At 38.1% G+C, this 144,179-nt stretch overlaps 6 protein-coding genes across 6 annotated transcripts; 4 read left to right on the top strand and 2 right to left on the bottom strand.

Annotated features, from left to right (window-relative positions):
* The first annotated feature begins 14,918 nt into the window (after positions 1-14,918).
* Positions 14,919-17,275, top strand: LOC150088588 (lactosylceramide 4-alpha-galactosyltransferase-like). Its single transcript, XM_090370244.1, has 2 exons — positions 14,919-15,026; positions 16,374-17,275. Exons 1-2 carry the CDS (start codon positions 14,939-14,941, stop codon positions 17,273-17,275), a joined length of 990 nt encoding a protein of 329 aa, XP_090226370.1. The 5' UTR covers positions 14,919-14,938.
* A 5,009-nt stretch (positions 17,276-22,284) lies between these two features.
* Positions 22,285-23,157, bottom strand: LOC150088587 (lactosylceramide 4-alpha-galactosyltransferase-like). Its single transcript, XM_090370243.1, has one exon. The coding sequence runs from the start codon at positions 23,155-23,157 to the stop codon at positions 22,285-22,287; it is 873 nt and encodes a 290-aa protein (XP_090226369.1).
* A 35,406-nt stretch (positions 23,158-58,563) lies between these two features.
* On the top strand, positions 58,564-64,254 carry LOC150088586 (lactosylceramide 4-alpha-galactosyltransferase-like). The gene is made up of 2 exons (XM_090370242.1): positions 58,564-58,620; positions 63,410-64,254. The coding sequence occupies exon 2, from the start codon at positions 63,415-63,417 to the stop codon at positions 64,252-64,254; it is 840 nt and encodes a 279-aa protein (XP_090226368.1). The 5' UTR covers positions 58,564-58,620; positions 63,410-63,414.
* A 12,337-nt stretch (positions 64,255-76,591) lies between these two features.
* LOC150088585 (lactosylceramide 4-alpha-galactosyltransferase-like) lies at positions 76,592-82,441 on the top strand. Its single transcript, XM_090370241.1, has 2 exons — positions 76,592-76,685; positions 81,528-82,441. The coding sequence occupies exons 1-2, from the start codon at positions 76,592-76,594 to the stop codon at positions 82,439-82,441; spliced, it is 1,008 nt and encodes a 335-aa protein (XP_090226367.1).
* A 9,803-nt stretch (positions 82,442-92,244) lies between these two features.
* Positions 92,245-105,588, bottom strand: LOC150088584 (WD repeat-containing protein on Y chromosome-like). The gene is made up of 4 exons (XM_090370240.1): positions 103,170-105,588; positions 102,543-102,982; positions 94,402-94,653; positions 92,245-92,466 (listed from the first exon to the last, which is right to left on the bottom strand). Exons 1-4 carry the CDS (start codon positions 105,586-105,588, stop codon positions 92,245-92,247), a joined length of 3,333 nt encoding a protein of 1,110 aa, XP_090226366.1.
* Positions 105,589-116,267: 10,679 nt separating this feature from the next.
* On the top strand, positions 116,268-135,939 carry LOC150088583 (uncharacterized). The gene is made up of 4 exons (XM_090370239.1): positions 116,268-116,454; positions 125,972-126,062; positions 134,342-134,460; positions 135,812-135,939. Exons 1-4 carry the CDS (start codon positions 116,304-116,306, stop codon positions 135,937-135,939), a joined length of 489 nt encoding a protein of 162 aa, XP_090226365.1. The 5' UTR covers positions 116,268-116,303.
* Positions 135,940-144,179: the final 8,240 nt, after the last annotated feature.

The raw sequence follows: 144,179 nt of genomic DNA, 5'->3' as shown, positions 1-144,179 counted from the left end.
ATCGTTGGCTAATTTGTCCAACACGGGTAAATTTTGTACGGAAAACTTTTGTGACAGCTGCAGGGACAGTGTTTTTTTAACAAAATTTGCCAATCGATTATCATCAAGATGGTCAACAGAGTCTGTAGAATCAGAAGAAAATCTTTAAAGATTGATTTATAAAAGTTTTCCTAAATTACATTTCTTAGGGAAAATTGGATGAAATCATTGGTACGAAATACAGTAATTTTAGAAGAACGTAGGTCAAAAGATGTAAGTCGATGATCGGGAACTGTCTAATCTGTATGTCCAAACAGAAGCATCCGGTAACCATCATAAAATTCCCAAATTGTTTGTCGCAAAGCAAGGTATTGCGTCAGATAACGCTTCCATTGCATCAGACACTAATTGCAAGGTATTGCATCAGCTATTTCTATAAATACGGCGTTGGAAGGGCATACGCGCTCATTAGTATCATGTTTTGCGGAGGTGTAAGCATGGCTCCATATGTTCAGTTGACACCAAGAAAAAAAAGTGTACCTGTTGCTCTGTCCCAGGAAGGACTTTCTATGAGTGCTATCGCTGATGAAATAGGCTGCCACCAATCAACGGTATCCCAAGTGCTGAAATTTAAGAGTGAAACCGGTGAAAGTGTTGTTAGAGTGCATAGTGTCTGGGGATAGGGTGCCACCGGTGGTTTCCCACAACTGCGCCATAAGTACTCTTGTGAAGTATACATTACTCTGTAAAAGCCAGACAAAATTAGTGTGTTGTATATGAGAAGTATTATGGGCGTCTATGAGAGCTTGAGGTGTAGGGTAAACACCTCGAAAAAATTAATATGAGGAGCCCATTAAGCTCTCAGCTGTCCAGCTCAACGACAGAGACCTGTACTTGTTGAGGTCGATGATCGGGAACTGTTGAAAAAAAGCCGTGAATTAGGGTTGAATTAGAAAGTGTGTGCAATTCTGCCCAGACAGGACAGGAGGGAATATTTAATGAGAGCCTTGTCGATCAATTCGGCCCTGGAAAGATTGTGCAAGGCTCAAGGGGTAGAATTTTTTTCAGCCTGGACTGTACTTGTTAACAGGAGAGACTGCTTCTACAGGGATGGGATACACTTAAATAGAAAGGGTGCAAGAATATTTGCTGATGCTATCGAGGCAGTGTTAGGTAGGTCGGAAAACTGCTAGCTTGTGGGGATTCACAGACCAAAAGGTTAACAGTGGCTACAGGCAGAGGCAAAAGTAATTCTTGCACTGCTTATATTAGAATGAGCAGCAGCATGGAAAGCAAGGCAATGGAGATTTCCAGGACTGCTGGGAGCCATAGTGGAACAAATAAATACATGGACTGTGTTAGAGTAACTAAGAGTAGGAACAGGTGCATTGTCTACTTGAATGGACACCAATGCTAGGAGTATATAAATTATATACTCCTAGATAAATAGGAGTTAATAAATTCTATGAGTTTGAAGTGCTAGTCAAGACATCAAAGGCAGATATTGTTGGGATATCAGAAACATGGTGTCACACAGACATAAGCAGTGCAGAATTGGAATTTGGGGAGTACAATGTGTATAGGAAGGACAAACAGGACAGGAAGAGAAGAGGGGTTATGCTATTATTTAAGAATACATAAAATATAAGAAATTACATCCAATTGATGTTAGTGGACAATGTAGGGTTCAGTCTGTTTGGTGTGAAATAAGCACTGGGAAAGGAAAAATGAGAGTAGGAGTGTGCTATAGGCCTAATGACTCTGATGAGTATAATAAGATACTGTACAGGGAACTAGAATGGGGCAGTAAATCAGAGAGTCTTATAATGGGGGATTTTAATTTCCCAGATATTGACTGGAATTTGTGGGTTGGTCATTACACACTAGTCAGACTTTTGTGGATTTATTGGATGATTGTTTTTCTGCAGCAGCATGTTCGAGAGGCAACCAGAGAAAGTAATACTCTTGATCTGGTTATCAGCAGTGATCATTCGTGTATTAAGAATCTGCAGATAAAGAAACCACTGGGTGACAGTGATCACGATGTACTGATGTGGGAATTACTTAAAGATGTAACTACCATCAAGGCTAAATGGAAGGACTTTTGCTTTCGTAAAGGTGACTACAGAGGTCTCAGACAGTTCTTAAATTCTGTACAGTGGGATCAACTGATGATGTTACCAACGTTGTATTCTAAATGTGAAGCCTTCAGGGACTTAATATTTGAGGCCACTAAGCTTTTCATTCCAGCTAAGAAATACTGTTCAAGGTTTAGGCCTTAATAGATGTCAGATGAATTAATGAGGCTCGTGGCAGAGAAGAAGAATGTACGGGATGCCTATAAAGTATCAGGTGACACAGAAGTGTATGGCGGTATAAACTAATCTGTAATCAAGTCACAAAGGAGGTTAGGCAGGCGAAGGCAGGTTGGAAATCTTTGGCAAAGGATGCAAATAAAAACAGCAAAGAGTTCTTTACTTATGCAAACTCTAGAAGGAAAGGAATGAATCAGATTGGACCACTTAACATAGATGGGTTGACTATTGATGATCATGCTCAGGTAGCTGATAAACTGAATGAGTATTTTGCATCTACATTCACACATGAGGAGTCATTCAATGAGGGGAGTGCCAGAAGTTTATCAAACACTAACAGCGTGCTAAGTGATTTCTAATAACTGAGAGAAAAGTGGAGGAGAAATTGTTGAAGTTAAACAGAAGGAAGGCACCTGGGGTGGATGGGATCTATCCAGTTATTTTAAAGGAGGCAGCAGAGGAAGTAAGCAAACCCTTCGCCATAATTATGAGAGCTTCCTTGGACTCATGGGATGTCCCCACGGACTGGAGATGTGCAAATGTATCTCCAATTCACAAAGTGGAATCAAAGGGTGGCACGAGTAATTACAGACCTGTTAGTTTGACTTCTATTCCAGGGAAAATAATGGAATCATTGGTTAAAGAAGCATTGCAGGATCATCTAGACAAGACTGCAGTAATAGTTAAGACACAACATGGGTTTGTTAAAGGGAGGTCTTATCTGACCAATTTGATTGGATACTATGATTTGGTCATAAAGGAACTGAATGCCAAAAATAATTTTGATATCGTATACTTGGATTTCAGGAAAGCTTTTGATATTGTTGCACATGGAAGACTGCTGTACCAATTGGAAAGGTATGGCATTAAGGGTAAGTTTGTACAATGGATAAAGGGATGGTTGAGTGGGATACGACAGAAAGTGGTAATCAATGGACACTGCTATTCGTGGACAAATGTTGTTAATGGAGTTCCCCTGGATTCGGTGTTGGGTCCACTGTTGTTTTGTATATTTATCAATGATACTGATGAAGGTATATCAGGTTTAATGTCCAAGTTTGCAGATGATACAAAGGTTGACAAAGTTGTCAACGATAATAAAGACAGTATGCTACACTAACTGGATCTAGATGAGTTGGAAAAATGGGCTGAGAAGTGGCATCTGAAGTTTAACTTTGACAAATGGAAAGTACTGCATATGGGTAGTGATAAGCGAAAAGAAGGTGTAAGGTTGTCATGCGGCACCAGGGGTTTTCCCCCATCTCCGCGTTGCTTTCTTTGTGGGTATACGAGTTTGCTGGGAATGCCAGAGGTTTAAAAGTGTGTGGGTATTGTAAATGTGTAATGTCGTGTACCGTTGTTCACCTGGTCATTTAGCCGCTGGACCCCTGCTGGAGCCCAGCGTTGCCCCACCTTGGCCCCGTTGAGGCAGACCAGGAACCCAGTAGACTTAAGTTACTCTGGCAGGTCCTGCCGCATAATTTCCTGAGATTTCAACTGCTAGGACCTAAAAAAAAAAAACTTATGTACCCATACACATATAAGAACATACATATACAAATGTATATGCACATATACACAATAGTGACACATAATATATACGCATCCATGCAATCGTAATTACTTTGGATGTTTGCATACAGCACGTGTACATGCATTCATATGGCAGCAGAAGTGCAGTGCGTGGGATAATTAGGATGAGACCGGGCGAATATTATTTTTGGGCCAGATTAAATTTAGTGTGTAGGGCGTTCGCGTCGTGTATGGGTATAGTGGGGGAGGGGAGGCAGAAAGTTGGGGGAAAAAGGCAGAAAGTTGGGGGAAAAAGGCAGAAAGTTGGGAGGCAAAGGCAGAAGTATGGGGGAGACCGAGGATATTCCCCCAGGTGGTCAGTGAGGCATGCCCATGCCTCACCAGAAGGAAGGTGGGGTAGCAGGGGGACGAGGCGACTGGTTGTCTCGTCCCCTTGCCAGGAAGGGGTATTAAAGGAGAGCCAGGCTAGTGCTTGGCTCAGGTCGCCAGAACGGCTGCTATTCGTCCTTCACTCAGATTTTTTTGTCTATCTTCGTGGTTGCTTGGTAGGTCATCTTTGGTGTTATGCATATTTTGGCTTCTAGCCATTATGTGCCTAGTGTGCATTCAGGTCCCGTCTTCTTCCGTACAAGCCTTCAGCGAACTTTGAGAAAGCAATATATTCCTGCCTCCCGTCCAGGAGGTGTTGTTCTCTATCTCTGGGCAAAAAGGTGATTCGGGTGATGAGCTGGCAGCGGAGGTCATCATAAAGCTGGCATTCATGCATGAGGTGGTGCCAGCTCTCCAACTCTCCACAGCAGCAAGTTGGGTCATCTGTAATGCCCAGGGCTGTACACTTAACCTTAAAGGCACCATGTCCTGTTAGCAGGAAGGTCGCGTGGACTCCCGGCGTGAACTATGCTGAAGCCATTGGGTAGAGTTTTCCAACTTTGGGAAAAAAAAGTCACCAAACAATCGTTTGGTGACTTCTCCCTTTGGGGAATTCTCCCATCTGGTTTGCCAAGTCTGCATGAGGTAATTTGTAAGTCTCTTTTTCTGAGTCAAACGGTTTGTGGTGAAATCTGCGTCGAAGCCGGCGAAGGTACAGGCTCTTCTCTTGGAGAGTTCATATAATACTCCACATTTAGCTACTTCGAGGTCTAAAGGTAGGGTTCCTGCCAGCACCTGCAGCGCGTGGACGCTAACTGTGCTGCAAGCCCAGGTTATAGCGAGCAGCATGGCTCTATGGATGGAGTCGAGGATTCTACGATTTACAGCCATGATAACTTTGGGGTACCATGGTCCGGAAGCATAGGTAGATATTGGCAGGAAGGCGGCTTTGTAAAACAGCTTGAGGGTCTTCTTTTTCAATCCCCAGTCCCTTTGTGCGATTCTGGTAACAAGGGCTGTATATCCCCGTATCTCCTTACAGATGTATTTTAAGTGTGCCTGGAAGGACAGAGTGGGATCCAGTATTACTCCCAGGTATCTAAGTTCCCTGGAAAGTCGTAGTGTGATAGCATCGATCTTAATCTGTGGGGGGTCTCCTGTAATCTAGGTCATCCTTGAAGAGACATGTACCAACTCTGTGGTACTACTCTCAGGGAAGTGGAACGTAAAAAAGACCTGGGGGTAATTGTGCAGTCAAATATGAAGTTCGCTGAGCAGTGCAGACGGGCTGCCAGGGCAGGTCATGGAGTCTTGTCAATGATATATACGAATTTTGCTAGCAGGGACAGGGAGGTGATTATCTCGTTATACAAAGCAATGGTCAGGTCACACCTAGAGTACTGTGTACAGATCTGGAGGCCTCATTTTAGGAAAGATGTAGAGTTGCTAGAACAAGTACAAAGAAGGGCAACAAGATTGGTGAGGGGAACAAAGGGGTGCTCCCCTCAAGCAAGGCTTAAGTTCTGCAAATTGCAGCGCCTGGAGAGTGTGCACCTGTGAGATGATCTGATTGTGTATAAGGCCTTTAATGGGTCGATAAAGCTGAATGCTGATGGGATTCTTCCTCTAGCTCAGACTAAGTACCTGAGGGGGCACAGTTTCAAATTGAAGAAAGATAGTTGTTGAATAGATGTGCGAAAATTTGCCTCTAGCCAGCGGGTAGTTGATTGGTGGAATAGGCTTCCATCTTTTGTTGTGGAAGCTAATAGCCTAAATAAATTTAAGGCTGAGCTGGACAGGCATTTGGAACGAATGGAGGGGTGAAATGGGAGAGTTTTTTTTTTTTTTTTTTTGGGTGATGCTGCATAAGTTTGCTTTCTTGCATCGTATGCCTCTACTAATGCTAATGCTAATTATGTAGGGTTCTGTTGTTGTGGTCTGGCTTTTGGCTGCAGGACCCCTAATAGGACCCCACTTTTCCCGTACACAGCGCTATGAGGTTAGCCAGGCTGCTCATTATTTTATGGCAGGTACTGCCACCTAATTGACTCACCATTCAGTGACAGGACCTATAAAAAAATAAAAAAATAAATAAAATCAGATAGAGATTGGGGAATATGAAATCAAGTGGGAGAGAAACAGTAAGAAATATTGAGGTGTAGATGAAGGCGTCCTCAAAATTATTCGGTGGAGTAAACTCCACTAGGCGAGTGGGAGAAGGGAAAGGGACCCAAGATACCAGACAAGAGAGTCGGGTGTTGATCTCCACTTGGTACACAAATCATGTCAAAAGACAAGGTCCTTTTCTGTGGTTTAGTCATGTCCAAATAACTGTCACAATTGAACATGTGCAGATCACAATTGGAAGACGAAGTCTCCTCAGTGGCGGCTTAGTCATGTCTAGGTATTTACATGGTCGAGAGGCAAGGTCCTTTCCTGTGTTTTAGTAACGTTCAAGTAACTGTTTCAATTGAAGATGTGCAGGTCATCGTTGGGAGACCAAGTTTCTGTGGATTAGTCATATCCAGGTATTTGTCATGTTGAGCGGAAAGGTTCTTATTTGTAGTTTAGTCACGTCCGAGTAACTGTTTCAGTTGAAGATGTATTTAAGTTTAACATGTGGAGGTCACAGTTGGGAGACCAAGTCCCATCAAAGGTTTAATCAGCCATGTCCAGGTATTTGTCACACTTGTTGGGACACAAATACTCCTCAGTGGTTTACTCATGTCCAGGTATTTGTCACAATTGGAGATTCTAAGTATGTGCCTCGTTTACGGATTTTAATCACATCAAAGTATTTAAAGTGATCCAGGTGTTTTTCAAAATTGGTAGGTCTCAATAACACCAGTTTGGTGTATATTATTCGCTATTCAGTGATTACTCATCGGCATGTGTGTTCCTAGGATGTTGACAGGATTGTTTCTTTGTCTTGCAAAGAGCTCCTGTGCAAAATTTGCAAATGCAGTTTACTCTTCTATATTATCCAATAGGTGGAATTCCTGATTTCTGGGTAAGTACATGATTTTGGCGATTAATATAGAACGAAGGTCCTCGTACAGAGGATAATCATACATAAGATGGTGCTAGCTTTCCATCCCCCCCGCACAAGAAACCCAGTGAAGTCTGCCCAGGTTATATTCTCCCTTAAATCCATGCCGATAGTACTCAACGTTTCACTCGCAGGGGTACGAATACCAAATGTACCCTCGCACACAGATCTTGGCGTTCTGTTTGACCAAAAGATGTCCTTTGTCAACCAGATCAACAAAATCAGTACCAAATTCTCTCGTTTACGGTGAATCTCAAAGCAGCAGCTGCTACATGTCCGACATCCTGTCACTGTCAAAAGGTTCATCACCTCCACCGTTTACCCCGCCATTCTCTATGGTGCAGAAATATGGGCCTCTGCTGCACCTACAACCCTCAAGCGGGTGTACACCGCTGAATACTGGCTTCTAAAATGGGCCAATAACAAGCTTCGTCTACCTCCCGCTACCACAACCGCCATGATGGCACAAGCACTCGACATCCCGAGGTTGAAGTTCTTGATCGTGGAAAAGAGGCTGGTCTTCACAGCCAAACTCATCTCCAAATATTTGGAACGCTTGCTCTTGGAGGATTCCACAGCCAAGCCTAAGGTCGGCACCAGCACTCGTGGCTCACCACAACAGGCTTGTTCTCACTGACAGATTTCTTCCCAAGCAGATGCTCCCCGTACTCAACCGTGTGGACGCCGACATCGACAGCATAATAAGTAAGAAGAAGGACAGACAGAACTTTATCAAAGCCGTTGAACCCTGATATATGGCCAATTTGTATTTAATTCTGTATTTATGTCTAGCTCTGCGTTTTTATGCTGTATTTGTATTGCTTTTGCATTTGTGATCGGTATTTTGTAGCCTTTTGTATTTGTTCGCTGTATTTTGAATTTGTTCGCTGTATTTTTGTAGCCTTTTGAATTTGTTCGCGGTATTTTGTAGCCTTTTGAATTTGTAAACTGTATTTTGTAGCATTTTGTATTTGTTCGCTGTACTTATCTTTTCTCTAACTGCTATATGTGAACCCCTGGCGCTCGTCGCCGTGATGGGATATTGTGCTGTAACTGTACTTCACAATAAAGATTTATTTATTTATTTATCTTCAATGATGCCCAGTGATGTTAATTTGGCTTTAATGGATCCATGGCCAGTAGGCAGGTAAGTTGTGTACAAACCCGGCGAGAACCATGCGGGAGGTCTGGGGAAGATCATTTTAAAATAAGCAAGAATTTCCGTGTGATTTAACCCTTTGTAGAGTTAGACCACCTACTCAGCCAGATCCTCGGGAGGACAATAACACCCAATAGATATACCACAAACCAAATGTCATGGACGAAGTAAAAATAAAGGAGAGACACAGAAGAGTCAAAGCAAGAGCAAAAGAATAAAATCTCAGCATGAAGAAATAGACACGCCATTTGAAACTCAAGAGACCTGTGCAGGGCTACTCCTCCTGGGAGAGACCAAAGCAGGAATCCTGCGGCCAACCATCTCTGACTTGATATAAACGCGCCACAACGAAGTTCCTGAAAATGATGAAAACTGGAATGACATCAGAACTAAAGTGCCACCTGGCTATAAAATCTCTTTTCTTGAAAACCTCACTAGTGGGTAACCAATGGTTTGTCTTGTGTCTGTTTGCTTTTTTCAGGGTTAAACAGTAGGCTCTAGGGTGGTTGCGGTAGGGTCCTTAGTCTCGTAAACATCTCTTGGGCAAATTGTGAGAGAGCCCGGTAATGGTCACGTAATAATATCATATCCCGGTAATAAAATCATAAGTGTAAGTGTTTTCAGAGTCTAACGGCACCAGAGGTTTCCCCCATCTCCACGTTGCTTTTATTGTGGGTGTACCAGTTCACTGGGAAGGCCAGAGATTTCAAAGTGCATGGATATTGTATACGTATAGTGTTATGTACCGTTGTTCTTCAGGCCATTTAGCCGCTGGACCCCTGCTGAGGCCCAACATTGCACGCACTCACCCCCGTGGAGGCAGGCCAGGTAATTATTCAGTGATCACTCAGTGTTCAGTGATTATTCAGTGGTCATAATTCAGTGATCACTGAATTATGACCACTCCTATGAAAACTGAACGCTACCTGTTGACCACGTGAGGTACGAGAGTGCGGAATTAGTCGACCTACGTAGCACAGATAAGGTGTCAGTGGTTCAGTAGGTAGTAACATTCCGAACGTGATGGGTAAGAGGAAGAAGTTATCGGACTTTGATAAAGGGCAGATTGTGGGTGCTCGACGAGCTGGTGCCTCGATTTCCCAAACGGCTGAACTGGTTGGGTGTTCGAGAGTCGCCGTAGTTAAAGTGTACCAGGACTAGCGTCAAAATGGTCAAACAGCACCCGACGGCAAAACTGCAAAGGTCAGCGAAAGGTTGGTGTTAGAGGTGAGTGTTCGGTCTCCGACGAATCGTACAGGCTAACAGGCGCAGCACTGTTGAAGATGACTGCCCAATACAACATGGGCCAACCCGGAACAATATCTCGCATGACCATGCGTCGCACGCTCTCACGTATGGGCTATACTAGCAGACGACCCCTACGGCATCCTCTCCTAACTAAGATTAATCGGCGTAAAAGACTCGCCTGGTGCAAAGAGCATGCAAGTTGGATGTTAGAAGATTGGAAGAAGATGTGCTGGTCGGATGAGTCGCGTTATTTGCTCCACACCGTGGATGGTCCTGTACGGATTTGGCGTCAACAACATGAGGCTCCCGATCCATCACGCATGGTATGAAAAGTGTAGCCCTGTGGAGGCGGTTGTATGGTGTGGAGCATGTTTCATTGGCAGGAACTTGGATCCCTGGTGCATGTGGAACAACATATCAGTGGTCTCTGCTATCGTCAGCTGTTTGCTGACTGTGTACACCCCGCTATTTTACACTTTTTCCCGAATGGCGATGGTGTCTTTCAACATGACAATGCGACGAGCCATCGGGAACTTGTTGTGCAGGAATGGTTTGAGGAACACAGTTCTGACCTCCAGCATATCGATTAGCTTCTGAACTCCCTCGTATCAATCCCATAGAGCACTTGTGGGACACTATGGAAAGGCATATAAGGCATTTGAATACACCAATCATCTCCATACCTGCATTGCTGACCGCATTACACACAGCTTGGTTGGCCATACCTCCCGAACGCTTCCGACATCTTGTTGAATCAATGCCACGTCGGATAGCTGCTGTACTGAGGGCAAAAGGAGGACCTATGATGTATTAGGTAGGTGGTCATGATTCAGTGATCACTCAGTCTATACTTATCTATACCTAGAATTAAACTCTCTCCAAATAATGGAGAAATCCATCAATCGGCAATATGGATCTCGTGATACCATATTGGATTATGTTACTTATCTTTGGGAAAACGACACGGAAAAGGTCGGTGAAACTGTTGATGTTTCCCTTGACATTTCTAAGGCTTTTAGTGGTGGTTGCCATGAAGGTCTTCGAAATAAGTTCCCATTTTTCGGATTTCCGACTGCTTTATTGCAATTGGGTATCCAGATTGAGAAACTTGCCTGGATAAACAACTTCAACTTCGAATATCCACCACCAGTCCCTTAAATGCTAACCTCCAGGTGATTCTCTAATGGGGCGTAGTGAAGTTCAATCCTTCTATAACTCACTCCTATCCTATTTCGTGCAAAGGTGTCTACTGCTCCTCTGCTTATGGGCAATGACACTTAGATTTCTATACAATATCACTTATCTTTAGTAGGAATTATCCTAACCCTTAATCTTTTTTCATAAGCACGTCGCAAATATTTCTTCCTCTCTATCAAAAACCGCTTTCTCATTTGCTCTCGGCCTTGCATTCTAAACAACTACTCACCCCATACAAATTCTAAATCCATCCTTACCATGGAATATTGTTCCCACATCTGTCTTTTTCATGAAGCCTTGCAGGTTTAAAAAATCATAAAATAATAATTGAAACTTTACACTTCGCACTATTAAAAGTGTTTAAAAAATTTTACAGTTACCATTTTAACAAACTTTACTAACCAGTTTTCAGTAGAGATAACACCAAAAATAAAAGAAGCAAAAATATTCCAAGGAACTGAAGCAGTATTAATTTCTTCACTGACATATTCACTGACATATTGACTACGATTGAGTATTACAGCTCTGATTCATACTAACTAAACCTGAACATAATGGCATCTTCCCAGCTCCGATCCCGAGTTCACCTGTTCGACAGAAGCACGTTCTCGTTTCTTATCATTTAAAGGAAACTTATCACAACAACGGATACAGTTGGTTACTTAATGGGCGATATAGATGCTACGCGACTAAGGCCATGTTGGTTCGTGTATACTGCCTGTTCGTTTCGTGTTGTCTGCGGTCAATTTGCTGTTTACTGGAATACAAAACCATGATACCTTCACCTGAGACCGATTAACTCGGCCACGTTGTGAAAAAGGCCCATAAAAATTCCGATGTCATCGACGAGACTCGGACTGAGGTCTTTTCCACCCGGTTTGGGGAGGACAGATATTCTACCAACTGTGCTACCCACGAGGGAACAAGAAATTTGAGTCCTGTTTTGAAAAAATATATAATAGTGGTAAGGAACTATTTTGGGGTGCGTGTAAACCCATTCTGCTTTCGACCTTTAGTGGGTTATCTGATATGACTTCTAGCCTCTAAAAAGGTTGCATTCTTCTGGTTATTAGTTTATCCGGGTATTGTAAAATGACTATATATGGCGATACCGTGGGCTCTGTGATCAACATTCTTATCAGCTGTGATAAAAGAGACCATCGATATAAAATACCATAAATTGCAGTATTGTTTATAAAGGGTGATGGTGGGGACGTTTTCTATTTCAGCTATATATATATACCTCTGCCATTAAACCGCTTATATTTTAAATCCATTGATAATCGGATTATTTGTCTGTGTTCATATTATTTCAGATCGTTTTAAATTGTTTCCTAAGGACACATCGCATCAAAGGCAGAAAAATATCCCTTGGTGATATGGAAGCTGCAGATTACTGCTGCATTGCAGCTGATGTTGATGGTGTTAGCCAATCTCCAAAAAGGTCAGCAAAGAGTGCTGTCTTTTCTGAATGGGGTAAACAAGGTATGATCCTGAGTGTCTTTATTTTCACAACGTTCGAGAGTGTTTCAAATAACCCTTGAATTCAGGACTGCCCTATTTACTTTAAATCTAGTTGCACTCTACTGTCATCTGGTGGCATTACATTACATTAACTGCAGAGTTACAATGGTAAGATGCGTATATTATACAATGTTCAACAAATCCGTTGCCTAGCAAAGTTTATTTAGAGTTTATAACTTGCATACTTTATTACAAGATGAGCATTATTGTTATAAAATAAATGGTCTAACTAAATTTATTTGTAATCTTTAGTTCAGTCCATTAGTAAAATAGTTTTTTAAATTTTTTTGCATTCAAACGTGATATTGTATTTCAACTGGTTGATTGACCAAGGTCTAGTTTCATAAATTGAAATCAATATCTCCATAGGGACAAATTGTAGTGTGACATCTCGAGCCTTGCAATCTCCTATCTCTCTGCCTGCGATGTTTTTATCCAACTACTGTGAGTGAACGTGCAAAATTATGGTTGCACTACATCTTGGAACCAACACAGGTATCGTTAAAGATCACAAAAAGGTAAGTGGATTACAGTGTTCCAAAGAGTTCATCTGAAATCGTTGTAATGGTTACTTTAGGGAAAATTGGGTACTGCTGGAAACTATTCTGAGGGACTGAATTCTGAGGGACTGAACCAAATACTGCTGATAAAATAAGTAAAATATAAAGTATGTACAAAGTTGCTAATTGAAAAATTATTGATAATTTTAGTTTATTAATTAATAATTAATAAACTATAAATGATCTTTCTCTGGATCCACAAAAACTGTTGCTGCACACCTCCTACAATGATAGTACACATTTATTCAAAAACGGGTGTTTTTATCTTTTTTATTATTATAGATACAATGGAGGTTCAGCTCAACTGTGTGATTTCTAGGTATAATTCATGCATAAATTAAGCCTGCACTTGTATACTTGTCTTTAAGCCCTCGTGGGTAGCAGTCGATAAAATTGCTGTCTTCCCCACACCAGGAGAAAAAGACTTGAATTTGAATCCCCTCGATGACGGGAGGAATTTCTATAGGCATTTTTCACAACGTGGCAGAGTTAATGGGTCTCAGGAGGAGGTAGCATGTTTTTTTCTCCCGGAAACAGGGTTTTATCGTCTAGAAAACAGCAAATCGATCACAGAACACACGCAATTTAATATGTACAGTGCGGTATGGCTAAGTTTCTGATCCCTCTAAATCCTACAAAACCAACAGACAATGACAAATAAAAGTTTTCTATTTTACAATAAATTATGGACTTATTGTAACCAATGGTTGACTGATCTCGAAGCTGAAGGCAACTTTTCACCGCTCCCGTGAGAGTGGCGCTATCGGATTGTTAATAACATACAGCTGGAGAAGAGATAAGAGAATGAAGTTCGTTATGTTTATATCCAGATAGGAGGAAAGTTATCTTTACAGTTAAAAGAACTGTCTATAATGTGGTGCTAGATACATCACAGTTTTAACTCTCACTGAACAATACTGCCATACACCTTACTGAATGACGTCAACATTTTTATTTTACAAGTGAAATAAAGTTCTGTTACACTGATGGTAACCTCTTAAACGGGCGAAGAGCAGCATGGTCTGTGTACAGTGAAAAGAAAATTAGGTTTTCTACAAAGCCTCTCAACATCTCATATTGCGCAACACAGATTTGGACAAAAGATTATTGACGAATCACTGAAGAAACTGTCGTGCTACCCTTCCGAGGTCACGTGGAGTGCGCTTCTGTTAGAAATAGGAGCATAATGGTACGACAGTGGTGGTACCAGTATGCTCCTATTTCCATTTCATCATAACATCATTAAAGAGGAGTTTGGATTGTGTGGGCTGTCGGAAAGTACAGGAATTGACAAGCCAGCAATGTGATATCCGACAATAAACACCCCACGCAAATTCCATCTGCTTGGCTATACCTGTCATGACGAAAACAACTAAATTGCGTGGCTCATGTTCCTTTTTATAAACACGTCTGATTCACTTGTTTATTTTGGAAGGTTTTATCGACTGTGACAATTTAGGTTGTCCGGTCTTTTCCTCCAAGCGTAGAAGGACAGTTATTGTATCTACTATGCTATTCGCGAAGGCAATGTCTTCGGTACTGACTCTGTGGCAGTCATGTAAAACTGCACATGTTGCTTGCCTGCACCTGTTGGCATCCATATTTTTAGAGACAACTACGAAACAGTGCACGTGTGTACGCGTATTATTCCTTGTCTGTTAGGTTGTGTATTTGAACTAATTAGGGCTGTCTGCTCTCTTAATTTACATATAATAAGACAGCAAGCAGTACACGTAAAGTGAAAGACATTCTAAACAAAGTTCTTTTAATACGTTTCGATTTGAATTAAGTAAAAAAAGCAATAATAATCCTTAAATATGTGCAGAATTTTTTCGTATTTACAGTTACGAGGCAGAACACAAACACCACGTACAGGAAAGAAAGATACACATGTTAAATTTCGCGCACTTGAATGACAACTGTCTTCGAGTATCATGTATGGTTGCTACGTATGCACTTGTATTGAACCATTTCATTTCGAAGACAGAGAGAGAAAGAGAGAGAGATGAGAAAACTCCAAATAATATTTTTAGCGTTGGTTGTAAATGTGTTGTGTGCAGTTCTGATCCTAATCATTTTATCCGAGAATAAAAGTAAGTAATTTTTTTTAAAATCATTATTATGCATTCTAATGTTTCATTGTAAAACGGCAAACTGATTACCCAATCTCCAAAATGCCACTGAAGCTACTGACAACGGCTTCCAATTCTAAACTTATTCATGTACCACGATGTCTTCTCCAAATAACACTAAAAGTTAGTCTATCCTAGTTTGTCCTACTTGCTGGGAGTAAGGGGAGGTCCCTTTCTTAGTATTCAAGCCCCTTTTTAATCAGTGGGCCTGGATCAAATGCTAACGTTGCTCTGTTAAAGAATATTCGGATTTCTCATTCCACATTACATTTTGAACTGACCAAATGATATCCTTAAATCAGGCACCATTTACTGTCTGTTCTGTTGAACTCCAAGAGAATTTTAGCAGAGAAAGTACGGTTTTTAGGCATCAGCATACAGTAAAGGGAATATATTCTGGACCAGTTTTGGTCAATTTTCCTATTTTTAAGGATGAAAAACCCGAGTTTCTGGACAAAGAAAAAAATGCTGTCTTGCCCAAGTAACTCAGCAAAAGTGTGTTGAGTTGCCTGGTGTGACAAAAGCAATAAAATACAAAATACTTTGCAACCCAAAAGTTTTTGGAGTTTAATAATAATAATAAAACAGTTCCACTTATCTCATATTTCAAGGCGCTGTCTTCTAAGTAAGCCCATCACAGAAAATACACCTAGTCCAGCCATTTTACCATTTTGCCATAAAATATCGAGACACCAGCCATTATCTGATCATAAATGAATCAGATAATGGCTGGCTGGTCTCGACCTGTCCATAAATGAATCCATAATGACAGAGAGCAATTTTAGGATTTAATAAAACCTTCATTACAAACTAAATAATACCAATAAACAAAATGAATCTCGACCTGTCCATAAATGAATCCATAATGACAGAGAGCAATTTTAGGATTTAATAAAACCTTCATTACAAACTAAATAATACCAATAAACAAAATGAATCTCGACCTGTCCATAAATGAATCCATAATGACAGAGAGCAATTTTAGGATTTAATAAAACCTTCATTACAAACTAAATAATACCAATAAACAAAATGAATTTATCATACTAAAGAACGTAGCAAACCCAAGACAGTTCCTTTCCGAATTTAAAACTAGCGTGTCTTAAAATATCAGTCCCCATTCCTCTTTTCATCCCGAGAACTAAATTAGCATCAGCGTGTAACTTTATTAATTTTTTTATATTTTAATGTAAGAGCGCATTTGGCCTTTGCATATTATAAAATGCTGACATTGCACTTTCTGCACATACTGTACTATTTCTGAACAAAGCAACCAAACTTATTATTATTTCCTTCCATCTTTCATAGGTTACGGTAATGAACAGATTTCCGAGAACTGGCTGAGAGTGGCGAAAGAAAATTTCACTTCCAATAGATCTGTTCAAATATATTTTTTGGAGACTTCTGGAAGACCTTACCTGGATGCTCGTCAAACGTGCGCAGTGGAGTCTGCAGCCAAACACCACCCCGGAATGAAAGTAACAGTGTTCATGACAAGTGCAGACATACAAATGACCTCCCTTATGCTGAATATAATCATGGTTTATCCTAATGTGAGCTTCCAAACAATCGACATGCGAAGATTTTTTAACCACACACCACTGAGCGAATGGTTTATGAAATCCAACTGGAGAAAAAGTCCATTTAAAGATGAACACCTTAGTGACGCACTCAGACTTGCTATTATATGGATGTACGGTGGTATTTATCTCGATTTAGATGTTGTAGTGCTACAACCTTTGAACGGATTAAGGAATGCTCTCTTCAGGGAAGATGGTCATAAAGTGGGAAAAGCAATTTTTACTTTTGATCAACGTCATTCCTTCTTGGACCACTGTCTTCATAAATTTTCCCAGACGTATAAAAGAAGTCTGTGGATATACGACGTGCCGAATCTTCTACTACGGGTTTTAGAGTCCCTCTGTGGAATTCATTTCATCACGGAGGCTAAAGAAAACATCTGTAATATTACAATTTTTAATCCAGAAGCAGCGTTCGCTGTGCCTTCGAGCGAATGGGAGAAATACATGAAGAGGTCAGAAGCAAGTAACGCCATATCAAGGTTTTATGGAAGTTATATCATTCACGTGTGGAATAGATTTACCAGGAATATCCCTGTGCTCATTGGAGAAAACTGTGCTTATGAAATTGCAACCAGAATTAACTGTCCCGTGATGTATGCCGAGGCAAATAAATTGGGTCAATTTTAAATGTTCAATTTATCCTTTACTAACATGTCGTTCCTTATGTAAACAATAAAGTTGTTTAATTTTTATGTATCTGTTATCTGTTTATTAAAATATATATGTATACAATGCAAATAACAGTAAAATCTTTAAAATCCCGCACCATCTAGGATTGACAAGTGCCGGATTTAAAAACAAAAGGTTTTGATTTTCTTCCTTGAACAGCGATGCACTTGCATACACAAATAGTCCAGTTGCATACACAATGCAATGGTCTTAATTCTCACAATAAAACAAACTTGCCTTTGTAACGAGTTGGCCTGGAATTGCACTACTTTAGCTGGCTTCACCAAAAGGTAAATATGTAACAAACGTTTTTGTTTCATTTCAACCAAATAAGGAAATTTATTGTAAATTCAGATGAGGACTTTCCAAAAATAAATGAAAACATTTCTTCTGTGAAATATTAGCATTAGTAGAAGCATATGATCAGGAAAGTAAGCTTATACAGCATCAGCAAAATAAGACAACTCCCATTTCACCCATCCCGTCACTCCAAATGTTTGTCTAGTTCTGCCTCGAACTTATTTAAGTTGTTGACGTCCACTACAACAGATGGAAGTTTGTTCCCAAAATATCAGTCAGTCTTTCGCTTAATTGCAGCTAATAAAATAATTTAATCTAAATATAATGAAACATTAGTCCAAAATGCCGCGAACAGTCAGCCAAACAGTTACTAATTTCACTGGTAACTATTCCAGTGTGAAGTGGTTCTCCACCAAGACAATGCCACCCATACGGCTAATATTTTGCAACCAGTGATCACTGCCGTAGGTGCCGAGGTTCTGCCACGTCCCCCTTATTCACCTTATCCCTTATTATAATTTAGTTATATATAACTCATTCATTTACTGTATATCTGCCAAGCGGTGGGCTCGTCCACTATCGAAAGGGGTGACAGTGTCGCGTTGCGCAGGAACCAGGTATCCCATGAATTCTGCCTTTCAGTGTATGTACAGTGTATGCTAGGATCATTGTAAAAAATCTGATCAATTTCAAGTGCTGGTCAAGTCATAAAATGCAGACATTGTAGAGATGTCAGAGACTTGGTGTCACTCAGGGGGAATGGTGGGGGGGAACATCCCATCAAAGTTGTCGATCATCTCCTAGCCGTAAGGTCAAATACCGGGATGTTGCCTTCCAAATCCTTCCAAATGATTGCTGTGTCCTGCATCACAATTGAACTCTGCATTACCTCACACAAAAATTAAACTATTCACAGGACTTTCCTCACCAGAGTTTTTGCTCTTACACAGAACAGACATGCGGTATTGAGGGAAACCTTAGGGAACAGACCAAAGCTACACAAACGCGCACCACACCTGTGGAAGCTGACCTAAAATCTTTGAGAATTTTCGCCTGGAATGTCTTTGATACAGACTTTACGAAACAGCATCCAAGATGACGCTGATAATTTCTTTTATGAGGTGTAGGTTGAACCTTTTTTATGAGGATGTCCAGTATCAGGCGCTTTGAAACTTGATCACGTAGTGCCAGAATCTATTCCATATTATCATCGATTTAACTGATAATTTTTGATTACCTTTATGAACTCTCAGCCAAGCATTATCTATGTTATGTTTTTATTATGTGTACAGAAAAGAAAGACAGTACAGGAAGGGAGGAGGGGTTATGCTGTTAGTTAAGAAACACATCAAATCTAACAAAGTGCATCCAATTGACATTGGTGGACAATGCAACTTTGAGTCAGTGTTTTGTGACATAAGCACAGGGAAAGGAAAAATGAGAGTAGTAGTGTTTTATGGGCCTAATGAATCTCAGGTTTTTCTTTTTCTTCTTTATTTTGCTATCACGAGATGTGAACACCGACCACCGAAAATCTACTTCCACGTTTACCCTCAAACTCACGACTTTCTCCTCTTTACCACACAGAAGTCAGATACTGAATGGACACTATCTCAAATTACTTCCCCCGAACTTTACTTTTTCCCTCAAGTTTAGAACGCCTCCCCCAAGGACTCCAACCAATCCCCAAACGGCAGTATGACGTTTTCATGTTTCCCGGTCACCTTCAAAACACTCAGTTTCGTGTTCACATTTTCTCTGCTAAATATGGCCAACTTTTCAAAACATCCGCCATCCTGACGCCATTTTCTTTTTATGCGAACAGTGCACATCCACTAATTTCCTGTTTACTTCCTAACAGTGGCTTAGATTAAAAAAGACGCTTCGTAATGCCATTTTACGGTCCTAATGTTCTTACCCTCAGCAACCCTTTCACGCCTATTCTCAAGTGGCACCCTCTACCTAGTTCTGCTGTCCCTGTTAGCTCTCTTACATTATTCGAAATTACTTGTTTACTTTTAGCCGATGTTTTAATTCACACGTCTAAAAGTGTCCATTACTAATTCCAGTGTTCTTCCAACCTTATTTACATTAAAACTAAATATCCAATCTTAATGCTTACTATCTTTAACTTAATACTCGGGCATTAATGCTAATTTTCACTTTCCATCGCCCTTCCTGGATTAATTTTAGCAAAACAAATATTTCTATTTTAATTTGTAAGATCTACATCTTACACAGTTATTAGTCAATTAAAACTTCCTCCGAATCTGCAACTCTTCTGTTTCACGTGACCAATGTTTTAATGGAGAAAACGGCAATAAAAACCTTATTTCAGAAAAATAAAAACTTGATTTGACCGCATTTCCTATTCAAAATTCATCTTTCAACGATGTACTCGAAATTATGCGTTTCACAAATGGATACAACGGGTTGCGCGTATTGCTCCACAGTTCCGGTCTTTTGAATGGTCATAAATTCCACATGTACTCTTCTCTACCAGCGGGCATCTTGCAATGGTGTTATTTCGATTTTTATCACCAAACGCGAATAAATTGTGGATCCTAACTGGTCAGGAATTTATTAGTATTGTTCTTGCCAATATTAAAATGTACAAAGCTTAGAAAACCCAAAATCAGTAGATATAAACATCTGTACTTGAAAGTGTTACTTATGATGCATACGTTACTTCTGCAAGGTATAATTTTAAACATTATAATTAGGGATTTTCTAAAATATTCCTCCAAGTCACGTGTATTCTCCTACGTCACAAGACAACAGGTGGTCTCTTGCCACAATTTCATAAGCGCTATTCTCCAATTCGAACAACAATAATCTAACTCGTTTTGTTATAAAAGTGAATAGAGTAAATCCGATTGTATTTTGCAAGTTTTTCTGCTTTTGAAGGCATAAAAGATTTGTTCCACTGTCCAGGCCACTGTAGACGCTACATTAGGATTATGAACTGATATTTTGCAACTATTACTTTCTGCTTCTATCGCCGATTTCATTTCATCACTCCTGTAAGTTCAGGGCCTTGTGTGTGACAACAGATCACTTTTGTACGGTTTGGCAAATGGTTTGAATCTGCGCCATCAAGGATTAAAACTGTCAAAAATAAGGATTGCATTTATCGTACCGTTTTAAATTTCTTTAAAGAGGAAATGTGTAAATCTAAGGCGGTCCAATTCAAACCGTTCTTTTCTTAAGTTTCTCAGCGGCGTTTCTTTCAGAAACCTGCTTACGTTGAGTGTATAGAAGTTTACATTAGAATACAGTTAGGCTAAATTCTGCATAAGGTGGGTCATTTGTATATCAGCATTTGCCAGGCACGTTGCCACTAACATATTTGGATTATGTTCAGCTGCAGACTCATTTGATGCCAGTTGAGGAAAGATCTTCCAGGTGTCTCTAGGAAGAATATTGGAATAGTACTCTGGGAAAGAAGATGCTCCTTAATCCTCATTACATCTGTAAAATAATTATTGATACATTATTATTTACGCACATAAATTGGTCTCTTTTAAAATGAAACGCTACATTCTTTATATTTTATTTATGCTAAGATTATGAACACCCCTGTCTCTACGAGTGATCACATCCCACAGCACCTAGGAGTGACGTCACCGACAGGAGCAGCACTGCGAGTTGGTTGGTCAATACGAAGCCCGTGCAATGGAGAAAAGGGAGGACCTAATGGAGTTCGAACAGGGAATGATTTGCGGTGCTAGGAAGGCGGGGTCAGCATCTCAGCAATCGCAGGCATTATTTGAGGGCCACCATAGTGAAGTTATGGCGTGAGTAAAAATAAACATGCTACCCTTTCCTGAAACCGACTAACTCAGCCACGTTGTAAACAAAGGCCCTTAAATATTCCTCACGTCATCGATGAGATTCGAACTCAGATCTTTTGCACCCGGTGGAGGGAAGACGGCGATTCTACCAGCTGGGTGCTACACACGAGGACTTTGCTGTCTGAAACCAGTTCTAAAACAGAATGCTTTACGATCAACGTAAAAAACACTTTCTTAAATACAAATATGCGTTTACATATTCTTAAACGCACATTTTACCAAATATATTTTTATATTTTAAGCGTGGAACTCCGCTGGTACGAGGTATAATCACCAGTGGCATCTGCTTCTTACAGGTCATGCATAGTACTATAGTAGGCCTTCTATACTGTGGAGTGTTAGCTGCGTGTCAAGAGCCAAAATACCTAAGATATAAGGCATCATTAGATTGTCTGTAACCTGCGTGTATTCTTCGGTTGATTTAATACCTGCTCAACGAAAATCCAGAAATTTCAGGAGTAAAAATCATGAACCCAACTAACACAACCACGTTGTGCAAAAAGTTCATTAAAATGTCTGATACCATTCACGGAATTCGAAATTAGGCCTCCTTCCACCCGGGGTTGATTATACCCACGTGAGGGCCGATTACCACGTTATTTTTAAAAATCAGTATAATTGTGCATATCCTTAAATTGGCCGAAATATTCTTTGATATAAAAATTTTACTCATAAAATGATTAAAAATAAATATTTATATTTAAATATTACTTAATACATAATTAAAGAACATAATATGTAATTCACGTACATTAGCTATTTATGGAATTCACCGCTCATTGTAACATTAAACATTTGTAATTAAGGGCACTTTTAAAACACTCCAATACTACGGGCAATCTTGTATGTCAAAGGGCAGTTTTCTCTTGCTGCAATTTCGTAGGCAGTGTTTTCCCTAATTCGGACAAGGGTATCCCAGCTCATTTTATTGGAAAAGTGAATAGCGTAACTTTGGTTGTATTCTTCTACAACTTTTGCTGCTTCTGAAGAAATAAAACATTTCTTCCACTCATTCCAGGCCACTGGAAATACAACACCAGGATCGTGAACTGTAATATTACAACTATTACTTTCGGCCTCTTCCACCGATTTCATTCCACATTGTGATTGCATCACCCTCATTACAAGTTGAGGGCCATTGTATGCCCAGGCATTACTTGTGTACGTTTTGGCAAATTCTTTGAGGCAGCTTTCCATGAGAGGATGAAAACGATCAAAAATAAGGATTCCATTCGCGATACTTTCATTACTTTCTTTAAACAGTGAATTTCGAAATTTGTCTAATGACCGCAACACTACGAAATCTAAATCGAGGTAAATTCCACCGTATTTCCACATCATGGTAAATCTTAAAGCATCGCTGAGATGAAAAACTCTGTGAGGACCTTTTTTCCAGTTGGATTTAGAGTGCCAGTCTCTGAGTGGAGTATCTTCCAGAAATGTCTCTACATCCAGTGTCTGGAAGTTCACATTGGAGTAACATTTGTCCATTTCCAACATCAAGGAAGTCGTTTGGATGTCTTCGCTTGTTAAAAACACTCTCACGTGCATATTTGGATTATGTTTCGCCGCAGATTCGACTGCACATGCCTGACGACCATTCAAGAAAAGCCTTCCAGAAGTTTCCAAGAAAATTATATTGAAAGACGCTGTAGGAAGAAAATACTTCTTTATCTTGCTCGTCATATCATCTGAAAGAAAAGTATGGAGGGATTATATCCAGGAACCCTTATGCCTTTCTAATTCAAACATAAAATATGAAATTTCCTGTAAAAATTCTATTTTATAACAATTGCAAATGGAATTGCTTATTTATCAAGGGGACTGCTTGATATTTCGGATGCCTCGTAGTGAGTTACAAACAGGTGTAGTCCAGTGCATTATCTAAACCGGTGCTTGCAGGCAGGCCGCTAGGCAGCTCACCAACCGATCCTACTGATAGCTTTCTAGGAGGAATCTGGGTCACTTAGTTTATAATCTCTCTGCCACTACTCTGCCAGCTGGTGACTAGGAGAGAGTGCGAGGATTGTACATAGGAAGGAGGATTATCGAGACCACTTTGTGCCAATCAGCTGGGTTTAATCTTGCTGGGTGTACGCCATATTTAAAACTTTTTTTCAAAAATTTATCACTGCGCTTCACCCCTTCCACTATTACTTTATCCACAGAATGCGTCTTGAATAGTTAGACTAAACAACAAACTTATCTGCGATAAGATCTAAAACTTTCAAAATTTTCTTTATTCATTTCACAATTAAACGTGATCTCAGTTCCAATCTCAGTGATCTCCATTTCCGCTTACAATCTGCCAAGCGGCACCTCCTTTTTTTTTAATCACAACCCATTCATTCCAGTAATCCCTACATGTCCAAATTTATACAATAACCTCTGATGAAGGACCTATTCAAATACTTTGCAAAAAATCCAAATAAACTACATTACAATTGTTCCCTACATCTAGCTTCATGAGTACTGTGTCAAAATAGCTTACTATTTAAGTAAATATAATTTTTCCTTAACAAAACCATTGTGTGCTATTCCTATTAAGAATGCCATAATCTAATAAGTATCCCTGGATTGCACTCTTAATAGTTGCTTCTAAGATTTTCCCTACCAACGAATTCAGACTAATCGGTCTATAGTTACCAACTTCGCTCTTAGAATCGCCTTTATGTATTGGTGATACGTTGGCATTTCTCCAATCTAAAGGAATCAATCTCTCCCGAGTGCAAAAATACTCTCACGAACTTCAGTGGTTCAATACACTCCCTGGCGGTCTCCTTCAAAATTACTGAGTATATACCATCAACTTCAGGAGCCTTACTTTCCTTTACGCTCGAAATGTTTCTAATAAACAATCTTTGCTTTTATACTGTGGTTGCTCAGCGCTTCTGCGTATGAGGGGGCGCGCTGTGGCATTTCTTTTGCCATCTCATGGTAGGACTGAATTTTTGCCTTGAGTCGCTCATTGTCTACGTGTAAGTCAATGAGAATGCACTTATCATGTGACTTCAGATTTGTATAATGTCGCCTCTCATAGCAGAGGTAATTCGATCACTCGTCTGTGCCATTAAAGTTTCAAAGTTGAGGAAAAGAGCCAAGACTTTGTTAGTTTCCGTTCTTGTTGCTAACAGTAGTCAATGGCTGTCCTGTTAAATGACAAAAAAGTGTATTAATTATAGGTATATAATTTTACGTGCCTTTAACGCTAGGAAATCATTCAGCTGCTTTATAAAAAACATTATTTTAAACGCTCCTTTAGGAACAGCATTATTTGTGCACAGCATGCCACAAAAACAGATGGTTAAGTAAGTAGGGACTCTGTATGTGTCCAATTCAATATGCGAATGGGCAAGAGGAAAGATTTAAATGACTTGGGCTCGCGATCAGTTGCGCAACCGATATTTCTATGGTACCAACTCATTGTATGGAACTGACGATTGTTGGCTTGGGACCATCAGAAGTCCCATCTGATTCTTTTATTTGTAATTCATTAAGGGGTACCTTTTACGATTTATTCTTACTATCAACTTCTTTTGAAGAGATTTTAGTTCTTTTTTTGTCCTGTTCTATTCCATCTATCTATCATCGAGTGCGCATGGTTTTCATATCCTTCTTTTCACTGGTACTGCCATCTATAGTTATGTCACCTGTTCAAATGATTAGTATTTCTTCAGAGGCACGGCTTCCCATCATCTACTGGTGGATAATGCATTTTTAATGTATTTGTGGTCGATCATCTGGGCATCTATTTGTTCTTAGTGGTTTTACAACGCATCTGAAACTTTGGTCATATGCCATCAGTGTATTATGTTTGCACGTAGTCTGGTCTCGATCCGATTTGCACATTTTTCGTAATGAAGAACCCCAGAATAATTCACAGGGGGATCTTATTCCCTTCGTCTGGGATCAGCAGAGTATGGCCCATGATTTTTTAAAATTTTAAATTTATTTTGTTTAAGACTTTAAGAATTCTTCTCATTGAGTCCAGACTTCTCCAAACTAGTGTCAAAATACCTGGCAATTAGATTTATTAACGATAATTTATATTTTTGTTATTTGAAAATATTTTTGAACTTTTTCAAATTTTTTGTTGTGTAATAAAGAAATAAAAAAAACATATTCATTTCATTTTAAGTTTATTTCGTGTTTATAGTAGAACTAAAAGTCTGAGGTGGCAGGAACATTATTTTAACATGAGTATAAACTGTACAAAAAAAATTAATTAGAAATAAATATTTGTATTTAAAAATACTATTTAATAAATGATTATAGAACACAGTTTGTATTATTTGGTACATTATTAAATATTGTTACAATATCAAACATTGCAATTCCAACCTTTCTAAAATACTCCAACGCTAAAAGCAATCTCATAGGTCAAAGGGCAGTTCTCTCGTGCAGCAATTTCGTAAGCGGTGTTTTCCTCAATTCGGACAATGTTTTTCCAGCTCAGTTTATTGGAAAAGTGAATTGCGTAACTTTTATTATATTTTTTTACGACTTTTTCTGCTTCTGAAGGAATAAAACATTTCTTCCACTCGTTCCAGGTCACTGGAAATACTACATCAGGATCGAAAATTGCAATATTGCAACTATTATTTTCTGCCATTGCCACAGATTTCACGCCACATCGCGATTTCAGTACTCTCCCTAAAAGGTCAGGTCCATTAAAGGACCACAACTCACTTCTGTACGTTTTGGCAAATTCTTTTAGGCAAATCTGCATGAAAGGATGAAAACTATCAAAGATAAGAATTCCAGAAGCAATACTCTGTGTAAGTTGCTTGAAGAGTGAATTTCGAAATCTCTGTAATGACCGCAACACTATGAAATCTAAATCGAGGTAAATCCCACCGTATTTCCACATTACGGTAAATCTCAAGGCATCACTGAGATGAGAGACTCTGTAAGAACCATTTTTCCAGTTGGATTTTGAGTGCCAGTCTCTGAGTGGAGTATCTTCCAGAAATGCCTGTACGTCGAGTGTCTGGAAGTTGACATTGGAGTGAAATTTCTCTATTTTCAACATCAGGGAAGTCATTTGGATATCTTTGCTTGTTAAAAACACTCTCACTTGCATATTTGAGTTGTGTTTAGCCGCAGATTCGACTGCACATTCTTGACGACCATTCAAGTAAGGTCTTCCGGAAGTCTCCAAGAAAATTACATTGGAAGGCGTTTTTGGGGTAATATATTTCTTTATATCGCTTGAGATTTGACCTGAAAGAAAATCATGGAAAAATTACTATTCATATTCCCTGCTGTTTCTTCTTATTCAAACATCATCCATGGGATTTTTTATATATCATCCTCTCTCTTAATACACTGCTCGACAAAATTAATAGAACAGGTAGAAAATGTGGTCTTGAGCAGCTTGCGATGGGGAATATTTTGAATTTTCAGCTTCGAAATATTCCTCTGCAACTTGGACTCTAGGTGCAATGGCGTTGTTATGCACTTAAAGAAAATCTGGGCCAACCGCACCCCTTAAAATGCGGACATCGGGTTCGAGAATTTGTTCTCGGTACCTCTACGCACTTAAGTTACCCCTATCAAAAACACGGTGAGGGTTGCGGCCGTTTATCATTGTTTGGCGCCACACGAAAACACGCCTCCACCGTAAGTGACCCTTTCTCTGATGTCGCAGGCGCAGGAATGGCATCGCATTCCTCGTTGTCTCCGGATGAAATAACGTCTGCAATATGTTTGTCGGCTAAAATGGGACTCATCAGAGAACAGAACTGTATCTCATTTGTCAGGGTTCCAGTTCATGGCACCAGTTTCGACCAGCTCTTTGGGGTTTTGGGTTAATGGAGTGTATATGCATATGTATATATGCCTATGGTGGAACCGTAGACATATATACATATACTTACACATACACGTACATACATGTATGTACGTGTAATATATTTAACAACTAAAAAAAAAAAAAAAAAAAAAGTAGCATCAGGTAGCCCAGAGATGGTCACAAGTTACCAGGCACCAGCTGGGTGTCCGCAGCTGGCGCCCATCCCTAGGCACATGGAGCCAACCCTGGGTCTGCTGTACGGGGCCTGGGTCTACAGCCTGAGTTAATGGGATGCGAACCACTGACTTCTTTTGCGTAGAATTTGAATTGAGGCTTCTTAACACAGTTCGGTTGGAAATGTTTTCATCTGTGGCCGCAGCAACCTCAAAAGACAGTCGATGACAAGATATCGTAGGGTTCCGTCTTGCTGTTAGAGCCAGTTAGCATTCTGTTGTGAATGACATAGCCCTCAGGAGACTTTGGCCAGCTCTTCTTATGATGGTTCCTATCTCTTGAAACTTCTTTAATAGCGCTGAGAGGACATTGCGTGCCACCTTTACCTGCGATTATCCTGCTTCAAGTCGTCCAACTGCCTGTCATCTCAAAGAATTATCTAAATGAGGATGACTTGCAATCCTCAGTAATGGAGATGTGGCAAGCAAAAACGGGAATGGTGTGATGTGATCACAACCCGTGTTTTTATAGGCATGAATAATTTGCATCATGTGCGGCTCTGTAAGGTAGTAGACGAGATTTTTATTGGATACTTGGAATTTGGATACCTGTAGGCCTATGATATCAAATATTCGCCTTCAGCGACGCTGTCCACAATAAAATAATCATGAAAAACATTTTGTTCTGCTAATTTTGTCGAGAAGTATATTTGATTGGAGCTGCGTGTTTGAAGTAATTGGCATTGATTCTGTGGTATTATACTCTTACATTGTAATTTCTGACTAATAAAAGTTCAGTTATTTGTGTAAATTAAAATCTACACTTTTAGTACACACACTTTGATGAATATTAAAACAAAATGTTAATACGATATTAAGGGCTAAAGTCCTCCTCGTGTCCTGGCAGTTTCTGTTACTGTAGTAGGGTTTTAGAAGCATCAGCAACAAAGGATATATTGCTCCGTGTAAGTTGCTGTGTTCTGAGATCGATTTTCTGTTTGCTGGACGTTTGCTGTTTGTGCTACCCACGAGGTCTTCACGGTGGCAGAGTGGTTAAAATCACCGTTATTTGATCCCTTGCCTTTTTTGCCACTTTTGGTGGAAAAGGCAAGAGATGGAATCTTGTCAATTTCGTGAGGAATTTGTATGGATTATTTTGCTCTGCTTGACTCTGTTAGCTGGTCTCAAGAGAGGAAAGCAAGGTTTTATCTCCTGTAACTCATGTTTTTCGTCCAGAAAAGCAGGAAAACCAAACAGAGAACACATACAATTCATGGACATAATACACAATGGCTGGACGAAACTGTTAACGGTTAACCCTAATATGACAATGTTTTTTTGTTGTTGTTGTTTTTTTTTTTTTTTTTAAGTTTTCATGGTTAATGAAAAACTAAAAATAATTCAAGAAGCAGAAATCGTAAATCGGGCAGCTTGGCAGAAAATAAACACAGTTTGTTTTTCTTTTTTAAGTTTAGAAAATGGGTCGCTGGGTATTTTAGAAAATAACGGTAATAACATACAAATAATATCTTGATTGGTCATTTTATTGGGTGCACCTACCTAAGAGCGAATAGATCCTCCTTTAGCGATCAGAACAACTTGGAATCGTTGTAGCAGAGACTTGTGGGGGGGGGTATTTATGATAATGTTATTTTATATATTATTCTTATTTCCCCTTTTAACAACTCCCCTTTATAATAACTCCCCACTTGCGCAATCTGACTATTTTACTTCACAGAAAATTTCCAAGTTCTAGGGGAAAATCTCCTTGATGAGTTTAATTCCCTTTGGATAGGCTTTTTCTCAGAATAACAAGGAGACACACAAATGTTGTATAATAAAAATACAGTTTATTGGACACTTTTACATAGATACATCAAACAAAAGAAATTTATTAAACTCATGACCAAATAGATTTAATTTCATCTTCTTATAACAGAATGTAAATGAGCAAAGTAATTTGCCTATTGAGCAAACTCAAGGAGGGCTATTTCCTTTACATAAATCATAAACAACTATCTCCTCTTTTAAACTAACAAAATGTTTCTACTTCCTTACTCCTGAGTTCAATTAACTTTCAAAAGAATCTATTAACATTCTTCTTTCATTACAAAACAATTCCTACTCCAAATTGATAAAGCTCCGATACTCTTAATTTCAGTATAAATCATTACTCTGGTTTCTAACAGATTATAGCCTACAACCTTCTCTAATCTAGGTAATCAATACTATCAAATTTCTACAATTAACTACTTGCACATTCGGGGGTTACTGACATCCGTCTATCCCCTTTCAAAATTCATACTTAGTCATTCACTTATTTAACCAAATATTAACAAGTATCAATCACTTCAAAAATTTTATATCTATTCCCTTCCAAAATTTATTTATATATATTGACTTGCCCTGGGTAATGTCCTTCAGTCCATAACATTCACTAACTTATTCATTACAATAAAGTACTACTTATACATATGTGTTCAATCAAAAGTTCTGATAAATTGGTTATCGAGTGCCTATAGTCGGTGTGATGTTGAGAGTACTTAAGCAAACTAATCACTTACTTACATAACTTGGCAGACTTCACGGTACATCCTTCTCTAAGCGAGTAGGGGATCCTTTCTATCTGGGTCACATCTCACAATCACTGGGGGCGTTCGATATAAGATACTGGATTCCTTCCTGGGTACCTTTTTATTTCTTTATGGACGCATTAATTTCATGTGATCAGAATGGCTGTACTCTTTTTGTCCGGCTTCGGATTTCATCAGCTCCAGCGTACTTGCTCTCAGAATATCAGGCAATCTCGTTCCTTCATAATGGAGTTGACTCCTTCTCATCTACTTTAAGGATCTTGAAAATTTTTCCCTCTTTTCTATGGCACGTGTTCATCTCTCACTTCAAAACTCAGTCTACTTTTGACTGACTGTCTGACCGACTTCTGCACCTCAACTTCATCTTCCACTTACTCGACTGCTTCTCTCACTACTTATTAGATCACTGACTTAACTGTTCACTTAAAGCTTATCTACCCCTCATACTGACTACACATTAAACTTAGCCACTTTTCTCCACCGGCTACTCTATCTAAAAAAAACTCATTCCTTTCTTTTCTTCTCCAACTCTCATCTTACTGCCCCACTCACTGACACTGAACCCCTCTCATCTTACTGCCCAACTCACTGACACTGACCCACTCTCCTCTTACTGTCCAACTCACTGACACTCACCCACTCTCATCTTGCTGCCCAACTCACTGACACTGACCCACTCTCTTCTTCCTGCCCTCCGCACTTCTTCTCCCACTCACCCGACCAAAAACAATCTCTTACTCCTGAATTTTCCACGCCTCCCCACAGTGGGTTTCTTCCAATCACCTCTTTCCTATATTCATTTTTATCCTTTCATTTGTTGGCAGGTCAGCCAGCCTAGTGGCACGTGATTCACAATACCCCTCTCCTTTTTTTATTTCCTACCTGTTAACATCCGTTGAGCTCTTTCATGTAGGCCGAATGCATCAAAACACCTCCTCCTGTGTCATCACAGCTTGTCTCTATAGCACTTCAGAAAAACCACAAATTGTGACACTAGCTACTATAGCATCTATTTTTAGAAACTAGTGTGCGTTTTGCCGTATGCGTTTCCGGTGCGTGACCCCTCATAAAACTTAAGTTGTTTTTGCAGCGCCGGACCCCCTGCTGGGTTTGTCATAGTATTCTCCGTCAGTTTTCTGTTTTGACGGATGCAAAGCTAATTTTCCTGTTTTTCGTTCTTCCTACCTTTTAAGTTTTACAATCCTTACTGGATAATTCTTGTTTATTGAAACTGACGCTATTAACATTTCTCCCAACGGCAAGAATCCAAAAAGGAAAACTAACTTCAGAAGTCAAAAAAAATATTTTATTTTTGTAAGATTTTCAGATCTTACAATTGCCGCTCCTCCCCCAAAAAAAATTATACCTGTGTAGAATTTTTTTTTCTCATTTTTTTTTTTTTTTTTCTATACTCCTTCACCTTCCCTGGAATTTAACCGCCTACATCTATTTACATCTCTCTAATATACAACCACTTATTTTACACTACCTTCTGATGCCAAATTCACCTTTGTGAAGTCTCCTATAATCCGTCTTTGGGGTTTTCCGTAAACGGTACTCTGCCTTACTGGTTTGCCTGAGGCGCGTCTGCCCTTTCCCTCGTTCATTGTCAGTCCCTCTCACCTGTGCCTGCATATTTCGCTTTCCCTTTCTTTCAACGCCATAATCGTTTAACACAGGCATCCTTTGAAAATAGTATCTTTTTAGCCTATCCTCATGTTCTATCCGCTCCTCACGTGGGTTGCTTATCTGTCTCAATTTGTAGGTTACAGGGGAAAGTTTTGCTATTACTCTAAACGGCCCCTTAGCTTGTTTAAGCCATTTTCCTTTCTTCTGTCCCTCATTCTTAATTAGCACCCAGTCGCCTTCCCTAATCTGCTTATGGGCTCGACCCTTATTAACTTCATCCCTTCTCTTAGCACTACTTCGTAGGCTGGCTTCCTTGGCGATTCCCCTAGCGGTCTCGAACCGATCAATCAACTCTCTCTTGAATTCTTGTATATCGTTATATTTCGGCCTAAGGCTGTCATCAGATAGATCCCATGGGAACTTGGGATCGAATCCCAGTAGCAGGAAGGTCGGCCTTTCCATGATACTACGGTGGACAGCTGTCCTAACAGCAAATAAGGCATAGGGAATCTGTTCATCCCAGTTGTCTCCCACTCTGTTGCTAAAATGAGATAGAGCCTTTTTCAGAGTTCTGTTCAGTCTCTCGCACATTCCGTTGCACTGGGCCCTATATGGAGCTGTGAATACACGCTTTATCTTCAGCAGTTCGCACACTTGCAACATTAACTCTGACTGGAAGTTCTGTCCGCGGTCCGTCAGAATTGTGTCGCTGCACCCGTACCGACATACCACATTTTCAAGGTATGCTCTAGCAATGGTTGTAGCTGCCTGGTCTCTTAAAGGGATCGCTTCGGGATATCTGGTGAGCATGTCAATCACCGTGAGAATATATCTGTTCCCATTCTTAGTGACGGGTAGGGGACCCACAATATCCATGGAAATTGTCTCAAAGGCCTGATTAGGGCTCAGGTGTGCTTGAAGAGGGGCTCGCCCTGAGAAAGTGTTCCGTACCTGGCACTCATGGCAACCCCGACAGAACTCCCTTACATCTCTATCCAATCCCTTCCAAAAGTACCTAATTGCAATTCTTTGCTTTGTTTTACGGTATCCCATATGCCCAGCCAGGGGATGGGAATGATACCGTCCCAGTATCCACCCTATCATCTTCTTTGGGGCTACTATCCTGCCACACCTTCCCTGCGCTCCTGATCCAGTCATCCCATATCGGAGTATGCCTTCACTATCCAACTTCCAGTGGCCACCTCCTCCTTCTCTCCCCTTTCTGCTCTCCAGTTCCAGGTTCCGTATGATTATTTTTAGTTCGGGGTCCTCCCTTTGCGAGCTGTGTACCTGATCCCTTTCCCAATCCTCTTCAGAGGTTTTGCAGCCTCCCTTGTGATTTATTCCTAACACGTGGGTTTTGGTGGGTACCCCTTGTCTTCCCGCCTGATGGTCGTATTCGGCTCTACTTAAAAAATCTGCCACCACATTCTGTGATCCGGGTATATACCGCACCTCTATGTCATATTCTTGTAGAGCTATACTCCACCTGACCAGCCGGTCATTTTTGTCTTTTATGTCCCGCAGAATTCTCAAAGGTTGGTGATCGGACAGAATTATCACCTTACGCCCGTACAGAAGAAATCTGAATTTCTTCACCGCAAATGTGATGGCCAGGGCTTCCTTTTCGCAGGTGGCATAGTTTCTCTCGTGTTTATTCAAGGGCCTACTACAATAGCCTATCGGCTGTCTGTCCCCATCGCCCCCCTGCTCTAACACCCCCGCTATAGTCTCCTTAGACGCATCACAGACCAAGAAAAATGGTTCTGAGGGGTTGGGGTGTGCAAGCAGCGGTCGCTGTGTCAGTGCCTTTTTAAGAGCCTCAAAGGCCTGAGCTGCCTGTTCATTCCATACAAATTTCTGTCCCTTTTTTGTTAAAGTGGTTAGAGGCCTCATTACCTCTGCTCCGTTTTTTATATACCGCCTGTAGTAATTTACCATTCCGAGCACTCTCCTCACTTCTTTCACAGTGCGAGGGGGTTTCAAAGTTTGGATGGCCTCTACATTCTTCTGGTTTGGTTTTATCCCTTCAGCAGAGATGGTGTGCCCTAGATATTCGATCTCCGGGATCAAAAACTGGCACTTAGATCTTTTTAGAGACAAGTTCGCGTCAGTTAGCCTTTGAAAGACATCCTCTAACAGCACTTTGTGCTCCTCCAACGTGGAGGAATAGACCAGCACATCATCTATGAAACACATTACCCCTCTGTCAAGTAGGTCCGCAAAAATGGTACTCATTACGCACTGAAAGGAGGCAGCGGAGTTTCGGGCCCCCTGGGGCATTCGGGCCATTTGATACTTACCAAATGGTGTCTGGAAGGCGAAGTATTTCTTGTGCTCGGGGTGGAGAGGTATTTGATAATAGCCCGAGTTTAGATCTAGTTTAGAGAAATACACTGCCCCCTTTAAACTGCTTAAAATTTCTGACACATTAGGCATGGGAAAATCAATTGGCTTTGTGACACGGTTAACCTTTCTAAGGTCTAACACCAACCTAATTCCTCCTTCGGACTTTTTTACGATTAGTAGTGGACTGTTCCACTTAGACTGTGATCTCTCTATGATCCCTGCTCTTTCCATCAAGGAGATCTCCTCCCTTAATCTCGGAATCTGGGCTTGAGGGATTCGGTACTGAGGGGTGAATATGGGGTTCTCCTGGGTCATATGAACTTCATGCTCTGCCAAATTTGTAGAGCCCAGCTCTGATACCCTTTCCGTGAATAAGTGCTCATACTCGCTTATCAAACTCCTTAACTCCACAGGCCAGTTGCCATTACCCTTCACCCGGTCTACGATTCTACTTTCCTGAGCTGTGCATGTCTCTACCTCCCTAGTGGCCTTAGTGATACCCCGGGCCGGCGAGCTGACCCTATTGTCAAACAACAACCTGTTATTTTTCAAGTCAATAACGCAACCGATCTCCCTTAATAAATCGATCCCCACTATCACGTCGTATCCAGTGCTTTTTATTCCAGGTGCGACTAGAAACTTGTACCTGACCACTTTGCCTCCCCTGCCTAGCGCTGCCTCTTCAGTTACTAGGTATTTAGTCGGCCAGTCGCCCAAGCCTATACCCTTCAAGGTATATTCTTCGCAGGGCCGTACGCTGGCTTCACCTTTAACCTCCTTATACCTTAGGTAGAAATTCCAGGTCATGAGTGACCTGGTGGCGCCGCTGTCAATGAGCATACGGCTATCTACTCCCCCGATGCTGCCGTCTATGCAAAAAAGGTTATCATAGCCTGCATCACTCTTCACCGACTCTATGTGGATGCCCTCTTTGGGATAATGGTTTCCCCTGCGCCTGTTTGGTCCCCCACCTCGGGCCTTCGTGACGGACCTTCTTAGTTTAAAGCTGGCTTATCCCTACCATATTCCTGCCAATGGCTCCCCTTTCTATAATTAGTGCGCGCTTCCTCCCTTACCTGTTCTGAGTTTTTTTGCCTACTCGATCGATAGTCTCTATTTCGATCCCAGTAATCTCCCCAGTTATTTTTAGAACCCCGTTTTTCTCTCCTCCCCTCGAATCCTTCTGCTAGTTCGCCTCCCTTGCAGTCACGGGTCCAGTGATCTGTCTTTTGGCATCTATAGCACCACCTACGAATTCTACCCTTGCCACCCTCTCCAGTTTTCCATCCTTCTCTTCCATCTCCGTTTTCCTCTAAGTAATTGTGCCTTCCCCAGGTCCTCGTATTCTCGCCTAACTGTTCCTTGTTCCCTTCCTTTATTTGTTTCTTGGTATTAAATTCTTCTAATAACTTGTTTAATTTGGCTTCCACCCCTGCGATCTGTTTCTCTAAACCATCTAATTTCTTATCCCTACTGTTTTCGGGTTTTGTTTCCCCTTCGGATACTAATATGTTAACATCCTTTCTAGTGTTCCCCCTACCGTGAAAATCTAGTTTCTCCTCTTCGACGGCTAGTTCTGCCGCTTCTGCTAAGGATTTTGGCTTTCTCCTTAGTATCTCTCGCCTATATCTTTCTCTAATTCCCGATAAAAACTGGTCCATTAGAATTTTATCGAAGGCTCCATTTTCATTTTCGGAAACTTCGGTGTTTAGTTTAATTGTTCTAAACTTCTTATAGTATTCTTCCACGGTTTCGCGACTGGTTTGTGTTATGTTGCTTAGCCTATTGATTCCTTCCAGGAAGGTAATTTTCTCAGAGAATAGCTTTCTTAATATTTTCTCGAATTGTTCGAGAGTTTCAACTTCTGTGGACTGCGTAGTTTCTAAATATTTTCTCTGTGCTGCGCCTTCTAATTTAAACTCGGCCATAGTGACTACCTCTAATTCTGTTAGCCCTTCCTTTTCTTTTATCATTATCAGTTTACGCAGGAAATAGTCTACACTTTCCGATGGTTCGCCCCTAAAAACTTTTAAGAACTTACTTAATCTAAGGGATCCATTATTGTTACTCACTATGCTAGAACTTGTTTCCACTGATTCTTCCCTTCCATTATTTTCTGTTCTTTCCCTGTCCCTACTGCTATGTGCCCTTCTTGTAGCCATCTTTAATTTAATTGACAAATTAATTAACAGTAATATAATTGCCCTTTTTAAGTTTAATCTGTCCTAAATGCTTATCTCTTAGCCTAATAATGAATTCCTATACACTTAATTACTCCTAATGCTTCAATATTCCTTTCTTTATATTCACCTTTATCTACTCAATCCAAGTTCAATCTGTGATCAATTCACTAATACATAATTAAACGTGTTTCAAAGTTTAACACTTTAAATCTATAAATTTCTTATCTTAGCAAATTTATCTGATGATCAATCCAATAATACATAAATAATCAAACTCAATACTTAACTTTTTATCTCCACCATTATTTACCTTAATATTTTTCAACCAATAATCAATTTTATATTAAACAATAATTCTAAATCGATATGATATGTATTCTGGCTCGCCAGCTGAATTTTTTTTCTCAGTTTCAGCAACTGGGCTTAACTTATTTCCTTGCTATTCTGGTACACTGCCTTCCGTTTGGGAATTATATCCTGGCTGGCTCGCCAATTGTGGGGGGGGGGTATTTATGATAATGTTATTTTATATATTATTCTTATTTCCCCTTTTAACAACTCCCCTTTATAATAACTCCCCACTTGCGCAATCTGACTATTTTACTTCACAGAAAATTTCCAAGTTCTAGGGGAAAATCTCCTTGATGAGTTTAATTCCCTTTGGATAGGCTTTTTCTCAGAATAACAAGGAGACACACAAATGTTGTATAATAAAAATACAGTTTATTGGACACTTTTACATAGATACATCAAACAAAAGAAATTTATTAAACTCATGACCAAATAGATTTAATTTCATCTTCTTATAACAGAATGTAAATGAGCAAAGTAATTTGCCTATTGAGCAAACTCAAGGAGGGCTATTTCCTTTACATAAATCATAAACAACTATCTCCTCTTTTAAACTAACAAAATGTTTCTACTTCCTTACTCCTGAGTTCAATTAACTTTCAAAAGAATCTATTAACATTCTTCTTTCATTACAAAACAATTCCTACTCCAAATTGATAAAGCTCCGATACTCTTAATTTCAGTATAAATCATTACTCTGGTTTCTAACAGATTATAGCCTACAACCTTCTCTAATCTAGGTAATCAATACTATCAAATTTCTACAATTAACTACTTGCACATTCGGGGGTTACTGACATCCGTCTATCCCCTTTCAAAATTCATACTTAGTCATTCACTTATTTAACCAAATATTAACAAGTATCAATCACTTCAAAAATTTTATATCTATTCCCTTCCAAAATTTATTTATATATATTGACTTGCCCTGGGTAATGTCCTTCAGTCCATAACATTCACTAACTTATTCATTACAATAAAGTACTACTTATACATATGTGTTCAATCAAAAGTTCTGATAAATTGGTTATCGAGTGCCTATAGTCGGTGTGATGTTGAGAGTACTTAAGCAAACTAATCACTTACTTACATAACTTGGCAGACTTCACGGTACATCCTTCTCTAAGCGAGTAGGGGATCCTTTCTATCTGGGTCACATCTCACAATCACTGGGGGCGTTCGATATAAGATACTGGATTCCTTCCTGGGTACCTTTTTATTTCTTTATGGACGCATTAATTTCATGTGATCAGAATGGCTGTACTCTTTTTGTCCGGCTTCGGATTTCATCAGCTCCAGCGTACTTGCTCTCAGAATATCAGGCAATCTCGTTCCTTCATAATGGAGTTGACTCCTTCTCATCTACTTTAAGGATCTTGAAAATTTTTCCCTCTTTTCTATGGCACGTGTTCATCTCTCACTTCAAAACTCAGTCTACTTTTGACTGACTGTCTGACCGACTTCTGCACCTCAACTTCATCTTCCACTTACTCGACTGCTTCTCTCACTACTTATTAGATCACTGACTTAACTGTTCACTTAAAGCTTATCTACCCCTCATACTGACTACACATTAAACTTAGCCACTTTTCTCCACCGGCTACTCTATCTAAAAAAAACTCATTCCTTTCTTTTCTTCTCCAACTCTCATCTTACTGCCCCACTCACTGACACTGAACCCCTCTCATCTTACTGCCCAACTCACTGACACTGACCCACTCTCCTCTTACTGTCCAACTCACTGACACTCACCCACTCTCATCTTGCTGCCCAACTCACTGACACTGACCCACTCTCTTCTTCCTGCCCTCCGCACTTCTTCTCCCACTCACCCGACCAAAAACAATCTCTTACTCCTGAATTTTCCACGCCTCCCCACAGTGGGTTTCTTCCAATCACCTCTTTCCTATATTCATTTTTATCCTTTCATTTGTTGGCAGGTCAGCCAGCCTAGTGGCACGTGATTCACAATACCCCTCTCCTTTTTTTATTTCCTACCTGTTAACATCCGTTGAGCTCTTTCATGTAGGCCGAATGCATCAAAACACCTCCTCCTGTGTCATCACAGCTTGTCTCTATAGCACTTCAGAAAAACCACAAATTGTGACACTAGCTACTATAGCATCTATTTTTAGAAACTAGTGTGCGTTTTGCCGTATGCGTTTCCGGTGCGTGACCCCTCATAAAACTTAAGTTGTTTTTGCAGCGCCGGACCCCCTGCTGGGTTTGTCATAGTATTCTCCGTCAGTTTTCTGTTTTGACGGATGCAAAGCTAATTTTCCTGTTTTTCGTTCTTCCTACCTTTTAAGTTTTACAATCCTTACTGGATAATTCTTGTTTATTGAAACTGACGCTATTAACATTTCTCCCAACGGCAAGAATCCAAAAAGGAAAACTAACTTCAGAAGTCAAAAAAAATATTTTATTTTTGTAAGATTTTCAGATCTTACAGACTCAACCAGTTATTCAATACATGCCACAGAGATTCTAGTTCACGTTGACTCAACTACTTCCCTTAATATTTTTGCAAATTGGTCACAGATCTTTACTATAGACAGTACATGCCACATCATCCTACGGGAATTTAATCGTATGAGATCTGATGACTGGGGACGCTACTACAGTATAAGGGTTCACTCTCTTGTTCCAAAATAATTATGGCCTTGTGACACGGCGCATTATCCTGTTTGAAGAACCCAATTCCCAGTTGGATACATCGCAGTCATGAAAAGATACCTGGTGATCAGCAATTTTCAGATAATCTGTGGCATCGAAATCTTGGTCCACAGTTATCAAGGGGGAAAACCAAGGGTTTTTATAGTGTATACTACAAAAACAATTTCCACACTATTACACTGCCACCACCATCTACATTGTTGATGCTTGGCAGGATGGGTCCATGGACGCATGCACTTTTCGTCATATTTTATCTCTTCCTCAGAGTGGAACAAGAATTCGTCAGACCGAGCAACGTTTTTCTAATCCTCCACTCTTCTGGTTTCGGACAATCTTCTCAGAAGAAACCAAGATATTGCTTTTTTTTCTTTTTTTTTTTCATAGGCTTGGATTCAGCGACTGCAATACCCAATTCCTGACTAAACAGGCGAGTTGTGCATTTTGAATGTCTCTTTAAGTACCACCGTTATACCGGGTTGCTATTTGATTGACTGTAGCTGTTCTTTTACCCTTCGAGAGTCTTATCAGTCTCCATTCGCCTATGGCATCAACGAACTACTTCCCACCACAGAATTGCCGATGCCTGGATATTATTTGGTTACTGAACTACTATCGATGGATCTGAAACACAGTCCTATGTGAAAATCTCATCCGCTGCAGTTTCCAGAATGATAATACCGACTACTGTTCTACGCCGTCCGACTACTGTAGAACAGTAGTCGGACGGCGCCGACTACTGTTCTACGTTCAAAGTCACTTAAATCTTTCGTCTTGCCAATTCCCGTACTATATTCAACACTTACACCACCCCTACGTATCTGTCTGTAACCTATATAGCTTGACTATATATCTACTTGTCATCCCTAACTGGTTTATGTCTCAAGGAACAAATAAGTGATATTGTTATCGAGGGACTCCATTTCATGAAAGTGTAGTTTTACTTAATAAAGTGGTCACTCGGTGTATACTAAAAATGCACATATTTAACAAATACACAAACAAATGGATGCCGGAAATATTTTATGCGGATAACATCCCAACAGATAAATCATTCAGATAATATCCCAACATGTAAATAGAAACACGAACAATAAATATATACACTACTTTCCAATAAGTATTCGACACACTTGTTTCGCAGCTGGCTGGTGTGTTGGCACTCCTTTGGCCACTATCACACACATTCAACCCTACTCGGTAGGCATTCTAAACCGCCTGCAGAACAGCGATCATATGAGATACTGATGTGGGAGGTGTTGATCTAGTCCTCGCTTTCCATTGGATTACAGTTGGGGCGAAAGCTTCTTGGCGGGCCATTCCAGTTCCTTTTACAACAATGTCCGTGATCCATTCTAGAAGAGAATGGATCATTATTCTGTTGAAACAAACGTGGGTCTGTACAAAAGAAATGCCATATCGTAGGGAGATATACTTTTCTAAAATGTTAAAGTAGGTACAGTTCTTGTTTCCCCTTGCAACCACCAAAGTCCTAGGACAAAGCTAACAGGAGGGACGAACAATGAGCACAACATACTACATAACCTTTTAAATCCCTGACTTGTCCGATACATAGAACATACACGAGATGGCAGAAATCCCAGGAGCCGTCAGACCTTCAACATACCTAACACCTACTAGGTAAGTACCTAATACCTAATAAGACGGATACTTCCCCCTCGCCGCCTGGAGGGAGGCAACACTTCGACTAATACTCAAAATCCCAACCAAGCCACAGAATCTCCCGGGGTTCTATCGACCCATAGCACTCTTAACGGTGCTCAGCAAGCTTCTAGAACATCTCCTGAAAAACAGAATCGAGCAACGCTACGCAAACTCAGGATTACAATCTCCAAACCATTTCGGCTTCTGCAAGGGAACTCAACGACGGATGCCCTAGAAAACATCATCAGAACTGCTACAACAACGAACAGGAAATATTTCCTCGTCATCACAGTCGATTTTGCAGGGGCGTTTGACACCTTATGGTGGCCAAGCGTCCTCGGCAGACTCCGGGAGGCTAACCTGCTAACCAACCTCTATAAGTGTATCAGCACCTACCTCACAAATAGAAAAGTCAGAGTAGAAACCCCGTACAGCTCTTTATCCAGACCAGTCCACCGAGGATGCCCACAAGGCTCTGTCCTCGGCCCGCTCCTATGGAATGTGGTCTTGGATGAAGACCATGACCACATTCCATAGAAGACCTTGAGAACGTAAGTCCCAAGCGTATGCCGATGACCTTATTCTGATGCTCGCTGAAGACAACAGGGCCCAGCTAGAAACAACTGCAAACCCGGCGCTCGCCAACATGCAAGAATGGGCAAATCAAAATCACTTAACAATATCCCCAAACCAAAACAAACTCAATATTACTTCGAGGGACCCTGGATATCAGGAGACACCCCCCCGACAAATAAAAGTTCAGAGCACCAGGATCAAGCTAAAAACCGAGCTGAAACACCTTGGTATCATCTTAGACACGCACTTATCCTTCACTCCCCATATCAACTATATACGCAACAAATTCAGGAAGTACTCGTCTCTATTCGCAAGAGTCGCCCATAAAGAATGGGGCTTAAGAAAGAAAACCCTTGCCGTCTACGACAAAGCCGTCTTTCTACCAATTGTCTTATACGCAGCTGGAGTGTGGTACCACAAAGCAACTACAGCAACAAACAGACGAAGGCTTGAAACAACAAAGCTCCACATCCTGCTTATTATCTCCACAACTTTTAACACGGTAAGCACCCAAGCACTCCAAGTACTCATGGGTGCCTTTCCCTTGGACCTGTAAATAGTCCGCTGCGGTCTCCTCAGCTACTTCTCCAAGGGCAAAACCGTCACCTGCCAAGATTTTACAATAAACCTGCAAACGAAATCCAAACAGAGAAAAAGAAGCTAACCACACACCTACAGCAAATCTGGCAAACAAAAGTGGGAGAACTCACCAAAGGGCCAATAACCCAGAAATTCATACCACAGGTTCAGGTCATCTACCCAAAATACCCACACTGGCTATCACCAGGATTACTACTCGCCTATCTGCTCACTGGCCACGACGCCATCCGCCAAAAATTGACTTACTTCAACCTCAGTAACACCCGTCTCTCCCGCTGTGGACAGTCAGAAACATGGGAGCATCTGATGCATCACTGCGAATTATATGAGGATCTACGCTGCCGCTTGATCACAGAAATACAATATGTGCCACTCAACGAGTAGCACCACTTACTAGAGGAGAAACGCGGCTACAAGGCGCTGTCCAAGTTCTTCTTCTGCAGAAGAAGAACCTTCCCAGAGCTCCAACCGTAAACAGTGAAAAAATCAGGCCAAACACCCTCCTGCCTGCGAGATTGCCCGGTGGACGATAGCAAACTAGCCTAAAGGAAACACCTCATTTCCGCGAACACAGAGGGAAAAACCGTACACCGCCCCACACGTCAAAATTTAACCCAAAACCAAAATTTCCGTCAACTATTCGGCTTCTTTTGCCTAGCGCTCTCCCCCCCAAAGTCGAAGGTAAATCATGCGCGTATAACAACTCTTTTTTTTTTCTTTTTTTTAGGTCCTAGCCTCTGAAATCGCAGAAAATTAGGTGGCAGGACCTGCCAGAGTGAACTTAGACTACTGAGTATCTTGTCTGGCTCCACGAGGCGAAAGTTGGACAACGTCGAGTCTCAGCAGAGGTCTGGCGGTTGAATAGCCAGAGGAACAACGGTGCAAAACACCACACTTAAACACTGACCACACAGTGGTCAGTGTTTAAGTGTGGTGTTTTGCATCTCTGGCCTTTACAGCGTACTGTATCACCTGACAATGTAAACTTCGGGGAAATGGGGGAACCCCTGGAGACGTTTGACCCTAAACACACTTTACCATCTCCGTGATAGAATAACCCATGTGTCGGGCACCCAGTATCATCACTCTTTCAAAGTCGGTTAACTCACGACATTTATCCATACTTGCATCGAATTACCGCCTACGTGCATGCAGTGTACCTATATACCTGCCACGCGGTGGATTCGTCCACTATCGAGAGGTGTGACAGCGTCGTGTTGCCCAGGAACCATGTGTTCCATGAATTCTGCCTCTCAGTGTACGTAGACCAAAGCTAGGAGCATTTTAGCAAAATTTATCAATTTGAAGTGCTGGGCAAGTCATCAAATGCAGACATTTTAGCGATATCAGAAACTTGCTGTCAGTCAGGAGGAATGTTGGGGAAAAACGTCCCATCAAAGTAGTTAACCGTCTCCTAGCCGTAAGGGCAGATACCGGGAAGTTGCTTTCCAAATGATAATTAAACTCTGCATTACCTCACACAAAATTTACACCATTCAGAGGACTTTCCTCAGCAGAGTTTTTGCTCTTAACTATTTAACTGATAAATTTTGATTGCCTTTATGAACTCTCAGCCCAGCATTATCTACCTTATGTTTTTATTACAGGACAGGAAGTAGGAGGCTACCGTTAAGAAACTGAAACTTTGAAGACCTTCCTCGGCAGAAGCTCATATGACCCGAAGGTCTCAACTTCTCACATTTTAGGCTAATCTCTTAATATCACCTTAAGGCAAGTTAACAAATTTACTAAATTCATATAAATAGAACAAACTCAATTTACAATAGAGCGCTGGATTGCTGTTGCAGTTATTCATCAATTAAAACTTGCTCAAAATCAGCAACTCTTCTGCTTCACACGACCAACGTTTTTAATGGAGAAAACTGCAATGAAACCTTATTTCCGAAAAAAAAAACTTGATCTAACCTTCGCATTTCCTATTCAAAATAATGAATTTAGTCTAGCGTTAAACAATTGGTAAGAAAGAACATTAAAGCTACATTAAATCTTATACATTAAAGTTGGTTTCAGTTATCTCAAACTATTACTCACTTTTCAGATTAGGGAATGGTAATAGTAACAGAATCCACAGCGTAATTCCAACTAATGCAAGCAATAATATCTTTCGACCTCTCATCATTCAATGAGGTACTCGAAATGATGCGTTTCACAAATGGATACAACGGGTTGTGCGTATTGCTCCACAGTTCCGGTCTTTTGAATATTCATAAATTGCACATGTACTCTTCTCTACCAGCGGGCATCTTGCAATGGTGTTATTTCGATTTTTATCACCAAACGCGAATAAATTGTGGATCCAAACTGGTCAGGAATTCATTAGTATTGTTCTTGCCAATATTAAAATGTACAAAGCTTAGAAAAACCAAAATTAAGCGGACAAAAATACCTGAACTTAAAAGTAACATTTTTAAGTACAGGTGTTTATGTTTGCCTATAATTTTGAACATTGGATATAACTTAAACATTGTAATTAGGGAGTTACTAAAACATTCCAAGTCACGTGCGTTCTCCTACGTCACAGGACAGGCGGTCTCTTGCTGCAATTCCATAAGCCCTCTATTCTCCAATTCGAACAACAATATTCCAACTCATTTCATTATAAAAGTGAATAGCTGAAATCTGATTGTAGTTGGAAAGTTTTTCTGCTTTTGAAGGAATAAAAGATTTGTTCCACTGTCCAGGCCACTGAGGACCGTACATCACGATTATGAACTGAAATTTTGCAACTATTACTTTCTGCTTCTATTACCGATTTCATTTCATCACTCCTTCTATAAGGGCCGTTACGTGACCGCAGATCACTTCTGTACGGTTTGAGCCTGCACCATCAAGGATTAAAACCGTCAAAAATAAGGATTAAATTCAAGATACCGTTTTCAACTTCTTTAAAGAGGGAATTTCTAAATCTGTGGAATGATTGCAGCACAATGAAATCTAAATCGAGGTATATCCCACGGTAAATATAGACAATAGCAAGCAACTCTGAGTTCATCAATGAGTTGAGCAACTTTGTTTACACTGTTTCTACATTTGGATTCATCCTATTTACGATATTGTTATTGACGCTATTCAACTGATTGATATTTCTTTCATTATAGATTTTAATCCTATTCAACCACCGAGCATCCAGTATTCCAGGCTGAGAAACTTCCTAATATAGGTATTTGGGACAGAGGACCAAATAATTGAGTTATAGAGGGAAACAGGAACAATACATCTTTGGTTATATTGGGTCACTAGTTGGTGATTCGGAATCAAAGTTATCTCCTGTCTTACAGCCCAAGTGGCAACGAGAATTTTTGTTCTGGTGTTCTAAAAGTGCCTTTTAAAGGTAAGGCCCTCATCCTACATCATTCCAAGGTTAGTGTAGGTACTGACTTTCTTAATCTGTGCTCCATTTATAAATAACTCAATTCTATTCTTTATATTCTTATTAGTTATTGTCAGTTGTGCTCACTTGTCAGAGTTTAGCCATAAATCTACTTTACCTAAGTATAAATGCAGTTCATGAAGCTGAGCGTTGGCGTGGGAATTGTCGTCAGACACAAGGGCTAGTTCGCCAGAGACAACAAAATATTAATATCATCGGAGAATTAAATAAAACTATGATTCTGGGATAGAAAAGGTTCCAGGGCCGCCGCGAAAAGCAAAACTGATAAAACTCCTCCCTGAGGGACGCCCTAAGTGAGGGTGTATTCTTCACGAAATTCTTGACGTTGTACGATTAGGTGCCTTGGCTTCAAAATGGTCTTGATAATCTGTAATAGTTTGCCTTCAATGCGGAAGTAAACTGACAAAGTATTTTCAAGGGCAGATAAGGAAACATTATCAAAAGCTGCCTTAATGTCAAGGAATATGATTTCAATTTGGGCCTTTTCATTTAAAGCTTGTTGTACTTTGAAGATAGTCTCCAACAAATTAGTAATAGTGGATCTCCTTTGTACTACGGTATGGAGGTGGGGGGTGGCCTGTGCGCTAAACACTGTTGGGTTGAAGCAGGGATGATGTATTTTTCAAAGAGTTTTAATAGCGAACGACTGATCGATATGGACCGAAAGAAGCCTGAAGGGTCTTTAGGATTCTTCTTTTTTGCCACCGGTCTCACATAGTAGTGATTCCATCTCCGTGGGGGGAGTACTCCATCTTTCAGGATGTTTTGGAATATGTGCAACAATACATTAACAATATAGGGGCTACATATTTTTAAAATAAAAATTGGAACCTCTCAGGGTCGATTGCAGATTTGTTAGGCAAGGCATTGATAGCATTAATGAGAGATTCTCTAAAAATGGCCCACGAATCCAGGGCCTGGATTCGTGGGCCAATAATAGACCTGATCTTTTAGGGAGAGTACTGAAATCGCGATGTGGCGTTAAATCTGTGGCAATGGCAGAAAATAATAGTTGCAATATTGCAATTTTCGATCCTGATGTAGTATTTCCAGTGGCCTGGAACGAGTGGAAGAAATGTTTTTTTCCTTCAGAAGCAGAAAAATTCGTAAAAAAATACAATAAAAGTTACGCAATTCAGTTTTCCAATAAACTCACGAGAGAACTTCCAATTGCTGCACGAGAGCACTACCTTTTGACCTATGAGATTGCTTGTAGCGTTGGAGTATTTTAGAAAGGTTGGAATTGCAATGTTTGATATTGTAACAATATTTAATAATGTACCAAATAATACAAACTGTGTTTTATAATCATTTATTAAATAGTATTTTTAAATACAAATATTTATTTCTAATTAATTTTTTTTTGTACAGTTTATACTCATGTTAAAATAATGTTCCTGCCATTTAAGTCTTTTAGTGCTACTATAAACACGAAATAAACTTAAAATGAAATGAATATGCAATATGTTTTTTTTATTTCTTTATTACACAACAAAAAATTTGAAAAAGTTCAAAAATATTTTCAAATAACAAAAATATAAATTGTTGTTAATAAATCTAATTGCTAGGTATAGTTATTTTGACACTAGTTTGGAGAAGTCTGGACTCAATGAGAAGAATTCTTAAAGTCTTAAACAAAATAAATTTAAATTTTTAAAAATCGTGGGCCGTAGTTAGCTGATCCCAGAAGAAGATAATAGGATTCTCCAGTGAATTATTCTCTAGTTGTTTAGCATGAAATATGTGCAAATGGGCCCAAAAACAAACAATGTAAAACATAATACACTGATGGCATATGGCCAAAGTTTCAGATGCGTTGTAAAAACCGCTAAGAACAAATAGATGCCCAGATGACCACAAATACATTCAAAATGCATTATACACCAGTACATAATGGGAAGCAGCGCCACGGAAGAACTACTGATCACTTGAATAGTGATCAGTAGTTCTTCCATGACGATAGACGATAGATGGCATTACCACTTAAACGAAGGATATGAAAACCACGCACTCAATGACAGATATACGGAATAGAACAGGACAAAAAAAAGAACTTAAATCTCTTCACAAGAAGTCGATAATAAGAATAAATCGTAAAGGTACCTCTTAATGAATTGACTGGAATTACAATTAAAAGAATCAGAAGGGACTTCTCATGGTCCCAAACCAACAATCATCAGTTCCATAGAATGAGTTTTCTCATTCTATGGAACTGATGTTGCGCAACTGATCGTGAGTCCACTCAATTAAATTTTTCGTCTTGTCCATTGCCATACTGAGTTGGACACATGCAGCGTCCCTACGTACTTACCCATCTGTTTTTGTGGCATAGCATGCACACGTGATGCTATCCCTGAAGGCGCTCTTATTTTCTCGAAAAGGGTATGTGTAGCTAATGAAGTGGCCACTCCGTGTTCAGCTTTAAAATAATATTTTTACAAAGCAGTTAATTAATTTCCTATCGTTAAAGACAGGTAAAATTATATATCTATAATTAATACACTTTTTTTTCACTTACCAGGACAGTCATTGACCACTGTTAGCTGCAGGATCAGAAAATGGCTTTTCTTGGTCTTCTCTTCTCTTCGAATTTGAACCTTAATGGCACAGACGAGTAATAGAATTACCTCGGCTATGAGAGGCGACATTATACAAATGTGATGTTGCATGATGAGCACATGCTCATCGACTTACATGTCGATAATGACCGACTCAGGGCAAAAATTGAGTCCTACCATGATGAGAGGGCAAAAGAAATGCTACAGCGCGCCCCCTCATACGCAGAAACGCTGAGCAACCCCAGTATACAAGCTAATGAACCAACGACATCGCAAAAGAAAAGAACCTTAATTAAGGAGCCTCATCTAGTACTAATTAAACCGACCGGAGTGAATCAATTAACACCGCAGTAGTGCAGCAATCATCTTGAAAAACACAAGAATTAAATCATTACGCAAAACGAGGAACGTGGGAGTAATCATTGAAACTTCCAGTAGACGGAAGGTGCAGACCATTCTCAACAGCCTTACCTTCGAGTAGGCTCACTGCTGAGACCCCCCAAAAAGAAAAGCCCCGCTATACTTATATACAACTTTGATAGCGACTTAACACCCGACAGGTCATAGATGAAACAATCATTAGAGACTTATATGGACAAGACGAATTCTTCGATGTCAAGACCTCTAGAGCATGTTTAGAAGCACCTAAACCAAAATATCACATAAAATCAAGATCACCCCAATTGGTAAACTAGGTTATAGAATTCACACCCCAAGCCTGGCAAACACTCACAAACAGTAGGAAATAATATTTATAAGGTGGAGCTTCAACCGTTTCAAGGAAAAAATCTCCGTATCAAAACGCTTCCGCTGTCGCTGTTTTAGCCACATGATACATACCCATACTCAATGGTACTCAATCAGATCCCACGAGTGGCCTTTGTGCTCAGAGGGAGGACGAATCTTCAGTGGTTGCCCCAATAAAGCTTCTAACCGTTCCTGTGCCAACTGCAAGTCTGGAAAATTAAACCACAACAATTCAATCAGGAACATTCATTCAAGATACCGTTGCCTTACACCACTATCTAAACCGTAGTCTGTATTTAGTCTTTATTCCATGCCGTGTATAAAACTAGCTTCAAATTTAAATATAACAAACAAACAAAATGTTAACTGCAACTGAAAAGGACGAACACCACCACTTATCCCTGTCCCTGAGGAATAGAGCTCTAGTCAGTACATGGCAACTTCTTGCTTGTCCTAATGGATCAAGTTACCGCCTCTGCCAGTGGGAGGCGGGTTCAACTTTCAAGCATGAGTCGTGTCCTCCTATTAAACACTTTAAACACAAAATTGTTAAAGTAAGTGAACAGAACTTTGTCTGTGAACATGATCCACCGAATAATTTGCTCCAGTAGTCCAATAGACCTCTCCAATTTCATTCGCAAATCTACATAATTCACACAGTGCAACATGATATGTTCTACTGTTTCTTCATACGCACATGCACAAAGTTCGTTTCAACTAGTCCTCTTTGATAGTCTTTTGGCTAGACCATGACCAGTAATAAGGAAAGCAACTTTAATGCCAAACTGTTACCGAAGTTTAGCTTTTACATCCTATATACATTTGGCAGGAACAAAAAGGTTGCATGACTTTTCTCTGAGGTAATCCCTCTCTCTTGGCATATATCTGTCAGTTCCTTCCATATTCTCTTCTTTCCCTTTTGATCTGCTTTTGTATACTCTTTATTCAGATCAGGACATTTAGAACTCTTGTCCTAATGTTCTTTTTTGTTCAGAACATCATGGCCTGCAATATGGTCAAAAGATCAGCTGTATGTCAGCCTGCTATAACTTGTAAGGCTTCAGCTGAAACCGTTTGACAGGCCCTGGTGGTGCACAGGAGAGCAAACCTTTGTGCTTGCAAGATATACTTTCTCACAACAGACTTTGTTACTCTACGCAGCCATGCCATAGAAGCATAGGTGACAATGGGGATAAAAAGACAGTCATAGAACATATTTAGTGATCTTCTTTTAATACTCCAGTCAACTATAACAACTCTTTAAGCTTGGAATATCCGGTTCGGATCTTATTTCTAAAATATCTTGCATGTTCAGTGTAAATCATCCACTCCTCTGTACAAACCCCCAGGTATCTGAAGACGTTTTCATATCTTAAAGATATGTCCTGTTCATGGACCAACGGACGCCTATTCAGGCTCATACGACCCTTTAACAGCATTTCCACTGTCTTAGTACTAAAAAATCCTCAATTTATATAGATTTGCCCATTCTATTAAATCACTTAAACCTTCCGCTGCTCTTTCTTCTAATTGTGATCTAACATTCACAAAAACTAGAAAGAGCAGATCACCTGCATACGCTATCATGTTTATTCCTGGATAATGCCGATATAAAAATTCATCCAAAAATATGGTCCAAGCATAAGGACCGATTACCGACCCCTGAGGACATATTTCTGTGTTACTATTTCTCACTAAAACCTATGCACACTATGTTGAACGACAGTCATCGAAAATTCTGCCTGCAGTGAGCACGGGAGCACTGTTCTTGGACATTGGATGACTGAAAAAGAGTTGACTAGTCTTGTACCATCCTCATCATGCCAATAGACGGTTGCAAATCCAACGACGAGAATGTGAAAAATTGAACCAGATTACTGGGCTGTTGGACAAAAATAGGCAGCGGCATTGGTAATATGATTTGTAGGATGATTTCATGGATATTACGGTCCCCTCATCCCACGGAACCCACCCTCCCCGCCAGATCCTACCTCGGCACTGTTTAGGGCCAATTTTGCCTTACATGGTGACTCTGTATCCAGATGCCTGGACTCTTTCAACAAGATAATGTCTCGTATCCCAAGGCCCGCATTGTGCAGGAATGGTTCGGAGACCGTGTCCAAGAATCTCGTATGCTCTCCTGGCCACCAAAGTCCCCTGGAATCAGGTCGTCCTGATCTGTTTTTCCTTTAAACTGCCAATCTTCTTGAATCGTTGAATGGTAGTTTGTACTCCTTTAAAAAACACCTAATTTTTTGCCAATACTTCTCATGGAATAACTTTCTTTATAAAGAGTTATAATAGCACTTCTTTTTTCAACACTCAATTTCATATTTCTTGTCATGTTTATCACGAAACACTCTTTCTAAATTATGGATGTTCAATTTCATAGGTTACAACTCTCACTCCTCAATTTATATTATTGAAAAACACTCTAGAATCGTCTACAATCTTCAGTAATATTGAAACAATACTCCCACTTTCTAGAATATTCTCGAATCATCGACAACGTTCAGGAATCTTCAACAACGTTTACCATATTCAGGAGTCTTCTGCACCTTTCGAGAATATTTTCAAGTATTATAGAAATTTCTTAACCATTTCTTAAATAATATTATTTATGTTTTATTTTTATTTTTATAAATACAATAATAAAAAATATTTTAATAAAAATTAGTAAACAAGTCTATTTAAATAAAAACTTTAAAAATTAAGAAAATCGAAACGTGATTCCAAACTTTTAGGTGGGAGTGTATATTTATCCCTTCCATACAACCACGTTCACGAATCTTAATATTTTAAAAAGCCGAAATATAACATTTCATGAAACAGGGAGTCAAATTGACACCTGCTGATGCAAGTGCATGATGAAGAGAATAGGTGTTCATGCATAAACATATAGTGTGTGAACGGATTTAATATCGACAGAGATGCACAGGTAAAAGGAAGCGTATGTGTACATTCATCTGTTGTTGAAATGGTGTGGAGCAAGACACACACCAGTTGCATGCATATTTGTGTTAAATAATTTGGAGTACACCAGAGAGAGATGAGAGGTCTCAAAGCATTATTAGTTGTGTTATTTGAAATTGTTCTGTGTTCACTTCTATTTCTAGTGCTATTCCGTGAAATGAAAAGTAAGTAATAGTTCGAGATATTTAAAAGTTTTAATGACATAGTTTAAAACATTAATATAACTTTATTACAAATAGTTTAACATTCTAATTCTTTCTGTGTTGTTAAGTTACGAAAAGAAAAAAAGAGGTTAATGTTAGTTCTACGTGTAGCGTGTACAATTCATTTATTAGTAAATGCATTATTAGCTCTGGTTTTGTTTTTCTTTCTGAAATAAGTTATACTGCCACGTTTGTTTTTTAATGTAGCTTCTTATTTCTATAATAATCAAGAAGCAATCACCAGAAACTTTGGCAGATTGTAAAGTTCTAACATTACCAGCATCTTCAACAGCAGGTATAAACACCTTAAGGGTTCAATTAAAGTGTAATGTAACCAATAAAATACGTTTACAGATAAACCAAATATAAGTTTTTGATAATAGATCTCACAGTCTCTGTCGTGCCAAGAAATATTGCTGGAAATGTTTATTTTCTTTATTGAGAAGATGACATTGGTTATTGACGTTGCCAATATGATTCTGGAAGGTTTAACAATTGGTGTATGTGTAAAACAAACCACCAGGAAGTGACGTTTTTAACCTGTTTTAATTCTCACAGAAAATTCCAAGCTAATTCCGACGCTCTATAATTTCTACTGCCTTTTTTTATGTACTATTTTATTTATGCAGAACTGAGATGTTCCTAAATGAGAACTTCATGACCAATTTTCCTCATTCAGATTTGTTTCGCTCTCGTGGGTTTTGTAGAATAGCCGTTTTCCCCACAGCTGGTGGAAAAGACCTGAGTTCGAATCCCATCAATGACGTCAGGTGTTTTTATGGGTCTTTTTCACAGCTTGGCCGAGTTAGATGGTCTTAAGCGAAGGTAGTGTGGTTTTTTCTCCCGGAAACTCCTTTTCGTCCAGCAAACAGCAACTCGACCACAGAACGCTCGCAATTTACAGAAATATTGCACCTTAGTGAAATAAGGCCTAAGTTGCTAATGCGTCTGCAACCAACAGAATGGTTTCATAAGCAATATCTAAAGAAGTGGAATCATTCAAAAGAAAAAATCAAATGGAAAATCATTAAGGCATTTTTATTATTGGATAAATGCACTTCCTTCAGATAACATCTTCAGGTAACATCAAGTTTTATTTCTTACCTTCCATTATCACAGCCTATGGATTGATTCATACTCAGCTGTAAACATTTTTAGTGAAGGAAATTGTTTCGTTTTTGGCGATTCTAACACTGAGGGCATTCGACAGAGTCCAATATCAAAAATTGCTGTTTACAACTGCAATGCAAGTTGGAATGAAGTAGAACAGAGCCTAATAGTAAGTGTGTGGGAAAAGTTATTAAACGATGATTATGCTGTTATTGATTTTGATCAGCGTTTCCAAACCTTTTTGAGAATGTGACCCATTTTAACAATTCGGCAAGACTTCGCGACCCAATTTCATTTAAAACCGGGAAAGGGGTCATCCACCGGGAATTTTCTTTAAATTATGATGTCATTTTGCTCCAAATAAATGTCATTTAATTTTAATCGAGAATGAGTTTCTAGAATTTGATAAAGTGATAGAACAAGTATATAAATTCTTCTGGTGATTATGTTGAAAAAAAAAAGGATATTACGTTGCGGTCAGTTTCCTGCTTATTTTCATTTTTCCTTATTTTGTGACTAATTAACTCTCCGTCGTGCTTTCACCACTCTTTGGATATCAAGATTAATAGCTTACCTACTCAATTCCTCTCACCACGAAATCATTTAATTTCGAAGTCCTGCAGAAACAACTCAGCTGTTATATCGAAGACAAGTGCATCTAAAAGCCCAATAGAGAGCGCACTCAATTAATTTTATTACCTCAGATAATATTATTTGATCCTAGCTCTTTTAATTGTTCATCCGTCAACCAAAAATCTGAGGATGAAAGACAACATCAAAATCAGAGATATTAATACAGTTAGCCACTAATGAGCGTATCCACGGAAAGCTAAACATCACAGAAAGAGAGAAAGAACCAATCCAAGGTTTTCCCCCAACCTGGGGTTTTTCATCCAGCAAAACAGACAAATGGACCAGAGAACACACACAATCTTAAGTCCACTGCCTTTCCCATCTGAAGAGCAAGAGTAACACTGATTAACGGAGCTCAGTATCAGGTGTTTTTATACTGTGTCTCGACTCGCGCACGTGCCGTAGTTCACCTACAGTTGCTTTGATTTGCACAATGACTCGTTGGTCATAATTGGCTCATCAGTGTATATTCCATCTAACAAAATTATGATATTAGGGTCCCCCGTAAATGATTACATCTACCCATATTTATTTTGTCTGTAAATTGTGAGTGTTCTCTGGTCGATTTGCCCGTTTGCTGGACGAAAAAACCCCAGTTTCTTCTGGGAAAAAAACCTTGCTATCTACGCCTGAGACCGACTAACTCAGCCACGGAGATATCCCATCTAAAAAATGCATTTCGAATATTTCCGCAATGCAGCTCAAAACACATTATTTGCAAAATTCACAAGTGATGCAGTTTTAAACTAGATCATCCTTCAGTATGTACTAGTAAACCTCAGTCCAGTAAACTAATTGGTCAATTCAAGAGGTTACATGACCAGCAGATGAAAGAACTAGTTAAACGTAAGATGTCAAACCATGCACACTCAATGACAGGTAGATGGAGCAGAATGAATCCATAAAAGAGGTTAGTTGTCTCAAATGGTGCGATGGTAGATTTTCACCTTTCAGGTATGACATAAGATCCTTGCGGATAGCACACTGGATAAAAACAACGCAATTTCCACACCGGGTGGAAAAGGCTTCAGTTCGAATCGCATCAATGACGGGAGGAGCTTTATTGGCTTTTTTTTACAGGTAGTTGAGTTAGTCCGTCTCAGATTGTGATGTGGAATGATGAATCACACTTCAGATGGATACATCTTGGATTCTCATATGCTGAAAGAATAGTTTCACCTAGATCGTATTGCACGAGCCATGAAGTTCACTCCTAGTAGTATGGGGCCCCTTTAAGAAGTTTGAACTCGATGCATTGAGTTACTACCAATGAAACGATCGATGCGCCAGGCATTTTTGAGATTCTGACAATTTCTTCTCTACCTACACTCTGTAAATTTCAGAGAGGTCGTATTTATATCAACTCGGTGTCAAGAAACAGTCAGTGGACAATGGTTCGCGATGAATGAAATGAGAAATCTGATATTTTCAAGTCATAGCCGAGATCTGAATCCGGTCGAACACCTTTGGGATTTTTCGAACAACCGCTGTGAGTGCCAGGAAAAAATATCTTAATTTAAGCAGAGAACTAGCTAGATACCAGTCCCAACATGCTTATTGATCTCATTAAAATCTATGGGATCATATTCGATATCAAAATTTAATTATTTTCTAACCAGTTTTTTTTTTTTTTTTCATATAGTATCCCCATACGTGCTGAGAGATGATGTCATAATTTTATATACATAAAGATGTTATATATGAAATGGTAAATTCATATATAAATCATTAACCATACATATATAATTTGTTGTGTTCAAACGTAAGAGCAAATGTACAGCTTTAAAATAGCTTAGTTTTTTTATAAAGTAGTTAAAACTATGTACTAATATTTTTTTCTAATCCTTGAATGTCTGGTACGCGTGCGCCATCTTCTACGGCAAGATCTAAATTTTAATCCTGTATTTAAAACAAGAACGATCATCATTTTTTATGGTTTCATAATTCCAGCTTTGAATTGAAAGTATGGTGCTGTACAATAATTAGAGTTTTTAAGGTGTTCTCTTATCTTCTCTAAACAAATGATAAAAGATAAAATGTCTATCCTGTTTGATAGGAAAAATACCTTATCAGCTACCGTGTCTTAAAAACAGAACTTACGTTTATAATATTAATATTTACAAGAATTCTGGAGTGTTCTTAACGCCTAGCAACGTAGGCGATAAAAGCAGTTCAATAGGCATTGAAGATCTCAAAACACGGAGTAGAGATGACTGAGGAAAGACCATTATTGCCATTGCTTGGACTGGTTTTGTTTCTTTTTATTCTGACCTATTCGATTTTGGAAACAGGTCGGTATATTTATATTTATTTTTAAAGGTTTCTTTTAAAAATAACATTATCATAATGTTAATTAAAAATATTTACTTTGAAATCTGACAGATCTCACTTAAATTTGAGAACGATATTTTTAAACTTAAAAATGTTGCACACTCCTAGAATTTGGGGAAATGAATCATGCTTACCATCCATGTGTCAGGAATACGCACAAACTGCATTCTTACGAGAAGTAATCAGCTCAACGAAATACAGCAGATTGGTCGAGACATTGAGTCTAACAGTTTCCAAAGGGGGTGTTCATCATAGGATGCCATGTTAACAATAAATCTGTTCTTGCCATTTCAGCAGAATTGTAACAGTCCAGATTAATGGTAGCTGAATTAATTGCCAAATTAAAAGGTCATGATGCTGCTACAGCTGAGAAACTTTCGGGTAGACTGGAAGAATCTTTGAAGAGTGGTATGTAGATTTCGTCAGTCTGTCTTCATTGAATACTGTCAACCACAAATTCAGGGAGGCCACAGAAATAGAGCTGTGTTACACAAACCAAACATCACAGCACGCAATGCAGAGACTCTACTTTTTGGTGAACAACCCATTTCAGATGGTCCTTGAAACTGTGTCAATCCATGACGGACTTTCAAGGATTTTCAGACCTTATTCCCATTTGAAGGTCGTCTTTTCGCCTGGCAATGCAGTAGAATGTTATTTATCGAGTGTGCCGTCCCAGCTCTGAAGTTTCTGGTTCAGGTGGAGTTACTGCCTGGAACTTTTTCTAGTGGTTGGGTTTTTCTAGTGCTGGGGTTATCCATTCATCGTTCCTGGAACAATGAACGCCATGCAGTTTTCGGTTTCAGCATACCTGTCAGAATGCACGTTCCGGAGTGACTTGTTTGGAAGCCTGGAAATGTGCTATCCTGGCCAGGTCACGGTATTAGTGCAAGGGCAATGCAGTCCCACAATCAGTAGCCGAATTAACCTCCGTGTTGACAAAGTTGGGATGACACTTTATCGAATATTGTACCAACAAAAGGCTCTATGAAACACGCAGGTGTGACCGCCTTCTTTTGATATAAGTACAAAAAATATCTATCATATTACAACCACCCGAGAACCAACTGATCTGCCCATGTGTGATATGTCCATAAGTTGCGTGCGTTCGCTGGTCAATTTACCTGCTTTGCTGGACGAAAAACCCCAAGTTTCCAGGAAGGGGGTGACCTTGCTATCAACACCCGAGAACGACTAACTCAGCCACGAAGTGAAAAAAGAAACCATCAAAGTTCCTCGCATCATTGATGGGATTCGACCCCTGTCTTTTCTACCCGGTGTGGAGAGGGCTGTGGTTATAACTACTACGCTACCCGTGCGGTCCCCTAGTCCACTACTATTGCAGTTGATATTGGTGGCCAAAGGTTGCGCAGAAGTATTACTTTCTATAAATGCTCAAAATTTCAGATGAGGTTTTAACAGACATTGGCGGTTCGTTTGTTACTATAAAAACCACAAAATTCTTGACCTTGAACTTGATATCCGCTTGTAGATCTTTGAGAACATCAGAAATGCTAGGAATATTGGAACAACAATGATGTAAAATTCTCCAGGCACTGCTCCTGTTTGATGTTGTATAAAGGCAACTAAGGCCATTAGAAGTCGGTATAATGTGTTAACGCATTGTGTGCATTCTATGGTCATTTTTGGCCATATTCTCCGAGAGGAAAAACCAGCTAACCCTCGCTCGATACAGACATCATGATGAATAAAAGATCACTAAGTCCATCCTGTTTAGAGGAGAATCGCATCCTCATCATAGTGCCAATAACTTTCCGTATCCTATGGTCTGGATTCAAGTCACTGATACCTCACAGCCTTAGTTGCTTTGGCAAAAGCAAGCAACGCACTGACATTACGATAACACGAACTACAGAATGTTTCTTATTTTGTTCCACGGGCTACGATTCTTTTGATTGCAATAAGTTGGCTTATTTTTTGTGTGAGTTGAAGCAGCAACAAAACACAGTACATTTTCCTAACATCCGTGAAATGATTCATTATTTATTGCCAACTATGCTGTAGGTGTATCGAAATACAATATGTATTTATGTCATTACAAAATCGAGAAAAGAAAAAGTGTACACGTGTAATTCGGAGCCCTTTAGCGACATCTGTATATTCTAAAACAGCTGTTTTCATACCCATTCGTTTTAAAATTATGTCATTTCGAGAACAGAACAGAATAGCAGAGAAATATGAAACAACAGAAAATAATATTAGGACTCAGTGGACTTTTTCTGTACATAATTATACATCTCGTCCGTTTCCCTAAGGAGAAAAGTAAGTCGCATTTTCAGAACCCATTAGTAGAAAATGTTTTACATGTGCATCACTTTTGTTTTGCTTCATTACTTCTTGGGTACGCATAAAGAAAGAGCGAGATGAATGTACGCGTTTGGTGTACAATTTCTGGCATAGCCCTCATTTTAAGAGTAAAATATTACCGATGATAGTATTCTGTGATATTTAATAATAGCATGTCGCTGTTTGGTGTTTTACAAGTAAAGTTTAAATAATTTATTTATTTTTTTTTACGAACAGATATTCATCTTACGCTGTCCATACTATCAAGAGATAACATAGAAGAACTGGGTAAGAAACTCTTCTTTTTATGTCTCCATTTCAATACAAATGTTTCGTGCATAAATCCAAACATATCACTTTGATTCACCAGGACGTAAAGTTCCTAATGAATCGAAAAAATTTAAAATAGCAGTTCTAAATATACACTTATGGAGAAAAGATGATAAATACATAATATTGAGCAAAATAATTGACACAAATCAATAAATTTAGTATGAAAGTACATGTTATGATGTTGTTGTTGTAGTAAGGTTTTTAGGAGCATCAGAACTTAGGCCATATTGCTTGCTGTTCATTGTCTGTATCCTGAGCGTTTTTTGTGGTCGATTTGCTGTTTGCTGGCTGAAAAACCTAAATTTCCGGACAAAAAGACATTCTATCCTCGCTTCACACCGACTAACTCACACACGTTTGAAAAAGACCCAAAGAAATTCCTCACCTCAATCGACGAGACTCGAACTGGTCTTTTCCTACCAGTATTTGCAGGACAGCGATTGTACTAACTGAGCTACCCACGATGTCATTTTATGATGCTACTATATCATATACAGACTTATTGATAAAGCATGACATTTCTTAAACATGCAAGAAATAATAAAGGTTTATTTTTAAACATTTAAGAAATATTTCTTATCAAATGATTCCCTTGATTGTGTAGATTAATCCTGTATTAAATAGTAACACTAAAGTTAGTTTGTACCGAGTACTCTTCGTCAGCAACTTGTCCAAATATAAAAATTAGCAATCGCGAATAAATAGAATTCAAAAGTACTTTTATTAAAGCTCTCGTTGGTAAAATTGCCGTTCTCCCCACATCGGGTGGAAAAGAACTAAGTTCGAGTTGCGTCGATGACGTGAGAAATTTTTGAGACTTTTTCACAACGTGGCCGAGTTAGTCGGTCTCGAGTGAGGTAGCATGGTTTTTCACTCAGAGATTCGACTTTTTCAACTAGCAAACAGAAAATTCACTAAAGAACACTCTTTAGTGAATTTTGCACAATTTAATCTTAATTGTGCAAAAGAACAAGCATGAAAAATTATCTTACAAAATCCTCTGAAACATTATGGATTTTTCTTCACTTTTCATCGCCATAAGGCAGCTCATCGTAAAACGAACGATAGTCAAGGGGAATTACTCTTTTCGGGTCTTGGAGACCTTAAAATTTTCTCTGGTGATTTTGAGCCTTTACTTATACAAACCTGCAGAATTTTCAGCGTGTATTGACCCACAACATTTAGGTAATAACTTCCAGTTGTCTGTAAGGAAAAATTTGTAACTAATGGTTCCATCTGGGCTGCACTTTAATGCCCTTATGTCAGTTACAACGGGGTCTTCAGCTTCCATTCCAGGACGAATTTAAAAATAAGTTTTTTAAGCTGGAGTAATTTTTTAAAATAGTCTGATCCAAATAATACACTTCGTAGGCTTGTGGAACTTTCGTGGCTTCTTCATAACAGTCACGTAATCAATAGAGATATTTATGATCTTATTATTCAATTTTCGTTCTATGACACTCTGAACTGAGTCCCAGATCACCTGGGTATGTTCTTTTACTAAGTATTTCTGAAATATTGTAATTTTTTATTCAAGGCAATTTGAATAAGTGCGTTGCTAAATGTTACATTCCCTTTTTTGATGGGTGTACCCATCACTCCATAATATCACTTGATCTACTTCGTCAAGACTCTCAACATTCTTTAATGTGCATGAAATGAATTCGTTGGCTCTAACTGCCCCTCTGCTTCATGCCAAAGAAAGCAGTCCATACGCTTAATAACATTATTGTAAATTGTAAAGGTATGAACAATTAGCTTTGATTTGTATTAGTGGGCAGATGCTTGTAGATAGGGATCACTAACACCCCTGACAAGTCCATTGTGGCTACAATGATACCTGAATTTTTTTAGACCAATCAGTATCTTCAAGTATGGCCTGCCTAGTCATTTCCATTCTTTCTTGCTAAGAATTCAATCCTTCTCTGGTATATTGCCTGCTGTGTTCATTACACAAACATTACGCTGATTCTTACTGGACTGGAATAGTCCAATATTTATACTTTTTAATACCATCTTGAAGTTTGTCAAAGAGAGTGGTTTGCTCTCTGCACTTTTTTCTTTGCAGTATAAATTGCACACATCTGCTTTGCTAGAAAATACGAACCCCGGATAAGCTTTCCACTATGATATCTACAATAGTGCGAAGGCGTTTTTGGTAGTTTTTCAAGAAATGTGAACTATCCTTTTCGTAAAAGCTTAGAAACTATTTTATTTTCCTTAGATGTATGCGTGCCAACGTCGGCAGTTTTAGACCAATATATAGCAGTCCACTCGCCAATACTCAAAGTATTTAAGACCATTAACTTACAATCTTATTAAGGGACCTGCCACGTCCCTTAACAAGACTGTATCTTAAAGTGGAACCTCTCCTGGAATCCTGGTCAGGTGTGTTATTCCGCCTCTTGATAACTGGAACTACTTCAGTCAGAGAGGACACATAAATTTTCTTTTGACCCCCAATCCATGTCTGAAATATGTTGACCCTCTAGTTGTTGTGTAAATTCATGGCACTTATTGACTTTAGTCTTCGTGGCTTCAGACACAACATCGACTTGAAAATCAGAACTTTGATTGTTTTCCAAGTTCAACGTATCACACATTTCACGGGACAAGTTTTCATGGACATGCTCCGCAACCTCAGCGTTGTTTTCAGCCATTGTATCTGTTAATGGGAAAAAAAGAAAGAAAAATTAAAATCCTCCAAACAACAGTGATGGTTAGTTTAAAGGAAGAAGAAATTTCTATACAAAGCATTAACTTTAAGAGAATCACTGGAAAAGTAAAGGAGTAAAAGTTACTTCATTTCTAAGCAACGCTTCATCTGTTCTCTCACTCAAATTATCGATTTCAATAAAAATGACCACGGTCAATTTATCAATGGACATCCTGCTTATTTTTGTTACTTAAAGCTTCAAAAATTTTTATTTGGGGCCTAATCATAATTTATGTGATTGGCGCTGCGTTCTTGCCTACTTTGTGAAGTTCATGACTTGTAAATGACTGTCCAAAGAAATTATGGATTCAATACTCGTTATGCTGTCACTTATTCAGCATTTCAACCACCTTTTTACCCTGAGATGCCATTATTGTCACACTTAAATGAAACTTTTATTTGAAACTGAACTAGTGGTGAGCAATTTACGAGGCTGGGACAAAGAAACCTTGTGTAACTTTACTTTTAGCAAAGAGTCAAACCTCGTATCAGCAGTTGTGCATACTTACGAGATTTGGTCATTCCGTTTCGTGGCAAGAAAAACGTACGAGGTTCGGTTTAGTTGAAGTTACAACAAAATGACAAAAGATAAGCATACAAGGTTTGGTCCTTGGATGGGGAAACATACGAGCTATGGAAAAGTCGAAAGTCAGTAATTTGAAAAAAAAAAAAAAAAAGTGAGGGAACAAGGTTTGGAAGTGTCATCAATGATTAAGCAATCCTTACTTCTGAAAAATGCCAAAAATCCAAACAATAAATTGAATTTCACGATTCACCTTTTCGGTGAGATGAACCTTATAACCGATTAAACGACCCAGTAGGTATTTTCGCAATTTATGGATACCATACATTGAAACCTCGTGGCTTCAGTGACCCTGGTAAAAATCTTAATTATTTAACGCTTGCGCCTTTCACTGATCCTCTGAGACATTTCGATTGCACAGACTTTGCCATTCATTTTAGAGAGAAAGCCCTTTAATTTTCAGTGTGTCTAAAAAGTTACAGGTATGGCCACTCATGAGACAAAACGTTATGGCCACCTACCTAATAGCGTTTTGGGCGCGTTTCGCAATGATAGTCCCTTGCACCCGCCGTGGCATCTCCATGAGACCCGCGGAAAGTGTCCTCAGGTATCCTGGAATAGGAGAGCAGAGGAATGTCCCAGAATTCGGCAACGTAGCCAGGCAAGCACTGGCGCGGACGGGCGAATTCTGAAATACACTGCGGTCCACAAATGTTCGATGGGATTGATGTCGGGGAAATTTGGCGGCCAGAGGAGCACACGAAATACTTGGTGCATGAACCATTCCTGTTACACGGGACGTTGTGTTGTTGAAAGTGAGTGCCACTGGATATACGACCACCAGGTAGGACACAACTGGGTTCAAAATTATGCTGAGATAGGATCTGGCGATGAGGATGTGTTCATTGGGGATGGGGGGACTCAGTGATGTCCATGAAAAAATCCTAGAAACCATAATACCACCGCCGCCGGCCTGTTTTCATCCACCTGTGCAGTCTGGTTATAGTCGTTTACCTTCGCTTTTAAATTCGCACACGTCCATCGACATGATGGAGGTGGAACCTTGATTCATCAGACGAGGCGAATCTTTTCCAGTCGTCCAATATCCAGGAAGTGCTCCCGTTTCCACTTTAGGAAGAAGTGGCCTGCTCTGTAGGCCTATTCGCAGGGGCGGACGCTGGATGTCTTCCGTTAATTGAGGAATCGTGAACCGTCTGTTCCCTGAACAGCATGTGCTAATCAGGACCGTTTCGCCATACCTTCACTATGGTGGCCCTCAAATAATGCTTGTGGTTAGGCCTTCCCATTTCTCCATTGCACGGGCTTCGTACTGACCAACTAACTGTCATTGACATCACTCATAGGTGCCGTGGGATGCGATCACTCGTGGAGACAGGGGTGGTCATAATTTTAGCATAAATAAAATTTAAAGAATGTAGTGTTTCATTTTAAAAGACGACCAATTTTTATGAGTAAATAATAATGTATCAATAATTATTTTACAGATGTAATGAGGATAAAGGAGCATCTTCCTTCCCAGAGTACTGTTCCAATATTTTTCCTGGAGACATCTGGAAGACCTTTCCTCAACAGCCGCCAGATGTGTGCGGTTGAGTCTGCAGCTAAACATAATCCAAATATGTTAGTGGCAACGTGCCTGGAAAATGCTGATATACAAATGACTGCCCTTATGCAGAAGGTAGCCAAAGTGTATTCTAATGTGAACTTCTATACACTCAACATACATAGGTTTCTGGAAGAAACGCCGCTGAGAAACTTAAGAAAAGAACTGTTTGAGGTGGACCGCCTCAGTGATGCTCTGAGATTTGCTGTAGTTTGGAAATACGGTGGGATTTACCTTGACCTAGACGTTGTTGTGTTACGGTCTTTAAATGAATTTAAAAATGCTCTCTTCAAAGAAGACGAGGTTATGATAGGAAGAGAATTTCTTGCCTTCAATGAACACCATCCTTTTTTAGAGATCTACCTTCATGAACTTGCCAGGACGCATAGAAATAATTTATGGGACCATAACGGATCAGATCTTCTAGTTCACGTTTTGCGATCACGCTGTGAAATGGCGACGATTACGGATACTATGGACAATACCTGCGGTGTGACGATTTTTAACCAAGGAGCAACGTTTCAACTTTACTGGAGAGAAGGACGGAAATACACGAATACACAAGAAGCAGTAAATGTTCTATCAAAGCTCAATCGGAGTTATGTTTGGAGTAAAATTATTGAGAATTCTCCGGTGCAAATCACAAAAGATGACATTTTTGAAATTGTATCCAGAGATAACTGCCCTGTTGCACACGAAGATTTAAATAAAGCTGGATTATTTTAAATTTTAAATTTAATCTTTTGCCGCAACAGTAGATTCCCATTAGGGACGTAAAATTCTGTGATATCCATGCTGATAACGATGATCTCCAGCTCTATGAAACCACCTCTTCTATCTCTCTAATTTTCAATTTCTTTTTCTAATTTATGTCCCATAGGTCTTCTTCTCTATACAGGGTCATCGAAAAAGGCGTCAAAACGACGTACTTACAGACAAGGTGCGCCCACATACAAGACTATAACACGTCGGTTTAATCAGTTTCAGGAAACTGACAGTGGCCATCTTACTGACACTGACTAAGTCGGTGCGCGTACCAGTCATTCTGCGCACACTCACGGCGCAGCCAAGGTCATTGTTGAGGTGTCAAATATAACTTGAGTTACCACACTGTTTGCTGCCAAGATCACAGCAATCTATCAAATATTTCCGAAGATAATTAAAAGGAAATCACGGACACCTTTTCCGAGGACCCTGTATTTACTATCGGGACTTCGTCTACAAGTGACAGCAATAATGCTGATATTAGAATTACAACTCTAATAAAGGATTTTTTTTTTGTTTTTTGTTTTTTTTTTTGTTTTGTTTTTTCTGGCTTGCTCAGCGGAACAGACACATCTCCAGAACTCAACTCAGGAGGGCAAATCATCGTCATTTAGATGATTCTTTGAGATGGCGGGCCGCTGCACCACTTGAAGCCGGGAAGTTGCAGGCAAGGTGGCAATTTGCTTAAATGTGTCGTGCAGTGTCGTCTCGGCACTATGGAAGCAGTTTCAGGAGACAGGAACCATTACAAGAAGAGCTGGCCAAATTCGACCGAGGACTACGTCAACCAGAGCAGACCACTCTCTGGCTCTAATAGCGAGACGAAACCCTATGATGTTCTATCATCAACTATCTCTTGAGGTTGCTGCGACCCGAAGTAGTGGCCCTCGTTGTCAAGAAGGGCCAGTTTAAGTGGACACCACACAGTGAAGCCGGTGGTTTGTGTAGTATTAACCCCAAACCACCACACTTCGAGCCGATGTGACTTCGAGCCGTGACAAATGGGGTACAGTTCTGTTCCTTGACGAGACCCATGTTAGCATACGAAGAGATTCTAGACATTATTTCATCGGGAGACAACGAGGAATGCGATATCATTCCTCCAACATCAGAGAAAGGAACACTTACTGTGGAGGCCGTGTTCCCGTATGGAGCGGAATAATGATCAACGGCCGCATAGCAGTACCATAACTGCGCAGAGGTAGAGTGTGCGTTTAATGACCATAACTGCGCAGAGGCACTGAGAACAGATCCTAGATTCCTATGTGTAACTCTTTAGGGGTACGGTTTGCCCAGATTTTCTTTTCATTCACGACAACGCACTGCCCATGCAATTCAAGTGGTGGAGGAACATTTTGAAACTGAAGATATCAAACGACTTGTGTAGCTAGCACGATCACATACTTAAATCCGGTCGAACATTGTGAGACACCCTTGGGCGTCACATTGAGGGCCGACAGCCAACTCTTCGGTCAATTGGTGCGTTGAGGTTTCAGTAGCTTTTCTCTTACATCGTTTAAAATATTAGCATTACCATTAGCAGAGGCACATAATGCAAGAAAGTAAACATATACAGCATCAGCAAAAAAAAAAAAAAAAAACCTTCCCATTTCACTGATTTATTTATTCCAAATGTTTGTCTAGTACTGCATTGACTTATTTATTTATTTAAGCTATCAACTTCCATAACAACAGATGGAAGTTTGTTCCAGCAATCAATTACCCGCTGGCTAAAGCTAAACTCCCGCACATCTATTCTACAACTGTCTTTCCTCATACACCTCCATCAGATCGCCTCGCAGGTGCCTAGTCTCCAGAAGCTGCAATTTGCGGAAAATTAAGCCTTTCTTCACAAGCCACTCCTTTGTTCCCCTCACCAGCCTTGTTGCCCTTCTCTGTACTCGTTCTTAGTAACTCTATATCCTTCGTAAAATGAGGCTTTCAGACCTGTACACAGTACTCAAGGTGCGGCCTGACCATTGCCTTATACAAGGGGATAATCACCTCCTTATCCCTACTCGCAAAATTCCTGTATATCGTTGACAAGCCCTATGACCTACTGTGGCAGCTTGTCTGCGCTCCTCAGAAAACTTCATATCTGACTACCCAATCACCCCAAGGTCTTTTTCATTCTTCACTACCCTGAGTGTAACACCACATAGTTGGTACATTTCTCTGGGGTTACTGCTACCCATATGCAGTACGTTGCATTTATCAATGCAAAAACTTCAGTTGCTACTTCTCAGCCCATCTACCCAACTTTTCCAGATCCTGTTGCAGCAGCATATTGTCATTACTGTTATTAACAACACAGTCAACCTTCGTATCATCTGCAAACTTTGACATTGAGTTTGATATACCTTCATCAATATCATTGATAAATATTCAAAACAACAATGGGCCCAACACCGACCTCGGGAGACACAACTATTAATATTAGTCCACGTACAGCAGTACCCATTGACCACCACTCTCTGTCTACTCCCACTCAACCATCCTTTTATCCATTGTAGCAACTTAGCCTTAATGCCATACCTCTCCAATATGAACAGCAGTCTGCCATGTGCAATAGTATCAAAAGCTTTCCCGAAATCCAAGTATATGATATCAAAATTATTTTTTGCATCCAATTCCTTTGTGACCACATCATAGTATCCAATCAAATTGTTCAAACAAGACGTTCCCTTAACAAACCCATGCTGTGTCTGAATTATTGCTACAGTCTTGTCTAAATGATCCTGCAATGCTTCTTTAGCCAGTGACTCCATTATTTTCCCTGGAATAGAAGTCAAACTAATGGGTCTGTAATTACTCGTGCCACCCTTTGAACTCACTTTGTGAATTGGAGATACATTTGCATATCCTCATTCCGTGGAGACTTCCCCCCAGTCCAAGGATGCGCTCATAATTATGACTAAGGGTTTGCTTACTTCCTTTGCTGTCTCCTTTAATCTAACTTCATAGATCCCATCCATTCCAAGTGCCTTTCTTCTGTTTAACTTCAATTTCTCCTCCACTTTTCTCTCAGTTATTACAAAATCATTTAACTCCTTGTTAGAGTTTGATAAACATCTGACACTCTCTCCCTTTGAATAACTGCTCATGTGTGAATTTAGATGCAAAATACTCATTTGGTAGCTATCGAAGAATGATCATCTACAGTCAAATCATTGATATAAAGGGGACCAATCTGATTCATCTCCTTCCTTTTAGTGTTTATATAATTAAGGAAGTCTTTGCTGTTTTTCTTTGCATCCTTTTCCAAAGATTTTTCATAATCTGCCTTCGCTTGCCTAACCGCCTTTGTGACTTGATTACGACTTACTTGTATCTACCATAGGCTTCTGTGTATCATGACAATTTATGTGCATCCCATGCATTTTTCTTCTCTGCCATGAGTCTCATTAGCTCATCTGACATCCATTTGGGCCTGAACCTAGAAGAGTATTTCTTATTTGGAAAAAAAGCCCAGTAGTTTCCAAGATTACTTTCTTGAATGCTTCCCATTTAGAATTTGCTTTTGGTAACACCATAAGTTGATCCCATTGTATAGAACCTAAAAAATCTCTGAGACTACTGTAGTCGCCTTTACGAAATCAAAAACCCTTCCCTTTACCCCTGATGGTAGTTACATCTTTAAGTAAATCCCACATCGGTACACCGTGATCACTCCCACCAAGTGGTTCATTTATCTGTAGATTAATGCATGAATAATCACTGCTGATAATCAGATCAAGAGTATTTCTCCCTCGAGTTGCTCCCGAACATGCTGATGTATTAAACAATCATCCAATAAATCCACAAAAGCCTTGCAAGTGTGCGAGTGAGCACCCCCACAAGTTCCAATCTATAAAAACGGTGAAGTTAAAATCCCCCATTATAAGACATTCTGGTTTACTGGCCCATTCGATTTCTATGTATAATTGTTCATTGTACTCATCAGAGTCATTAGGCCTATAACAAACCCCTACCCCCATTTTTGCTTTCCTTATGTCGCACCAAACTGACTCAACATTGAACAGTCCATCTAAGTCAACTGGATGCACGTCCTTAGATTTTATGTGTTTCTTAAGTAATAGCATAAGCCCTCCTCCCTTCCTGTCCTGTCTATCTTTTCTGTACACATTGTACTCCCCAAATTCCAATTCTGCATCCCTTATATCTGAGTGACATCACGTCTCTGATATCCCAACAATATCGGCCTTGGATGTCTTAACCAGCACTTCAAATTCATCAAATTTATTTACCAAACTCCTAGAATTGGTGTACATGCTCCTGTTCTTACCCTTAGTTACTCGAACACAGCCCATGTATTTACTTGGTTCATAAACCCAGCAGTTCCTGAAGCCCCCAGCAACTGGCTTTCTGTGTTGCTGCTCATTCCAATAGAAGTAGTGCAAGAATCATTTCCACCTCAGCCCTCGGCTATTGTTAATCTTTTAATCTGTGTATTCCCCCAAACTAGCAGTTTTCCGATCCACCTAACATTTTCTCAATAGCATCAGCAAATATTCTTGCACCCCTTCTATTTAAGTGTACCCCTTCCCTGGAGAAGCAATCTGTCCTTTGAACAAGCACAGACCACGCTGAGAAAAATTCTACCCCTTGAGTCCTGCACAATATGAAGCTTTTTAATGTAGAAATATAAAACAGGATTATAAACACTAATCACACGTCTCCGTTGGTAGAAAAATGGGATTCGTTTTCACAGAATCTTATAGACATCCTTATATCGAACATGATTCACCGCTGGTAGTCCTGTTTTTGTGCTGGAGGGATCATACGCCATATTGATGTCATGTGACCATATTTTCGAGCATCTTGCATCAACTTCTGTAATGTGACCTTTTTGGTTATTCTTATACAATCCCTATAAAGGTTTCTTATACCTGTCCGGAGTTTCTTGCTGTCTCCTCATTACATGGTTATTCTATGGTACACCACCATACCAATTTTTTTTTTCTGCTTCATCTGAAGATGCACGTGTTACACCACGTGTGCTGATCTATTTGAAGTACAATTCTATATTTCATCTGTTTCGCTAAAGAGAAAAGTAAGTAGAATTTTCAGAACCTATTATTTGAAAATATTTAACATCTCCACGTTCCCATTAATTTTTCGGTAGATGGATATCAAACGTTAGGCAGATGACATGGGATTGAAAACAAAGATTTTTAGTTATTTCTTTAAAGATGACAACCTTATTTATCTATGCACGATGGCAAATAGAAAACCAAATTAAGATATTGTAAAACGAAAATTCAGACGAGGGCAACATGGTTTCTTCTCCTGGTAATTCGGGGTTTTCGTCTAGCAAAACATAAAATCAGCCTCAGAACCCACGCAATTTACAGACAATATACTCGGAGCAACATGATCTTAGGCGCCGATGCTCCTAAAACCCCCTAACAACAACAATATGTCATAAGAAAATATGTCATAAAGAATACATAATGTGAGATTTTTTTAGGTAATGGCTGTAGGATTTTAGGCTTATCAGCAAATTTGGCCAAATTGTGATGTACATCAACAGTGTGTTCTATGGCCGATTTGCTGTGTGCTGGACGAAACACCCGAGTTTCCGGGAGAAAAAACCATCCTACGCTCAACTGAGGCTGAATAATTCAGCCAATGTCTAACACTGGTCCATAATTATTCTTAGCGTCATTGATGAGATTCGAACTCAGTCTTTTCCACCCTGGGCTCACGCATTTCAGAATTCATCTCTTAAGGTTTCCTCTTTCTGTAGAATGCAACGTAGACATTTCAAAGCCATCCAGAGGATGCAATCGCTTTCCTTCTCCCACACCGTGTAAACAAGGACTCCATTCGAGACTCGTCCAGATGGCAAGATTATTTTATGACCTTTTTACTACCATGACTGAATTAATAGGTCTCCGACGACGGTCGAATGGTTTAAACTTACCGAAACTTAGCTTTTTAATCCAGGTTTAAGTTTAATTTTTAAGTTGGACATTTTTAAAATTAACTCATCAGTGCTCTGAATTTTTATTAAAAGGTAAATATAATTTAACTACAAAAGGCAATTATAACATGACGCAGGATGGTATGATTGATAGAATCGTCACTGAAATTCACCTGTCAGTTAAGGCCTTTTCTTATACTAGCTGTTGCAGGTATCAAGAGTGTTCCTAGCTGATGGATTTTACTTCTGTGTGCGAAATTTTACATTGAGTATGATGAACTGAAATTAAATCTAGGTGTGCTATTCGTCGAGATCGAATGAAAAAATGAGCTGAGGCCCCAGAGCAAAATCAAATTCGGAACTTAACAGGCCCTCACTGGTAGTACAATTTTTTTTGTTGTTGGTGCATCGGCTTCTGTGGCCAAAATGCACCTCCCAAAGTTTTTGCACGACTCTGATTCAAGCCCGAGGCGGGATTCGAACCCGCGACCTTTGGGTTGCCATACAGGCACTATACCCACCCGGCTAGCTCCGTCGGCCTGGTAACGCATATAAACATCCTTTCCACACTAGATGGAAAATGCAAGAAAATTTTATCAGCTTTTTTCTACGTAACGGAGCTGAGTTTAGTCGGTCTCAGACGAGGGAAGCATGCTTTTTTCTCCTGGAAACGCGGGTTTTTCATCCAGCAAACAAACGAATTGACTACAGAACACACGCAATTTATAGATTTTTATATACTGCGCAATATAGCCTAAGTTGCTGATGCACCTAAAACCCTACAACACAACTAGACCAAAATTTAAGTGTCTGGCACTAACCCTACAGACGCCCTCCTGAGATTTGCCCCAGGACAGAGTTTGCCAATGCAGAATGCTCTGGATCCACAGGTAGCCTTAAAAGGGATTCAATCTCGGCTTTGATTAACTTTTCAAGGTTCAGACGTGTGGCTGTTATAATCAGTGGCATATTGCTGAGATAGAATTCGACAATCAAGACTCTTTCAATTCCAAGCATCTGACAACAATTTATTCTGCTTTTGTTGTACTTCGCTTACATTTCTTTCACACTGTTCACTACACTGGAAAAAAGTGTCTGAATAGTTTTGGTAGGTTAGTGTATTTGGTTTACGAGTCGCCTGAATAAAGCGCCCTTCTACACGACTTCTTGATCATGTAAAGAAATCTGATGGAGCCTTTAGGCAATCAAGTAATGAATGATTTGCGAATAAACATAGGCAGATAAATGGAACCACTTGACCAGTTGTTTCTGAAACCAAGGACAAAATGTTACGCGTTTTCTGAACTTAGACAGTCTTATTTCGTGGACGACACTTACATGGCTTTAATTCGAGTTAGTGAATTTTTTCTTTGGCAACACTTTCTGATTTACATCGAATCGTTTCTTCTTGATATAATACACATTTTGTTACATTTTTCATCATTCACGGCTGTCTTGTGATAATTCACTTTAATCAGGATAATCAATCGTGCGGTGCGACATTTTAAACATTACTTTGAACTCAAGACTAGCTTGGGACACCTCTCAAGAAAAACTGTCCATCAAAACCAACGTGTCTGAAACTGAGTAACTCGGCCACGTTGTGAAAAACCCATGAAAATTCTTCACGTCAATAATGGAATTCGGACCCTTGTCTTTTCCACCGGGTGTGGGGAGAACGGTGATTATCTCAACTGTGCTACTCGTGAGGGAATATGCGCCACTACACTCAAAAGTACTGCGGAAACGGGTCCAGTCAGTATCAGCACGAAAGCTGTCCATGTCATTCAATCAAGGTCATACAGGATTGATTTGTGAACACGGACGTCCGAAAATAGGCGGCTAGCTGAGAGTCAGGACCTCGATCCGAATGACATATTTTTGAGCTAATTGAAAAGCCGGGTTGGCTCCCAGAGAAATGGCCTTCTTCCAAGGTTTTCTGGGATATAAAGGCGAAATTCAGCGGACACTTAGGAAGTTGTAGAAAGTATACTCAGGAGGATTGAGGCTGATCGTGAAGGCCAAAGGTAGCCTAACTAAGTATTCGGTTTTTGAATTAAAAGCCCTTTTGGTCATTTAACGTATGCCCGTTTTAATCTAAATATATTACATATGCAGTCTCCTAGTTGTCTTTTACAGGTGTTATACGGTCGCGTAAGGCGACTGATCAGTCCACTGGCCTTCAACGAACACGATATTAGGAAAGAAGAAGAAGCTGTTTTAAACTGTTTCTATAAAAGATATACAGCTATCGAAAATGCTGCGAATCGGATCAGAATGATACGCAGGCAGACAGAGTATATCTGTGGATCGCTCGACAAAGAAATCATCAGAATGTCAGAATGGAAGTTCAGATTACTAAAGTTCTTGCCATGAAACCATAGTGCTTTCATTTATTAAAAGATTAAGCGATTCAGACATGGAGTGATGATGCGATATCTGTGAATCTCTTGAAGTTTTCTCCACAATTCTTGAAAGGTAAAATTATGTCTCCGATTAAGGTGCAATTTATCATCGGACAGAAATGAGAAAAGGTGATTACTGAAACAGAGAGAGAGAGAGAGAGAGAGAGAGAGAGGCCACATGTGACAGAAATGTTTTGTGCCTCAGGTGAAAAATTTAGGTCTATTTGGTCAAGTGTGATTTAAAGTGAATTGGCAGTGGCTCAAAAATTTTGCCTACCCCATTTCGGTGGCTTCCCGAAACCCATATTTGCCATGTGAGAATACATCTGACAATAACCCATGGCCTGCACTGGCGGCCTGCTGCACTGCTCAGAAAACATCATATCTGACTGCACAATTACTACCAGGTCTTTTTTCACTTTCCACTTCCCTGAGTGTCGTACCACACAGTTGGTACGTTTATCTTCGGTTATTGCTACCCATATGGAGTACTTTGCATTTGTCAATGTTAACCTTCAGTTGTCAATGTTAACCTTCAGTTGCCACTTCTCAACCCATCTGCCCAACTTTTCTAGATCCTGTTGCAGTAACACACTATCATTACTGTCATTAACAACCCTGCCAACCTTTGTATTATCTGAAAACTTGGACATTAAGCCTGATATAAATTCAGCAATATTATTGATAAATATACAAAACAACAGCAGGTCCAACATCGAACCCTGGGGGACCCCATTAATAATATTTGTCCACGAAGAGCAGTATCCATTGATTACCATTCTCTGTCTTCTCCCACTCACCCACACTTTTTTCCATTGTAACTATTTCTCCTTAATACCATACTTCTACAACAGTGCCAAAAGCTTTCTTTAAATCCAAGTACATGATATCAAAATTGTTTTTTGCATCCAGTTCCTTTGTAACCACATCATAATATCCTATCAAATTTGTCAGACAAGACTTTCCCTTAACAAACCCATGCTGTGTCTGAATTATTGCTGCAGTCTTGTCTAGATGATCCTGCAATGCATCTTTAACCAGTGACTCCATTATTTTACCCGGAACAGAAGTTAAACTAACTGGTCTGTAATTACTCGTGTCACCCTTCGATCCTCCTTTGTGAACTGGGGATACATTTGCACATCTCCAGATCGTCGGAACCTCCCCTGGAGATGTGCAAATCTCCAGATCGTCGGAACCTCCCCTGAGTCCAAGGATGCTCTCATAATTATGGCTAAGGGTTTGCTTAGTTGCTTTGCCGCCTCCTTTAATATAAGTGGATAGAGCCCATTCACCCCAGGTGCCGTTCTTATGTTTAACTTCAACAATTTCTCCTCCACTTTGTTCTCAGTGATTACAAAATCATTAAGTATCCTGTTACAATTTGATAACCTTCTGCCATTTTCAAACCTTAATAATTCCTCATGTGTGAATGTAGATGCAAAATACTCATCCAGTTTGTTTGCTATCTGAGCAGGATCATCAACAGTCGAACCATCGATATCAAGTGAACCAATCAGATTCATCCCCTTCCTTTTACAGTTTATATAAGTAAAGAAATTCTTGCTGTTTTTCTCAGCATTTCTTGCCAAAGATTTCTGCCTAGTCACTCTGTGAAACCAGGCCCCGGCAGCGTAAGTTACAATTGGCAAGAATACAGAATTATAGTATAAGAGGAGTGTCCTGCGAGACAGTCCCCAGAGTCTCCTAAGGAAATCAGATCACCAGAGTGAGTCAAATATCCCAGCAAAATTTATAGAAATCGCCAACGTATACTTTTCCTCTGTGTTTTTAACTATCTGCGAGGTAGCACTGTGGTACCGTCACCATCCTCACCGCACCGGGTGGAAAAGGCCCGGGTTCGAATCCCGTCGATGACGCGAGAAACTTTAATGGGATTTTTTTCACTCCTTGGCTGACTTAATCAGTCTCACGCGTAGATAACAAGTTTTTTCCGTCTAGCAAAACAGGCAAATCGAGCAGAGAAGACACGCAATTTACAGACATAATATCTATATAAACGGGCATATGTAAAAACTTACGGGTGGCCCTAATATAATAATTTGTGTTTTAACTGTTGTCAGTAGGTGGTGCATGGCATCCTCCGTGGAGTTGTCCTTATTAAAACCATACTGGTTGTTAGAATGTAATCTTGATTCTGTGTAGTATTGAGATAATCTGCTATATATTAATCTTTCATGTATTTTCCCTAGTACAGGGAGTAGGGCTATTGGTCTATATGATTTAGGATCAATAGGGGGTTTCTCAGGGTTTTTAAGAATTAATCTTAAAACAGTTTTTTTTTTTTTTTTTTCATATTTTTGGGAATATTCCCTCTGTCATACAATTGTGTAAGTCTATTACAATAATTTGTTAGGTGCTACTTCTGCTAGTTTTTGAATATTTCAACCGATAATAGGTCACAACCTGGGCATTTATTATTCTTGGTTTTAGATAGTGCTATTTATAATTCTTCCATAGTAAAGATAGGTTCTATATTAGCATTGTCATAATCCGTATTTTCTTTCATGATGTCAATCAGGGCAGGGGAACAGTCCCCAGCCTTAGTCTGGATACTGTCTAAGATGTTATTCACGGATTCTGCCCAACACAAGTTTGGGTTCCATCTGGTATGATATTTGTTTCTATAATATCTCCTCTTGGTAGCTTGTTGGTCACTATCTGTAGAAAACTCCAAAAGGGTCATTTTTTCCAGAATTTCCCACAAAGTGCCTCCAGGATTATTTTTTTCTTATCTTTAATGAGGGCTGTATACTGATTCCTGAGAGTTCTATATGAATTTCTCAGTGTATCCACCTCATTTTGTGGACAAGATGTTCTAGCTCTTTGAAAGTGTCTCCTCGGCTGGTGTCCCCTTCTCCTGAGTATAGTCAATTCAGGGCACCACCAGAGGACTACCTGCTTCCTCGGGTTTTTTCCGTTGGATGGCCAGGTTTGCTGTTTTTACTAAAATGTCTATCATGATCATTGTTTGCTCGTCCGGGCTACATTTGTTGTTCAATCTAGACTACTCATTTTCCTGTTTTTGCAGCTCAGCTGCTGTAAGTTCTGTGAAGATCTGCCAGTTTGCGTTTTATATATCAAACCTTTTAATATCTAATAGAGACTGTTGGGCTGTTTGCAATTGCCTGTGATAGGTGATAGCTCTATGATCTGATGTGGTCCAGGCTGGCTGGACACTTGAGACTGTAATTTTATAGGCTATTGAAGTGGTGGAAAAGGTGACATCAATGTCACTCTCCCACATGGTACTGCTGAAAGTTGGTAGATTATTCGGTTGGTTTAGCACTTGAAAAGGAGAGGTTGCTATATAATCTGTTAATATCTGGCCATTGGGTGTGCCTGCTCTGTCTTCTGCACGTCTAACATAAGACTGACCGGCAGTTGACATCACTATGATATTTGCAGTAGGTAGCAAGTCTGTGACTCCTTGTAGATATTCTATGGTAGAATTTATCTCTTCATCAGGTCTAGAATAAAGTGAGATAAAATAGAACTGCCCTACAGCACATGCTGCCACTGAGAAGCAGAGGTGACCCACCTTTGTGACTGTAAGGTCAGTATTTACAAATAATTAAATTAAATGATAGAAAGAATTAAATTAACTTTCATATAACGATAAAGGAATTTTTCATAGGCTGGCAGTTTTTTTCATTAATATTCAAAGTTTCAAAATTAAAAAAAAAAAGAATATTAAAAATATTCATTAATTTCATTTAAATTCAAAGTGCTCACGTGTACTATACGTACAAGAGTGTAAAAGCAGCCCATGCGCTATTGCTGAAGTATGTACACACACGTGCAGGCCGAGAGCTGAAAATGATCAAGGATATTACAAAACATATGCATTGCAAGTCAGCATGCGCATGCGTTGAGACTCTAGTAGCACAGTTGTAAATTGTTATATAGTGAATTTTAAGAGAGATATTTTACTACAAACAGCAAAATGCGAACAGTACGTTTCATGTCTCCAGCAGCGCTTAGGGGAATTTTGTTGTGTGTTCTTTTAATTCTAGGGTATATTGTTCTTCTACATTTAGGTCAGTATCTATTGATATCAATAAAACTCAATATTATTTGTATTAATACTTCATACCTGATCGCACGTCTAACATCTACATTTATGTGTACGTTGATAAACGATGCGAGCTTCTTCTTTTAAATTTGTATACTTTTGATATGTTTTTAGTTTTCTTTGTTCTTAATTTTGAACTAATTTCCATTGAATAAATCTCCAGAAACAGAATTTAACCTCGAATAAGAACTTCGTCATTTCTTTCACGTTTATGTATTAGCACTAAGCGAATTGTGGAGCTGTTTAAAAACTTCTGCCAGCAAATACTTCAATGACAAAAGCTTGCATCCATATTTAATTGATACCCAAATAAGAAACCGAAGTTTATTTAAAAGGAAAAAAATATTTAATGGCAATTGAGTTATGTCTAACTGAAAAAATAATCTCTGGCAAACTGATGTAATATTTGAAAATAGAATATTAGATCCTGTCTCCAAAATTATTTTTAGAAGAGTTTATTTTTTATTTTTATTTATTTATTTTTGGAACAATAGCGACTAAGGCCATATTGCTTTGTATATACTGTCTATAAATTGTGTGTTTTGTGGTCGATTTTCTGTTTGCGGGACAATAAACCCCTTCCCCCGAGTTTCCGTGAGAAAAAACCATGCTATTCTCGCTTGAGACTTACTAACTCAGCCACGTTGTGAAAAAGGCCATAAAATTTTTTCACGTCATTGACTGGACGCGGACCCAGCGCTTTTCCACCCGGTGTGGGGAGGATGCAATTTTACCGACTGTGCTACCCACGAGGGCACTAAGACAGCAAAATGGCTTCTCTCAGTAATCTAATATATAGGATCTTTTCTAGTAAGACAAAAACAATTCTTCCATGCTATAAAGCAATGGTTATGCCATATCTCGAATATTGCATGCATACTTGGATACTCCGAAGATGTTGTTGGTTGGGTTTTAAGAGCATCGACAACTAAGGCCATGTTGCTCTGTGTATATAGTCTGTAAATTGCGTGTGTTCTGAGGTCAATTTTCTGTTTACTGGACAAAAAACTCGAGTTTTCAGAAGGAAAACCATGCTATCCTCGCCTGAGACTTTTGTACTATCAGGCTGGTAGAGGTCTTATAATGAGATCATTTTCCAGTATCTGTTGAACGCATCCATTACTTGATCAAGAGAATGGGAATTCTCTTACATGTGGCTTTGGGGACATATTTTTCGAAGTCCATTTAACATGGTTAGGCTTTCAGAGAAGAAATTATCCCTGATATCAATTTGGGTAATGGTCAGCCTCTTCATGTGTATTGTGGTGGATAATTGTGAAACATTTAATTTTGTAGTCATATGTTTTCGATATTTGGGAGAGAAGCCGATGCTTATGGATCTCCCACTTAAGCAACCAATTCTCAGTTGTTTTTTCATCATTTGGGGGTGGCTGACGTGCATGTTTCTTCTACATACAGTCTGGGTGAGAAAATTAAAGTTTTGATATATTTTCTCGTTGAGTAGGTTACGAATGGCAGTCCAACCTGAAATCATATCTACGTGACAACTTAAATAAACTCTATCACAAACCTGGATTCACTGTATCTTTGGACATCCTGACCTTAGGAGTGACTCTATCACGTATTTGGACCATAATTTCACTACTCATTTTCTATTTGCATCTTCTGACTGAAAACTGTCATTCTCTGTTGACTTCTAACTTTGCTAATACCTGCCGAAATATCTCCTTTCTCTCATTTCCCCTTCTACTCTTTTAGTCTGCTATTTTCCCTCCCATTTTCACATTCTTTGTTGACTTCTGAATATCTGAATATTTTCCTTTTGATCCTTCCTCTCTTCTTTATTCTTCTCCTCTTCTAGCCTTTTTCTAGACTTTTGTTTTTTTTTATCTCCTTTGCATTTTGTCTCTCCTTTTCCTGCTCTTGTGAAATAGAGAGGCCGTGAACCTGTGTTACATATCGACGAAGGCCCGCGTTCTCCTGCCATGAACAGACCAGGCCGAACCTTTCTTTGTGCCTTGTGTGCTCCTCCCTGGTAGCAAAGTGGCCAGTCTAAGAACACAGCAACACTATATAAAACCGCCATTACACATACTGTATGACTGGCTTAGCAGTATTCTTGCTTCATCTCAGAGTAAACAGGCGTATAAGAAGGAGACTTCTGTTACCGCCAGGACGCAAGACACAATATATTCCCAAGGCCCGGGTTCGCATCCCGTCAATGGAGCAAGGAATAATTATGTTTTGTTTTGTTTTTTCACTCCTTACTTGAGTTAGTCGGTCTCAGGTGTGGACAGAAAGATCCCCTGCCAAATCAACCAGACAACGCATACAGTTTATTACAGACATATTACAAATGGACAGATGAGTTAGTTCTCCGGTGGCCCTAATATAAGAGCCCATCTAACTAAAAAGTGCTTTAATGTGTTAATTGAACCTCTAATTGGTATCGAAAATACAGCAAATCGTTTTCACTCTTGACCGCGGGAATTGATTCTTCTGATAGGACGGTTACCAATTTATATTCTTATCAAGAGAAACTTCAGCTCTGTAATATACAGTTTTTGAAAACTTGGCATCTGTGTGGGCCGATCGGAGTGGGCTGATCGAAGTTTTTAAGGATTTAAAAAAGAGTGGGCAAACTGAATTCTGAAAGCATTTAAACTTAATCACGTTAAATACATAAAGTGGCATAAATTTTTATTGGGCTGGAATGTCCGAAAATTTTCCTTTAAGAAAGGATTAGCTGTTGGAATAAACTCCCACCTTATATATATTTTTGTGCAGGTGTCGAAATTTTATCTAAAATTAAACAAATAAATGAGTGAAAGAAGGTGGCACTTGTTATACTCATTTTTTCCTTCGTTTTGTCTGAAATTATAAGTCGACTTGTAAATGAGTCAATTCTTTTTTGTAAAAGACACACGACTCTGATGATTCACCGTACTCAATTGATTCGTTCTTAACGTCATAAGCAAAACCCTAGTAACGGCTGATGTAACTCTTGATCGGAATTTGATTCCCTTTATACACTGGTGTGCAAAACGTAAGGACCAACACTATTTCTAAAGGTTACAACCACATACTCTTTACTTAAGGTATTCTACTGATGAGAGTAGATTCAGTCTCAACAGCGATTCTGGACGTCAGCTAATCTGGCGAGAGGTTGGCACAGGGTATCACCCCGCAAACATCACTGAAAGGGATCGATATGGCGGTCGAGGGGTTCTCGTCTGGGGAGGCGTTATCTTGGATGTACATACACAACTCCAGGTTGTGTATGTAACCGGTGCACGCTACTGTACTGAGGTAATCCTTCCCCATGTGCGTCTGTTCCGAGGTGCCATCGACCCCGAGTTTGTGTTTATGAATGATAGCGCCACACCCCATCGCATTGCAGCTGTTGATATGCTTTTAGAAAGTGAAGACATTGTTCGTATAGATTGGCCTGCCCGTTCCACCGATCTAAATTCCATCGAACACATAAGGGACGCTCTGAGAAGACGCCTAGCAGCACGTCCACACCCACCAGAAAATGTTCATCAGCTGTAGATGGCGCTGACAGAGGAATGGACGATGTTACCACAAGAACTTATCAACAACATTGTTCTAAGTATGGACAGGCGGTGCAAAACCTGCATCGACATTAGGGGTGGCTATATCTCCTACTGAGGACCACCTCTTCCCTTTGTTCCATCTTTGACAGTGATGAATCTGTCTCATAACAGCCATTGCTATGTTGCCATCTTTGAATAAAGTCCCTCTGTACCGTTTTGTTTCCGTTGTTGTGTCGGTGTTGGTTCCTTCATAATTTATGTACACGAGGTTCCTTTGGTATGTTTTTCCCATATCCAGGCCACTCCTATGAGAAACTACAGGTGAAAACCTGACTGGTCCTTACATTTTGCACACCAGTGTAATTATTACAAATTAGTTTGCTAATGGCTACGTGTATAGTGCGTTACCAAACTCATGTATAATGGCAAAACGGAATGCCTGGTGGAAGGCAACTGAAAACAAAATAAACAGCAGGGAGAAAAATATCTAGCAATAATTTTGATGCCGCATTAAGTGCATGTACAAGAGAGAAAGAGGGAAAAGGGACCGTGAACTTGTCGTAGAGTACTGATTATTATTCTAAGCTTTAATGAACTGAATTCTACGTTGAATAATCTGATCATTAGTTTATTCAATGTTGTCTCCAATCCACGTCGCACACAGCAACCATAATACTGGATACTATGTACCATTACAGACATAATATAATGACCATTTGAATTCCAGCACCAACACTTGTTGCATCAGCGCGTACTGTGAACTAACATGCACGGATCATAAGCACGTTTTACACTAGAAGTACGATTGCTTCTCTAAACAATTTTCGAACAGACAATGGACTGTTAACATTACAAGTTTGCTTATTTCTGTTGATTCCTACGAAATGGATCATCGCGAAGATATTTTCATAGAGCTTTTTACCAGGGTTAGGTTCTCTTCCTATGATTTTATTATTATTTTATCCCTTGTTTATGGTTCTTTTCCTTCTGGTACGCATACATAGTAATGCAGAATGTAATCTCGAGAATATTATCCGTCATTTTAAGCTAAAATCCATTCTAATATAGCAGTGTTGTTAATATTCTCGAGTAGTTTTCACTAAGCGTGGTTCCATGCCATGATTCTGTCGAAATTTCCTAAGTAGGTGTATAAAGGAGGCTTAAGTACTTATTTTTCAGTTATACACGATATCATTAGTATAAATAGTAATGATGATAATGCTTAATGATTTTATTTACATTAATTTCCATATTCAATTCAAAATTGAATTTGTTTTTCTTCTATTTAGGTATTAGAATATTGCCTTATGGTTTTCATTCAGAAAGCATTTCAGACGCGAAGAACGAAGAATTCACGCAAGGTAGGCAACAAATATTTTTCCTTGAAACATCTGGAAGATCATCTTTGACTGGACGTCAAGTGTGTGCTGTTGAGTCTGCAGCTAAACACAACCCTAATATGATGGTGACAATATTCATGCTGAATCCTGACATCAGAATGACATCTCTCATGTATAATGTTAGTCGAGTATACCCAAATCTGAACTTCCAGACGCTGGACGTATATAAAACCGTTGAAGCCACTCCCGTGGGACATTGGCTTCTTACAGCAGACTGGAAAAACGGTCCACACGAAGTTCTTCATCTGAGTGATGCACTGAGGTTTGTTATTGTTTGGAAATATGGCGGCATTTACCTTGATTTAGATGTTGTGGTGTTGCAATCATTGGGAGACTTACGAAACGTGCTGATCAAAGAACTTCCTCAAGTTGTGGGCAGCGCAGTTCTGATATTCGACAAATTTCATTCTTTTATAACAAACTGCATCTATGAATTTTTTAAAACTTATAAGAAACTAGAGCTGGATTATAATGGTCCTCTGCTCATAGGAAGGGTATTGAGGGCCTACTGTGGAATAAAGTCGATCGCCGAAGCTGATAAAAATAAATGCGCTATTACAGTTTTAAATGAAGAAGCAGCATTTCCAGTAAGCATACAGCAATGCCAGGATTATTATAATCCTTCAAAAGCAACAAATGTTGTAAAAAAATATAATAAAAGTTATCTCATACATGTTCACAATTATGCGTGCGGAATTCACAACAGATCTGTCATAATTGGAGAAAACGCTGCTTATGAAATTGCAGCCAGAGAAAACTGTCCTATGACATACGATTTTGCTTGCAACATTGGATTATTTTAAAGGAAACATATCCTGAGTATGTTTAGAGGAAACATGTACAAGTTTTTTTCTTTCGAGGGACAGCACTATCAAGTTTTCTTTTATTGATTTGATTAATGAAATTATAATACATAAGTTAAGAAAGAATTAATTTATATATATATATATATATATACTTTTGATTATTGATTTACTATTTCATGTGTACTTTTTTAAGAGAAATGGTATTCTGGTATTTTAAAGACCCAATTGCTGCTACCAATTTGGCGTTAATTAACTAAATAAAATTAATTAAATCTGCCATTTTCTGTAGTTTAGAATACGGTCCTTTGTAGTATGTCCATTAAAGCACCACAAATCCCACCCCACTCGCCTCTAAATTTGAACTTTATTTCAACACTATTATTAAAGTCGATGATTATGATTTAAATTTAAAAGCCTGTTCTTTCATGAAAGAATTCAAGAGGGTTAGAACACGTTACGAACTTTTCTAATCCTCTTGAATTCTTTATATATTCAAGAAATTTCATAAGGAACAAATTCATTCATTATAAGATTCGGTTAAACAAAAAATTTAAGCATTTTTCTCCTTTTAGGTATTAGGATGTTGTCCGGTTATCATTTAGAAAGCAGTCCAGAAAAGACAAACTAATTTTATACGCTCATTAAGCCTTAAATATATTTTATTGAAACTTCTGAAAGGTCATTCTTGACTGGACACCAAGTGTGCTGCTGAATCTGTCGCTAAACACCATCCTAATATGATGGTGACAGTGTTCACGATGCACCCTCGCATAAGAATGACATCCCTCATGCACATTAGTCGCGTATATCCGAATGTGAACTTCAAAACACTCGACGTTATTAAATCCTTGTAGGGCACTCCTATAGAAGATTGGTTCATTAAAGCAGACTGGAAAAACAGTCCACACAAAGTTCTTCACCTAAGTGATGGATTGAGGCTTGGTATTCTCTGGAAATATGGTGGTATTTATCTTGATTTAGATTTTGTGGCCTTGAAGTCATGGGACACTTAAGAAATGCAGTAATTAAAGAACTTCCTCTGGTTGTGGCTAATGGAGTTTTGATCTTCAACAAGTTTCATCCTTTTCTGACAAACTGTGTCTATGAATTTTTTAAAACTTATCAGAAACAAGATATAAATTATAATGGTCATGCACTGATGGTAAGGGTATTAAAATCCTACTGTGGAATAAAGTCAATAAAGCTGGAAACAATAAATGCAATATTACAGTTTTAAACGAAGAAGCAGCATTTCCAGTAAGCATATGGAACTATTTATATTATATAAATGTCAATATTATTATAATCCTTCACATGCAACAAATGTAAAAAGAGTTATCTTATACGTGTCCATAATCACGCGTGCAAATTTAATAATAGATCTGTGGTAATTGGAGAAAACGCTGCTTACGAAATTGCCGCTAGAGGAAACTGTCCTGTGACATATAATTTCACGTGCTACATTGAACTGGTTTAGAAAAGAGATGCACAACGTTTCTTTTCAGAGAACGAATGATCAATTGATACTGATTGATTAATTTTATTTTGTAATTGTTCACGCGGAGTCAATCATTAATAGTTAAAACTTTTTAATTCGCACAAAGCGATGCCTATGTTTAAGGATTTATAAAAGTTCTGCTAATCCAACCACATTCTTATATTTTAATTTTATTTCTTTGTTGTTGTAAAGGACGAGTTGAACTTGAATTAGCGCCTTCATATGAGACTTAAAAAGGGATTCGCGAACTCCCAACTCGTTCTTCAAATTATTTTCGTAAATATTTCATGCTGCTAGACGTTTTCCAAGACTGTCCCTCTTCTAGCACTGAAATATGCATCGTGGTGAAATAATTGTGGATGAAATAACGATATTCAGAAAGTTGCCTGGTTACTTTCGATTTAAGAATTGATCTGGCTTTTCTTGCACCCTTAAACTTAGTTTATTTAAATGAGTAGAAATGTATATAAAATATTTTATTCCATTCCTACTTTTAAATGTAAATGATTCTTTTGATTAAGACGTCTAATTCTTCAAATAGAGATATGAAACATTACCAATATACTTCAGAGTAATAGACAGACGAATACTAAAGAATACTACAATAGCGATCAAGATTTCTGGGTCTTCTCAGCTGGAAAGTAAAGTATGAAGAGCAGTCCTCTCCTTAAAAGCCCCGTTAAAAGAAAGAAATTTGTAATTCATTTAAGATTCGAAGATGTCAATAACATTCTAAGTAGAAAGCATTCAAGGAATTAATAGTGGAAGCTACTAAACGTTTCATACCTATTAAGAAATATTGTTCAAGATTATATTCAATATTGTTAGGCCTAAATGGTTGTCAAATGAACTAATGAGACTCGTTGCAGAGAAGAAAAATGCATGGGATGCATATAAATTATCAGGCGACACAGAAGCCTATGATATATATAAGCTAGTCTGTAATCAAGTCACAAAGGAGGTTAGGCAGGCGAAGGCAGATTACGAGAAATCTTTGGCAAAGGATACTAAGAAAAACAGTAAGCATTTTTTTACTTATATAAACTCTAAAAGGAAGGGGATGAATCTGATTGGTCCACTTGACATCGATGGTTCGACTGTTGATGATCCTGCTCAGATAGCAAACAAACTGAATGAGTATTTTGCATCTACATTCAACACGTGAGGAATTATTACAGTTTGAAAATGCCAGAAGGTTATCAAATTGTAGCAGGGTGCTTAATGATTTTGTAATAACTGAGAGCAAAGTGGAGGAGAAATTGTTGAAATTAAACATAAGAAAGGCACCTGGGGTGGATGGGATCTATCCAGTTATTTTAAAGGAGGCGGCAAAGCAACTAAGCAAACCCTTAGCCATAATTATGAGAGCATCCTTGGACTCAGGGGAGGTTCCCACGGACTGGAGATGTGCAAATGTATCCCCAATTCACAAAGGTGGATCGAAGGGTGACACGAGTAATTACAGACCAGTTAGTTTAACTTCTGTTCCGGGTAAAATAATGGAGTCACTGGTTAAAGAAGCATTGCAGGATCATCTAGACAAGACTGCGGCCATAATTCAGACACAGCATGGGTTTGTTAAGGGAAAGTCTTGTCTGACAAATTTGATTGCTTATTATGATGTGGTTACAATGGAACTGGATGCAAAAAATAATTTTGATATTATATACTTGGATTTCAGGAAAGCTTTTGACACTGTTGCGCATGGAAGACTATTGTACAAATTGGAGCAGAATGGTATTAAGGGTAAGTTGCTACAATGGATAAAAGGATGGTTAAGTGCTAGAAGACAGAGGGTGGTAATCAATGGGTGCTGCTCTTCGTGGACTAATGTTATTAGTGGAGTCCCACAGGGTTCTGTGTTGGGTCCTCTGTTGTTTTGTATATTTATCAATGATATTGATGAAGGTATATCAGACTTAGTGTCGAAGTTTGGAGATGATACAAAGGTTGGCAGGGTATGTACTACTGCAACAGGATCTAGAAAATTTGGGAAGATGAGCTGAGAAGTGGCAACTAAAGTTTAACATTGACAAATCCAAAGTAATGCATATGGGTAGAAGTAACCCCACAGGAATGTACGAACTGTGTGGTACTACACTTAAGGTGGTAGAAAATGAAAAAGGCCTAGGAGTAATTGCGCAATCAGATATGAAGTTTTCTGAGCAATGCAGACAGGCTGTAAGATGTAAAATCTTACAAGTATAATATTTTATACAAAAGTGAGATTAATTTAAAGTAAAACTTATAATATAGCAATAAGGGGGAGCGAAACCTTACAAGTCACGAATATTATTTAAATAGTGGGTCACTCGCTAGGAATTAAATTAGACAACGTTTATAGAAGGGGAGCGGTAAGCTGAAAGGCTATTAGCAATCTGGGTACACTTCGACTCCCAGGACACAGAAACAAACCAAAACAATGGAAACGAGTAGCAACTGCTGTTGGCAATAGGTGTTAACTCTGGAAAACAATGGTGCGGTGGACCATGGTACTGTTGGGACATTTCTTTGATCGGTGACATCTGGAGAAGAGACAGGAAGAAAATACGGGACAAATGCTGGAATTAGAGTTAAGACTGGCGTCTGGCTGTCGGTGATGGCAAGTTTTGTAGATCTTGTGAAATAAGTCTGCTAAAGTATAACTATAAGCGGCTGACTTCAAAGCAACGGACTGCCTGGGAAAATTTACAAATTTCTTAAAATGAGGAGTTGGATAGAGCACTAAAGAGACAGCTTGAGAAAGCTTAAAATGGACGAATAGGACAGAGTGAAAGTTTGATAAAATGATAAAGATTGGTTAAGACTGAGAACTAGGACGACCCTGACATATGGAGGCGGTACAGAAATTAAGATGAACAAAAAGAGAGAACCGGAGTGAAAAAAAAAAAAAAAGTCTGTGAGGTTTCTTTTTTGAGAAGGTGTTTTTAAAAAGGTGGAAAGACAAAAAATAAGGGAGAAAGTAAAAGAATGGAGTGATAGAAATCAGCGAAGGCGTAAGTGCTTAGGAAAGGAGGAAGTCCCTTTCGATGAAGGCATCGAGTTCTGATGTCCCAGACAGTAGGAAGCAGACCCTGTATCGAAACTAACAGGTGGTGAGGGCAAAGTGCTAGCCCGATTAGACGGAGCGAAGCCGAAAAATTAGTAGCTCGATGAGAAGGAAGGAAGCAGCGAATGGAAGGTAGCTCGAATAAGGTGGAGAAAGGACGCCAGACCCATGCAGCCAAGAGTTCCTGAAAATTATCTGAAGCAGATTCAGGAGAAAGCAGATGAAGGAGCTCCTCAGAAGGTAGCCTGAGAGCCTAAAATGGAAGCTTGAAACCTCCCCGGAAAGGAAAGAAAAAAGATAGAAGTAGGTGAGATATATATATTAAGTACTGTAAGTTAACAAGAAGGACTGTTAGTGAAACAGTATAGTAATTAATAAAAAAAGGGGTAGTACTAGAAAGTAAAATGACAGATAAATTATCGCTGAAATAAATTATATATATACTAACAGAGTTTATTATGTTAAAAAAGGTTATTGTAAAATGCAAGGGAAACGAAGGATGAGTAATGGATTAAATTGTTGTTCAAATAATTATAATGTGTTAGAAAGGTAGTAAGGTTTATATGAGAAATTTTGAATATGTTTTAAGGATAGATAATTGAGTTATGCAAGCGACTTTGAATATGTTTTAAGGATAGATAATTGAATTATATGAGCAACTCTGAATATGTTTTAATGATAGATAATTGAGTTATGAGAGCAACTCTGAATATAGTGTTTGTATTGATGAAGAATTGTTGGTTTATCTGAAAGATTAATAACAAATAGAGACTTTAGGAAAGTTAAGATTGGTCTTCAGTATATTGTAACAGAATGGTGAGAACGCAGAGTATAATGAACAAAGTAGCATACTGATTGTTAATATATGAAACAGAATTGTATCCAGGAGTAAGTGAAATAGGTATAGTGAATGTGTATAAGTGTTAGGAGTTAGTTAGGGCAAGAAGAACGAATCAAGTGTTTTCATATAATGGTCAACTCAGATTAGCTAGTGAAGGGAAACAGGAATAAGAATAATATATACAAGGCATCTTTGATTTAACTTTGTATGTCATGTTACATGTTTTTTAATTCAATTGTATATGCAAATAAACTTTGTTGTTTATTAATTTGTGAGTTTGTTATTCCTGAACACTCAGCCTTTCCGAAGGGAATTATACATAATTGAGAAGTTCCCTTGAATCTGGAATTCTCCTGTGAAGCAAAGTCAGATGTGTAAGTGGGGGTATAAGGAAAAGAGGTCTATATAGTTATAAGGGAACAGAACAAATAAGAAATATTTAATAAAGCATTATTATTATTAATATTCAAAATAAAATTAAAGAAGAGTAAAAAGACTATATATAAAGGACCACCTTATTTCCCCCCCCCCACAATGCTGCCAGGGCATGTCATGGGGTGTTACACAGGAATTTTGCTAGCAGGGAAAAGGAGGTGATTGTGCCTCTGTATAAGGCAATGGTCAGGCCACGCCTTGAGTACTGCGTACAGGTCTGGAGGCCTCATTGTAGGGAGGATGTCGTTTTACTTGAGCGTGTACAGAGAAGGGCAACAAGATTGGTGAGGGGAATGAAGGGATCCTCTTACCAAGAAAGGCTTAAGTTCTGTAAATTGCAGCAGTTGGAGACTAGGCACCAGCGAGGTGATCTGATTGCGGTGTATAAGGCCTTGAATAGGTTGAGCACGCTGAATTCTGATGGGATCCTTCCACTTGTTCAGATTACGAACCTAAGGGGGCATAAATTCAAATTAAGAAAGGACAGATGTAGAATAGATGTGCGGAAATTTGCCTTTAGGCAGCTGGTGGTTAATTGCTGGAACAAACTTCCATCTGTCGTTGTGGAAGTTGAAGGTTAAATAAATTTAAGGAGGAACTGGGCAAACATTTAGAGGGGATTGTTTTGTAATTTTTTTTTTTTTTTTTTTTGGCTGATGCTGCATAAGCTCATACATTTGCTTTCTTGCATCACATGCCACTACTTCTACTACATCTCAAAATTGGTTGTCTTGTAATGCTGAATAGGATTCAGGTCTAGAGATCTTGGGGACTATTCCGTTCCGGGAACATCCCCATTCTAAAAACACTTCTCCCTTAGTCATTCATGATTGAAAGCAATATCATGAATCAGAAGAGAAGGCGTACTGCTCCTTGCTAAAATTTGATACGAGTCAAGATTTCGCGTGTATGCCCAGAGCATACAAGCGAAATTCTTGTATAAACCCGAAACCATTAAAAAAAAGGGACGGCTAAAGAGAGGAGGAGGTATGATGGTCATAATATTCTTTGAATATACGGAGCTGCCGGAGAAGGAAAAAGAGAGGAAGACCAAGAAAGACGTGGATAGAGGGTTTGAGAGCAGTATGAATAGAAGAGGACTGGTAGATGGAGATTGGGAAGATAGAAGAAAATGGAAAAAAAGAATAAAGGAGTGACTTTTCGATGTTAGGTTGAGAACCGTTTATGGGGGTTTTGTTTTTCCTTCCCTTTTTCTTAGACCTCCACCCTACTGAAGTCTGTAACCCATCCCCACCAACGCAAATCTGACTACAATTCACAGAAAATTCTGGATTCTAGGGTGTATACAGCGAGTGTTAGCAAAACCTTAAAGACACACATTTATTTACAAAAAATTTACAAACCTTTAATGAACAGTATATACAGCATTTACATAAAAGATAGAAATAATTACATATAAGCGTACCGATTTCCATATATTTGAACCGTACTACAGTACACTTCACTAACTCTCTCTCTCATCAACTATTCTCAATTTACAAATTATTAACATCAGTTTGTATCAATTGTATCTTACTTAATATGAATCATCAATGATTACTCAATCATTCTCTTCCATTACCAATTTTCATCAATTACATCAGTAAACTCATTTCAGCTCTTATTACTCTTTTTGTATATTTGTTTCTAGCCTTTAACACATAAAGTGTATTACAAATGGTATCCTCTTACCTCAATAATGTTCACTATAAATCATTCATTCTACCTTAGTTACTCTCTAGTTACCACCTTAGTCATCTTTGTTTACTCATGAAGTTTCTCTATTAATAAAATTACTTTCTCTTTACACCTCAGCTGTTATGTTATCTTGTGTTGGAACCTGGCCTAACTTAATTTTTTTTTATGATGTGAGCAATACACGAAGGATCCAGTTTTTTCCTGTTTCCTTCGTGTATCGCGGCCTTGAGGTCCAACCGGACTGTGCGACACCATCGTAAAATGAAAACCGGGGCGGGATTCGAACCCGAGACCTTTGGGTTGCCAGGCAGGCACTTTACCCATCCGGCTAGCCCGGTCGGCCCTTACTTAATGATATAGGTCAACATATCCTTACAGTACTACTCCTATAAATATAATTTCTTTACTAATTCCTTTATACTATTACTTTCTTTTTATTTCTCCTGTACAACCCTAACATTATTTCATAATCATTAACATTCATAACAAATTATCTCAACCTTAGTAACTAACTTGCCTAATACAACAGGAATGCTCCTTTTTTTAAAAGGTCTATCACTCAATTCCTTACAGAGCTGGGTTATGAGTCCTTGAGTTCAGGATTCAAGAAAAAAAAACAGGAACAGACTTACGTTCCGGAATAGCCACTACTTCCAACTTCTTGCGTTCAGGCTTCCTTCATGGCAGACAGACTTTCTTACATTTCTTGGGCACACTGCCTTCAGACTTTCTCTCTTCTTGGCTCACTTATCTGCACAATTGGCCATTATCACTGCCTTCCGATGTCGGACCAGGCTGTCTTTCTCTTCTTGGCTTACTTATCTGCACAACTTTCAACGGACATGTTTCCCACTCTTTCATACCTCCAAAAAGCATCATCACTTTCAGTTCGCAGTTACTCTCGTCCCCTACGCCTCACTACCCATTTCTCTCACCCTCCCCATTTTTTTCTTTTTCTTTTTCTTCTTCATCTTGCTACCACGAGATGTGAACTACGACTACCAAAAAATCTACTTCTACTTCAACCCACAACTCACGACTTTCTCCCCTTCACCACAGAGATCACTTTCCATTGCCCTACTTCGATTTATTTTAGCAAAACCAATATTTCTATTTTAATTTGTAAGATCTACATCTTACACGTTGTAATAACGGAATAAATCCTAATAATAATAATAATAATAATAATAATAATAATAATAATATACAGAGCTGCACATATTAGAAAAAGGACTGTGACTGCTTTTGGATATAAGGATAAAAACCTTGAACACTACACTAGAGTTTTAGGGGTAAAGTAACCTTTCCCAGCTTCCTTCTAGTGGAAAATAATGCTCTCACCCATAAATAAATAAAGCCGATTGGGGAATATTTTCTTTAGAGAGAGGATATTTCCTGAATACATAGTACTCTGTATGCAGAGCTCAGTCGTATTGAGAATGCGTGAGATGTTTTATGAAAACAAACTTCGAGTCATTACCCACCTCCGGGAATTTTACTTGAGTTGTGAACTGCTGTCCCTGGAGAACGCGCTTCAACACAAGACTATTGAACACTCTTCAATAGCATGAGCTCGGAAATATCGTGCAATGGCATAACGTAGACTTATTTTCAAAATTAATTATTTTGTAATATAATGTAATACGTAGTAATTGCGCTTGAAATATCCACAGGTGTACTAAATTATTAAATAAAACATTTGTTTTGTTTGTTTGTTGTAGGGTTTTAGGCGCATTTGTGACTTTGGTTTTATTGAGTTGCGTATAATTGTTTGTTCTGTGGTCGATTTGCTGTTTGATGGACGAAAATTCCGAGTTTCCTGAGAAAAAGGCCATGCTGCCCTCTTCTGAGGCCGACTAACTTACCACGTTGTGAAAAGGGCCCATAAAAATTCCACACATCATCGACGAGATTTGAACTCAGGTCTTTTGTGCTAAGCGAGAGGACGTAAATAAAAGCTATCGATGATTAAAAATTGAATAGATCTATTTAACAATGGTTATATTAGAAATATATATTTTATTTTACTTTTTTTATCAAAATTTTACATATATTTATCTATCACAACAGATATTTGCTTTTTTTTCGTATACATCACATATTTTCTTTAATGCGCCCTATCTGGAACTTTTGAAATATATTGTCTAAACTGGCAGTAAAATATTATTTGACTTCACTACAAACTTAAGAAATTTTGAAAGGTCTGTATCTTGTGCAATATATTTAAATTTCAATAGATAATCTATTTATACCTAATATCGCTTAGTTTTAAAACAATGTTAATTTTGATTGCTTGATTTATTGTCGTTTTGCGGCTGTGGACTTTGTCCTCTGTTTCGACTTGATGTGGGCTTTCCAAATGTAACACTCTTTCGTCTCTTTCTTTTCTCTTTGGCTCCAACCATAAAATGTTTTTGAAGAGCCCTGCGAACTTCGGGAGAAAGAACTGGATCACGAAGCGGCTCCAAACGAGGAGGACTCATGTGCTGATATACATTCACCTGCGTGTAAGAAAGGAATATTTCAAGCAAAAAAAAATGACAAGCACCAATAGAGTTATTAAATTAACCCGATGCATTTATAACTTAAAGAGGAAGGAAGTGATGATATGTGTATATGAATTAATCACAAAATAACCTTGTTCAGGAAAGGGCACTTTGCCCTTGCTCCCGATTATAACATCACATGTAGGACACACATATCCTGATTTATCATTAAGATTTCTATTGTATTTGTATTACATACATATTCGATAAATGTGTCAATCGTCAGTACTTAGCCTTCCCCACCTGCATAAAATAGGACAACTTTATTACTCCATTCACGTCAAAAAGTAGTGGGAAGGGCAATTACATGTATAATGTTCTAGATATTTCCATTGATCTAAACTCAAATCTAACATGTCTAAAACTATGAATATACAAATCAGTAAGATCGTGATAATTAAACAGAGTTCAATAGATTAACTTTTAATTATAAAATCAATTATCAGACTCTCGATTATCCAAGAACGAATTAGCTGGAGTCTGTACAGACCACGGAAGTCTAAGTCGAATAATAAAAAAGAAACACTTAAAATTTGTTACAGGTGTTTTTTGTTTATATTTTTAATGTTTCTGTAGACAAGAATTCAAGAGCCTCGAATTCTCACAAATAGCATCTCTGCTTTTGCTTTACCGGTATGATAAAAATTTATACAGCTCATTAAAATTTGTTTTTCCATAGGGCTTGGCCGTGGAGAGCTGCTGAAGATAGTGAACAGTTGCTGTGATATTGACTGGGAACATTGGGTCATGCATCCGATGGCTTTATGTTTGGATTGGAGCTGTTGGTTGTGTTTCGTAGATAAAGCATTCAGGTCGTCGTAAGGGCCGGGAATCAGGAACCAGAGGTTGGATGCGTCTAGAGGGAGATGAGTTTGACCAGAATTTGTACACTATTGCAAGTGATGATAAACTTCATGGAAAGTGATGTGAAGAGAGGCCTTGAGATGGTAAAAGGCCGCTTGTTCAGCCACCTCAGGATCCAGTACTCTGTGCCAAGCAGATGCCTCTATCACATCGCTCTCTTCACCTCTGCTGTCTGATCTGTAAATCCGTTGCAAGAAATAATTATATTAGGCTCTGCAATTCCTGTAAGCATCTGTTTGATGATCCTATCTGGATCATCAAACCAAAGTTTCTCAAAACTTTGGCATTGAGAGGTCTTTTGGATGGTTTTGCCTTGAATGTAAATTATGATATGTTATTCAGAATACGTTCCTTGGTGAACGATATTTGAGCTGATTTAATGTGAATAATCAGAACCTAACTATTCGAAATAAATTTCAAGATTTACAAAAATTTTGGAGGCTTCCAAATTAGCCTTTTCTTCCATATGTTGTAGTATTTCAGAAGATAAAAAGGTTCAGATAGTCGGCATACGAAGTCATGTTGCCATAGGCATTGAAAAAGGATTCGGAGCTGCAGAAAACAGCATTCGTGAGAGGACTACACCTTGCGATAGTCTACAAGATTATAAATTTAAAGTTGGACCTGATTGTGGTTGATAACAATTCTGTGTGCCTACATTGTAGAAATTTTTATGGAAACGTCCCGTACACCTTTCATCTGAACGTTTACATCTGAACGTTGCCCTGGCCAGCAAGCACATCATCGACCCCAACCTAAGTGACCATCTTTAGTATGAACTGGAATGCAGAATTTGGGCAAGGACAAGGCGAAATGGTTTTATTCATTAGTGGTGCTCACGAATATTTGATATGAGCTGTTCTCAAGCACAGATGTATTGGTAGAGAGGAATTTTTTCATTCCACAAGCACATTACCCTTCCTCAAAATAACATATATATTTTGCAAATATAATACACTATTGACCAGAGTGGTCTGGACAATATCATAAACAAATACCTCAACTATATGAGATGCGATAACATACCTTTTTGCCGATTTCATAAAATGGAGCAATTGGAGGAAGCGGATGATGGTGCCGTCTGGTGACATGAAATTTCCCTAGTATATCCGTCAATCTTTTCTTCTTTTTTTCTTCTTTCGCTCCGGCTTCTTCCACACTCGGTTCAGCTTTCTTTAATTTTTTCATCCAAGGAAAATTTACTCTTCCAGTTTTTATGCAGTGAACAAGGAGTTTTAATGATTTGTTCCAACGTGGACAAGAACCTCTGTTGATCACCTGCAAAAGAAACGATACTCGCTCTTAAAAGCCAAGCCAGAAAGAGAGAACACAAAATAATTCATTATAATTTAGATTTCCGCCTTTGGATATTTCTAATTAATGCTAGATATTTTAAATCCCTATCTTGAGACAGTTTAATATTATTTCAATGCTGTTTAGAGATCTTCAAAAAGCATTCTGACTGTTACAGAATCTGCTTTCTATTTAATAATTTTTTTTTTCTTTTCTTTTTTTTGTAACGTTGTTATAAGTTGTTTAATGGAAGCCTTTTTTTTTAACTCTATAAAAGAAATGACGCGCTTCTTCAGAATTGAGGGTCATATTATAGAATCATATGCAGTAAAACGATAAGGAAGGATTTCTTTACAGATAAAATATTATGCCTTGTTCTATAGTATTTCCTATGCCTTGTGGCCTAAGTTGCCCTGACGCTTCGATTAAATAATTGAAGATGAAAGTTCAATAATCCCTTAAACTGGATCCTTCTACAAATAAAGACACAGAGTGAGTCCTGGTTCCTTAAAAAATATACCAGGATGTTACCATAGTCGGTCCAGAATAGTACTATTCTAGTACAAAAAAATAATAATAATAAATAAATAAATAAAATAAAAGTTTGTTTATTTGATGGCTCTAATGATTGGCACTCATTCTTCCCGGTTCGCATCCTGCCAATAGCAAAATGAAAACCTTATTTCTGTAGCAAAATGAAAACCTTAGTTAAAACATTTAACTTATTCAAAAATAAACATTAATAGTAGACTATAAGCACAACTGGGGTCTAAAATGGGCAATAAAATGTATGGAATCATGAACTAAAAAAAAAGTTGCGCACGCACACGTTTCTAAAATAATCGAGGACTGGCTATCGCATTGGGTGGCACGCTGCCAACTTGCTACATATTTTATGCACTACTAAGAAACAGGGTAGAATCGAGTGAACACGTGATCACCGATAAGAACGATTGGCTAACTGCTTTCTACTGCATCAGGAAACTTTCTGAAACGCCAAATGAACGAAGTAGGGAAGGCAGTATTGAGAACGAATCAGCGTCTAGTAAACGACAGCAGAGAATAAAATTAGAAAGAAGGCTCTCTTCGCTCTATCTGAGGATATTTTTTGTGAAAGAAGTCAGATTAGGCCGAGGTAACGAGGAGATGGAGAGATAAATGTGTCGATGTAACTAACGCAATTTGGTACTGTATGCTGTCGCCCTTATTGCTTGAAGTCTGATTTGCAGTTCCAGATCACCCAGTAGAGACGTGCCTATTGTTTCTATAGGATAAGTCGGCGGTAACTTTAGGTAATCTACTGGTAATCCTTTGGGTAATACTGTTTTTCTTATTCTAAGTATTCATATGAGAGAAATAATAAAATAATCTTATACAGAGATTGTTAATACAATAACTCCCGCATGTAATTCTCAATAAATCTCAATGTCTGATCCAACTGATCCGGTTCATTTGGAACATTCATTATTCGTCTGTTTCCTGTCTGGTTTCCACTTCTGGAATCCATGCTGCTAATGCCTGTGGGAAGTATGTAATGTTCTATTTAAACTCTAACGACTGTCTAGATCAGAGGAGCTCAAAAGTGATCATTTTTACCAAAGATGCGATGATTAACCTTAATTAGCAATCGCATGAGCTGGAACCACGGTCTATGTCACGAGGCTACGCCGCCCGGTTGGGCGATGTGGCTACAAGCAAAGTTACCCCTAACTGTTAGTGCCTATCAGCCCCGAGAAGGCCTTACTCCAACAGTTGCTAATTCACGCGTCATAGACCAGAGGAATTCGATATGCAATTTTTTTCTCCATAACTGACAGCTGTAGTTAGCAGTGTTTGGGTGAAGGGAGAGGACGGAGAGGAAAACTGGTGGACTACATCCTATGCTTCAATGAAGCTAAACTGAAAATATTGAAATACAGGGTGGTCACGAAGTCCTGCACTGGTTTTAAATTTTAATAACTAAAGTTATACATCCAAATGACAGAACCATTCAATAAAAAATATATGAAAGTTCAAGTCTTAAAGTTCTTTATATATTATCATCCATGTAAATCTGATTTTTCTTTTGTTATATTTATATTTAATATTTTATCAATTTCTTTTATTTTCAGATTGTGGGGGGAAATGTTATTTGTGTTTATTATATTTATATATATTTTATATTTTTTTTATATATCTGTTCTTTATCTATCCCTTTTCATCAACAATTTTATTTTTTTATCTTGCAACTTCCAACTCCCTTATTCTATAAGTCTTTTTTTTATTTAATTTATTTTTATATATTATATATAACCTTTATTTATTTAATTTGTTCCTCAATGCTATAAGACTTATTTAATTATTCCCTGTACTCTACTATGCCCCCGTTTTGTCCCCTCCCACTTTACACCTGACTTGTAATCTCCCAGAAGATTCTAGACTCTAGGGGGTCTCAATAATTTAGGTATTCCTCCTCTGGACTGGCTGAAGTTCAAAATGACTGACAGACACATAAGTACCAAAACATAATAATATTTATTGACATTATATACATTTCAATCAATAGCTACAATTAACTGTTAACTTTATTATGTGTGGCTTTGTTAGACTGCTAGGCCTTATCTGTGTAAATATCCTTGTAATTCAAACTACAAAAGTTTATACATATATATATATATATCATTATGTTCTTCGTGTGCCTCATCCTAGGGTTCTAACAGATCTAGGAGTTCATTACATCTCATAATCCTTACATCAGCTTTCCTACTAATCAACTGTCCTAGTAAGTCTACAGGTAGCTTTCAGTATGAGAATAAACAATTACAAGTAGCTATATACAAATTTGTATATATATATATATATATATATATATATATCTCAGTTAGAAAATCCTTTCCTCAACCACAATCTGTTCATCATTCATAATCAACCAATATAATTAACAATCTTCCCGTATATCTAATCCAATAATTCTTTAATTAGCTAGACACTCAATCAGTATTTTATCCGTTTAAACAATTACTATCACGCTAAGTTATACTCTTAATAAATCCAAATTCACTATAATTTAACATTCAACTACAATCCATTGTTACCTAATTAGTCATTCCCCCAAAATTAACTATTATATCAAGGTATCCTTTCTACCCACTAATTAACTTTTACCATAAGGTCCTACACATTAATTTCTCTACAACTCTGTGTACATGGGTGCAATTACGTTTAGTTTTCACCCATAGATTAAGTATTTCCTTTAGAGTCCTTCCTTCACTAACTTGAGATTTTTCCGTACTTAACTATCACTTACTCAGTTTTCCGAGTGTTCTCTCTATTCTGGGCTACCATAGCCATCTACATAACGGCGTAGACTAGAAGGTGGGCGGTTGTTCATCCTTGGAATATATCAATCTATCTGAGGTTCGCTCTCTCGTAGGCACTGCTCTGCTGAGTTGAATAAGGATCCTTTCTTACGTCATCGGTCAGCGCTGCATCCGTATCTGGCACTGCGAAAATTTTAGGGTCGGCCTGTCGCTCATCACTGCTCAGTTGAGTATCCTGCCTCTAGAATTCTCCTTGGGCGTTCTTCTCCTTCCTTCTCTATGAATTGCATCAGCTTCTCTCACTGTGCTGTATTCATTGGCTACTGCTGTATCTTCATTCTTCTACGTGGACACATTCTTTCTCCAACTTTAGACTTACATAAATTACTCACAAGAAATATTTCCTTCCCATTCCTCCGACCGCCTCTCCAAAACCTTTCACCGCCACCCAAAACTCAACAACGACTCTGCCACACGACTGTCTTCCTACACATACTCCACAAGACTCCTCAGAAAAACTCTTTCTTTCTTTACTCTGAATTTCAAAATTTCCTACGCTTTTCTCTCTGACCAATCGCTGGCCTGTACATCCCTTTCCCTTTAATTCCCATTCGTCTCCTTTACTCTTCCGTGGGCGTGTCTTCCATCCTTTTTAGAGGGAGCTTCCGGTTTCCAGCAATTTCTGGAACTTTCTAGAAAGGTGACCAGAAGTTCCGGAAGTTTCTCGATCTTCTTTGTGTTTGCCCATCTACGCCGTGTATTTGTCTTGCTACACCTGTCGTTAATTGCCCCCCATGAAATTTTTAAAATGTGCACTCAATTTCTTGAGTACCTCAATTACTGAGCTCCATCTCTATCTTAATTGTGTTTTTGTTTCGGCTCATTGTTCTTTAGGGACGAAATGTTGACTCTGATCTGTGCTCATTAACTACGGACTGCTCCATCGGTGTTTCTAATTGTATCGCGTGTTCGAAACGCTTTCCCCCCGTTGCTACGTTAATCTTCCTCTTGCTTAAAATAATGGGCGAAACGAGCACAATTAAACCTGGGACCTTTCTGAATTATCCTATTCGAATTCTGTTATATAGTTTTGACCTGATATATTTATAATGGTTGTCTGTATTAAATTAATTAGTATTCACTAATAATTTTCCAACATCAATGACACCCATTATTAATAACAGTTGTAAGGACGGGTCCTTACAAGATATTGAATGGCTCCAAATGGCGACAATTGAAGAAAAGTTAACTGTGTGCTTTGGCTTGCAGAGTTTAATTCAATAACAACTGTGAGAAGAAAGTTCACTACGCATTATAAAAACGATGCACCCCATAAAAAGTCAATAAGTAGTTGGATGAAAAAGGGATCAGTTAATGACAAACCACGATCTGGGACACCCCGAATCAATCAACAATGATGACAGCCTTCGAAGTGTGATAATTAAAAACTGCATTAAGAATAAAACTTTAATACTTGAACTTTCATATAATTTTTACTAAATAGTTCCTTTATTTGTATATCTTTAGTTATTAAAATTTAAAACCGGTGCAAGACTTTATGATCACCCTGTACAATAAACGTCTTTTCTAATATTATGGAGGATTTTTGTTTCAAATTTAGCTTCGAGTATTCCTGACTTCCAATCCACCATTTTGCTGTTGAATTCCGATGAATTCGCTGAGGAAATTTTTTGTCTCAGAATTTTTAATGGTAGCACGGAGAGGAAACTATAAATCCTGGTCCCCTCCTCTGCCAAGTTGGGGAACGGTCCCCACGTGATCGCCATATCAATGTAAAAAACACGAATCAAGTAAAATTCTTATTAATACTAGTGTGTGAATATTAAGCTCCTAAGCAACTAAGACTATGGAGCGTCAGTATATATTGTGTCTCTAAATTGCATTTGTTCTGTGGTTGGCTTGATGTTTGCTGGACAAAACACGCGGACTTCAGGAAGATAAGACCATGCAACCATTGCCTAAGACCGAATAACACAGCCACCTTGTGAAAAAAAAACAAACTGATAAACATTCCTCGCGTTATTGACAGAATTCAAACTCACATCTTTTTCATCCGGTGGGGAGGAGGATTCCCGTCATCGTCCTCCCCACAAAAAATCTAGATATGAAAAATAACGCTTGACGGAATCTAATTTCTATTTTGCATCTTGCCAATGTTGAGCTTATATGCCCATGAATTTGGGAATGCGGACTTTCCGAACATCATCACCAAGTGACCACCATGTCGCGTCAAATTTAAATATCCTGGAAATGATAAGTTCATTTTATCAGTAATTTTTTCTTTTCTTTCTTTAGACAACATAGGATGCTTGTTGACGTTGAACCGGAATATCTGTCGGCTGTTGTTTTCAGGAAAACGTAAGAAGAAGAGTTGTTCTGAAATTCAAAAATAGAAAGGATAAATGAGGAAGTGGAAAAGTTAGTTCAACGAGTCTGAAATTAAACTCTGAGTGGATTTTGACTAGAAGAAGGAGGCAGAATTGCAGATGCTAATTCAGGAGAATAGTTCCCGTGTAGATATCTATAGAAAAGATATGAAGTAGAAATTGAAAATCTGGTTGATAGGGAGTGGAATGAGAAATAATTGATTAACCTGATTTGCTCTGTTTTACGGGTTTTTTTTTTTTTTTTTTTGAGACACTAGTATATTCTGTCTATAAATTGCATGTATCCATGGTCAGTTTGCCTGTTTGTTGGATAAAAATCTGAATTTCGGGGTAACAATGTGCAACTCTCATCTAAGATTCTCTAACTTTGCGAAGTTTTATAAAAATATGTATATAAATATTTTTTGTACGATTTTACAAAAGGGGCAAGAAGGCATATTAAATTTTGGTTTAAACTGGAAAATCTGCAACATAAATGTATGAAACGTTAAAAGCTTCTTTCTGATGATGAAATGTTGTCGTACCAGTGTGTTTGAATGGTTTAAGCGGGTCAAAGATGGGCATCAGGATGTTTCAAATGACTCAAGATATGGGCTTCAGTCAACATATCGAAATGAGGATAGAGTTGCAAGAGTTCGGAAAATTGTGGCAAGGAATCGTCGTTTGACCCTCAAAATGATGACTGATGAGTTGAATATGCCACAAGGAGACGATTCGTCAAATTCTGCATGAATATTTAGGTAAAAATAAGTGTGTGCAAAATTTATGCCGCATGTCCTTACAGACAAGCAAAAGCAACGATGAGTGTCATCATACGAAGACTTGTCAAGGTAATCCTAATTTCCTCTACTGTCTTTTCATTAGAGATGCGTGGTGGTTGTTTCAATACGACCCGGAGACGAAGCATCAGAGCATTCAATGGACTTCAAAATCATCACCAAGACTCAAAAAGTTTCATTTACAGAAGTCCTTGATCAGGATGACGATAATGTTTTTCGACAAACAGGGTGTTCACGGGGAATTAACACCTGAAGGGGAGAAGTCAATCCTGCTTTCTACGTACAGCTTCAAGGACTATTGAAGCGAATTTCCTAGATGAAGCGGTAATTTCGAGAGAAAGGCAGCTGGTTCATGTTGCATGAAAATGCCCGCCCATTCCGCACTAGTTGTAAAGATATTTCTGACAAAACATGGCATTGTACAGATCAAACATCTCCTACTCTCCGATGTAGAATCAGCGGACTTCTTCCTCTTTCCGAAAGTGAAAATTACCCTTAAAAGAAAAAATTTCAGGATGTTGAAGACATAAAGAAAAATGTAACCACCGAACTGAACATCATCTCTCTGAACGCCTTTGCTGACCCTTTTCAGAAACTTTTAGAACAGTGTAATGAGGGCATTCAATCAGTCGGAGATTACTTTGAATAAAACTACTTTTGAACTCCTTCAATTTGTGTTCTTCTTTTTATTTTAACAGTCAGGGAATTTTAATTGCCACACCTCGTATATAAATTCCTACCGGATTGGTAATACTTGAAAGAACGCCTTTTCCACTTGGTGTGGAAGGATAAATATAATAATCGATATGCTACCAGGTAGGATACTAATTGAATAAGAGGATGTAAAAGGCGGCAAAACAACAAGGATCAACTCTGAAACATAGGTTTCAATTCAAGAGGGAAAGTGCCACCAGGTGTCTTTTTTTTCAAAAAAAAAAAAACTCTATATTTTTGAAAACTTGAAAAACAGTTTCATCCTTTAAAACTAAGTGAAACATTAAGGGGAATGTATTGGGTAATACCAGTGTATCAAAATATAAACGAGCTAGAAACGAACAACAAATTAATGGGCAAACAGCCATATATGTCCATGTCTTCTAAACTGTGTGTGTGTGTGAGAGAGAGAGAGAGAGAATTTAACGAAATCATTCTGTTTTAAACAGAATCAAAATCAATGATATTGAGCAAGGTCACTCCAGAAACAGAAAGAACAGTAGTCACAGTAGGAAAAAATTTAGAATTAATATAGAATTATTTGGTAATTCTCTGGATCAAAGTAAGACCGAGAACTAAAGAGTAAAACTCAGTTTGGAAATGCTCAAAATATGTACACATGATATCATTAAGTGCTAATGCCATGAAGGCAATAATCTTAAGAATTTTCTTGCCTTGAATGTGGTGGGAGAACCCATTCTTCTAATATCTTTAGGGATTGGGCAAATTTCATCATCTGGGTACACTATAGGACTTTCAAGATTCCACTTCTTTTCCTGCCCAAAAGTTCCAATGTAACCACCGTCCAAAGTCCACAGACGAGCTGTACAATCTCTGCTGCTGGAGACCAACATTTCCCATTGGTCCACGAACTCTACATGTATAATGGCCTGCATATGAGCGCGAAAACAGTTCAACAGTGGAGGACGTGGAGGATTTTCATCATCTTCTGATACGTAAACAGTTTCTGAGAATCCAATATAACGAAGTTTTCTTTTCTCGAGACGGAGGTACTGAAATTTCTGCAGATAACGGCTTGGATTGTACTCGATAATATCATCACCGCAGCAGTAATTTTGCAGACACCAAACCCTGATATATCCTGAGGTGTCACCTGTAAGACACGTAAAACACGAGTTCAGTTACGAGTTAAAAGCATTCCAATCAAAAATATAATTAATTAATTAATTCACTAAGTGTTTGTCTAATGTGTATGTGTATCTGATAAAAATAGAGAGAAAAAATACGAGTATGTTTCCTTTATATTCTTCAATTATAAGTATTAGTAACTTGTGACATACCTGTAACCAAAAATTCATTATTCTTGTCGGTTGCCATGGTAACTACTCCATCGATGCGACGCTTTGGGGCGTGAAACCTCCCAAGTAATCCACTTCCAGGACTAACTGACCATGCTCTTACAAATCCATCTTTTCCGCTGGTAAGCACTGTTGCAGTGTCCCAACGAACACGACGATTCTGAAGGACAAGCAATTGATTGATAGTTGGAACGGAAATCAAACCAAATTCTTTTGAAAGGTCAAACTCCGGATCAAGATAAGCCGTCGATGCCATAGTTTCAACGAACACCGAGCTTTCTTCGAATTCCTCCTCTTCATTTTTCTCTTCGGGAGAACTAGTCCCTCGGTCACTTTGTACAGTCACTCTGCTGATGTCTTTGGTCTCGTCTTGACTCTCTTCTTCTTCCGTTTTCTCCTCCTGTTCAGGTGTAAGTTTTCGCGTTCCATAGAGTTTCCCTTCATCCCTCATACGGAACTTAACACTACCTGTCTCACGGATCCAAACAATGATTTCTCCATCGTAAGAAGCTGTTGTTACGATTTTATTCTGATAGCATCCAATTGCCTCGATGTCATCAGAGTGTTTTGCATCCCAAACTTTAACAAATGTGTCGATTCCGTTGTCATATAAATGGGTCACGCGGCGATTCCAACCGGCTACAAAGATATGATTACGAGCACATGCGATCGAAGTAATCTCACGATTATTCTTTGTTTTCCATTCCCTCACGCACAGGCCACTATTGAAGTTCCAAGTTTTTAAGATACCGTCCTGACCACCAGTAAGGAGTCGCCTTTGAGTCGAATCTAATGTCATCGATGTTATTTTTACCGGATATTCCACATTTTCGCGAATTACGGTATGAACTTTATTGAATTCAAATATTTTGTTTCCAGTGATTAAACTCCATACTGCAACTTCTGAGCTGTACGAACCTGTGATAACAAATTCGAACAGACTGTTGTACAAACTTGCACACACTGGTCCGCTATGTGTATTCCATTTTACCTTTTCGTCCTGCTCTTGAACTTCAAACACTCCCATCTGGTAGGTTCCAACTAGGAAGCACCTATCTTTGGGATGAAAACATGCAGCAGTGATGTCTCGTGTGCCTAGAGACGTATTATTGCAATTGATAGTTTGCACACAAAGTTGGCGAAATACGTTCCATATCATTACATACTTATCTCTGCTAATACTAATGACAAACTGGTTAACGTTATCAGCCATCACATACATTACAGGTGTCATGTGACCTGAAAGGACGCAGTTAGGTCGCTGGCAAACAAATGGGTTCCAAAGCTTAACCGAATAGTCCATTCCTCCAGTGATTATAAAATTTTCAGACTCCAGATAGTCGAAACAAACAATTCCCAGTCGGCTTGAGAATCTGAAAGAGTGACGCTTGTTAATATCATAAAGAAACATGGACACCTTCGATGTTTTTGCACAGGAAATGAACACTTCAATAGCTTTCAAGAACTTCACTCGTTGTACCCACTCATCATGAACTTTTGGAAAGCTCAAAATAGCCAGTCCTTCAATCTGTTTCTTTACGATCTTTGCAAATGGAACTCGAGCCATATTTTCCTTCATTATGAGAGATCGTCTCAGATCACAGAAAAATTGCAGACTCAGAGTTATAACATTCACATTTCCACCAGTGTCACCTTCAATCAACTGGACTGCCTTCTTCTGTTTGTATTTTGCAGATGGATTATAGTCCAGACACATGACACAGCTGGGACATTCCACAATCGAAAAATGTTTTTCGAACTCAGCAGGACTACTATCGTAGAAACGGATATCCCACACAGTGGTAGAAACAGCAATCATTCGAACGTGGGGCATACACACCATGGCTGTTACTTCCACTGTCTGCTTCACTTCACCTTGTTGAATATGAAGGGATTCCAGAAGGTTGAAATCACGGGTAAAATACGCTAGCATTCCAGTTCTACTTATAACAACGTAGTTTCCTGCACTGTCGTCCCTGATGCCAGCAATAGTTGGGTAAACAGTGATTTGTTTAACGGAATGAGAATGACTAAAGCAATCAACTGGCTTCATCCTTGACTTGTAAGGTAGAACATCCAATCGAGAATCGAGTAGATCTCGCTTGTTGTAAATCTGAAGGATATGGTACATGACCTGTAGCCATGACACCTTCCCTATGCATTGTGCATCGATCTTTAGAAAGAAATCTGTTAGTTCTTCCTCTGTAGCACCCTCTTCCAAAACTGCCTGCATACCTAGAGAAAACTGATGGACTCCAATTACTCCTAATCCTTCCTCATCCATATCACTAAGTACCTTTCCAAGCATCATTAGGTGTCTCATAGTTAATCGATCTAGTATTCCAGCTGGAAGATCCAATTCTTCAAGTTCGGTACATTTGACAACTTCGTTGTTAGTCATTGTGATTCTATTTCCCGATAAAGGTCGACTACCTCGTTACTCTTGTTGGAGCGCTAAAGAAAATATATCTGCCATAAGCATATTTAAAATTAGTGTTTGGACAATTAGCTATATGTAACTCTCAATTGAATCAGCTATCTATTGTTATGATGTTTTAAAGAAATGATTCTAACAATCGTCAAACAATGAGAAGAACAGGCAATGTTTTGAATGGATATTCAAAAAAGAAAATAAGCCGTTTTTTGGTTTTTATCCAGCAACCATTACAGTTAAGTAAAAAATTTTATTTACAAAAATGAGTATGGAAATTTCCACAAAAATGCTTTTCAACTCTTTCTTTGCACAAGAGTACCGAGAAAATTTTAAATTTCATCTCAGAATGCACCACCATCTATTACCCTGATTTCAGCCCTTCGTATCTACCTTACTCTTAGGTTATTGCTCCTCTTATCTCTCTCTCTGAACATTCAATATATTGATGAAAGGCAACAGAGAAAGTATCATTTTTAGGACCATGCCATTTTGGGTTGTGGTCAAAAGCTAAAGGAGGAAAGGAGTTAAAAACAATACAGGAATTTGTTTGTTATTAGTCTGTTGTGCATATTAAAGAATACCCGTAATGTTCTGTATATGATATATGGAACCTTCGCAAACAGGAGAAAGGATATCATTGTCTCTGTATAAAGCGATAGTGAGAGAGCATTGGAAATACAGTATTGTGTTCAGATCATCCTACACAAGATGCACGAAAGAGAGCTTCTTGAGAGAATTCAGAGGAGATAAACTAGGGTCATGAGGTGTGCAAACCGATGTCCACGTGAAGAACGGGTCAAAAGGTATATCCCTAAGGTGTTCAGTAACTAAGGCCCCTGCAAGACTTGGAAACTGGACACCTTTGGGAGATTTGATTGCAGTATAAACTCTTGAGTAGGATCACTAAAATAAACAAGGGAAGTATATTTTCACTGGGAGAAACAAAAACTAGGACTCACAATATAAAATCTTAGGAAATAACAGTAGTCTGGATTTCCTGAAGTTGATTTCGGACGGTGTCTTTTAAATGATTGGAATAAACTACCTTTTAAGTGGTCGAGGCGGAGGGTTTGGTAAAGTTCAGAGCAGAATGCATGGTCACTTTTTAGGAATGGGGAAAGCATGAATGATTGGAAAATTTGTAAAATTGTGTGAATCGAGAAAGGGGGAGAACGATACGTGGTTAGCCAATAACTATGAATCAAAGGAAATAAAAACAGTGCTGTTCCAGTCTAGAAATCTAGTTAAAATTCTCTCTCTCTCTCTCTCTCTCTCTCTCTCTCTCTCTCTTTCTCTCCCTTCAGAATTAAAGCATGATGATGAGGTTCCCAAAATATTAAGTGTAAATTGAATATGTAATTCACTTCAATAAGAATTTCGACCTTTTTTTGTTTCGTTTTGCAGGTTCAGAAAAAGATGAGTGATATTGTATCATCATTCTGTAATTTTACAGTGGTATTGCATAATCTTGTTTATAAAAGCAGCCACCCGTTGCCATTTGTCATCACTTCCTATTCAGCAGTAGTATGGCATACCTTCAATTAACTCTAAGGAGTCCTTGTGTGTGGCACAGTTGGTAGAATCGCCGTCCTTCCCATAGAGGATAGAAGAGACCTGACTTCAAGTCCCATCGATGACGTGAAGAATTTTTATGGGCCGTTTTCAGAACGTGGCTGAGTTAGTCGGTTTCAGGTGAGGGTAGCATGATTTTTCTCCCGTACTCAAGGTTTTTCGGCCAGCAAACACAAAATCGACCTCAGAACACACGCAATTTACAGATAATTAATATGTAGCAATATGGCCTTAATCGCCGATGCTCCCAAAACCCTACAATAACAACAACTCCAAGGAGGAAAAGCGTAATTATTGTTTCTGGTAGGGAGGCATTTTATGGACATATTGCTGAAAAAGTGAGTTTTAACCATTCTGCTATGCTCAAGTTACTGAAAAAGAAATGCAAGACAGGAGATGTCAAAAGAAAATCTGAAACCTGACCGAAAATGAAAAATACTGCAGCACAGTATAAAATTTTGAAGCATCTATAAATAAATAAATTTTCTATTTATACTCCGGGACAGCCACACGGTCAGAGGAGTTCACAAGATAGAGAGAATATAAGAAACAGCACCAAATTCAGCAGTCACGGACTTGAACAGCGGTCACTCCAGGAACGTGTACTTATGCACCTTCGCGCTGACCACCCGGCTACAGCTTCTTTCTTGCCCTCGTCATCGTCGTGTAAGTTCCACAGACTTAAAAATCCATGGGAAAGGAATATACTGCAATAAATTCAAGTGATAGAACTGTCCGACAAGGACTTTTGATGAGCGGACTGAAAGCAAATCGACCTCGTAAGAAACTGTTGTTGACAAAATCTATAAGGAAAAAACGACTAACCTGGGCTTAAGAGCATGCTAATTGGACAAGTAAACAATGAGGATCTGTCATATTTTCTGATGAAACTAAACTTGACCTCTACACATCGGATGGTAAATGTTGCGTTCAGCGTACGTCTGACGAATTTGTCACCCCTACTATATTCGATCAACAGTAAGATTCCAATGGCCAAGATGGTTGCGGATTGTTTGAGGATACCATGGAGAGAAACAATAAGTTGCTGGATTCAAATTCATTATGGGAACTCTTCAAAGGATTTATTCCGGGAGCTACGAATACATTTATTCAGTGAAAAAGTTTCACAAGAGAAAGATGCTAAGTGGATGACCAAATAGGTTAAGAGTTTAATTAACCTAAAGAAAAAAGCATGGGGCACTTACAGGCTATCGCGAGATACTAATATATATGAGTTTATAAGTGCACAGGCGAAAGCTCAATACGAGAATGCCTAGCAGATAGAGATAAAAATGGGGACAAAAAACTCTTTTCGTACATGAAGACAAAAAAGGAAGAGAGTGAATCAGATAGGATCCTTATTTGATCAAACTAGAAAGGATATAGAAAGCCCCGCTGAAGTGACAGACGAGTTGAACAAGTATTTTGCAACGATCTTTACAATTGAAATACCAATCGAACTACGAGGGATCATTGAAAAGGAGGTAGACAACTGTAAATTAAGTGATGAATCCATCTCGGAAAAGAACATCGTACACCTCTCGTACATCTTGTTATACTAAAAAAAGCCACATGTGAGTGGCGATCCCCTTGAAAATGTCAATGGGAACATCATTAGACTCCGCAGAGATCTCCTGGGACTGGAGAAGTGCTAACGACTCCCTAGTCTACAAAGGAGGTGCGAAAGACGTGATAGGCAACTATATAAACCAGTGAGTTTGAATTCAGTGGTGGGTAAGATCAAATCAAATCTCTGATTCAGTAGGATCCAGTACAGAATCATCTCAACAGGAATGGTATTCTTAAACGATCACACATTCGTGAAGAGTAAGTCTTGCCTGACCAATCTGGTTAATTATTTTGAAGAAGTCATAAAATAGTTGAATGCAAGAAATAACTTTGACACTATTTACCTTGACTTCAGTAAAGCTTTTGACACAGTTCCCCGTGAAAGATTGTTATATTAACTAGAACAAATTGGGATTAATGGCAAAGTGATCCGTTGGATCAATACTGTTAATCTATTCGTCTTTGTATCCCCCCAAGCTATCAGTTTTCCGACCCACCTAACACTGCCTCGACACCATCAGCAAACATTATTGCACCCTTTCTATTTAAGTGTATCCCATCTCCGTAGAAGCAGTCTCTCCTGTTAACAAGTACAGTCCTGGCTGAAAAAATTCTACTCCTTGAGCCTTGCACAATCTTTCCAGGGCCGAATTGATCGACAAGGCTCTCATAATATACTGCCTCCTATCGTGTCTGGGCAGAATTGCAGACACTTTCAAATTCAACCCTAATTCACGGCTTTTTTTCAATAGTGACCTGTACTTGTTAAGTAATTCTGCCGGTCTCCTACTCTTGATGTCATTAGTGCCAACGTGTACAACTATATCACCTTTTGTGCCCTTAATTGATACCATATTCTTTGGTACCATACCGGTGGTTGACACGAGGATTGGAATGTTTGATACTTCTTGAATATGCTACATCTCCTTGATCTGATGTCTCAGGTTCGTGTACTTCCTAATTTTTTCCTCGTGGGTTTTCTGGACATTGCTAGTGTTCGGCACCGCTATGTCCATCAGGTAGCATTTTCCATCTTGTCCACAAGGGTTATGTCCGGTCTGTTGTGCGGGATGGTCTTATCCGTTATTATGGCACGGTCCCAGTGCAGCTTGTGCGTTCGGGTCTCTATTACTGCCTGGGGTTTGTACTTGTAGTATGGTACACTTTCTTTGGTCAACTGGTATTTCCACGCTAGCTTCTGAAGTATTATCCTGGCTATCTGGTCTTGTCTATGAGTTGTTATTGTTGTTGTTATCGAGTTTTTTAGGAGCCTTAGCAACTAAGGCCATATTGCTCCGGGGATATGCTGTGATCATTTCCTGACCTTTCCGCATCCTCCATATTTGGTGGCTCACGGTCTCGAACCCGGTCTAATCAAGAAGCATGTGCTACACACTGCTGCTCCTGCTCACCTGGCTACGGAGGCGCTTATCTATGAGTGTACTCAGTATGGGTGATCATTTTACACTCCGTGGTAATGTTTTGGATCGTTTCTGAGGCCAGCTGGCATCGTCGACATGAGTCATCTGACATTCCGGGCTCCTTTGCAACGTATTTTCTGTAGTTTCTGGTGTTGATTACCTGGTCTTGGATGGCTAGCATGAATCCTTCAGTCTCGTGGAAAGAGCGTCCCATTTATGAGCCATGCATTGGAAGCAGTGTTATCGATGTGATCTTGATGGAGGTCATTGTGGTATCTGCCATGGAGTGTCTTCTTTGCCCATCTTTCTATCTTCGTTTCTTGTATCGTTTGGGCGGGAGGGGTTTCCTCGCTTAGGTTGAGTGGCGTATACCACTTATCTACCTTTCTTGTGGCCTGTGGAGTGGTGCTGTGTTGTTCTCGAAAAAATCCTTCAGGTTAACTATCGCTGTTTTCTGTTGTTCTGTCAGGTCTATCTGGCCCCTTCCTCCCTCTTTCCGAGGTATTGTTATTCTCTCCACTGCTCACTTCGGGTGGTGTTGGCAACTCTTGATCATCATTGTCATTGTCTTTTGCATGATATCTTCTAGCTCGGTGTTAGTCCAATCTATGACCCCGAATATGTATGTTATTACTGGAGGTGCATAGGTGTTTATAGCTTTAACTGTGTTCGCTCCGTTCAATTTTGCTTTCAGCAGGCTTCTGAGTCTCTGATGATATTTTTTGGTCAGGCACTTCTTCATTTCCTTGTTTTCCAACTGCTCAGCCTGCATCATTTCTAGGTATTTGTAGGTCTCTCCTTCTGTCGTAGCTTCGATCTCTTTACCAGTCAGCAGCTGGTAGTTTCGGCCAACTAATTTTCACTGGGGCAGTGTGTGGGTCTTGCATTTTTCTAGACCAAATTCCATCCTGATGTCCTTGTTGAATTCTTCAGTGATCCGGAGAAGTTGCTAGAGTTGCTTCTCGGTTCCCGCGTAGAGCTAAATATCATCCATGTACATCAGGTGGGTGAGGGTCTACAGGTTCTTTCTTCCTTCTTTGAGGTTATATCCATACTTGCTGCCGTTGAGCATGGTGGACAGCGGGTTGAGTGCTAAACAGAACCACAGTGGGCTCAGAGCAGCTCCCTGAAAGATTCCTCTTCTAATGGGGATTGGCCTGCTTGTGATGTCTCGATCTTAATGGTGGTACTCCCTTTGGCCATTGTTGCTCCTAGGAAGTTTGTCACTATCTGATTGACCTTGTAGATCTTCAGGGTCTCTATTAGCCAGCTATGAGGTACTGAGTCGAAGGCAGTGCGGTAATCTATGTAGGCCGTATATAGTAGTAGTAGTAGTAGTAGTAGTAGTAGTAGTGGCATGTGATGCAAGAAAGCAAATGTATGAGTTTATGCAGCATCAGCCAAAAAAAAAAAAAATCACACCAGTCCCTCCAAATGCCTGTCCAGTTCCTCCTTAAATTTATTCAAGCTATGAACTTCCACAACGACAGATGGAAGTTCCAGCAATTAACCACCCGCTGGCTAAAGGCAAATTTCCGCACATCTATTCTACATCTGTCTTTTCTTAATTTGAATTTATGCCCCCTTAGGTTCGTAATCTGAACAAGTGGAAGGATCCCATCAGAATTCAGCGTGCTCAATCCATTCAAGGCCTTATATACCTCAATCAGATCACCGCGCAGGTGCCTAGTCTCCAGCCACTGCAATTTGCAGAACTTAAGCCTCTCTTGGTAAGAGGATCCCTTCATTCCCCTCACCAATCTTGTTGCCCTTCTCTGTACCCGCTCAAGTAAATCTACATCCTTCCTAAAATGAGGTCTCCAGACCTGTACGCAGTACTCAAGGCGTGGCCTGACCATTGCCTTATACAGAGGGACAATCACCTCCTTTTCCCTGCTAGCAAAATTCCTATATATCATTGACAAAACCCCATGACCTGCCCTGGCAGCCTGTCTGCATTGCTCAGAGAACTTCATATCTGACTGCACAATTGCTCCCAGGTCTTTTTCATTTTCTACCACCTTAAGTGTAGTACCACACAGTTGGTACGTTTCTCTGGGGTTATTTCTACCCATATGCAGTACTTTACATTTGCCAAGGTTAAACTTCAGTTGCCACTTCTTAGCCCATCTGCCCAAATTACCTAGATCCTGTTGCAGTAGCAGACTGCCATTACTGTCATTAACAACCCTGCCAACCTTTGTATCATCTGCAAACTTCGACATTAAGCCTGATATACCTTCATCAATATCATTGATAAATATACAAAACAACAGTGGACCTAACACCGAACCCTGTGGGACTCCACTAATAACATTAGTCCAAGAAGAGCAGCACCCATTGATTACCACCCTCTGTCTTCTCGCACTTAACCATCTTTTATCCATTGTAGCAACTTACCCTTAATACCATTCTGCTCCAATTTGTACAATAGTCGTCCATGCGCAACAGTGTCAAAAGCTTTCCTGAAATCCAAATATATGATATCAAAATTGTTTTTTGCATCCAGTTCCTTTATAACCACATCATAATATCCTATCAAATTTGTCAGACAAGACTTTCCCTTAACAAACCCATGCTGTGTCTGAATTATTGCTGCAGTCTTGTCTAGATGATCCTGCAATGCATCATTAACCAGCGACTCCATTATTTTACCCGGAACAGAAGTTAAACTAACTGGTCTGTAATTACTCGTGTAATCCTTCGATCCCCCTTTGTGAATTGGGGATAAATTTGCACATCTCCAGTCCGTGGGAACCTCCCCTGAGTCCAAGGATGCTCTCATAATTATGGCTAAGGGTTTGCTTAATTGCCTTGCCGCCTCCTTTAATATAACTGGATAGATCCCATCCACCCCAGGTGCTTTTCTTACGTTTAACTTCAACAATTTCTCTTCCACTTTGCTCTCAGTTATTACAAGATCATTAAGCACCCTGCTACAATTTGATAACCTTCTGCCATTTTCAAACCTTAATAATTCCTCACGTGTGAATGTAGATGCAAAATTGCATCTACGAAATTGCATTTCGAAAAGTTGAAGACAGTCTCCTGAACGATGTTAGGTTGCGGTGCTTCTTGAAGGCTTGCTCCATAATTGCGGCATCTATGGTTAATTGCTCCTTGCATCCTTTGCTCCTCTTCTTGCATCCTTTCTGCTGTTCGACCATTATGTTCTGACTCTCTAAGTGGTCTGATATCTTCTTAGTTATGCAGCTGGTCAGGACCTTGTATATCGTTGGGAGGCATGTGATTGGCTAGTATTTCGCCGGGTTTCTTGTATCTTCATCTTTAGACTTCAGATATGTGACTCCTTCAGTGAGAAACTTCGGGACTGTCTCCAGGTGCCTTATCATTCGAGTGAACGGCTTTGCTAGGTGCTTGTGTGTGCAAGTGAGCTTCTTGTACCAGTAGTTGTGGATGTTATCAATGCCCGAGGTTCTACAGTTGTGGGTGTTTCTGATCGACTGTTTTACTTCTTCTCGAATCTCCCACTCTCTCATCTCTTGTATGTCCTTCGTTTTCTTCCGTTCTTCTTCTATTCAGGTACTTTGCTGTTATGTCTTACTTTACTGCTCCAGATATTTCCTCAGAACTCTTCGATCGTCTTCTTCTCTGGTGGTCTGTTTCCTGCTTTCTCATTTTCACCCAGTTTCCTGTAGAAGGCTCTTTGATCCTCATCAAAAATTCGGTTGTTTATTTTCCTCTGGACGCTCTCTTTGTATCGGTGTAGTCACTTGCTGAGTACGCGGAGGTTCTGCTTCAGTGTGTCTAAGTATTCTTCTATTCTCTGATTTCTGGTCTCATGTTTGCTGTGGGCGCTGTATCTCTTGAGGATGCTCTTCACCTTTCCAATCAATTTCTTACTTCTATTACCCTGTTGTTACTGGGTCAACTAACCTATCTTGATTCTTAATTCTTCTATCTTTTGCTGAAGTCTTCTTTATCAAGCTGGCGATTCCTTCTGTTTTCGGTTTTTATGCTGCTGGTCTCCCTTTTCTTTTCCATTAATCCTAGTGGCTGTTATGGCAACACAGTATACGGATGTATGAATAGCCTCCAGCGTTGCACCATTGTTGTCAAGGTAATGTGGCATTATTTGCCGATTGAAGTGGTCTGTTCCTCTCCACAGGATTTTATTTGGACTCTGCTTAGGTATCACGTGGATTCTTGTGGGGTCCATTCTTTCGAATTCTGTTATGGCCTTCTTCCACTCGTCTTCTATTCTGGATAGCATGACTTCGTCTCTTTCCACTTCAGCTACTCTGGGTTGTATTTCTTCTTGCTGTTCCTCCTCCGGTTCCATGGTTTGCTGTTTCTCCTCTGGTTTCATATTGAACTATTCTTTGCGCTTTGTAGCAGATCGCTGATGTCGTGCTTGATTTTTTCTAAGATGGCAGGAGTTATTAGGTTCTTCGTGACGATGGTCTTTCTCTGGTCTGCTAATCGCTGTTCGGTGACCTGAATATCCGGGTATTATTCTATCCACTTGGTATGTAGTTGCGTTCTGTACATTGTCATATCGATCTGTAGCCTGGTTATTTCACAGTATGCTTGCATGACGTGTGTATTGATTTCAATGCTCCACTTCATGCGTTGGCGTTTTCTTCCTTCCTGGGTGGTCACTAGCGCAGTTTCACAGGAAACACTTCCAGTTAGCGACGCTGGATGGTTAGTCTTACCTTTCTCTTGTGGTAGCCTTACGGGGGACAGCGCCACTTGCTTCACTGTCTTGCTCAGGAGACTGTCTTCAACTTTTCGAACCGAACCCCTCTGCCTAAGGCATGAACACGAATGACTTTATCCTGCCCCACACTCGATGCAGTATGAATAATATTTATCGGCGACATCATCCATCTATGGAGATGGATTTGTTTAGCTTCGGCTTATGTCCAGTGGTTTATTTATTTAGTTAGTTAATTCTCGCGAGTGATACCAGATAGTGCCACTATCTGCCACTATTGGGGAGGGTAAGTCCAATGGGGTAACTTTCGAGATATTTTTTTTTTTATGATTTAATATTATTATATCAGTCTCCCAGCGTAATAGAGCCGCGCTCGCTCCCACCAATGCGGGATTCGAACCCGGTGCATCAGGCTGGTAGGCCAGTGTCTTAACCACTAGGCCATTGTGCTATTTTTATTATTATTGTTGTTGTATTGTTATGATTATTATTATTAGCCATAAGGTGCCAAGAAGTCTGAGGCTTATGCTGCGCCAGCCAAAAAAAAAAAAAAAAAAAAAAAAATGCCGTGTTACCCTGAGAGAGAGTCAGAAGTAGAAGGGAATCACCAAGAAAGAAGAATGATGATATCCAGCTCAGGACCCTGGGTTTGCCAAGCCCATACTCACCAGATGTGAGGGATCATAAATTCAAACTCAGAAAGGATGGTTGCATGACAGATGTGCGAAAATTTGCCTTCAGCTAGCATGTAATTGATTGTTGCAATAAACTTCTATCTGGCGTTATAGAGGCGGAGAGTTTGAATAAATTCAAGGAAGAACTAGACAAATGTTAGAAGGATATGGGAAGTGGTGGCTTTTTTTTTTTTATTTTGCTGATGTGTCACAGACTGATACGAATAGTCAACTACCATAGACACCGTGTTAGCATCGTTTCACACAGTATATTATAATGAATATACTTCTCTTTTTTCCCCTGGTTCCATAAAACTTCCAGCTGGCGCCACCCAGAATTTGTACTTTTGCCTCCGGGAAAAGGACTCGTAAACATGCAAATACGGATAGCTCTGTTCTTGAATACTTCCTAACGGGATGAAGTTGTCAAATTCTCCGATTAAAAGAATCAAACTCAAGCGTTTTAATGTTGTGCTGCCATAACGATGATGTAAATGATAAATCCTAATTGATACACCAAATATGTATTTTGTTTTAATGCAAACCAGGGACACTTCTTAATTTAGTGATTATGGCAAGCGATTTTAAATCATTTTGCTCCGTTCGTCATTTGCCCATATTATTTATTTATTTATTTTTTTTTTTTTTTTGTTATTTTTTTAATGAATCGTCACTTTTGGACACCAGATAGCGCCTTATTCAAGAAACGCTTATCATTTGTTTGGGGTTTGTTATTTTGATTAAAATTTTCATGCTTTGCTTGTTATGGCTCATTGGCTTGTTTACACGTTACGAGGTTGGATAGCGTTTTTAGCCTTTATGAATATAGGGACTGCTGCAAGATGCTTTATCGAGGAGAATTTCCTTCATTCGAAATTTTTCGGAGTGGGTGCTCACTCAGGCGCATTGCGACAAGGTAAGCGTTCCGCAGTTTTGGAGTAGTGTTCTCATAGGATGTCTATAAGACATCTAATATGAACGTGTTATAGGATATGCACTGTATATATCCTTTGTAACACGTGTAAGATACTACTTTTTTTTTTTTTTCCTGAGAATGCTAGAACCACAGCCAAAACGTCTTGGCTGTGTTTCTAGCAAAGACGGTTTTTTTTTATTTTTTTATTATTATTATAAAACATGTCACACTGAGTCAATCCATAACTTTCCATAGCCCTTTTTCCAGCAGAGATTTGCTGCTTTAACTGATAGCTGTGAACGGACTGGAGATGTGCAAATGTATCCTCAATTCACAAAGGGGGATCGAAGGGTGACCCGAGTAATTACAGACCAATTGGTTTAACTTCTGTTCCGGGTAAAATAATGAAGTCACTGGTTAAAGATGCATTGCAGGATCATCTAGACAAGACTGCAGCAATAATTCAGACACAGCATGGGTTTGTTAAGGGAAAGTCTTGTCTGACAAATTTGGTAGGGTATTATGATGTGGTTACAAAGGAACTGTATGCAAAAAATAATTTTGATATCATATATTTGGATTTCAGGAAAGCTTTTGACACTGTTGCGCATGGAAAACTATTGTACAAATTGGAGCAGAATGGTATTAAGGGTAAGTTGCTACAATGGATAAAAGGATGGTTAAGTGGGAGAAGACAGAGGGTGGTAATCAATAGGTGTTGCTCTTCGTGGACAATGTTATTAGTGGAGTCCCACAGGGTTCGGTGTTGGATCCACTGTTGTTTTGTATATTTATCAGTGATATTGATGAAGGTATACCAGGCTTAATGTCGAAGTTTGCAGATGATACAAAGGTTGGCAGGGTTGTTAATGACAGTAATGGCAGTGTGCTACTGCAACAGGATCTAGATAATTTGGGCAGATGGGCTAAGAAGTGGCAACTGAAGTTTAATCTTGACAAATGCAAAGTACTGCATATGGGTAGAAGTAACCCCAGAGAAATGTACCAACTGTGTGGTACTACACTTAAGGTGGTAGAAAATGAAAAAGACCTGGGAGTAATTGTGCAGTCAGATATGAAGTTTTCGGAGCAATGCAGACAGGCTGCCAGGGCAGGTCATGGGGTTTTGTCAATGATATATAGGAATTTTGCTAGCAGGGAAAAGGTGATTGTCCCTTTGTATAAGGCAATGGTCAGGCCATGCCTTGAACACTGCGTACAGATCTGGAGGCCTCATTTTAGGAAGGATGTAGATTTGCTTGAGCATGTACAGAGAAGGGCAACAAGATTGGTGAGGGGAATGAAGGGATCGGATCCTCTTACCAAGAGAGGCTTAAGTTCTGCAAATTGCAGTGGCTGGAGACTAGGCACCTGTGCAGTGATCTGATTGAGGTGTAAATGGCCTTGAATGGGTTGAGCACGCTGAATTTTGATGGGATCCTTTCACTTGTTCAGATTACGAACATAAGGGGGCATAAATTCAAATTAAGAAAAGACAGGTGTAGAATAGATGTGCGGAAATTTGCCTTTAGCCAGCGGGTGGTTAATTGCTGGACCAAACTTCCATCTGTCGTTGTGGAAGTTGATAGGTTGAATAAATTTAAGGAAGAACTGGACAGGCATTTGGAGGGAATGGTGTGTTTTTTTTTTTTTTTTTTTTGGCTGATGCTGCATAAGCTCATACACTTGCTTTTTTGCATCACATGCTACTACTACTACTTAAAGAAAAACAGGTATACAGACTGGACCATAGGTGAACTTTCATTAACAGATATCATCACTTTATTAAGATAATATTTGATATATAAGAGGGAAGGAATTAAAAGTTTTCTGACTTCTGAGATGTTTGCTCCTATTTGCTTTCACTGTTTTATTAGCCATACCTAAACCAGTAGGCTTTGACTGCTGTGTAATTTTAATAAGTTTTAATTTTTTTTTTCCTTTTGTTATTTATTTTATTTGATCTATTAATTAATTTATTTATTTAAAATTTGCTTTGTCGAAATATTAGAAACTGTCACCTAATTAACCTGACAGCAGCACTTTACCATTGTGGAAAGTTGCTGCAAGACAGATATCATAACTTAGCAGTTAAGACATAATTATCATACCCCAGTGGCTTAAGTCTGGTGAGTATGGGGGCATTGGCACACCCAGGGTCCTGAGCTGGATATCATCATTCTTCTCTTTCTTAGTGATTCCCTTCTCTCTCTCTCTCTCTCTCTCTCTCTCAGGGTAATTCAGAATTTTTTTTTTTTGGCTGGTGCAGCATAAGCCTCAGGCTTCCTTGCACCATATGGCTAATAATAATAATAATAGCTGTTAATTATCAAGGATAAGGGAAAGACTTGTTTTTGTAAGGCTGACTACATTGGTCTCAGATAGTTTTTAAATTCAATGCAGTGGGACCGACTGATGTTACAAACAGCAAATTCTAAATGGGAAGCATTCACGGTAGTAATCATAGAAGCTACTAGACGTTGCATACCAACGAAGAAATACTGTTCAACCATTAAACCTAAATGAATGTCAGATGAGCAGTTGAGACAAGTGGTGGAGAAGAAAATGCATGGGATGCATATAAATTATCAGGTGATTCAGAAGCCTACGGTAGATATAAATTTGTCTGTAATAAAGTCACAAAGGAGGTTAAGCAAGCTGAGCCAGATTATGAGAATTCTCTGGCAAAGAATGCAAAGAAAAGCAACAAAGGCTTCAATGCTTATTATGAAAAGCAACAAAGGCTTCAATGCTTCTATTAACAGTAGAAGGAAGGGATTCAACCATATTGTGCCACTTGATGTCAATGGGTTAACTGTTGTGGACAAATAGAATAGGTATTTTACATCTACACATGAGGAATTCTTTAGGAGAGGATGCCAGAAGTTTATCAAACTATAATGGGAGCTAAATGACTTTGTGATAATTAAAAGGAAAGTGGCAGAGGAATTGTTGAAGTTGAACATAAAAAAGCACCTTGGGTGGATGGGATCTATCCAATCATGTGAATATAGGCAGCAAAGGAGTAAGCAATCCTTTAGCCATAATTATGAGAGAATCCTTGGATTTAGGGGAGATCCTGATGGACTGGAGATGTGTGAATGTATTCACAATTCATAAAGGGGAATCAAAAGGTGATGCTAGTAATTTCAAACCGGTTAGGTTAACATCTGTTCCAGGGAAAATAATAGTCATTGGTTAAAGAAATAATGCAGGACCATATGAACAGGAATGCAATTATACTGCAGTCATAGTTTGCATTTGTTAAAGAGGCAGCCTTGTCTAACCAATCTGATAGGTTACTATGATGCAGTGACCAGAGAACTAGTTGCCAAAAATAATTTTTATATCATATATTTGTATTTCAGGAAGGCATTTAATATTCATTTAAGTTATTTTTCTTTGTTTCCCTTTAAGTTATTTAGGCTTGTTCCCTAAACTGGAACAATGGGGCATTATGTGAAAGTTACTGCTGTGGATAAATAGATGGTTAAGTGGAAGAAGACAGAGTGGTTATCAATGGGCATCTGCAAGGTGATCTAATTGAGGTGTTTAAGGCTTTAAATGGATTGAGTAAACTTAATGCTGATGGGGTTCTTCCTCTAGCTCAGGTGACATACGAGAGGGCACAAATTCAAATTGAGTAAGGATGATTGTAGAATAAATGTGCAGAAGTTCGCCTTTAGCCAACAGGTTTGGTTAATTGTTGAACGAACTACAGAAACTCCCTGACTTAAGTAATACTCGACTTACACGTAATTCGACTTTGTGTAAGTTTTTGCCGGCCGGTGCAAACTGAAAAAAAATATTGGAACATATTTTGCATCTGTAAGGATAGATGGAGGTATTATGAAAATATCGTAATGTGAACCCAATAACATTTTTTTTTTTGTAATTTGTTCCAAGTCCTTAGAAGTTGAAAATTTTGCTATATTACTAAGCTATTTATCTCTCTAAAAGGTCATTTTTATAATGGAAATTGCACTACCCTTTCATCATTATCATGTGTTCCGTTATAAGAATCAATTTTGAACACCTTTGTGATATTTTTCTAAAGCACGTTTCTGGAGGTCACGACAAAAAACAATAAAAACAATTTGCACTTTTTGGTTTATTGGGCTTTTCTGTTAGTACAATCTATTATAAACAGGTAGTAAACTCGATATTATTGCATTTGTGATAATCCCGATAACTGAAATTATGTGGGTTTTTACATTATTATAGTGAAATGAGTTCCCCTTCACTGAAATCTTCAATCATATAAAAAAACAAATTTTCAGAAATTTCTCTTCGTTCCTATTTACATGTTACAATGATGAAGGGAAAGGGACCAGCGGAAAGTGCAAGTGCTGGCAATGCCAAGAAATGAAACAAAATTGATTTAGAAATGAAGATGAAAATGATTAAGTACGAAGCAGGACAAAGTTTATCATCTATTTCAAGGGAATTAGGCTCACTGCTTCAACAGTGAATATTATTTTAAAGGGCAGTGCACTTATAAAAGAACATAAAAAAAAAAAAAAAAAAGTAAAAAGTTCTTGTTTATACTCTGGCACGACCACCAGGTCAGTGGAGTTTACAACTCAATCAATACAAATGTAAATCGTACTTAGCAGTCACGGGCTTGAACCTGGGTCCACTCAAAGAGTGTGTGCTACTGCACTCGAGCTCTTGACCACTCAGCTACGTCAAAGGATCAACACACTTAAGATCAACAGTGATCACAAAACAGTATTCAGATGCTATATCGAAGATGGAACAGCTATTAAGAATATGGATGAAAAATCAGATTCAGAAGCAAGTGGCCCTAAGTCCAATGGCCATTCAAGTAAAAGCAAGACGTGTTTATGAAGCCAAGTTCGTGGCAAATCTTCTAGTAATGCACCAAATTTTGAGATTGCTACATTCCTTACATTGGGTGCAAAGAAAAGAATCATCAGTAAGCTTGGTTTGTCTACTAGACCAACTTTTGATTAAATGCTACAGGCTATCATCATCATCAGCCATTTTCAATCCACTGCAGGATGAAGGCCTCTCTAGCAACTTTCCAGTTCCTTCTATTTTGTGCAATGGCCATCCATTTACTACCCACAAACTCATGAATTTCATCTATCCATCTCTGCCGTTGTCTTCCAGGTTTTCTTCTAGCTCCTCTTGGATACCATTCTGTCATCATGTCTTCGAGCTACGTGTCCTGCTCAAGACTGTTTTAGTTCTTTAGTTTTGCTAAGAATGTCCTTTACTTGAGTTTGCTGCCTAATCCATGTGTTTCTCTTCTTATCTAACAGTCTGATTCCCAATATAATTCTTTCTGTTCTTCGCTGTGTAGTTCTCAGCTTCTCTTCCATTCTTTTGGTGAGTGCCCAAGTTTCACTTCCATAACTCATGGTGGGGAGTATACATTGGTTCATTATTTTATGTTTCAGACAAACTGGGATATTGCTCTTCAGTATGTGACTATATTTCCTGAATGCTATCCATCCAAAATTTATTCTTCTCTTGACTTGAGGGGGAGTGAAAGCTGCTGGGGACTGAGGGCCATTTGTTTCATCATACTGTCATATGCTGGAGGATTTGGTCTCTTCCTCTTCACGCTGACCAGGTGTCTTGAAGAGAACCACTCCAGCCATTTATCATTATTACAGCTAATAACTTGTCCCAGATAAGTATATGACTCCACCTTTTCAATTACTGCTCCTTCAATCATTATTTTCCTTTCTGTGGCATATTCATTCATCATTACTATTGTTTTAGCCATATTCATCTTTAGTTCAAAATCCTTACTAACTGTGCATAACTGATTAAGATTTTCCTCTAATTCTTTGGGATCGTGACTTATGACCACAATGTCATCTGGAAATCGTAAATGGTTTAGGTACTCTCCATTCACATTGACTCCTTTCTGCGACTAGTCCAATCTTCTGAAAGCTTCCTCAAGGGCAGCAGTAAACAACTTCAGAGATATTGTGTCTCCTTGTCGAATTCCTTTCTCAATTTTAAATTTGCTACTGTCTTTGTCTAGTCTAATAAAGGAGGTAGCGTTCTCATATATTTTCTTCAAAATCATATGTGGGGTATCTATGCCTTGTCTTTCCAGTGCCCAAAACATTGCCTTATGCTGTATAAAGTCAAATGCCTTTTCATAATCCACAAATGCCAGGCATAATGGTGTTTTATATTCATTTGCTTTTCCATTAGCTGTGATATTACGTGAAGGTGATCCATAGTTGAGAATCCTGTCCTAAAGCCAGCTTGCTCCTTCGGTTGATTCTCATCAAGTATTCTTTCTAATCTGTTAGTAATGACCCTTGTGAACAACTTGTAGATGTGGGATAATAAGCTAATTGGTCTATAATTTCCAATTTCTGATTTATTTCCATTCTTATGGAGCAAAACCATGATTGCATTATTCCACTGCTTAGGCATCACACCTTTTCTAATGCATTTTGTGAAGAGCCTTGCCAGTTTTTGTGTTATGTCTCTTCCTCCCAATTTTAACAACTCTACAGTAACTTCATCTTCCCCCGGAGCTTTCTGATTCTTCATTTTCTTCAGCGCCTGTTCTACCTCATCAGGAAGAATATCGGGTATGTCGTATGGGTTGCTAATTTGCAATTCGTCTTCCCCACTGCTGGCAACATTTCTTCGCTCCTTGTATAATTCCCTATAGTAGTCTTCCACTATTTGAATTATGCCTTCTCTGCTATTTATAAGTACACCATCGCTATTCTTCAGTTTCAGTATCATTTGTCTTTCTGTATTACTGCTCATGGCCGCTGATTTAAGTCCTTTGTTTTCCCTTAATGCTTGTTCTACTTTTCTTGTGTTAAATCTTCTTATGTCCTCTCTGAGCCTCTTTCTAATGGCTTTGCATAACTCAGTATACTCAAATTTTCTCTTTGTCAGTGTTTATCTTGCTCTTCGTTTATCGCCTTCGGTTCATCATAACAAGTGTTTTTCTTGACTAATTTTTTCTTCTTTGGATTTCTTTTTCCGTATAGGTTTCTTGGGCTTTATCACTTTCAGAAAGTTATAATATTCCTCGTCGATATCTTGGTCCTGAGCAGTCTGCAGAAGCTCAAACTTGTTCTTAAGTTTCAGTACATACTGTTCTTTCTCGTCTTCTGTTATCTCAAAGACCTTCGTATTATTTACTCGAGTCAGTTTTTTCCTTTCCTACATCCATATCAAGTGTACATCTTACCATTCTGTGATCATTTCCAACATTTACCTTATTCAGGACGGTAACATCATTCGTGGTATATCTTCTGTTAGTGAGGATGAAGTCGATTTCATTAGTTGTTAATCCATTTGGACTCGTCCATGTCCACTTTCTGTTCACCCTTTTCTTGAAAAAAGTGTTCATTACTGACAATCCTTGAGATTCTGCAAATTCCACAAGTCTCTCACCTCTTTCATTTCTTTCACCAATTCCAAAATTTCCTATAGTTCCCCTTTCTGCGCTGTTTTGTCTTTTTCTAACCTTAGCATTGAAGTCCCCCATAATAATAGTGTAGTGGGTTTTCTGCTTGGTGATGTACTTTTGAATTCCAAAATTTTGTTTCTTTATATCTTAATGGACCAGAAACCCAACTCCACCTTCACTCCTTTCACTGTTTCCATTGGTGTACAGCAGATTTCCACTTGATAAACTTATAAGTGATTCATTTCTTCTTCTTGTTTCAGCCAAACCAATGATATCCCAATTCACATTTTCTAGTTCCTTTTCCAGCTATAATATCTTGTCTTCACTGATGAGCAATCTTACGTTGTAACAAGCCAAGTTCAGTTTCCGTGCATGGCAGCCTGGTCATACCCAGAGATTCTTAGCACACTCTGATCCTCTCGCTGCCATAGGAGGGGGAGTGAAAGCCGCTGGGGACTGAGGGCCATTTGTTTCATCGTGCTGTCATATGCTGGAGTGTTTGGTCTTTTCCTCTTCACGCTGACCAGGTGTCTTGAAGAGAACCACTCTACACGTTCGTTGCCACCTAAGTGATGTAACAGGGCTTACCATCGAGGTGTGCATGAGTGGATTTTAGGGAGGCAAGCCAACCGGACTTCTCCTAAATCTTCTGTAATAGAAAGATATTGGATCCATCAGTGTTTTAGACTGAGTGTCTGATAACACACAGAATACCTGTTCCTCTCTAAGCCACAGACAATACAAACAACAAATTCATGACACATTCTGAAATGCCTGTCAAGGACATCACGACCCAGACATTTACAGCTGAGTCATGATGTCCTTGGATTTTGAAAGTGGATCTTGACAAACAAGATAACAAACATTATTTAGGTAAAGTTTGAACTTAAGAAAATAACAAATAAATTTACGATATATTACAGAATTTGCAGAAATTAACAAAGTACTACAGAAATTAAACTAACAAAATGTTAACAGTTTAATCTACTAAAGTTACTGGAAAGGATTTAACTTAGCAGAAATATTTTGGAAAATTTAATGTTTAAATTTAAAAAATACTTTAGAAAGTAATTTCACAAAATTCCTGAAATAAGATTTAAAAATTACAAAAATTGAATTTAATCAAATTACATAAACAGAAATTTTGTCTACCCCACACCTGATCGTAATCCTCTTTAGTTAACCCTTCAGGAGACAAATTGAAACACATCAGCTGTCTTAGACTGCCCACAGCAGAATTATACATATAAAAATATATATACTAAGGGTTTGGTTTGCATGTAATTAAAAAAACTATTGTATATGGGGCTGGAATTCAATTAATAAGCACCGTATACTCTGTGCATACGTAACATTCACAGATTATACCTTCTGCTAATTTTATAACTACAGCAGTGCTGGGCACATATATCAAATGGGTTCACTGCCTTAGATTCTGTGTGCTTCTTATCCAAGAGCATAACTCCTCTCTCCCCCACCTGTTCTATCTATCCTTTTTGTATAAATTGTACCCATCATATTCAAATACTGCATCCCTACAATGTCTGCATTTTATGACTTAACCAAGTATGTCAAATTCATCAGATTTGTTAACTATACTCCTAGTATTAGTGTACATGGAAGTAACCCTAACACAGCCCATGTATTTGCTTTTCTCATGAGGACTCCTAGCAGGCCTTGTAATTTTGACACCTTGCCTGTGTGTCCCAATGATAATGAATTAATGAGTTCATTATCATATATAGAAGAGTTTCAGAGGGTGAAGTTCTCTCAACTATATTAATTTGCAGCAACAATGAAACAATTTCCATTTGTATATGCCAGTATGCTGATGACCTAAAGCTATTTGTCTTATGCTGTTGACCTATATGCAAAATCTCACAGTGAAGAAAAAAGTCAACTTGACTATTTGACAAGAAAGGAAAGTGTATCATTTAGCATGTTATTGCTTTTGTGAGAGAGTAACATCTTAATCATTTTAATTTTTAATTGTTGAGTAATCTAATATAATATTTCATTAATTTATATAAAATAATTAAATATGAATCATTAGTCTTAATTTTATAGTACTATAATAAAAATTTGTTATAGATCTGTCTGGGATGGAGAGAATGTTTGCATTTTGGTCGGTGTCTAATGGAGTTGTGTTTCTTCATTGTGCAGTTTTCATTCAAGATGCACGGTAAGCTATAATTAATTATAGTGTTAATTACTCATTTATTATAGAAACCTGGTACAATGCACAACTTTACTCTTGTAGTCATCTAGCCACATAACAAAACAGTAGTCAGTACATTATCTTTAAGCAACTGCTAATGTTATATTTTTATTAAAGAATTTTTAATGAACCAAAGAATATTATATTCTGATGTGTTATACATTTTATGTGCTATTCAGCATAATATAATAGCATACCACCTATCTTGAATAGATTGAATCAATCTTATTCAGCCGACTGGGCTAGCTGGGTGGGTAAAATGCCTGCCTGGCAAACCAAAGGTCGCGGGTTTGAATCCCACCTCGGGCTTGGATCAGAGTAAAATTCAAAAACTTTGGGAGGTGCAATATGGCCACAGAAGCCGATGCGCCAACAACTAACAAAAAAAGAAAAAGAAAGACAATCTTATTCAGTATGAGAGAGAGTATAAAGTTTTGTGAACATTATAACACACACACACACACACACACTATACCCTGTTAGATGTAATGAACTATCCTGTCTTGGAAATGCAGATTGTTTCTTTCTGAGTGGTCTCTATTCTTCCCATCAGATTGAGTAAGACAAGCTTCCATCTGTTGTGGAAGTTGATAGGTTGAATAAATTTAAGGAGGAACTGGACAGGCATTTGGAGGGAATGGTGTGATTTTTTTTTTTTTTTTTTTTTGGCTGATGCTGCATAAGCTCATACACTTGCTTTCTTGCATCACATGCCGCTACTACTAGCTCATAACATGTCTGAATTTGGAATTTGTGCACCTTGGACATTAAGCATGATGTAGCTTTCAATGAGAGTGTAGAGTATTTTTTATTGGTTTACCTATAAGAAATATTGCATTTTCTGATTATAAAAATAATTTTAAATTCTACCTCTACATTGGATTAGAGGTGTCGCTTTTTGATGATAATACTAGGATGTTTCATATTCGTTGATTGTAAGGGGTCTTCTCTCTCTTACTGTCACACACACACAAGGAGAACAAAAAAGCCTGGGAAATAATTATGTAATCAGATATGAAGTTCTCTGAGCCGCACAGATGGGCTACTAAGGAAGCTCATAGGGTTTTGTCAGTGATATATATAGAAATTTTGCCAACAAGGATAAGGCAGTAATTATTCCACTCTATGAGGCAGTGGTTAGGACACATCTTGGGTACTGCACACAGGTCTGGAAGCCTGTATGCAGTGAAACTGAGTGATGAGATTATTGAGGGAAACAAACGAGTACTCTTACTAAGAAAGTCTTCAGTTCTGAAAATTGCAGTATCTGGAAACTAGGTACCTACAAGATCTGATTGAGATGTTTAAGGCTTTGATTGTATCAAGTAAGCTAAACATTGATGGCATTCCTACTTTTGCTTAGACAACCCATTAGGGTGAATAAATTTAAATTGAGGCGAGATGGCTGCAGGATATACGTGCAGAAATTTGCTTTCAGAAAGTGGATAGGTAGTTGATTGTTGAATTCCATAAACTGTTGTGGAAGTAGGTAATTTGATTAAATTTAAGGAAGAATTAGGCCAAGTATTAGGAGGGGGATGGAGAAGATGATGTGAGAATTGGGCGGTTTTTTTGGCTGATGATGTGTGAGCTTGCTTCCTTTCATCATTTGCTATTACTAATACTAAAGACAATGAGTAGTCTGCATATTTTGCATTCAGATTTAAATAAATAAATCTATTGAATAGTATAGTCATTTTCCTCACCAGCATGTGGAAGTTTTATATGAAATAAAAAGTAAAAATGAAACCAGAAAATCATTAATAAAGGCAAAATGAAGCAAGGATGCTGGTCAAATATTATTAGGTTTCAACATTAGATGTCACCTGATTTCATCCAGATATTTATCCAACCCTTCCTTAACCCTTTCATGAGTACATACAAATATATGCTGTATATGTTTTTCATGTATAGACTCTGTTGGTACATATATATAGACATTTCTGAAGGTTGGCTCAAATAATGTGTCCAATTACATGCAGATTGTCTTGAAATATTCTGCAGGTACTGCAATCTTGTATCTGTGCTTCTAAGTAATTATTGACAAAATTTATAATAAATGGCAATATAAAAATAGCTTTGAAAATTGGCAGGGAAAGTCATACTTTAGCACCAGTTGGCCAATCTGAACTTACAAAATCTGATATCGAATGTTTTCTGTAGAACTTAGATCCAGAAGTTGATGAAATTGAATTAAATAAATATATATAAATAGTGGGGGGGGGGGGTATTAATGCATTAAAAAAGGCGAAAATTGGGTGTGTGTGTTTGTTTTTTGTTTTTTTTTGAGATTCCTGTTTGATTTTTGAATAATTTCACTCTAATGTGAAGTGAAAAGGTATTCTTGGAATGACTAATGATGAAGCCTGCAGAAAACATTTCTGTAGACAGAATTCTTTTAAAAAGTAAGGCTGAATCATTTGTGAATCCAACAAATGTTAAAGATTTTATACCTTTCGATGGATGGTTCCAGAAATTTAAGACATTGTCATGAGATGTCTTTCAGAAAACTGTGTGACAAAAGTGCAACTGTCAACATTGAAGCTACAAAGGAATAGAAAGAGAATCATTTTAAAAATGTTTTTTAACATATGACCAAACCTTCAATGTTGATGAAACTGGATTTTTTTTTTTTTTTTTAAGTTGTTACCAGATAAAAATGTTTACATTTAAAGGTGAAAAATGTAGCAGAAAAATTGCAGAACAACAGATTACCATTCTTCTAGAAGCAAACATATCTGACATAGAGAAGCTTCTTCTCATAATCAGTGGGAAAACCTAGAAGCCCCAGTACTTTAAAGGTTTGAAGACATTGCCAACTGTATCGAATAAATCAAAAGGCTTGGATGTCATCAAAAGTCTATGAAGAATAGATCAGCCACACAATATGGATATGGAGAATAGAAAAATTTTGCTTTTTGAAGATGTTTGCCCACATAATTACCAAGTGAAAGGCTTATATATACTGTTCAGTATCTGCAATTGAATGACATAATTTCTTCAGCCATTTGATCAAGTTGTAATCCAGTGTTTTAAGAAAAACTATGAAGAATGCTATTAAACAAAATTGTGCTGTGTCTCAAAGCACGTACAACATGAAAATTCAAAAGGTATGTTTCTCACTTCCTGCAGGCTAGCATCCATTTTGATTGAATATTGTGGTTTGTGTTGTGAATACCTTGTTTCATTTTCCTATCTTTATTTATGCAAAAGTAATTACAAATCTTTTAACAATTAAATGTGGGCAACCATAGATGTTTATGTACTCGTGGGAGTAAAAATGCAATAAAATTGGACATCTACTTCAGACAAGCACGTAACTTGTAGTTATGTTAGTGTCTATCACGTACCGTGCTACTCTTCAAGAAAAGAATTGCAAAAATGGTGGTGCAGCACCTAAAGCAGACAAATGCTGGCAGCAAGCAATTACTCTGCAGAAACCTTTAAAAAAAATTCAGCAATTATTGCTCTAAAAGTTTGACTATATTTAGGAAACTATAAGCTCAAATTAATTAAAGGGTAACATGGGAACAATATTTTTGAGAGGCACTGTCAGGTTGCATGCAACCACTCCCAGCTTAATACTGTAGTACATATTCTGAATTAGATGATACTGAATTGTTATTAGTAGAATTACATTAATTATTCAGACTTCGTCTGTAGTAAGAATATGTGAGCATGTGTGGTGCCTTACGTAGGCTGGCTTCTGAATGTTACAGTATGGTGGAGTTGATAGTAGTTCAACTCAATCATACTACACTATGATAATACATGACTCTGGAAGTGCATGTTATTTTGTTGTTTATGTTTAGTTGTTTCTGTTCACTTTGCTCCCCTGTACCCATTCATGCCATGCAGAGACAGGTCACAACTATATACGTACCATCCTTATGGACTAATTCCTGCACCTATAGGTAGTAGTGCAAATTTTCTGGGTACTAGCAGTCCTGTGTGATTGGAAACCCAAAAAAAAAATCCTACTTTACAAGGAGGTCAGCCATGTGGAGACTTGCTCACACAATCAAATCCATTCAAGCTAGAGGAAGAAATTTAAGATAGAAGATATGAAAGATTAAAGAACATTTAAGAATAGCAACTAGGCAAAACGTATAAATGATACAAATCCTGCACCAAAGTTTTGGTGTCAGCAATCTCAGACAAGGTATCAACAAGTAAGACTACGGTCATCCGGTAAGTATAATCAAGAGGCAGATAAACTGATAGGAGGAATGGTTGATAGTAGATCCTACATTTGTTGAATAATTTTGCCACAAAATCCTGGAAAACTGCAAAGGTATTTTTATTGGAAACAAGATTTTTTAATTTCCTAAAGAGAGAGGTTCAAGATCTTGGTATAAAGAGTTTACCAAAAGTTTTAATAAAGGGGAAAGAAATGGATTCCATGTTTCAGTCCTCAGTAGTATCACAAGAACAGGCATCGCTATTAGATAAATTAAACTAGAAAACTTTGTTGTTTTAAAGAACCATGTCCTATTATACAAAATGAGGTAAACAAGCCAGAATAGAACCAGTTGCTTTATTTGAAGAATAAAAATATTTGCCTCAAATAAATGAAATTTGAGGCAAGAAGCACTCAGTTCCTTTGATAGAATAGGTCCATCTATGCTGCCATTGTATAAAGCATTTCAAATTCTAATTTTTTTTTTTTTTTTTTGGGATCAGTTGTGGTATCTATAACTATATTAGAAAAATTTAGTGGTGATATTTTCCTTTGTAATAACAAAATCCTTTATGAATTTAGTGTAAAGCTAGTGAGAGAAGTCCAGAGATGACCTGAAGTGAGGGTGTATAAACCATTCTGCCAATTTTTAACACGTCTAAAATTAAGGATTTTTGGGCAGTGGCTAACTTAGACTTGTATAATGAGGAGGCCAGCATCTTTAGAACCTGATGCTAGCATTGCAAGTATTTGGTTGCAAGTAAAGCTATATACATAACTATGAGCTTAAAGACTGATATCATGTGCTAGGATATTGTTTTTCAGATCCCATTCTTGACAAAATATCCATCGCCTGGGAATTCACATTTCTAACCCTTTTTCGTGATGGTATATTACATTAATGACTAGCATCACAAATAGAAATACAAACAAAAGATATTTATTAATAGTTAAGGCAAAGCTAAGTAATATTTGACATGTGCTCTCAAAATATTCCAAAATGAGCATTTGCAACCTTTAAACAACAGTTTTGGAAAACATGACAATTATGGCTGATATGTTATCAGAAGCCCTCAATTTGCTTCAGTTTATCATTTTAAATGGAAAACAAAATGAAAAGTTCACCAGGTGCAAACTAATATTTAGTTGAACTGCCTCTGGCCCTTATGACAGCAGCACACCGTTGAGGCATTGACAAAATCAATTTCTGAAGATAATCAACTGATAGTTCGTGGTTCCAAACACGAATTATGGCTTCCTGAAGTTTACAAAGGGTCTTTGGTTTCTTTCTGGAAACTGCAGATTCCACACAATGCCAACAGTTCTCTATAGGATTCGGGACTGGGCTGTTTCCTGGCCAGCTAAGAGTTGTAATGGACCGCTCTTCCAACAATTTTTTCACCTGTAACAAATGTAAGCACATTACTGTCGAACCTCTAATGCAGAAATGAAGCTAAAATAACTACAAAAGTGCCTACTTACACTTTTTGCCCAGTGGCGAGGAGCAGAGTCATCCTGAAAGATGCAATTACTTGGCAGGTTAAAATGGTCTCTAATGGTTGGCAGCAATATGCCTTCCAATATAGCCAGGTGTCCATTGGCATTTACAGAACCTTTTATAAACTGCAGGTGACAGACTCCACGATACGAAATGCACCCCCATATCATTTGGCTGGTAGGGAATTTCACTGTAGACACCATACAGTCTGCATGGTATTCTTCACCACGTCTATGGCAAATCGTTTGTCTCCCATGAGAACCATGCAGGTTGAATTTCTTCTCATCCGAGAAAATAACAGACTTCCACTGCTCGGGGGTCCATTTGACATGCTCCTTACACCAAATTAATTGGGCCTTTTTAATTTTTTGTGTGAGGATGACAAGCTACAAGTCCATTTTTGAAGAGGCATCTTCTGACTGTTACTGCACTTGCTACCACTCCTGTATGTTCTTCCCATTCTCTTTTCAGCTTAGATGTGAAGAAGCTTTACGGTTTTTAAGGCATAAGTGCTTCAAAATGCGGTCCTGTTTTGGCATAGAGACTCGTTTGCATCCGGTTCCTTTTTTCCTATCAGCTGAACCAGTATTCTTGAGTTTGGAAAGAAATCTATCACTGTCGACTGATTACAAGACACTATAAGCAATATGATGGGAAGAACATCCTTCCTCACGTAAAACAACAAAAACACTCTTTCTTCATGGCATCAACTGCACGTAACTCACCATCCTGATACAATCAAGGAATGACTGCAACTCTTGCAGAGCAAGTTTATACAGCTGAAAGTAACCTGTAAGAAATATTGTCGTATATTTATGTTATTTGGACTACAATTACAATTGTAAGGTTTGATGCACCTTTCTTTGAACACCAGTGCATATGATTGATATGAGGCATGAAGGCTAATTTTTCATCTGTATAAATTCCTAAGTACTTACAATTGTAGATACAAGAAAAATATGTATTTTCAAATTTAATAATATTATAGTTAAGTTTTGCCATCAGAAATCATCATTTTAGATTTATTCACTGAAACAGTCAGTTCATTAACATTGATCCAAACAGAAAACCTAGAGAGAGCAGAATTCTTCAAGTCCAGATCTAAATTAGCTTGAACAAAAATTGCAAAATTGCCATTGTATGCTATCATTTGTAAATTATCATGTCAAGTGTATTTACCAGCCAGCTGTCAAGAATTAAATTCCAAACAGTTAGTCCTATAATTGAGCCTTGTAGACAGCCTCAATAAAACGGATCTAGGCAGATGGAAATTTTGTTTGCATAATTACAAATCTGTTGTTAAAATAGCTCTTTATCAAAAAGTAGAGATGTTTTGGGCATTTTGCAAGTATAAATTGGCAGTGTGCACTTGGCCACTAAAGGGTGTCAAATCCTCCTTTGAAGTCTATAAATAGAACATGTATAAAATACATGTTCTATTTATAGACAAGCACAGATCACACAGAGAAAAATTTTACCCCATGAGCCTTTTGCAGTTTCTCCAGGGCCGAATTGATCGACAAGGCCTTTATCATGTACTCCCTCCTTTTGTGTCTTGGCAGAATTACAGACTCTTTCAAATTTAATCACTCATGACTTTAAAACATTGAAACCACATAGGAACAACAACAAGGATTGCTGAAAAATACATGATACAATGACTGCAAAAAACTCAAATTTTATCACATACTTCCATGTTCACATTGGACAGGTCTAATGTCCTGCATCCTAAAAAGTTGGCCATGAAAATACATGAAATGCTCATTGCAGTTTACAGAGATAATGCTATAGTGGTGGGGAGAGGAATTAAAAAAAACAGTTAAGTGTTTTTCAAAGGCCATGAAAAGTGCAACAGTCAAAATCACAGTAAAAGTCATGCTGATTACATATTTTTTATGAGATATGAGGGAATGAATTGAGTACTTTGTGTGTATTATTATTTAAAAAAATAAACATTAATAATAATTAATTTCACCATCACTTTATAATTCATTCTTCATCCACTCTCCAACACCAGTAGTTCCCACAAGGACGTGCATGTTCTCAAAGTATTATACAACTTTTAGTTTCAAGTAATATTACAGTGTAATGCTTTGATCTAGTTGATATGTTCCCTATATAATACAGCACAATTAAATTGGTCAGAGGAGTTTACAAATAATAATTTTGAGAAGTACGTGATTATTAACTGTATTTATCAGTCACGTGGTCCACAGTTAACTCAGATGCAAGTGCTACTGCACTCTTGTGCTGACTACTTAGCTCTCAACCCTATGTTTATTATTATTTTATTATTTTTGTTACCAATTTGGATGTTTTTAGATTACTTATTAATGCTGCGGATTTAAGTTGTAATAAAAGTAGTGGTTCAAAACACATAGGTAAAATGCCTTCATTTTCCACATCCTAAGGTGTTAATCTGTGAAATTTGAGCATTGATAATAAAAAAAAATCAGTCACTTTTATAAATAAAGTGTATATATTCATTTTCACATAATATATTTCAATATTATTACCATATTATTGTTGAGTATTAAATATTATTATTGTTTCCTTCTCCACCAGCATTTTGGGTTTAAGTGTGTGTTCCCTTTTGGTTTACTTTGCCTATTTTCTCATGGAAGGATTTCTGTATGGAACTATTTCACTTAAAGGAGCAGCTCTGTTTCCAATTTTTATGTCTGGTAAGTAAGCATAAAATATATCATGATTTATCAGAATAATTCTGATGGTATGATGGTACTTTGGACCTCCTCTTTTTCATAATTAATTGAAATTTACTATAAGCAAAAATCAGTAATTCAAATTGAATTGCACCCAAGACAAGAGGTATCTTTTGAAGCCAGTAAAAAGAGGCACCACTAAATAATTGCCTGGCATGTCAGCATCCTTGTTTGCAGTTTATTTATCCTAAATGTTAGTCCTGTTCATAAGATTTATATAATGCATAGCCATTTTGTTTAAATAATTTGTAAAAAGTGTAATACACAAAATTTATAAATTATTCATTCACTTATAATTGGAAATATGACACCAAAAAATAGCAATACAACAAATACTACTAATGCTCATAATCCATTCATCTGTGGTGTTTTTGTTTTTTGTTTTTTCCCCTCTCCCCCTCCAGATAGGTCAAACATTTTGTCACTAAGAGGAGGAGAATTTCTTTGACTGGTTTGATTCCAGCTGATTAACTCCTTCCTCCTCCTCCATGTGCATTTGAAAACTGAAGTTATGTGTAAATTCTAAATATTTTTGCATATTTTAGATGGGGAAACAACAGATTAAATCAAGTTAGAAATTTTAGAGAACTTCACACTGTCCTTTTTTTTTTTTTTTTTTTTTTTTGTGAACTTCCAAAATTTTCTGATTTTTTTTTCTTGTTTTACTTTTTTAAACATAATTATTATAACATTTTCCTTTTACTTAAGCTGTATGCTAATTAAAACCAATTTAAAGAAGTTTACAGCTAAGATTTTGATTTCTTATTTTGAAATTTGCCAAATTAGGTTTTTTTTTTTTTTTTTTTTTTTTGTTAATGAGAAAAGGTTGTTCCTTATTGTTTGTTTAGTCATTTTATCAACTTACTTTTCAAATCCTCTCTACACCTAATTTTTCAATTTTTAAACTTTAAAAAAGTGTTCTTAACTTTTTACTATAAAAATAACTATGCATTAGTGTATTTACAGTAGTACAGCAATGTATATGTTTTATTTTTGCAGTAAGTAGTAAGTATATGAAAAATTATAGCTCAAAAGGTTCTGGTTGTTAATTCAGTGGCATTTTGTTTATCTCACTGTATTAAATTGTGTTTTTGTTGCCAAATAACATATTTTGACTCACTCGATGAAGTGCACTTCAAAGCAGTAGCATGTTAATTGTACATGAATTTGTCAGTCTTTTTTAATTTTTAATTTAAGAGGGCCTTAAAGAGATCTTTGCCTTATCTATAGTGAAATTAAATTTAGAGGACTTGCATTCATTTTTTACAAATAGGCATTTCACTAATTATAATCTATCTTTTTTTATTGTCAGGTATGACTCTGTTATGGTTGGCAATAGGCTACAGATTCCTCTGGCAAACTGAGATAGATACCATAGATGAAAATGAGTTACTGAGGAAGAGGTTTCCACTGAAAGCTTGGAACAAGAAATCTAGATGATTTTTTTTTTTTTTTTTTTCTTGTTTCACACTTTTGAAACATAATTATTGTAACTTTTTCCTTTTAGTTAGGCTGTGTGCTAATTTTAACGTTAAACCTATAATTGTGTGAGAATCTTAATTGTGATGTTATCTATATTCTAGTCATATGAGATGTGATATTTTTACTCATTTTAAAGGCTTTTAAAGTAACCTTCGTTAAGAATATTTACATGACTGTTTTATCTGTTTTCTGTAAATATGAGTATTTTATTGTGAATGTGCATTGCCATTCTGATATATATACTGATTCTCCTATTTGCAAAAGCTTATTGTAATCTCTCTCTCTCTCTTAGGTGATAAGGATCACTTGTCCATTTTATTATAAAAAGTTTTATATGAATTTTAAATAAACTTCATTAACAAGATTTAATTGCTGAAAGTGTAATGACAATTTCATTTCATGTTTGAAGGATGAAGTACTTATTTGAAGTATATTATTCCATACTTAAAGAATGTTTTCGTCATTATTATTTGATCTACATTTAAAATAACATGAAATTTGTTATTTCTTAGTGTAGATAAGCAAAATTAGCAACTTTTACCATTTTCTCAATGTATAGATTACAACCCACTGGTAAGAGGAGAAAAAATCTTGGTGGGTCACAAATTTTTTTGTTAAAGCACAAGGATCACAAAATAAATAAATAAAATATTTATAAATTATATGTATAATTGAGTTACTTAATAAAATATGTATGTTAATAGTTAAGTACTTTTTTCCTCTTTGGTTTTATTAATAATCAAGAAAAACCAAAACAATGAATTCCTGTTTCCAAATACAGTTGCTAAATCATGGATTGCAGATTTTTTTTATGAATTAGGTAGATTGCATTATGAAAAAGGTTGAGAAATGCTGCATTACCCAACCTTTTTTATAATGCATTTTATGAAGTTTTTTTACCTTGCAGAGTCAAGTAGTTTAAAATTTTATTGAAATGATTGCAAAACCCAAAACTTTTCTTACAGATTTACTTTTTTTGCTGTAAAAATGCATAGCCTTAGTTATATAACCCATCTGTTTTTCTTGTCAGATATGATTGTTGTGGCTGGCCGTATGTTTTTCTAGCCATAAGAGCCATGCCAAATTTTATTTGTGCAGAATATTAAAATATTTGTTAAAGATTTTTAGCTTAAAATTAGGAATGATTTCCAACACATGGTCCAAGAATGGGAAGGAAAAACTAACTTAATAAAACATATTTTCAAATGAAATTTCTCTGGTATCCATTTATTTTTTTAACTAAATCTTATGGAACCTTGGAGAAACAAACACATGGAATCTTACCATCACTGTTGTGAAAAGCAAAGACTCTGAATAAACAGTTTTGACTAAGAAGTTCTTGAATGTATTTTGCAATTATAAATGCAACAGGTGTTGAAGTTTCAACCAAATATGCACACTGTTTTTTGAAAAAATATCTATGAAGAATTTGTTGTGTATGTTTAGAAATCGTCTTAAGTAATGCATTTTCTTATTCTGTAGAAAGCTATATAAAACCTATTCACAACCTAATTTGAGCCATTTTCTAGTATATTTTTTTATTGCATAACAAATATACACAGTAAAGCCTTATTGGTATTGTAAAATCTTAGAACTTGTTCATGTAGCAATGTATTTATCTTTGGATTTAACATTCCTCATTAGATTGGTCGCCAAATTTGTTAACACATTACTTTATTGGCTTGTAGAATATGTTCAAGGTGTGGGACATGTTTTTCATTCTAAATTGATATAGTAGCAATGTGAATTGCATCATGTGACCTGCTACTGATAAAATATTAATTGGGTATTTAGTGATTAGTGTGCTTATAAATTACATGTTCAAAATGCATGCATATATGAATGTGCAGTGACAAACATGTAAAACTCCCAAATGTAAAAGCCCTGGAACATGTAAACTCCTATGGTTCTGTTTGTCCAAAGGTACAAGCTAAAATTTTATTCAAGTTAAATTCAACCAATTAAGCATGATAGTTTTGTAACCCTGAAATATTTTCAATTATGCTGAGCAGTTTTCTTGGTGTGATCAATTAAACATGGAACCCAAGAGAAAACAGATAGTGACCAACAGTGAAGTGAAAATATAAAGGGGTTTTTTTTTTTTTAGTCCATACACATTTCAGATGCAAATGACAAAATGTTTTACACAGGCATATATGCTTGTGTAAATTTCAAACAGTAATTTTGGAAACATGATAAAACGTAGGCAGTCTAAAAAAGGGAAGTTTAGCAATCTCATGAAGAACGTGATGCTAGTTATTTATTGATGGAAATGTGTGAATTAATGCTACAGATAATTAGGAACTCAGTTATAGGCTTCAGAATGCATTTACTTTAAAGAAGGGGATGGTTTGATACCAAGAAGAGTGGAATTAAAAACATTGTAGCATTTCATTTAATAACAAAATTTTTTTCCATTTTTAGCATTGCACTTGCAGAATATTTTCATTATACTTTTACATTGTAAGTTGTGATTAGATATCTACCTCAGGGTTTCTTTATCTTTTTGTGCAAAAGTCACTTTTCCCTCAGTCTGCTGAGAGATTAGGATTATGCATAAAACAAAACTTTTGTATCACTAGTTGAATAATCATGCACGAAGTGTCTGATTCATCTACAGTTTCCTTGATATTGCAGATACTTAGCTACTTGCTTGCAATTTCTAAGGAATTTCTAATGTGGAAGGTTCAGAATTTTTTTTTCTTATCAGTTCTCTTTAGAAATTTATTCATACAGTCTAAAGAATACTCCCTTTCTTTCAGTGTAATAAGGTATACTTGATTGCATTCAAGCAATGTTCTATCTGAAACAGAACTTCTAATTGACATAGTGAAACATTTGTTACTTTCACCACTGCCAGGTCAATGTGTTAAAATTCAAATGTATAAATAAAAGATTTTTTTTAGCTAATATATATATTAGAAGTGATTATTACCTATATACTGTTATCAAACAAGGTTACCCATCTAGCATTACATTATTTTTCCTTTGTAATAGAAAATGGCCATGTTAATGTAATATGCATCAAAATTCAAATATAAGTTTGTTTGTTTTTTTTTTTTAGCTAATGAAAAATATATATCAGAAGTAAAGATCATTATACTATATTAGTCCTCTATTAGTTTTTCTTTCTCTTGACCAATATTTATTAGCAATAATGGCCCAGTGGTAAGTAGTGACTGTTTTATGCATGAATCCTAGAAGTGTCTTTTCAGTCTTCTAGTTTTGTTATAGTATGACATCTCATTCAATTACATAATAAAAATTTATTTAATTTTAAATATCCTCCTTGACTATTCTCTACCAAAACTTATCAAAAGCAGGTACAAAACATGGACAAATATTGACCACAACTGAATTCAATTATATTGGTGAACTGCTACCTCTGCATAGTAGCTTGGGTTTCTACAGCAGATAACTACTTACAGATGTTAATTTTACTGCTATCCATGACTGAAAGTGGGAACCATACATAAATTGCCCTGGAAGATCTGTGTGCTGAACAGAATGGAAATTTTAGAAGCACATTTAACCTCCAACATTTAAACTTTTCATATTTTTGCAACAAACAGTTTTATTATTGCAACTCTGAAGTTTTATTTGCTCTCTATGGTATTTTAAAGTGTGAATCTTTAGCAGCATGCCCATTTCTGTGTTGTGATTTGTAATTAATGAAATTAAGATACACTCAAGTTGTCAAGATAATGGAGGGAAAGGAGTTTGGAAAAGTATGAATAACCTCCCCCCCTTCATTGACCTGTTTTACCATGTCACACTTTTCACTTGCTCTCTTCTTTACCATTTAACTATAGCTTTGTCCAACACATGTTCCAGTTTTGTTTCCATTACTAATAAAGTTTTTTATATTTTGTCACAAACAGAGCCTCCTTCCCTTCTAAAATCATCAAGAAGAAATCTGCACACTATGAATTCATTATTTAATAACTTCATTAATTAAAAAACATTGGAGGTATACCTTGTCTGGATACACTAGAAACAGTGACAGGAAAATAGAGACATGGGCAACAGAGCAACTAATATTTTGCTGTGCCAATATTAATTCTGTTACTTGAACGTAGCCAAGGTGATATCTCTGTGCAGGTCTCCTCTCCTCGATATTTCATTTCTGACCCTATTTGTCTGTTTCCCCCTTCCAGATTTCCTCCACACTTACATCTCGAAAGCTTCAGTTCTAGTCTTCCTTCCTATATACATTCTCTCTGTAAATATCTATTTCCTCTTTTCAAATATCTTATCCACTGCAGTTCTAGTTGTAATTACTTGCCCATTAGCAGGTTGGCAAGGTATCTGTAACTAGTGACTTATCCATTTTAATAGTTATATTTTCTCATCCCTTCCTGTCATAATTTAGCTTTAAAATTTTATTTTCAGTTCTGTGTTCTTCACAACTTTCCATAAGTATTCAGAACAATCTATAAACCTACTTCTCTGTCAGATCAGCACAATATCATCTGCAAATTTTACTATCTGTATAATTTTACTCCTACCATTGCATTTTCTTTCTCAATCTCTCCCTCCATCCCTATATCTTTTCATATTATTTCCCCTACCTATATAAGAAGATATATATTTGGTAATCCATACTCAGTCTTAATAGGGAAGGGCTTGAAAGATAGTTACAGCTGGGTAAACAGTGAAATAGCTATTAAAAAAAAAAGGCCAGTTACTTCACAAACTTTTCAGCACGTTAAGGAAAATGTAATTGATATGTTTAGAAATATATTATTTTACCTTGCCCATAATAGCACTGCCAGATTATTGATTGATGTTGGCAATGTTATGCCATTATATACAGTGATATTATTGCAAAAATACATCAGTAAAACAATGAACTATTAAGTGCAGATAACAAAACTGCTGTGCTAATGTTTTCTAGAGTATCCAAAGAAGTCATTGCTATAAACTAACCCTTCAATAATGGAAGATTCTTGAACTGTCTCTATAGTCTCTTAAGATTGTATAGAATATTATACCAGACTGATAATTATTTGCTTCCTGGAGCAGTGTATTTTCCAACAGTTGAAATCATGGTATATTATTGGATGGTTTTTGGATTAACTTTGATGTATTGCTCCCATTAGCAATTGCATTTTATATGATGCCTACAAGTTTTTGAGAAAAACATCATTACTAGAATTTTTTTTCGAGTGGTGAGCACCATCCAGTGTATATAATACAAATAATTGGATTAAATTATTTCCATATTTCAAAGAATATTGACAGATTTTAAAATAGATTTGACCATATTACTTTTTTTTAATAAAAAAAAAATACTAATAAATTAGACTTCAAAGCCAATTTGAATTTTCTTCCTTCTACACAATTTCTCAGTGGAAGGAGGAATGGGTTTGTAAAACACTTTCATTCTTTAGCCTTTTCCAATAACTTTTTGTCCTTGATAAGGCTCCTGTTACAGGGTCCACAAAATTTTAGCTCTGAAAATTTGGCACATCATAACAGTTAACTTTTTTGGGAATGTTTTATTTAATCATGAATAGTAATCCATTCAACTATGCTGTAAAACAGGCAATTAAGGGTTTGGCATTTATAAATGCAGGGTATGGCATTTGGTAGCAGTAATTCCTGAATGACATACCATTTGGGTAGCAAACTCAGTAGTTAATGAGACCTCTAGGGGAAGATCACTAAATCAAAAATTATAAAAAAAATTGACATTTAAGACCATGTAGTGTGAGTTTCATGAACGGACTGAATGAGAAAACCCTGTACTCAATTACTCTTACAATCTTGGTCTAACAAGGATGTTTCAAACCCACCTTTGGAGTTCACTCTCAATTGTTGCAAAAACGTCTGACTTAAAAATCTAGTAGGTGATACATATCTCTTTGGTTAGCTGTAAAGAAGCCCTAATCAGAAATTAGCCTTTAGTCAGAGAGTAATCAATTGTTGAAATAAACTTCATCTAATGTTGTGGCAACAGATAGTTTCAATAAATTTAAAGAACAGATTGGCAAATAATTTTATTTTTTGGTTGATACTGTATATATTTGCTTCTGTGCATCATTTTGCTAATATTGGTTTTCTTTTAGCAGTGGAAAAGTGGGTAGTAGTCTTGTTCCTCTATTTTTCTAATGTCAGATCAGTTTGTTACATAACTGATTTAACAGTTAATTGTCATTACATCCCAGTATCCACTTTTTGTGATAGGTTTTTCTTTTATTGTACTTGGGTCAACTGAGTATAGTTCCATCAGTATTTCTTGATCTGTATAAGTTTAATGAATGTAGAATTATTAGTTTAGATGATATGTCTTGATCATTATAGGGTTCCTCATTGTTCAGAAATGAACAATGAATAATATTTGGATAATGGGAAATTTGGTTCCTTCAAAATAACTGGCTTTAGGTATGAGAACAGTTCTTTCCTTGCAGTTTAGACAATTCCAAAAATAGCCAGTATTACTTTTCACTTGTAATATTTTTATTAGGAAAATCAATGAATTTCATTTCTGCTTTTTTATTTATTCCCCTCCCCCAGAAAGTAAGAATTATCTTGCAATATTTTTACTTCTAGAATTTCAATATCTTCTGAAACTACATTAGATTCATCCTTTTCAAGCTGATTCTTGCATGTTATCAGATTCTAAAAGCTATTTTTCCAGCACATTTAAATGTTCTGTTGCAAGTTTTTTTTTTAAATTTCAGAAGGGTGTAGGCAAAATTCTATAATGCACAAACAGAATTTTCAAAGTGATTATGAGCACAACTTGATTGGAATGTGTCACTTTTCATTGGAAGCACAAGCAAGAGATGCATCACAGTTTAATCATCACCAACCAATCCATCTAAAAAATCATAGCATGGTGTCTGCACTTGCACTCACTTGAAGAGATTTTGATTTGATTGGCACAAAAACGACTAAAGTTATACTGCACCAAGAAAACACTTGAAGAGAAAAGAATGGTATATTTGCCTAGTATACCATTCTATCCATAATTTCTCTCTCTCTTAGGCATTCCATCCAGTTTGCAGACATACTCTAATCAAGAATATCATCATTCTTTAAATTGGAAAAAAATGAATGCAATAAGGGGCATAGGTTGCTTCAAAATAGTTCTAAAGTTGAGAATTATCTAAGATCTTATTGCATTCACCTCAGATATTGCAAATGATTATTACTCATAAAATGTCTAGGTTTGAAAAGGGATTTTTTTTTCCTCCCTTTTGCCCATGTGAATATTTAAATATGAAAAAGATTTATTGGACCATTTTTATTTTTTTAGGTCTCATTCCTGCCAGTAGACAGGCATATTTTTTAAAAACCTGGAATAACACAAGGAAATTACTCATGTAATTTGGAAAGGACATTGATAGACTTATGTAGTAAAAAAAACTTTTACCATGATAACTTTTTCAAAATTAGTTTACATATAATCTCCTACACAAGCACTCAGTTACACTACATTTAATCAAAAGGTGATGTGTTGCTGGATCCTATAATCAGACTGATAAATGAGCTGAATGCAGTTCCTCACTCTTAAGATGGCTAACTATATTAGGAAAGTATTATAAACCATTCACAGTTTGTTTTTACTATGTTCTGAGCCTGTGATCAGCTAATTGACTGCACTCCTGATTAATGAGGCCTATAAGAATTTCTCCACCTGCTGCCAGGATTTGAACTTAGACCTCTCCACATTAGTGATACTCTCACAGACCCTTAATTTTTGCAAATTGAGTAAGAATGATTATAGTCAAACCTGATGAACAGTATACCTATTATCAGAATCTCCACCTGTTATCATCTTTACTCTTTTACTGCAACAAATACAACATGAAAAGAGGGGGGAAAAAAGCTATTTTTCAAACATACTAAATGTTCTGTTGCAAGAATTCTTAAATCCATTTTCTTAAATAGATTTGAAAATATTTATACAACTCTGAGATAAATGAATTCTCAAAGCATGCATATATTTACCTTTATAATATTTAGATGTGTTTTTTGTATTTTAATCTGTTATTTGTCCATCTTTGAGAACAGCACTTGATATACAAATGACATCTTTAAACATTATATACCAAGAAACAGGATTGAAAGTTCTAATTTTATTACATGTAAGAAAAAGCTAATTTATGCCTAATGTCAAAATCATGTCCCTTTTGTATCTATATGCAGGACAGAGACAAACTATTTAAAACAAGTCTGACTCTTCAGTA

Source organism: Mastigoproctus giganteus, chromosome 3, assembly GCF_048544385.1.
Source record: "Mastigoproctus giganteus isolate SK-2022 chromosome 3, ASM4854438v1, whole genome shotgun sequence".
Taxonomy (NCBI): Eukaryota; Metazoa; Arthropoda; class Arachnida; order Uropygi; family Thelyphonidae; genus Mastigoproctus; species Mastigoproctus giganteus.
This window is presented reverse-complemented; position numbering and strand designations above follow the sequence as displayed.

Excerpts from the sequence above, each read along its gene's own strand:
- LOC150088588 (XM_090370244.1), top strand. The coding sequence starts at position 14,939 with ATGAGAAAACTCCAAATAATATTTTTAGCGTTGGTTGTAAATGTGTTG. Across the intron at positions 15,027-16,373 it reads CATTTTATCCGAGAATAAAA|GTTACGGTAATGAACAGATT; the intron begins GTAAGTAATTTT and ends CATCTTTCATAG.
- LOC150088587 (XM_090370243.1), bottom strand. The coding sequence starts at position 23,157 with ATGACGAGCAAGATAAAGAAGTATTTTCTTCCTACAGCGTCTTTCAAT.
- LOC150088586 (XM_090370242.1), top strand. The coding sequence starts at position 63,415 with ATGAGGATAAAGGAGCATCTTCCTTCCCAGAGTACTGTTCCAATATTT.
- LOC150088585 (XM_090370241.1), top strand. The coding sequence starts at position 76,592 with ATGCGAACAGTACGTTTCATGTCTCCAGCAGCGCTTAGGGGAATTTTG. Across the intron at positions 76,686-81,527 it reads TATTGTTCTTCTACATTTAG|GTATTAGAATATTGCCTTAT; the intron begins GTCAGTATCTAT and ends TCTTCTATTTAG.
- LOC150088584 (XM_090370240.1), bottom strand. The coding sequence starts at position 105,588 with ATGACTAACAACGAAGTTGTCAAATGTACCGAACTTGAAGAATTGGAT. Across the intron at positions 102,983-103,169 it reads TAATGAATTTTTGGTTACAG|GTGACACCTCAGGATATATC; the intron begins GTATGTCACAAG and ends CGTGTCTTACAG. Across the intron at positions 92,467-94,401 it reads TTTATGAAATCGGCAAAAAG|GTGAATGTATATCAGCACAT; the intron begins GTATGTTATCGC and ends TCTTACACGCAG.
- LOC150088583 (XM_090370239.1), top strand. The coding sequence starts at position 116,304 with ATGGCTCATTGGCTTGTTTACACGTTACGAGGTTGGATAGCGTTTTTA. Across the intron at positions 116,455-125,971 it reads CTCAGGCGCATTGCGACAAG|ATCTGTCTGGGATGGAGAGA; the intron begins GTAAGCGTTCCG and ends AATTTGTTATAG. Across the intron at positions 134,461-135,811 it reads GTTTCCAATTTTTATGTCTG|GTATGACTCTGTTATGGTTG; the intron begins GTAAGTAAGCAT and ends TTTTATTGTCAG.